This window comes from Pholcus phalangioides, unplaced genomic scaffold (assembly GCF_987345545.1).
Source record: "Pholcus phalangioides strain wild (caught in Gottingen) unplaced genomic scaffold, Ppha-v1.0 ptg000011l_1, whole genome shotgun sequence".
Lineage (NCBI taxonomy): Eukaryota > Metazoa > Arthropoda > Arachnida > Araneae > Pholcidae > Pholcus > Pholcus phalangioides.
Genome location: NW_028301604.1, coordinates 58,765,611 through 58,902,233, shown reverse-complemented (window position 1 = coordinate 58,902,233; position 136,623 = coordinate 58,765,611). Strand labels below are relative to the sequence as shown.

The 136,623-nt window shown below is 33.9% G+C and overlaps 3 protein-coding genes across 6 annotated transcripts; 1 reads left to right on the top strand and 2 right to left on the bottom strand.

The window, feature by feature from the left end:
* Positions 1–17,282: 17,282 nt before the first annotated feature.
* Positions 17,283–76,207, bottom strand: SMSr (Sphingomyelin synthase related). 2 transcript variants are annotated; one of them, XM_089239784.1, is made up of 7 exons: positions 75,880–76,207; positions 62,831–62,996; positions 49,400–49,630; positions 38,236–38,477; positions 35,983–36,100; positions 34,329–34,479; positions 17,283–21,296 (listed from the first exon to the last, which is right to left on the bottom strand). In XM_089239784.1, the coding sequence occupies exons 1-7, from the start codon at positions 75,894–75,896 to the stop codon at positions 20,974–20,976; spliced, it is 1,248 nt and encodes a 415-aa protein (XP_089095910.1). In that variant the 5' UTR covers positions 75,897–76,207; the 3' UTR covers positions 17,283–20,973. The 2 variants fall into 2 exon arrangements, with proteins under 2 accessions (XP_089095910.1, XP_089095911.1); XM_089239785.1 differs by having other exon boundaries at positions 20,486–21,296; positions 62,831–62,978; positions 75,880–76,134.
* Positions 76,208–84,972: 8,765 nt separating this feature from the next.
* Positions 84,973–104,665, top strand: LOC149080631 (non-selective voltage-gated ion channel VDAC2-like). The gene is made up of 9 exons (XM_089239783.1): positions 84,973–85,058; positions 88,731–88,854; positions 88,947–89,081; positions 91,564–91,684; positions 92,407–92,517; positions 92,617–92,733; positions 95,212–95,362; positions 96,457–96,514; positions 102,768–104,665. The coding sequence occupies exons 2-9, from the start codon at positions 88,791–88,793 to the stop codon at positions 102,857–102,859; spliced, it is 849 nt and encodes a 282-aa protein (XP_089095909.1). The 5' UTR covers positions 84,973–85,058; positions 88,731–88,790; the 3' UTR covers positions 102,860–104,665.
* LOC149080630 (bone morphogenetic protein 7-like) lies at positions 90,204–122,619 on the bottom strand. 3 transcript variants are annotated; one of them, XM_089239781.1, is made up of 6 exons: positions 122,132–122,619; positions 120,726–120,865; positions 118,757–118,916; positions 118,019–118,159; positions 115,686–116,069; positions 90,204–90,393 (listed from the first exon to the last, which is right to left on the bottom strand). In XM_089239781.1, exons 1-6 carry the CDS (start codon positions 122,472–122,474, stop codon positions 90,335–90,337), a joined length of 1,227 nt encoding a protein of 408 aa, XP_089095907.1. In that variant the 5' UTR covers positions 122,475–122,619; the 3' UTR covers positions 90,204–90,334. The 3 variants fall into 3 exon arrangements, with proteins under 3 accessions (XP_089095907.1, XP_089095906.1, XP_089095908.1); XM_089239780.1 differs by lacking the exon at positions 90,204–90,393 and adding an exon at positions 90,719–91,005; XM_089239782.1 differs by lacking the exon at positions 90,204–90,393 and adding an exon at positions 91,016–91,038.
* Between the last annotated feature and the right edge of the window lie 14,004 nt (positions 122,620–136,623).

Below are 136,623 nucleotides of genomic sequence, written 5' to 3'. Positions count from 1 at the left end.
TAACTATAAATGAGAATATTTATCTCCCACATTTGCCTCTGTGAACGTTTTTTTCGTGAAATTCATTTTAATCCACTGCAATTTGCAGTAACGTTTCATTTCCCGCACTTGTGATTTTACCGTAATTTTAACAATATTTGGCAACTTTGCTCGGTTTTGGCGTCATTTTTGGCGATAATTGGCAATGTCCCGTATTTTCCCGTATTTGGAATCTCAATGTCCCGTATTTCTCTCGAGGAAATATGGTCAGCCTAGGTATGAGCACATGGAGGAAAGAATAACAGGAGATGACATCAGGCAGGAAAATTGAAGCCGTTGTGGCAACCCTATGGACTGACAAGTAAGCCTAAGCTGACCATATTTCCTCGAAAGAAATACGGGACATTCGGATTCCAAATACGGGAAAATACGGGACATCGCCAATTATCGCCAAGAACAACGCCAAAAGTGAACAATGTTGCCAAATAAAGCTGAAATTACGGAAAAATCGCAATGGCGGGAAACGAAGCATTACTGCTAACTGCTGTGGATTCCACAAAATAAAACGTTCACCAAACCAAATATGGGAGAATAATGTTGTTATTTGTAGTTGTAATTATCATAATATAATTTATGAGTTCAAAAATTTCTTCAATCTTTGACTTCAATAAAGAATAAAACTCCAAGTAGGCGTCATGTAAAAAACTGTAGAAACCGGGACACTTTTGTCAAAATGTCGGGACGGCTAGAAAAAGGAAAAAAACCGGGACTGTCCCGGGAAATACGGGACGTATGGTCACCCTAAGTAAGCCCAAACAAACCGCTCTTTTCCCTATACTTAACATGTGTTTTGCCGGATCGAATTCTCTTAAAATATTAATATCTAAATAAATTTAACCATGACTGTTTAATGCCTCTTCAGGTAATCTACATGATCCAATAATGGGGAAAGATAAAATTTTATCCTTGTATAAGGGGTTTTTATATTTTTAATTTATTTTTGAAAGGGGAAGATCATTTTTAACTCTCAACTCGTCATAGGTTTTTAGTTCAATGCCTTCAATTTATTTTAAAAATTTGATGCATCACATTAATGTCTATGGAAATATGATTAATTAAAATAATATGAAGCTCCAATAAAATGCAATTTTCATAATTTTTTCTTTTAACTGTTTATTTTGCCTTTTTGTTTCGTTCATCATTATCATAGATCCGGGACATTTCGAAAGTGTTTGAGGCCCGTGGGCGCTCGTCTTAAGCTTTACATGAGGAATTTTGATTTCTGAATCAATTCTGAGATGCTCGAGCACTTTCTGACAGGGTCGTAGCTAGGATTTTTGCCACCCGGGACAAACAGCATTTTGCCACCCCCGTGCCTCAAAGTACTGGAAGTGCTCGAGCGTCCTCCACCACTGTGTATTTATGGTTTTGCTGCCTGTAGACTGTACAAATTTCGCCACCTTTCTTCCGTTCCACTCTCATATTCTTGAATACGTATGATTGAAATATATGCCGCCCATCCGAACCTTCCGCTATGTACAGTAGATGTAGTATTGAGAAAAAAAATATTAAAAATAAAAAAAACTTTTTTTACGAGCCGCGGTAAGTCATCTTTCTGGCCTATAGTATTTAGGAAAATAATCACTTGGGCTGTTTCCCCCCCCCCTCTTCATTTTGTACCTATTACTTTGCTTTTAAAGTGGCATGTGTACGAAAACTTGAAAAAAAAAACAGTTTCGAATTGAATTTGAAATCTAAAATTGTTGTTGTTGTTCTACCTAGACTGGAAGTATTTCTACAATATTTTAATATAAACAGCTGAAAGGCATTATATATGCTAATGTTTTGCATATATAATGTTTTTCGCAAAAAAAAAGTCAGATTTTTTCAAACACCACTTGTTCAAGTGTCTTTAAACATAGTGTCACTCTCAGCACTGAGGTATTACATGCTTTGGCATAATTTTTTTAAAATTAAAATGCCGAGAAGGAATTTTAGGGCACAAGATATGGGTAAATTTTGGTTATTTTTGCAAAAGGTTCCATGTTGTTGAAGTTAATATTCGAACAACTAAAATTGTAAAAGCTCTCGTTCAATTGTATAAATATATCCACAGAATTTGAGGGAAAAAATCGAGTTCCTAAAGTGAATAGTAAATTTTTAAATGATTTTTAAAAACGGGGATGTTTCTCATAGGAAAGCATGGGAAGCCACGGTTTGTTTGGGCTTACTTGGTCCCTTTAATAGATCGATCACTGGCTTCATCTGGCAACCCAGATTTCCCATGCTTTCTCAACGGAGGCGCTGGTCGCGTCACCTCCTGTTATTCATTCCTCCATGGTATGAGCAACACCTCCTAGAGCAAGAAGGCTGTAGAAGGCTTCTGCTTTAGAAGGTATTGGTATGAGGCATCGAGCTTATATTACTGGAAGGAGCATGACGTCAGCGGTCTCCGCCTTGGCAGTGCTTAAGGCGACTGGATAGGATTCTAGTGGCTATAGCAGTGCTGAAACAACACCTTCTAGAGCAAGCTTTCCTTCTGCTTCCTTTCACCTTCTGCTTTAGAAGGTATTGACTGAGAACGGTGTCCCCCAACACCTTTCGTCGGAAGATCACGTGACGCGGTGCAAACCACTGAGCTATAAGTAAACTTTACTTATAGCTCAGTGGTGCAAACAAACACGATCCCCCCATAGAGATCAATGTTAAAATTGCCGATTTTATCATAGAAATGCGGAAATTTTGTAGGGTTTTCCACCACATCAATGAAAGTGGTAATTCTAGAATTGAAGTAAAAGATAGTTCCAAAATTAATGAAAGAAAAATTCTAGAATTAATGAACGAAAAATTCTAGAATTAATGAAAGAAAAATTCTAGAATTAATGAAAGAAAAATTCTAGAATTAATGAAAAAAACATTCTAGAATTAATAAAAGAAAAATTCTAGAATTAATGAAAGAAATAATTCCAGCATTAATGAAAAAGTGATAATTCCAGCATTAATAAAAAAGTGATAATTTCAAAATTAATGACATATAATTCCAAAATTAATGAGATATAATTCCAAAATTAATGAGATATAATTTTCAAAATTAATGAGATATAATTCCAAAATTAATGAGATATAATTCCAAAATTAATGAAAGAAATAATTTCAGAATCAATGAAAGAAATAATTTCAGAATCAATGAAAGAAATAATTTCAGAATCAATGAAAGAAATAATTTCAGAATCAATGAAAGAAATAATTTCAGAATCAATGAAAGAAATAATTTCAATATTAATGAAAGAAACAAATCCAGATTTGATTAAAGCAATTACTTCAGAAGTAATGAAAGAAATAATAATTATAATAAAGAAATAATTCCAGAATTAATTTCGAAACAGCCTAAACTATATGGATTGATGCAATTGGATAATATAAGACAATACGGGGACATTAATTTTCATTTTCGTGCTTGAGAAGATATAAATAAAAAAGCTGAAATTAATGTTATTACATGGATATCCACCTCAAAAGTGGGTCTGGCTCATTATTTTATATTTTATTTTCTAGGCTTCGTATCTCTAAGCGAGCTCAATATTTCGAAAACCAAAGATTCAATTCAATTTTTAAAATTATTGATGTGGCGGAAAACCCAACAAAATTTCCGCATTTCTATGATAAAATCGGCAATTTTAATATTGATTTCTATGGGGGATCGTGTTTGTTTGCACCGAGTCACGCGGTATCCTTGCATTAGATGTAGACGACGTCGCGGCGGCTGGATGCTCCCTCCAGTAATATTAGAGTGACCATACATCCCGTATTTCCCGGGACAGTCCCGATTTTCTTTCTTTTTCTATCCGTCCTGACTTTATGGCAAAAGTGTCCCGTTTTTTACATGACGCCTACTGGGATTTTTATTCTTTATTGAAGTCAAAGATTGAAATTATTTTTGAACTCATAAATTATATTATGGTAATTACAATTACCATTAAATCCTGTTTGAAGGCTAGATAGTGTAACGTGCAGAGAAGTGATATTGAGACCATATGGGTTGAACTTGAGAACAAAAGACGTCATAAACTTATTGTTGGGGTTTGTTACAATCCACCGAATAGAGATCCAAACTACATCGCCAAATTGCATGATGAAATTTCCCACATGTGTAAGCGTAAGAAGGTTCTCATACTAAGCGATTTCAATTACCCAGGTATTGATTGGGAGAACCTTTCATCTGGAAATCAGTATGAAAGAGACTTTCTTAAGTTGGTGCTCGAAAATGTTTTGTATCAGCATGTATCAGAATCCACTAGGGGGTACTGCTATTTTGGATTTAGTTCTTACTAGCTCTGAGGATCTAGTTGAACATGTTTCAGTGGGGGAAGAGTTTTCTTCCAGTGATCATCGTATCGTCAGATTTCACTGTAACTTTTCCTCGGGTAAGGTTGATAACAAAAGATTGGTTCCTTGTTTTCGGAGAACTAACTTTGATGTTTTGAGAGGAAGGTTAGCGGAATTTTACAAAGACCGGTTGGAATCAGTAGGGGTGGTAAGTCAATGGGAAGAATTTAGTACGAAGCTGTCCTCTGTTTTGCACGACGTTATACCCTTTGTTCGAAAAAAGCGTGTTTCTACATCGCACCCTCTATGGTTCACGGATAGCGTGCGTTTATCGAACCTTTATCTTGAAAAGAAAAGGGCATTCATCTTTGCCGTCGTTTTTGGCGATAATTGGCGATGTCCCGTATTTTCCCGTATTTGGAATTCCGATGTCCCGTATTTTGCTCGAGAAAATATGGTCAGCCTGGGTATGAGGGTTTTTTTGTATCACGTGATATTTCCATCGAGGAGAAATAAAGTTATATTTACTTTATTTCTCTAAGTAGAGTGACCATACGTCCCGTATTTCCCGGGACAGTCCCGGTATTTTCTGTTTTTTTGGCCGTCCCGAGTTTTTGGCAAAAGTGTCCCGGTTTTTCCCGTATTTTACACGAAGCCTACTTGAATTTTTATTCTTTATTGAAGTCAAAGATTGAAATTATTTTTCAACTCATAAATTATTTTATGATAATTACAACTATATATGGGAATATAAATCTCCCACATTTGCCTTGGTAAACGTTTTTTTTTTCGTGGAATACATTTTAATCCACTGCAATTTGCAGTAATGCATCATTTCCCGCGATTGTGATTTTACCGTAATTTCAACAATATTTGGCAACTTTGTTTGGTTTTATCGTCGTTTTTGGCGATAATTGGCGATGCCCCGTATTTTCCCGTATTTTGAATCCCAATGTCCCGTATTTCTCTAGAAGAAATATGGTCAGCCTACCTCTAAGGATATTTCTTTTTCTTTTTTTTTAGGGACATACAAGGTAACCAATATGGCGACTTCCTGTGCGATTCATGAAAAAAATAAATCTAAATTAAAGAAACATAGAAATGAATCGTTTTTTCTTTTTGATGGGAGCTAGAAATTTGGAATTTTTTTTAACTTCAAATTCTGGCTGTTTTTCCTTCAAAAAATGCTTGATTAAAACTGCGGTTCTTGGATACGGGCCCATAATTAATTTAAAAACATCCTAAACTATATGGATTGATGCAATTGGATAATATAAGACAATACGGGGACATTAATTTTCATTTTCGTGCTTGAGAAGATATAAATAAAAAAGCTGAAATTAATGTTATTGCATGAATATCCACCTCAACAGTGGGTCTGGCTCATTATTTTATGTTTACTTTTCTGGGCTTCGTATTTCTAAGCGAACTCAACATTTTGAAAATCAAAAAATCAATTCAATTTTTAAAATTATTGATGTGGCGGAAAACCCCACTAAATTTCCGCATTTATATGCAAAATCGGCAATTTTAACATTGATCTTAATGGGGATCGTGTTTGTATTCACCGAGTCACGTGATCTTCCGACAGAGATGTTGGGGGACACCGTTCTCAACCGGGGCCATATGGCCCCAGGATGTTCCAAGGGGGGCCACGGATGAAAATCTCGCAAAAGGGGAGCCACGGCTACTGATACGGGTCGCTACTGATTACGGATTTAGTCACTGACTAAAAAATTCAATTTCAAACAAAATGCATAGAATATCTTTTTCGCAATTTTTCCCCCTATTCAAGTAACATTAACATGAGGAAGGAAATAAAAAAGTGTTACATGTAATCTCGGTGGTTTTATGGCTTGGGGGGTGACAGTAGGCCCTGACAAAAACTATAGAAGAGGTTTAAGCAAAATGGAGTAACTATAAAGACAGAAAATTGTGTGTGTTCGAAGACTTTTCATTCAAAGAGGGCTGCTATAAAGAAAGTAGACAGATTTGTTGACATTGACATTCTTTTGAGTACTCGTAGTAAATGTAATCCAAGAAGTAGATCGCTGAAAAATGAAAGCTCTTAAAAAAAACCATAGTTTTCATGCAATTACAAACGGATAGCCATCTAGTTTAGCACAAAGCTATCTTCAGCCGGCACTGAGTGGTCTGATGGAGATCAGAAAATCGAATAAAGAATGATTGTCCTGGGGTATTTTTTATGACTTTTGAGGGGGGGTGCCAGTTTAATTGCCTCTGCTCAAAAGAAATAAAGTCGAATCCGTTATAACGAACTCCAAAACGAGACCAAATCATACATGAGGAAAAATACCCACGAAATTTAATTTTTTAAAACTACATTGCTGTACAACTTAAGAAACTCTGTAATTGCATAAAATTACTGTTGTTTCAATCGCAAGTGTTCATATGCCATTCCTTTCAATTTAACAGGAAAAACGTAATTTTAAACATATTTAAGACTGTCTTAACGTCATTTGGTTTGCTGATTTGTTTCTACATGTAATCCTGCCCTACTACTTAAGCCTGCTGCTAGGCTACTACTGGCCTGCAACATCCCAAATAATTTCAATGCAATTTTCCTATCCTGCAAGAATAATGTTCTGGAGATTAGAAAAAAAATTCTAAAAGGGCGTGTGACCACATTTAAAGCAATTTAAATCCGTTTATTTGAGACTCACTGGGTCTGCTGATTTCTCAGAAAAGTGCAATAAATTCTCACGTAAGTCTTCACTTTGAAATGTCCATAACCCGCTCAATGCGTCTCTTTGTGTCTGTTATCCTAAAATTTATGGTTTTTGGTGTTGATAATATTCATGCAAAACCAATTCAGCGACGCGTTTTCACAATCGCAAAAACTGCGTGGATTTGATAGTTGGAAATGATGTCTAAATGCCAAAGATTTGGAGTTCGAGTCAAAATGAAAATGTGTCAAATAATAAAACTTGTGTTTCGTATAAATGAAATATTTTAATATTGAAAGCTATATATATAGAGATTAATCATAACCGTAGTCAAACGTCTCATAAACGTGAAATTTTGTCAAAACTGAAAATGAGGCGCGAATCCCTTTGCACACAAGTGGAATTTCGAGGCATTTATGCACAACCGAGCCCCTCTTGGCCATTTTTCTTTTTTTTCTCCCCACCCTTTCGTCCTTTTGTTTCCTTCCTAAATTTATAAAAGTAAAAAGGACTTTTTTCAGATCGAATTGCCGAAGTTCAATTACGTTAGTGCAAAAATGTCAGATTTTTTTGGGGGGGAATACAGTCAAACCCCATTATAATGAACTCCAAGAGACCGGAGAAATCCCTTCGTAATAATAAAATTTTGTTACAAAGGAATTCCAGAATTTTTATATTGTTCCTATGTAAACTTATCCGGGAGATTAGATTATCGCGTATACACTAGTGAGCAAATCTTACAACGCACGACCCTCTGCAGCGGTTCTAATCCGCTCGTGGGTACACAAACTTCCTTTGTGTATCTTTCTCTCCTTTGTGTTCGTTGAAAAAACCGATTCCAGGTGGGTCCAGTGAAAACAGCTCAAAAATCGTTCACAACACCGTACAAATTACTGAACAACCAATTGCGAATTCTTTCATTGCATGATCCGCGCGCGGCGGCGATTATTGGGTGGTCGATAGTTACCACCCTGCATAGTTTTTCGTTTTTATAATTATATTTTTGATTGGGGGGGGCGGTGCTGTGGTAATTTAGAAATATATAACATCCATATTTGTTATGGGCATCTTTTTTCTCAGCCACCTCATTGGGCATTTTGCCTGTTGTGACCTTGTATTGGTATAGGAGCAATTCGGATAACGAGCACGTTCATGGAACGAATTAAACTCGTTAACCGAAGTTCCACTGTATTGGAGAGTATCTCCCATAGCTCCGCAATTGAGCCTGGCCGTCCGTAGAAACTACGGGTATCTTTATGGGTAATTGAAGGCTGCCCTTGACCCCGATTCTATATATTCTGTGGGAGAGTGGAATCGGGCATTCAAAAATTTATAAATTATTACAAAATATACAGGAATGTTAAAAAATATCCATACAAAGAAGTATTAAATGTAAGTTAACAAAAAAACAAAATTAATATAAATTTTGAACTGAAGAAAATTTTAAATCAATGAAAGAAATAGTTCCAAAGCTAATCAAAATTAGGTCCTAACAAATGAAATTGTCTTAAAACTAATGAAAATTGAGAATCGATGAATTAAAAATAAGAAAAATAATTGACAGAGGTAATTGTAGCACCTACATAAATTCGGAATAAATGGAAGAAATAATTCCAGAAATGATGAAAATTCAGAATAAATGAAAGAAATAATTCCAGGAATGATGAAAATTCAGAATAAATGAAAGAAATAATTCCAGGAATGATGAAAATTCAGAATAAATGAAAGAAAGAATTCCAGGAATGATGAAAATTCAGAATAAATGAAAGAAATAATTCCAGGAATGACGAAAATTCAGAATAAATGAAAGAAATAATTCCAGGAATGACGAAAATTCAGAATTTATTAAAGAAAGAATTCCAGAGAATTTCTTTCTAGATCATAATGCAGAATTAGTTTCTTCTTTATAGATTAAAATGCAGAATTCCAGAATGGATGAAATTTAAGAATTTGTGAAATAAGTACGTAAGTCCAGAAATGAAAAAATTCAAATTTCCAAAATTGTGTGTGTGTGTGATGGAAATTAAGAATTTACAAAAGAAATTATTATCGTAAGTGCTGGGTCCCCCAAAATGCAGAGCCAGTGTGATCGCACCTGTCGCTCACCCCTAAGGGCGGCTCTGCTACGGACAATCCGCAGCAGTTGGCAACTCTGTAAAGGAAACCGAAGATAGCTGCTAGTTTCTTTCACAGGCATTTGGACGAGATATTTCACCCATGATCATTAAGGGGTTAAAATATAAATCATTGAGTTTTGTTTCATCCATTTCTGAATTGAAGAACAGGAACCTGCTCCTCATTAAATCCTGGGCAAACACAACCTTTCCCTCATATATTGTATTCTTTGAGACAGCCCCCCCCCCAAAACTGTCAAAAATAAAAAAAATTAAAACATCAAATAAAGATGCCAATTTTGGAATCAAAATAGGCCTTGTGTGAAAACTTGGTAGGCCCTAGGCACATGCCATATTTGCTGATGCAAAAAACAGTCACTGCTAAGAGACATCTTAATGCATGAGTCCACCTGAGCACAACCCTGGGGTCTAGAGCACTAAGGGGGACTCCATAATCCATATTTTTTTATGGGCATCTTTTTTAGCTACCACGTTGGGCAATTTGCTTGTTGTGGCCTTTGTGTTTGTATAATAATTCGAATGATGATCTAGTGATATATATGATTTTGAAAAAAAATTGGTAGGAAGTATTTTCAGCCAGGTAGGAAGGGCCCTGGAGTACTACTTTCTCGGGAGGGGGGGGGGGGTAGTGCCGTCTTAACAACATCATAGACCCCGGGCCAAGTGTTTCTCTGATGCCCCATACATAACTACCAATACCTGCCTATCAATTTACATACTTGCTCTCAAAAATTGTAACCATATCTCATTATAATGAGGCCTCCTCCTCTGCACTGGAGACCCTTGGGCTGTGCCTGGGAGGCTCATATGTTAAGATGACATGCCAAGGGATAGGGTTACTAGATCCCAAGAATTAGAAATGAAGACGCAAGCATGAGCATCCCACTTACATGTTTACTAGAAATGGCACCACTATAACAATGAAGTTGTTTTTCACCCAGAAAAATATGTAAATTGGTAGGTTGGTATTCCCTGCCAGATAGAAATGCATACTGACTGTCCTGCATACTGTATTCATTTCATGTCACGCATTTGTATATAACTCATATTTCCTTTTGTTTTTCTGCCTCATGGCATGTTGAGGGAGTGCTTGACACTGGTGAGGGGATTTTTTCTGACACACCCACGTCATTCGGGAGATGGTGCTAAAATAACTTTGATGACAGAGCCTGGTTTTGTTTAATGCTGAAAGTTTACCCTGCCAGATAGAAGCTGCAGCAGAAAATTACTTTGCTTGGAGGCCCCCGTGATGCTATTGAGACAGTGCAATCTCTTCCAGTGCACAAAATCGGCTATTGCTAAACAAACCAATGGCGTTATCAAGATAGATGTTACGGTTTTCTTCTCCTATCGTTGTATGGAGAACGCATAACTGTGGCTAGAATGGAATCTGTCCTACTTGGAGGCAACTTAGGCTCTGTTTACTGTGTATTTAGACAGCAATCAGTCAAAATGATAAAAGATAGTAAATTTTATTTCTACAGTGGCTATAATATGTATTTTGTAAATAAATGTGCAAAAAAGAAAAAAAAAGTAAATAAACACACACACTGATGAACAAGTTTTTGTTTCACAGTGCAAATTTTTTTTCAATGAAAGAAAAAAAATGAAAAAATTCTGGAACCCTGAAAGTAAGGACAAAAGGTAGAAATTTCAGAAGTGTATGAAGACACCTGGTAATCCTATATAAGAAATATATAGCTGTTAAAAAAATTGGCAAACTTACCCATTACCAATCATATGCATACATGCCGGAGATATAACCATGTTTTGTGTCTTGCAGCAAAACCACGCCACTTTGCTTCCTTCTTTTTTTTGATAACGTGCACTTGTATCAGAGGGAATCTGTCCAAGGCCGGTATTACACTATAAAAGTTTTCTAAAAATTCTTTTGTAAAATCTGAAAGATTCAACCAGTAAGGTTATGGGTTGCATTTGCTCGAATGTAACCTATGAGCTTTATTGGCTGGATTTTTTGTTTTATAAAAGAGATTTTGTATCAAACTTTTATAGTGTAATCCCGGCCTCAGACCATTTTATTCAAAGCAAATACTTTTTAGTAGTCTGGTGCACCTTTGCATTCTAAGTCAAAAAATAGTGGATTTTTTTTTTCTTTTTTTGGTTCACAAAATTAACCAAATCATAGGAATGTTTTTTATATGTAACATTCAAGAAAAATATCAAAACAATGATAAGGGATTTGAGAGTAATTCAGTATGTATTCGTAAACGAAATAAAGTGAAGACTAAGCTGTTTAAAAGTAGAAATACTTTACTAAACCTAATATGCAGCATGTATGTGTGTGTAAAATTTGAAATTTACAGTATAAGCAAATTCCAAACATGAAATTAGAGTACAACACTTGTGACTCAAGTAGTTATTTCCTGTAAAATACTTTCTCATATATATATACTTTGCAATGCATATAATCTAATCAGTTTCTGCAACGTTTTGAGGATAAGATCACAATGCTGCAAGAAAGTGAAAAATTATTGAAATATATTTCAAATATATACACGAGCATTCACATAAAATTATATACAATTTTATCAATTAAGAACACCTGGAATGTAGACAAAATATAAAAATGCACAAATATTTCATCACAATAATTATGAGCACAAATAAGTCATAGGCTTTTTTTGTCCGATTCTGACATTGTGAATATAGTATGTACAATAAAAAATCAAGCATTCTCTTGGTCAATGTATGTGGCACACGTGAATCTTGGGCTTAACACTGAATACTATTTGAGCATTAAAACTCCATTCAAACTGCAATAGATCTCTAGCACCTTAAGAAGACTAGTGCAATCTCGGCATATGACTGGAATTTCAAAATTTATGTTGAGTGTGAAGCTAAAAAAAATTGACCAACCCATTCTTTGTTGTTAAGTAAGTATATTAATTGTTATTTGTATACATAGATTTATGAAGGTACCTATTTAACCTATACGAGTACAATACATACTGCTAAAAATTTATTTTAAGATGCCAAATATGTTATATGCAAAGTCCCCATTATGATGTAGGTGGTGCACATCTTAGCACTTTGACCTCAGGTCAGATACTTTGACATACTGGCTGACTGAATAAAAATGCCAATGTAAAATTAAGATGCTGCGTGATATTCAATATATTTGTGTCTACACTTAACCACACACTGATTTGTATTTGTACCCTAATCCGATGGTATGCAAAAAACATTTTTTTTATGTATCCTTCATACAAAAAACAAGTTCTTACTTCTTGAAATCAAAGTGTTGATATAATGCACATGGTAAAAACATCCTGCAACAGCATTACTCTTGTAGACTATTTCCAGAGTTCATTAAATCACAATCACTCAGTGACAGATATAGTATGTAAAAAAACTTGGATTTTTTTTTTGATAATAATACATAAAGTCATAAAATACAAAGGAAATGACATACGCTCTTTCTGATGAATAAGTTTTTCTTTTTTTTACTATGTTTTCTATAAGTCAGAGTTTGCAGTCAACGTTTCCACAACTCAAGTGACTTGCCTCATGAGGAGTTGAATGAAAATCTTGAAATCTTTGAAACTGAATAAGATTGTTTTGAAATCTCCACCCATATTTATGCATTGGCTTAGCTTAGATGGAACTGCCTTGATGTGGATGTCTGTCTGAAATTTTTCCATTGGTCTGATTGAGTGTCATTTTGCTCTAGAGCACTGAATGAAGAGAATGACCCCCCCCCCCCCCACAAACTAGACGCACTAGGAGTTTTAGTGGTCTTTTATGTTTTTTTGCAACAGTCATTTTCAACAAACAAAGACTAATAAGACCGGGATTCACAGTTTATTGCAGATTTCAAATAACAACACTTTTTCCCACTTCAAATCTATATTACAGAAGTTCGTGAGCTAACTATTCTGTGTGGGGACTTCCTGCAGTAGCAGTGTGACATGTGGTGATCTTGTTCACCGAGGATTCTAACAAAGACTGAGCAAGTATCAAACTTGCAACACCTCTGAACATCTTTTGGTACTGTTGGAGAATGTCTTCGTAACCTGGGCTAAAAATGCTACATTGATTAAGGTGTGAATTAAAATGACACAAAATTTATGTTTGAATTGATGCAGTTTTCTAGTGAATAATTAATTATTCCTCTTGATAATATTTTCATAAACTGTGACACTTCGTTATCAATAGGAGAAGAGACCAAGGACCTAAAGCTTCTAGAGACCAAAAAGTATAAACTTTCTTTTAAAGCCAGTTCGAATCAGTCCAGAGAGCCTTATTTAAAACAGATTTACCCAATAACAAATGTAAAGTGTTAATACACCTAGGACATTTAAATAAAATAATATATATATTGATTCAAAAGTATGCCTGGTAATAATGCATTCACTAGTGCTGATGGCAGTCACTAACTCATTATTTGTGGTTGAAAGCGCAAAAAAGTTTTACACTGTCAAACAGGGTGAGTATTGTCCAAGGGGGTGAAAATGGTCAGTTGTGGAAAAAAACTTAATTTTAGCTCTAAAATATTCCCAGAAAATGTATTCGTCATTTTTTTGGCCATTTATGTTTGCTTAAATGTATACCAACTCATTTATATGATACTTGTAATATTATCTGGTAAATTTTGTGCAGGAAAAAATTAGCAAATTAAGACGTTCTCTTCAGTTTTTGTTATGCTGGTATTACTTCTAGCTGCTTTCTCCATTGCCAGGTGATGTTGACAACATGTGTGGTGTTTGAGCTGCTGTTGCTGTAAGTAAAGATTAGATTAGCATTTTTCTTAGATTTCATTGCTCAAATCAAGATCGTTAATTTTCAAAAATTAGAAGAAATCTGCTTGATTTTGGAATAAGTGTTGTGACAGGAGTAGCAGCACTGGAAGAGAGGATTACAAAAGCCTAACTGTGTAAGGAACTTCTTTTGTGTTTAAATACAGGGATGAAAAGTGCTGCAAAGATTTTATCGCTCAAATTATTTAGAATGAAAACAAATTTTATGAAGACGAGATTCCTGACAATATAGAAATTGGTGCTATAGAAAAGAAAAATATTGTTAGATGAGTAACTTTCTATCAAAAAACATAGAAGAGGATGGATGGCATTTAACCTGGATAAATTTAGAAAAAAAGATAGAGTTGAACAAAAAAAAATTCTTCCATTAATGTTTTCAATTCTGTTCATTTTGATATTTTCTACACTAGCCTGAATCATTATTCTAAGTTTCAAAAATATTTGTTAACACTGGAAATTTCATTTCAATTTGTAAATGCTAATTACTTGTGTTTTTTAGGACAATTTAAGTTTATTTTTATTGTGTTGAAAAAAATTAATTACAAAAAGAAAGTACATGATACTTGAAGTTTGAAATCTTCTCTTTCTCACAACTCCCACTGCTTACCGAAAATGTGTGATTTGCTATGACTTCAGGACAAAATAATTCTCACCCCAAACACAGGGTGAGTGTTGTCACCCATTATTTCTGATCTCATGTACACACAGATATTCTTTGAAATTATAAATAATTATAGCCTTGGACCTGTGCAACAAGGTTACAAAATCACGGTTTCTCTTTCAAAGAAGAAAATTCAATGATTTTTCTGGCAAAGAAAAAAATGCAATGATTATTCAAGCACTTTTCAAGATAAAATTACAAAATTCAAGGACTCTTTCTGCAAATGCACATTTTTCCTATGAATATCATGTGCATATTTAAATTTGACAAATTTTTTCAGGGATTACAGCTTACACATTTCATTTAACATTATCTGTAATGTGCATCATACAGAGAATTCATTGCATACTTAAACATATTATGAGAGGAGACAATTGCTGCCTGGCAGTCAAGTGGTTAGGGAGCTAGCTTCTCACTGTGCAGGTCTGGGTTTGAATCCCGGTTCAGGCACGGATGTCTACTAACCTAATACTAACAAATTCCCTGAATGGATCATACTGATCCCTTGAAAATATGTGGAGATCATGTTATTATAAATAAATAAAATATTTCAGCACCAATTCCCCTCAGTGAAGCGATATTAATGATTTTGCAACACAGCTTGCACTTGGCTACATTTTTGTCTTCCACACTTAGTAATTAATCTTGACCACAGGGATTTCTCAGCCACAAGTTATTAAAAATATACTTGCCATTTCATTTTTTCCCCCTTTCAAGATCCTAGTATAAGCGCTTTAGATCATTAAAAAAGCCCCATATCTTTGTTTAAAAAAATCAGAGGTAGCTTTGCTCATTAATGGGCCAAAATTATTCCAGCAAAAATATGTCACTTTTTCTTCCTTCAAGATATTGATTTTCAAGTCCTTGAGAATGAACTTTTTACAAGGAATTTTTATGATTTTCTAGGACCCTAAATACATCCATATATATACATATGTTAGGGACCATAAAAACAGGATTCTGGAATTATTTCTCATTAATTCCAAGTATTTGTTAGTTCTGTGATTGTTTCTAAATTTTGAATTTTCATCAATTTTTAATATATTTTCATTAGTTTTAATTTTTATCCATCCCAAATTTTCATCAGAAATTTTCATTAATTCTAGGATTATTTTCATTAATTCTGGGAATATTTTCATTAATTCTGGATTTATTTTTCCACCATTATTTTTTAATTACAGAATAATTTTCCTTTAATTCTGAATTTTCATTAATTTTGATGTTTCATTAATCAAGAAATTATTTTTTATTAAATCTGAATTGTCATCAATTCTTATTTTCCATTATTTTTTGTTTCATGAGTTTATATTTTTCTATAGATATTTTCCAGCATTCCTGTAAATTCAATTTTATTGTTATGCCTTTTTTTAATGCAGACTTTCCCCTTCAACATATAAAATTGAAGCTCGAAGGGGGAGCATTCAAAATGCCTACATTGAGCGCCCCCCTGAAATAGTTCCCATCGAAAAACACTCTTTGTCCACCAGAGGCTGCATCTAGAGTTCAATAAATAAACTGCATTGCAATTTATGCATCCTAGAGCTACTAGAATATACTTTTAAAGACACCTTAGCACATTCCGTTGCTAGGGATGTACTGATGTCATTGCACTCATGCAGGTGATCTCACACACATTGAACGAAGCTCTACTTGTGCCTACCCCAAATGTTCTCAAACTTTTTTTCTCTGCAGCCATCCTGGCAAAGGTTGGAAGAGCACAGTTTGAGAACCCCTGGCCAAGTCTAATAAGGTATAAAGCTGCAGAGCATGCATAACTTTCAAGCGGCTTCGATAAGAACCATGGAAAAAAAAAACTTGCTTTTAACCTTCAATCTTTATTATCCAGGGTAATTGGCTGCAGAGGCCCTTTCTTGGTGCTGATCATATCCCCCCCTTTTTTAATAAGGTCACTTATGGGTAAAAAAAAGATGATGAAAACTATTTCAGAAAACGTGTTTTTTTTTCTCCAAGGACTATTGCGGATCTTTAAGGACATTCAAGGCCTTGAAAATTAACTTTCCTTCCAATGTTTTTAAGGACCATACGAACCATGAAAATTATGTAGCGCTAAGTTGAAGGCCATAGGTACCATAGCACAATACATGAAATTTTGACAATTCTCACCCCATTTGATGGTATATGACATATGATTCATGTCATATGTATGAAAGAATACAATAAGGTAAATATTTCCACTATAAAATTAGAAGTGACAAAACTAGAAAATTTCTCACAAACTTAACATACAATCAAAATGCCTGAATTAATATTTATAGTTATGAGAGTGGGAGCAGTTTTTTTTATTAAAACCAATTTTGATGTTGAGACTGGAATAAAACATATTGAATACTGTCACAGAATAATTTCCGCTATATTCATTTTCTAACATTACATGGGACATCAAATACATACATGGACTAATTTGGTTGTCACACAATCATGAGAAATGAAAATACAATAAAAGGGAAAAAACAATATAGCTATAACTAAATGAAAACTTCATGATTAAACCCTCTGCTCCAGCATTGAAGACTACTGGTCAGATGACATCTTGAATAACACAGCACAAGAAAACAGCTGATGTTTGAATTTTCACTATATGATGTCTTTCTTTAAAACAGTCAAATTTTGATGTGAGAGTATTTATAAACATTTCAAATTATATATGATTTATATACATAATTTATATATTAACATACAATGTATATTTGAGTTATAGAGCTTATTTATAGAAAATACATTACACAGAAGATTAAAACTGAGAAACAAAATTTCAGTCATAGAAATTTGACTGCATTTATTAAACTCAGTAACTTTTGTGTTTCAGATGAAATCTGAATATTTGCCTGGACTTTGTTGTATAATGCTCTCATTAAACAAAAAAAGAATTCATATTTACTTAACTAACAAAAAATAAAAAAAACCATGTCTATCTTCTAAGCTCACTATAAATGCACTATAACATACTTTCTTTACTAAAACTGTACTGTTTGTTGATCTAAATTGCTCTCTCAAGAGCTCAAATGAAAGCAATAGCTTTTTCAAAATACTTGAAATGTCATGAAGAAACCATCACATCTCCACTGCCTTCAAAATGTTAATTAAAATTACAGGTATTTTTAAAGCATATACAAAATTGATCATAAATTTATATTAAAAAATGATCAGTTGGCAAATGTGAAGTTGAATGAAGGTTATTGAAGAAAAACAAGGTTATATGCTATATAACTGTGAATAAAACAAGGAGAAACAAATATATATTACCAAGAAGATTAAGTTAGATTGTCTGAAATCTTGACATAAAAGGGGTGCACAACCTTCTGCCCACAGGCCAAAAGTAGCCTTCAAAAGGGGGTTTTTTCTATCAATTCTGTGATAGGTGTTCCTAAAAAAACAATTAATCGAAACTATGCAATAAATGCAACAGTTTGAGGCCTGGGAGCGGTAGTCATCTTGCATATGTGGGTGGCCCATAGAATGAAAAGTTGTGCACCCATGGTATGAGATATACAGATTCAAATAAAATATTCAACTAACACAATAGTTCATGATGCTAGTATAATGACCCACAAAAGTGTTTTATGTATTATTTATAGTATGGAAATTTGTTGTATCCAATTTGAATGTACATATAGATGGCTTAGAATAAAAACCTTGTACATTAATTTTTTATGAAAATGACTTGACAGTTTTAGATTCTAAATGTTGAATCTCACCTATTACAGCTGTTGAAGAATAATAATTAGCACCAATCTGCTTTTCATGGAGAAAAAGTGGAACCATATATGTCACTTCTTGACCAACTTTGGTGGGAACACCTCATATTTTCAATGAATTTTGTTGTTTTATTGCTAGGTTTCTACATATTTACATCCTATTTAAAGTTTTTACTGCTAATAGACTTTTCCATTTTAGCATGCCATTTATCAATTATTAAGGTGTTATAACAACTGTAAAGTTGAGAATTTTTCAGACACAAGGTTTTCATTCTGAGCCATTCATACGCAATTATCAATATAAGTATATTTTTAATTGAAAATACAGTACAGTCAGACCTTTTTTCTACCAATTCGCTTACAAAAAGTGTTTTATGTGAACACAAATCTGTGGTGTGGTGCCATTTACCTTCAAAAACTATATATAGAAAGAAAATTTCCCATTTCTTTGCATCCCATAATTTTTTTTATTTTTACTTCATATTTTATATCTCATATGATCTTACATTACATCTTTCATTAATTAATTGAATATACTTAAAAATGACTTTTCCTCTTCGAAAAAAAGAAAAATTTGAATTTACATCAGAGAAGTTACGTTTCGTTTGAAATGTGTCGTTTGAAAATTGAGTGACTGACAGTAGTACTGTGACATGATCATAGTATAACTGTTTTCCTAAACATAAAAATCGAGAAGAAAGAAAAGTTAAAGCATTAATTCAAATGTTATGTGTATCTTGTGTTTAAATATTTTAAATCTTAAGCAAATAGTACAACTGATTATCAGAAATATAATATTTTAATACTTTAAAAAAATTACATTAATTAGTGTTTCATTCAATCAATAAATTAATTTCAACTAACTTATACCAAACAGCATGCAGAATGATTCTGTGCAGTACAATTTAATTACCATGATATTTTTTGAAGATAAGCTGTGGCTTTTAAAGCAGTTCTAAAGTAAACTTTTGGCTCGACAGCTTTTATGATTTCAATTCTACAAACCAAATGAAACATTATGTGCAATTATAATTATTTACAAATTGTATATAATTTAGAAACACCTCTAATTTTTTTTTCAGTTCCGAATGTGAAATAAATCCCAAAAAACATTTGAGTTGGCCAACAATGTACTCTAGTAGTTAGAAACCAAATAAATGAAGCATGTATGGGTTTGTGATACTATCTGCACAAAGAAGTGCTTGAATCAAGCACATATGTATAATTTTAAAAAGAAAGTAGATACGTAGTTGAGTATAATAGTAAATATACAAATTTCATGAAAAATGAATTAAATTTATACCTTTATTTCACTAAAATACAGTTTAAATTGTGAATGATTGTTTTGATAAATTTTTATGGAGTTTGAATGAATAAAACTGGTTTAATTTTTAAATTGCTTTCACTGATTTTAGATGGTGGCTTTAGTGGCCTGCTCAATCATTCTCTAATGTTTTGATTTGCTTTCTTAACCCTTTAAGTTGCACAGCAGATATCACTAAACCCCCTTCAAAATACTATATCTTTTTGTAACTGAGTAGAATTTCTTCTTCAATTTTCAGCAGGTGCAAAGTAAGGGGTATAGGGAAAAGTGTTTCAATGCACAACCAACTTTATAAAATATCTGGGCTTGTCAATGCTAAAATAAGAGGCCTTGAATGAGGTGAGATATCTCGTCAATGCCACTTTTAAAGGGTTATGATGAAATTCTTAAAATGGCATACAGATGATGTATGCACATATGTTATATTTTTTCTTTTTCTCATTATTTAAATATTTTCTGGCAGCTTTGCTTGTACTCTATTCACTTTTTTTTCAATTTGATCTATATAACATCTGAGTTTGAGCGCCATTTATCTATCACAAAACAAAAATATATAAATTTTAAAATGTTACTAAAAAAGAAATTGGGAAATTTTCCACTTGCACAAAGAGAAAGAAGCATATCTCCAACTATTTGCACAGTTAAAGGGTTAATGATGAAGTAAAAAATATGTTGTGCATATTATTTAAAAAATAGATGACAGTTATAAAAATATAAAAACCAGATCAATGCAGTATTTGATGCACTTTTTTTTTAATTTTGAAGTTTTTGAAAGTTGAGAAATGAAAAAATTATCATAATAAATATCAGTGAAGTGATTTATTATCTTTAAATCATATCATCATATATATATCCTTAAATCTTATCAGCCAAGAGAGATTTATTATTTATTAATTTAATTTCATTGAATCATTTGTATCTTTAGGTAATTTTGACCATAAAATAGTTTATTCTGGGTCATAAATATATATATATATTTTGCATATTGAGAAAATATATATTCCAGATTAACTCTGCCAAAACTGTAAAACTCCTTTTGATACTTCATTCAGTTTTCTACAGAAAAGGTATGGCAAAAAAATATATTCTGAAAATCTCTCGAACATCTTTCATACACCAATAACGACACAAACATCTTAAATTTGTTAGCATCTTGAATAGGGAAGGGTTCATTTAAAAACTAAAATTTTATACATTTTTCAAAATTAAAGACGGAAAAGAACATAAATATCACAATGAAAAACATCTGCTAGCTCAAAAGGAATTCAACATTGAAAAAAATCTGTATTTCAAATAAAAAAAAAGTACAAATTAAGGAACAATCAAAATGTGGTTGCAATTTTGAGCCTTAGATGAAAAGTTTTATTTCAAGCAAAAAGGCTCTTAATAACACCTCTTAATCTTTTAGATATTTGCACAGGACATTCATATTCATTTGGCACAATTCCATCTACTCCAGATTCAAAGAAGGAGAAAAGTGGGAACCATATCCTCGTTCTCTTACGGTCACCTTGCGTGAGTGCACAGTTATTTGCAAGAGTGTGGTAGTACAAAAACAATCTAGTAGAAATGTAAAATGCAATGAAAACATCAATTGAATAATGTTCATGACCAGCTAAAATGAAGAAAATGCCAAACAGATTCAAAACCCATGTAAAGGTATGAAGATAATATATCTTGCGAGGTGTATCTGTGGGGAGAAAAACAGAAGCTTAGTGTTTTAATAAAGAACAAATTAATATTGAACTTTCGTCCAGAATAATTGAATAGAAAAGATGTCAAGTTTAGCACAATAATTACAGATTGCCCAATATAGTTCAACTTACTTATGAAATTAAAAATATTTTTGAACTACGTATTTTTTATATTTGTTTATTTACACATTTAAAGTGAACCAAAAAAATGAGATTAATTATGGATGAATCAATGAATAGCTAAAGAAAATCAACTTTTCTAAAGGGAAAAAAACTTAACCACATTGTGTTCACCTTATGTTAGTACACTTCAATGATCAATCATTTACAATGGATACCTTGTTTGGTTTGATTGTGAGCTTCTCTATCAAATGTGGTAGGTATATATATCTATAAACCAGCAGTTCTCAACCAGTGCTCAGTGGATCCCTAAGGGCTTCGTGTGAATTTCCAGGGGCCCTGCAGCCGTTCGAGGACAAAACACAAAACCAATACATTTGGAAAAAATCATTATTAATATTTTTTAATAATGAAAATAAGTCAGTAACTTTGATGAATAAATAAAAAATAGGTTTACACTGGGCTCCGCCATAGAAATTATATACCGGAAAGGGCTCTGTGGGTCAAAAAAGGTTGAGAACCGCTGCTATAGACTATCTAAGATTCTTGTATGCAAATGCCTATTATTTGTCTATACCTCTATGACACAATTAACAGATGAGTATGTGTAGCTTAAAATGATTTGTTTTAGAGGTTCGCATATTAAACCTTTTTGTTTAAAAGTGAGAAATGTGCAAGAGTTCATCATGATAACCAATAGTGAATAACCCAAATGGATAAGAGATGGCAGTTACAGTCCTTAAATCTTAGGCATAAGTTAACATTAATATAATTTATTTATTTATTTAATACCATGCTACAGAAAACAATCCAATTACAGCAAGGTATGATCTAAACATTGTAAATATAATAAAATCAAACAGAATAGAATGCAATACACAGATATAAAATACATAAAATAGAAACAAACACAAGTCAATACCAAATAAGTAAAATAAAGGCCTGCATAAAATCACTAGATCAATTAAAAATGAAAATAAATAAAAACACACGAGACGATTAAAAATAAAATGAAAAATGAATGAACACAAAGAAAAACGAAATATTTAACAGTCAAATACAAGAAATCACTATTTAAATAATTTAAAAAAAAATCGCTGATCAATTGGAGAGAAGAAGCTCTTTGAATTTACCAATAGGTGTCGCAAATATATCAAATTCATCAGGTAAGCTATTATACAAAATCTGTTTATAGCACAAGACAGACCAATCAATGTCCTAAAGTGAGCTACATAAAATAATTTATTTGACCTTGTGTTGTACTGTGTGACCAAGAATCCTATTTTTGATAACAGAAAAGACCAATCGATATTACCATTAACCAAATTCCTGAAAAATTTCAAAAGAATGAAATATTTTTTTCTTTTGGAGACTGGTAATTAAAAAAATTTGTCGGAGAAAAGTTGTGGAAATTGTAATGTCATGTGCTCTAAATTTCTTAAAATACAAATATCGCATAAATGAGTTTTGTATAATTTCAATATCATCAATAGCATTATTGTAATGAGGATTCCAAACAACAGATGCATATTCAAGTTTTGATCGTATTATAGAATTGAAAAGAACAATCATTGTATCCAAATTGGTGAAATCTTTAGTTATTCTTTTAAGCCATCCAAGTTTGCGATATGAATTCCTACAAATGCCGTTAATATGATCACGAAAGGTAAAATCAGAGGTGTAAATTACACCGAAGTCCATAGCAGAATATCTTCTCTGTAAAATATCAGTTCCAATATAGTAAGATTATGTGATAGGATTTTTCTTACGGGTGTAAGACATAACAAAGCATTTGTTAATATTCAAGTGTAGATGATTCTCGATACACCAGTGGTAAATGTGGGTTAATTTATCTTGAACAATAGAACAAGACTCTAAATTTACAATAAAGTCAAATATTTCAAAATAAATAATAAGCAAATAATAAGCAATTATGAACAGCAGCGGCAAGGTCATTAATAAAAATGAGAAACAATAGCGGTCCAAGGACAGACCCCTGAGGGACTGGAAATTCAGATGTTCTTCCAACATCTGGAAATTCCAGATGTTGCACAAGATCCATCACTAAGAGACGAGCCAAAAGATACAAAAATCAATCTGTTTTTTAGATACGAAGCAAATAACTTACAAGTATCATCGCAGAAACCAATTTTTTTTAATTTGTACATTAAAATAGAGTGGCTAACACAATCAAATGCTTTAGCGAAATCTGTGTAAATTACCTCGAGCTGGATTTTATTTGCTATGGCTTCAACAATATGGGTATTGAGGGAAAGAAGATTGGTAACTGTAGATCTATTTCTAACAAAACCATGCTGATTTGGGGAGATACAGGTCTTAATTTGAGCATAGATTTTATCATATAAAATAGACTCAAACATTTTAGCGAAAGGTGATAGAATGGCCACACCTCTATAATTTTCAATTTTATATCTATCACCTTTTTTAAGAATTGGAACGATTCTTGCTTTCTTCCATTCATCCGTAAAGATCCTATTTTTAACAGACATATTGAAAATTAATAAAAGTGGATACAGCAAATGCTCAGCACATGCCTTGACAAAATATGGAGGTATACCATCAATACTTCTGGAGCTTCAATCTTTTTATACTACATTTGATGTCATTTACGGAGATATAAGGAATACTGACAACATCAGAAGAAAAAGGAAAGTCATTGTTTGAAGCAGAATAATGATTGTGATCATTCTCAGAAGTTGTGAAATTCTATACAAAAAACTTGGCGAAACCATCAGCAATCAAGGCGTCTGTTAATAAAACATTGTTTTCGAAATACATATACTTAGGTGTATTCTTATTTTTATTGTTACAGTAAGACCAAAATTGTTTAGGGTTGAATCTGAGAGCTGCTTCAATATTATCAATATATTTTTTGTGAGCTTGTGTTATATAGAGTTTAACCTTAGCTCTATAACATTTGTATTGTACTAGGTCAGAGATAGTATTAGTCATGAAATACCTTTTACGAAATTTTTACAAAATTTTTCCTTACATTTGATATTGTAAATAATATTCTTATCAAACCAGGGAGGATATTTTCGAGTAAAATTCTTTCTTGATGGTACACACATATCAAAAATTGTAAAAATGTATAAGTAAAACATATGAACAGCCTCATTGACATTAGTGCACAAATGTAAAAAATTCCAATCAAAGTGACAAAAAAAAATTGTACAAGGAATGAAAGTCGGCTTTTTTAAAATCATAATTAAAATCCTTAACTCCTTTGGTGGGATGACGCTCAACAGAAAGTTTATCTAAAGATATCAATAATGCTGGATGGTGGGTATCTTCTTTTATAAGAGGAAATTCCTCCCGGTTGACAGACACAGAAAAATAAGGAACAGATACCAGAACCAGATCCAATATTCTTCCAAATGAGTTAGTGATAAAATTACATTGAATTAAGGAATATTGTTGCATGAAGTTGAAAAGACTAGAAACATATCTTGATTGACCATTATGCAAATTATCGAAACTAATACTCGAATTAATACCAGGAATATTAAAATCCCCAATTATAATTAAATTGTACTTATCATCATTGTAAAATTTATCGAAGATATTATACAATTCACAATAATACTGAAAGCCACAAGTTGGTGAACAATAAACACAACACAAATATAAGATTCTGCCACCACTGCAAAATATCTTAACATAAGTTATCTCCAAGTTACAATCAAGAGTAACAGAACCAACTTTAAATTTATCTTTGGCTGCGATAAGAACACCACTCCTCTCGAGGAATTTAGATTACTGCAAGATCGGTCACAGCAAAATACACAATATCTATCATCAAACATTTCACTATCACATACTTTACTTCTATAGTTTTGACACTTTTAGCCAGTTTACCACTTTTATCTGGTGGCCTAGTCAAAATTTGTTTCAAAAAAAGATGAAATTATATATATAACCCTGCCTTACATACACCAGTTTCTGGTCCATGAACAGTAGCAATATTGTATATCGAGTCTGCAGATTGAAAAGGTAATAAATCTATGTTTTAACAAGTGTGAAACATAGAAATAAAAGAAATAAATAGAATTGACAAAGGAAAAGAGCTACCTCTTCTTGGATACTTGGAGGTAAAGCTGCCAAAAATTCAGGATTGACTACTGTCAAAGAATTTTCCCCATCCTCCCATTGGCCACCACTATTTGCTTGAGCTCTCTGTCGCAAACACATGATTAAATTGTGATTGGAAAACATAAGTAGACATTAGACAAATAAAATCATGGTTGCTGGAAAGAATTGCATTTTTAAAAGATGATAATTTAGTTCTAAGGCCTCATACATTTTGATAATAAATAGATATCTTCTCTAGTCAATTATTATCATTTGATCTCTGTTCAAAGTCTGAATTAGTGTCCACGCTGTCCAACTTTTCAATTTGAGATGTATGTAGTTTCCCATAAAAGGGAGAAATAATGGAACCTTCAGGCCAGAGCTCACCATTTAATAAAATGTTAATGTCACCTTCATTAGCTTCAATATGGAAGGAGGCGTATGATTTATATTTTGTTTCCATCTTGGTGCACGTGAAATTATTAAGGTTATTAGAATTCAAGAATCTAACAATATCCTCGGTTGTACTATCGGGACTTAATCTGGATAAAAACACAGCTGATTTCTTGGAACGATTAACCACTCCTTTAAGAATCTAACTTTTACTTTTACAATTTAAAATTGGCTTGCGAGCTTGAGGTGTATTATTAACATCAGAAACTACCTTAGGCTGAGTTGAGTTATTCCGATTAAATGTTGAGGCATCAGTTTGTTGTCTATTCCGTAGAGCGTGACCGGAAGTAGCATAGCCAGGTACAGAGGTCATATCTTATAATGATTGCGGCGGCATTTTCTTTGATAAAGTCTTAGAGAGTGTCAGACCAGAGGAAGATCCACCAGTTACTTCAATTTGATCATTTTTGATAATTTTTGTCGCACCACGGTCATTTTCTGCACACGAGGGCTTAGTTATTTACTTACTAACTTAGCACAGTTACTTCAGTATTGGATGACAATTTAGCAACTTCCATTTGAACCGTTGGAATAATTTCAGTAAGTTGTTCAACTTTGCTTAGTCGGTTCTCAATTTTAAGAAAACAACTTTCGATTAAGTTCGATAAAGCAAGAAAATTAGAGCTGGCATCGGGAGGAAAATTATCACCACTATTAGCAGAAAAAAAGATTGATTTTTCCCTTTCAATTAGATGCACATCTTCATACATCTTGGTTAACCCAGAAGATAAGAAATTGAAACGTTCCTTTTTATAAGATTCAGAAGAATTCTTATCACACATAGCAGAAAGAAAAACTGCACATTTCCTCCAAGTACTAATAGAATTTACCGTTGAAAGAGTTTCTACTCAGTGACGGCAGAGGGCGATCATCAGACATCCTTCAATTACCTCTGACAACCCAACTCACGAGTTATATCCGCAACCGAACTCATGAGTTCGCTCATGGTTCACCAGTGAACGTAAACAAGCTCACAATATGTAAACAAATAGTTCCAGTGACTTAAGACTTACACTTTTACGGTCCTCTGGTCCACCTACAGGGATGCCTTTTGACCATTTTTCTCCTCTCGGTGTAATACTGAGATCGTAAGTTATACCCCGTGTAGTGGTTAGGTATCCACTGCACTTGTTAAACACACATAATCACATCTTTCACACCACTAATGTGGACGCAGCGCCGTTCAACTCCATCCTTCAAAGTTATATTAATGTTTCAAATTAGAAAGCACCGAACATTAATTTAGCACAATATAAATTTAAGACGTTGTCCTATAAATCTTCAAAACTGATTACACATTTAAAATACACAATACAAGGACATAAGAGATCGAAGCGCAACAGCGAAATTTTGTGCGACCGTCCCCATCGGCCATACAATTACAAAAAAAAAAAAAAAATGGGAAACATGGGCGCAATGAAAAAATACATGTATATCAATATACAATAATACCTCGGCTAATGAAGATAATTTGTTCCAGAATCACATTCATTAACTAAAAAATAATTTCCTATAGACTTGTATGGGAAACTGTATAATTCATTCCAGAAACAGTCCAAAATTTGAAGACAAGTTTTATAACACACTAAGGAGCACTGTAAAAACAACACATAGTAGTCTTGAAACTTAGAGATGCTTGGATTATTTGAAATTCCCTTTTCAAATCCTCTGTTTTCTGCCAATTTTTTTTTAATTATAAATATGTATCCTAATTTACTTGGCATTAGTTTTGCCCCTGAAAGAAGCACTAACAGAAGTAAAAAACCTGCTACTTTTGGCTGGTATACTGGCTCACAAAAAAAAGACAAGAGTTTCTCAATACAGATCTTGCTCACTATTTCTATTCAAAAACAACCAGTGTCTACTTATCTTCCTCTTTATCCCCAGCGGGTTTTTCTGAGCAGGGATGACACCCATATCTGCACTGTAGTTATGCCTCTTCTTTCTATTTTCTGGAAATCCCCCCTCCTTCCCCCCCCCCCAGCGTGTCTGCGATGCGTTGCCCAAATTCTTTTCAAAGCAGAGCGCTTTTATTAGGTGAAATTAGAGCCAGACAAAACTTGTTGTTGCCTTCCAGTCATGGCAATTGCAATTAAGCGGCAGCCCCACTGCTTTGTAATGGCCCCTGTCCAGCAAGTCCAACCTGCAGTGATTCTAAACACAGATTGGGCTGTACACAAAAGAACCAAATTGTAGGGAAGAGAAGTGTCAACTCTCTTGCAAAAAATATATAATTAGGAAAAAAACGAAATTGTTGTACTTTGAACACACACACACCCTCTCTTTTATTACCCATACATCATTGAGAACTACAGAAGTGTCACCGCAAAACACTGTTCTCCAAAACTAAACAATTAAAAAGCTTTAGTTTTTTAAATACTTTGCCTTTGCTCCAGGCCACAGTCTTCCAAAAACCTTTTTATTCCACTAGCCTTCGAATTCAGTGGTGACCATATAGCGAAAAAAAAGGGAAAAAAACTACAGTTCAGAAATTGCTTGTTGTAAAAGCCATGTTCCCACATATTCGATAAATTTTAGGCTTCCTGGTAATCTCCCCCCCCCCCCACCCCCAAATTTTTTCTGTCCAATGACTAGCAGTGTTGAAGTTAGAGAAGGCAATCATATTCTTTACTTGCCTTCTGGTTCTTTCTACACGCGCTTTCATAACCATGGGATATATACATATTTGCCATCAGTGTGCATTATTGGTAATTGTGTGGTTATTATGGGAAGCTCTCACGAAGAGCAGAAAAAAGAAAGAATTATACGTTTCTTCTCAAAGAAATTTCACATTGTCATTGATGAAAGAGCAAATTTTATACCTCATGTGAGTTGACTTTTTTTTTAGTTTTTTTATCCAAACAACTTTCTCTATTGTATTATTTACTTTGTAACAGTGTGTATCTCTCACATCCAGGGATATCATCTCATACCAACATTTTTTTGTCAACCCTCACTCTAATGATACTCGGTACAATGATAATTCTCTCTTCAATGATATTTTTTAAAATCTTGTTTAGACACATCCTCAGTCTAATAAGTCTCAGTATAACGGTAATCTGTCTACAGCATAGGTTCTTAACTGGGGTGAGGGAGAGCATTTTTTGGGGTGCGAGACAGAAAAAAAATTTTCAACATGTTAACTTATTATTCGGGAAAATTGAATTTTTTGATTCTTAAAAACATGAATAGAACAGTGATTTTGACACCTTATTTTTCAACTTTCGCTTGTAGAAATGTATCACATAAAGTTCACTATGCAGAAGTTCCTTTTTTGATTAGCGTTTGCATTTGTTTTCTATTTTGATTGAGAAAAAACTCCATTGATACCAAAAATATTTTGTGGTTTATTTGTATTGTTGTACTTCGTGTTATTAGCATGCTACGCTTAGATTTGATACTGTCGTGAGCATAACTCAAGAAATCGTGATTCCCACCAGGGTGGGGTTGACAGTGCTCAAGCCCTGGGGCCTAACATCTTTGTTTTTTCATGCTATGAATTTGCTATAGAAGGGTTCGTGAAAGCCTGGTTCGGGGGGCCCGATAAATAAAAATCCCACCCTTGGGGCCCTGATGCAGGCCATGCAGGAAATACATCAGGAAATTCCATGAAGTGCCAAACAAACATATATATAGGGTGTCCTGTAAGTCCTAACTTAGCCTTTATCACATCAACCATTCATCGTAGAGGAATGGTTTCAATTTAAACAATTCCCAAAATACATTCAAAAAACCCCCCTCCACCAGTTTTAGGAGTGAAAATAGTATGTCACAATATAAAAAAATAAAAATTTTATAAGGACACCCTGTCTTGAAAAACCCAGTTAGAAAATTGTTGCCCTACTCTTCTGAGGCCAAAAAAAAAATTGAAACATTTCTGCAATATTCGCAGACATTTGAATCCAAGAAATGGAGAAAAGTTGGAAAAGCATAAGTATGGGAAGGAGTTATGTTATAGTTAGTTGCGATGTTCTTTTCCAAATATTCTGTATTTTAATTCAAATATCCCTGCAAAGGTTGCGCTTGAAAACGTGGATTTTCTTTTTTTGTTGGCCTCAGGACAACTTTTTAATTGGGATTTTTGGGACAGGGTCTCCATATAAAAATTTATATTTTTCATTTTATGACACATTGTATTTTCACTCTCAAAACTGGTACAGAGTAATTTTTTAACACGCTTTGAAAATTTTTTAAATTGGAACTATTTATCCACGACGAACGCTTGATGAGATAAGGGCCGAGTTACAAGTTACAGTACACCCTGTATATTGTTGTACCAGCTGGAATCAATAAGTAAAGACCTATTCATTGAAAAATTTGAAAAAAAAAATAACGTTTTTAGATGATTAGTTTTGAATTAAAAAAAAAAAAGCCAAATTTAAAAATATTAACAATAGCCAAAAAAAGGCATCAAATAATAAGTAAAAGAGTTCATAAGAATTAATTAATACAGATGATTAATGTAATTGATTAAGGAAAAAATAATGAATAGAAAAGGACGTCACAATAATAAATTAGCAATTCAAAATGTATTTATCAATTGTACTCAATTTTACAGTATACCCAAATGACCTGTAATGTTATTAATGGCGGTGATGGTTTTCAGTTTAAATTTCGGAGGACACTGCAAATCCAATGAACATACAGAATTGATGAGGAAAAAGTTCTAAAATGCATACTGAAATTATTTGATTTCAGATTATCTATTTCAGCATGATTGTTTAAAACAGCGGTTATACTGTTGTTAAACCGTCCTTAGCAATTTTAGTTATAGTAAACTTATAAACAACCATCCTTAGACTCTTCTCTCAGTGCGAATTTCCCAGGAGCTCCGCGCAGCTCAAAGAAATAAAAGAAATTAGTAAATAATATTTTACAAAAGAAGGGCCCATGGGGCTGCGCCATAGAAATTACAACAAAACAGGTTTCCATGAGTCAAAAAAGGTTGAGTATCACTGGTTTAAAAGAACTAATGATTAAATAACCTGTACCTCCTCCTTCTAACCAGATCACGGCTCCCCACTCTGTCCTAACGAAGAGATATAAGCAGATGATCGAATAAGATCTGGGCCAAACTGGAAAAATGGCCCATACCAGAACCTCCCATAAAGGTGTGTGATGTGGGGAGATCCATTTCTTGCCACTTTCTTGGTTTATAACCAAATTTCACAATTTTTATGTGCACACTTTACAGATTATTCAAATATTATATTCGAGGAATTTAAAAAAAAAAAGGTGCATTAATTTATGTGCGTGAAATTCTAATAAGTAATAAACATACATTTCAAAAGTTATAAATTGTTTTTAAGAAAGCGTAAAACACATTTTTTGTATGGCACCACATAAAATTACCTAATATGAATTTTGAGCTAAGGCTTGAGCAGAAAGTTACAGACAAAATGAAATATGTAATCAAATTAATACTTCTAACGTGGGCTATTTTCAGCTATAAAAGTAAAACTGTTTTATTCTTTCTTCTAGGTGCAATACTGATGCGATATCCAAACCCTGTCATTATTGTCATCTCCTGTTTGTTTTTCCCCCATATTATATTTTTTATCAACTTGAATTGGAGAGAGCAGGGTCATATTGTTCCTTTTTGGGGCCACGGGGCAGACTTCCTTCTTGAAAGGGTTGCTATTGAGCAAAATAAGTATAAATTTTTTGGGTCTCCCCTATTCGGCTCAGGGCCAGTCTAGTTATGGCCCTGGGAGAGAAAAGAAGGGAAAAAAGATTGAAGAACACCAGTCTCCACCACCCCCCCCATTTTCAGAATTTAACAACGAATTCCACTGTGGGTAACCTCCTGCAGCTGAAGAACGAGTTATAAATTATAGTTAGACCATAGGTGGAGATGGACCTGAAAGTCTGAGGGGGAGGACTCAATGATGATGATGTCAATTCATATATACATTAGATCAGTCGGCTCTGCCTTTGACACTGAATTGTCCCCCCCCCCATAAATCAGAGGAGGTTGAAGCGGGATCTCAGTCCTCCGTTCTTTCGATGAGTCAATATAAATGAAATAATTTAAATGAAAATTATCATGAATTTTAATCCTGTTTTACGATGTAGTGTGCTTGCGACTCGCAACTAGGAAACGCTTGGGGACAGTGTTTATTTTGGTACCTCAGTCCCCATAATTTTTAATGAAAAGAGTAAACTCAGCATCCTTTCAGGTCCAACGCCCAAAGCACCAGACTCCCTGACCTGTCTTAGTTGTGACCCTGGGCGTGACCGTACCTTTTCAAGTTCACCATGTGTGCACATGTTACCAATAGAAATACAACCTATCTCCTCTCCACCAAACATTACATACACAGAATCTGATCCGAACCCACAATACACACATGCACAAAATAAATACGCAACAGATCTGCAATTAGACAGCTGGTCAACAAGAATATATTATATTCTGACAGACTCTTGCAATGTTGATTCAGTGGTCAAAGGGTGAATTCAGATCCCATCCTGGCCACTACACTAGCTTGGGACAATAAGGGACATTTACTTGAAAATAGGACGTTGGTCTCCACGGAATATAGGATATTATTACTACTACTACTATTTTTTTAAAGCAAACACACTTCAAGCAACACCAATCATTTTTGACTTCCGGCGTCCCTGGGTAATAGTAGATCCCCCCCCCCTCCATAAAGTTGTTTTGTATTACTTTTCAGATAATATGATAATATGAGTTTCCATCAATCCAAGACGGTTGCCGTCCCGTTCACCACTGATTATCAAGACTCTACTACATAATGACTGAAAGCTGAGGTAAACAACTTTGCAATTGGATGAGGGAGAGTTTAAAGGAAGATAAAAACTTGAATATCTTTATATACCATTTAGTATTAAGAGTCTTACCGTATCCATTGAAATTCAAGTCAGAGACTTTTTTTAAATGTATTTTCTATTAGCTTAATTATTCATTTCACATGAAATGGCTCAAAATCTTTCTGAAAGACACAAATGGGTATATCTGGAAAGTGATTCTGAGGTGGAAATGAATTTTAATATGCTCAAGTACCAATAACTCATTGAATTTATTTTTATTAGCACAAAAATTTAAAGCTTTTGACACAGCTATTTTGTGTTAGTGTATGTGTCCATATCAACTAAAATGTTTGTTAGCCAAATATGTATTCATTAGCCAAGGCAGTAAAATGTCGAAAAAAAATATTGGTTATCCCTAAACTTCTATATAGGGTAGCTCAAATTATGTGCCCACCGGACTATCTTTGCATCCATTCACTTTAGAAGTATACATCCAATTACAGAAAGTTTTCAAATGATATGTGGTTTCTTAAAATGACAAGTTTTTTAAAGGGTATATATATATATATATATATATTTATTTATTTATTTAAAAAAACTATAAAATTAACTTCTTACAGTCCTAAAACTTTTGATCAGTAAAATTTAGAACCTCCTCCTCCAAAAAGTCATTTGCAAAAAAGTCTATATTTTTAAATGAAATATTTATAAATCACCATATTTTGCTGACTTCCCATGTTGGAAAATTCTATTGGCTTGAATATCTTAATTTTTAGGGACTGTACACAAAAATAATGATCTCAACTATTGTTCATTTTATTTCGATAATTTTATTGTGTACAAAGAAGATAAAGCTATTCATCATTCACTGTCAGATATACTTCTCACTTCTGGACAAAATTATAAAAAGTAATTATTCAACCTTTTCAGGACCAAGAAATTAAACTTGAAAAGAGAATATAGCGTGCTGTAAATCCCTCTTCTGAAGATAGCAAATGCCGGAAATGGTTGTGATTTCAACTTCAAACCACTGGTTACATGAGAAATGCAAATGTACAGATGGTTTTGTTGTGAAACAGCTCTACTGGAAAAGCATTATTAAAATTATTAAAGTGTGAAATTACTTTTTTAGTCACAATGTCAGAATTTTCAGACTTTTAATTTAATTTAATCAATTTGTGAACTACACCCTCGATCATTGATAAAAACTGCAAAGTCAAAATATCTCTGTAAATATTGCATTTATAAATATGGAATTTCTTGAAAATGACTTTTTGGAGCAAGTTCTACATTTCACTAATTGAAAGTTTTAGCTCCCAGGACCATATAAAAAGTTAATTAATTAATTTTTTTATTTACACAACCCATAAAAAAATATGACATTTTAAGAAACTGTGTGTCATTTCAAAACTTTTTGTAATTGGAAATATACTTCTAAAGTCAATGGTTACAAAGATAGCCTTGTAGAAAGACAATTTGAATCAACCTGTATTATACTATTTTATATACAATCAATCTTAGTTAATTCAAAGTTCAAGGAGACTGCAGGAAAAAAAAAAGACAAAGTAGAAACTGAATATACTTACACTCGGTTATGAAAAAATTTAGAAGAGTAAGCGCAACAGTATGTCCACTAAACATATAGTCACCACAAGTACGAACACCCTGTAGAGTCATACCACCACCGATCCAAATCAAGATAGCAGCATAGATTTTTTCCCACCACGTACCGTATGACTGCCAAGAAACAGAAATAAAGAGGCTTACCAATGGGGTCTAGAAAATCTAAAATTAAGGTGGAATCATATGTCTGTCTCCTTAAAAGATTTTGATACATACATTAAGTTCATATTGTGAAGTCCCAGAATTTTTGAGATGAAAATATATTTGTAAAGTACATCAACAATATAAATTTTGAAATGTACATGAATTTGAGCTGTACTTGGTCATTTTGTGGCTCTTTACAATATTTTCTTATTTTATAATATACATAGGCCTACTTTGTTTATGCATGCTACCCTCTCAAAGGATGTGACAAGGGTCTACCCTCAGAGATGAACTTATTTTTGTTTTTGTTCTATATAGAAATCATTTAGACCTGCTAAAAATCTTAGCTTGGGGGTCCATCAAAAATGTCCAATTATCCCAGAGAATCATGATCTTCATGGTAAAGAGATCATGTACAAAACATAATAATGTCTAATACACCAGACAGGATTCTAAATTGTGAGACTGACACTTAAAATCTGGTAGGGATGGTTCTTCGGAGGAGAGATTTTTGCACAAGAGCTCATGATGCTGTTAAGACCATAGCCCTGCACAGAAGATGATGACAGTGCTCTAGCCTGGGGGGGCCCAATGATTGATCTTACATATTTTTAATTTTTTGAACTACTGTATTACCTTTCTTGAAAGGCTATAAAAGAGTCTCAGCTTAAAGTTTTAGTCTGAAATCTTGTCAAAAATCAAAGCCCAATTCGAGTCAAGGATGTGGAGGCTATGGATTAGTGCCTATATGTGTGTCTATTAATAAGGCATAAAGCACAAATGTTTAATTAAAACCTATGTTAATCTATGGATCAATGGAATTTCAAGGTATGGCTTTGTTAAGCAGTTAAAGCGAAATTGTAACATGTAATCAATGCATTAAATTTCAGTTTCACTGCCCCATATTTTGTGGTCTAGTGTGATTGCATTCTTTACAGCTGCCCAAGTCCAGTCTTGGAAACAATTTTTTAAGGGGAGATATAGCAGTTCCCCCGGTTTGAAACAGCTCAGCTGGAAAATGAAAACTTTTTCTGATTAGATAATGGTTAAAAAATAAATGCCATGTAAATTACACTTATTTTCCCAGTACTCCTGGAAAAATATAAGGTATAAAGCACAAGAAGTGCCCATAATCCATCAGTTCTCCAAATACCTAAAAGCAAATGGTCATACACCCAGACAAAAGATTCATGAACAAATGTTACACTGTTAGGAATAACTGCAGCCTAAGCAGAGTTGGCCCTGTTATGGAAAGAGATTAATAGATTAATTTTACACCACCCAGAAATTCACAAAAAAATGGTCTGTTCAAGTAGCTCTGAGTAACCCTAGATAACTAAACTTAAATCAGTGTTACTCAGTAACTAATCTATTAGGTAGTATATTAGATGAATGTTTAATTATCTAGGGTTAAGAAACAACATAAAATTTTATAAGTTAAAAACTGTGCAGAAGAATAAAAAGTTTACCAACCCTAGCTTTACAATCCAAGTGTCTCCCAGGAACAGAAAGAGACGTAATAATCATGGTAAAACAGCGAAGTAGAAATACTGAACCAAATAGAGCACACATTCTGCGAATCAATATAAACCTGAAAATAAGCAAACAGAAAATAATAAAAATTTCAACTTAATTCAAATTTAGTTTTATTTAAGATCATATAACAAAATAAACACAATAAAGAAAACACAGAGCTCAGTCCATAACATGTACTAACATGCTAACATAGGTGGATACATGGGGGAAATAGGATGAAGGATACACAGGATACATTGCTAAAAAAAATTATTGTTATTATTGGCCTAGGCAGGAGGGCAGATATGGACAATCACCCTCCTTCACTATTCATAGTCTGTGATTCCCCGCCCAGTTTAAAAATCCTATATTTGTTTATGTGTGCTAATTTACCAAAGTATCTGTACTAGAACCATATTTGCCCACATTGACTTATTTACATCTTTCCCATGAGTTGGCTACCTGTCTTGTATCAGAACACATCAATAAAGAAATAAGGTCTATTTGCTCGTGGTGATAAGGAAAACTCACAATTTCACATTATTCTGCTTCTGAATGAAATTGGGCAAACCTTCTAACCGCAATCAATTCAAAAATTGGCTAAGATTATTAAACATGACTGGATGGTACTAATTTGCTTTGCAACGTAAAAATTCTATAATTTATCAGTTTTCTTCCATTATTATTTTTTTTTTAATTCAAAACATAAGATTTTGCATGAACAGATAAACTGTGACCATCCAGTAATAAGAGAAGTTGACCAAGGTCAAGAAACTAATACAGTCAAACTTTGTTAAGACAAACTAGCTCAACACGAATTAAATATTTTTCACATTGAATTAATATTGAGAAATAATAGTAAAATCTTCATTCGATACAAACATTTAAATGCCAACACTCGTTTAAATTGAAATGAAAATTGCACCTCATATGAAAGGAATCAGATTCTTCTTTCAGAATTTCCTCCCTAGAAACAAATCCAGGAAGGTCTGAAGCTTTTAAAAAAATGATGACGATATCTTTACAATTAGTGTGGATTCCCAATAATTCCATGTTATTCAACTTCATAGTTGACATTTATTTTTCACCTGGCATTTGTTTTTGGTACATAAAGTATGTACACTTTACTGCAGATAGAACAAACATTTATAGAAGAGAACCTCTCAGTTTTAGCCATAAAAAGGTGGATACAGGGTTTTCTATGGATCCTATGAATATGTCACATAAAATTAATTTTCTTTCATTGTTTTATGAATTTTCTACGAATTAAAAAGTTTATTTACATATGTTTCTGGAGTTGACTAATTAAACCCTTTGCTTACAAGCGATTGGCAACAAATCAGATGATCGTTATTTGACGAATCAGCAATAAATATGGTAACATTGTCCTAACCTAACCGAATGTTAGAAAAAGGAAAAAGGGTAGAAGGGAAAAAAATGAAAGAGTAAAAGAGTATAACAGATAAGTTGATAAGAGTGTGGGTACTAAGTAGATTTCTCTTTCACCCTCACCCCACCTATTCTCTTTCACTCTTATATGTGCATAGTACAAAGATACATTATATGTGGAAAAAATCACTATCAGGGTATAGAGAAAACGAAGAGGAAAAACAATTATAGGGTTCCGACAAAGCTTTGCAATGATAAGGAGAGAGGAAAGAAAACACAGAGAACTTGTTTGAATTTATTCCACTGGAGTTTGGATACAATATTACATCCTTGATCATAAAATGGTTAATGCAATACACATTTGTTTCATTATGTTTTTACTTTTATTGACTTATAAGAGAGTTTATAAACTTTAACGCAACTAAATGCAGTATTAATGCACTATGTGAACATCATTTAACTATATACTATGTTTCAAATCTCTTTTCATAACAAATTGTTGTTATTTTGTCAGTTAATACAAAATTTTATGGGAAAAAAATATTTCTGGTATTTCTTTGACTTCATCTTAACAAGGATTTGACTATAACTGTAGTGCTAGACAATATATACATTCTAGAAATTGATTTATTAAGAACGTTTTTTATAACTTGCCATTTTGATAGTTGCTCTACCTGCACTTCTACAATGGCACATAAAACATATTCATATCTATATTTCACTTGGAAGAATTAGAAATAACTTATATTCTGTGAAATGTGAAAATTTCAATACTGTTTAATCAAAGCAAAAAATGCTTTTGTAAACAATAACTTGAGTTACCTATGCTTATGGAAGAACAGAATGACAACCCATATGAAAAATAAAACAATTCCTGTTAGCTCACACATTGTGAAAGCCCAAGGAATGAGTGGCACATTATCGAGAAATATATCAGGAAGGGGAGGATATGTTTGTCGATCAGGAACACGATCATGAACTTCCACCATAACAATAGCTGTCACCCAGGTGACAGTAAAAAAATATATCAGCCCTATCACTGTTTTCCAAAGCTCTGGCTTTAACTGTATAAAGAAATGAAAAATAAATTATTATAAAAATAATAAATAAAACATGAACGTAAAAATCACAATCAATTATGATAATCTAAAAAATATAGTCTTGCAACCATGAAATCTTTCATTAAATCAACCATCAACCTTCATTTAAATTTTCTATAGCAACTGACATTTCATAAAAATTGAGAATAAATGTAAGATTTGGAATTTAAAAGAGAGGAGATTAAAATTTTCATGAGTTTATATGTTTGCTATAAGATGTTTGAACTATTTGCATTCCAATGAATTTTCATCAAATAAAATGCTGATGCTCATGAATTTCCATAGCCGCTATAGCCGTGGATAATTCATTCCCAGGCACACTCCCTGATTTTGTTCAAAACATTTATCTTTGGTTTTAAAAAAGTTGATGACTACTTTTGCTACACTTTTAAAATTTTTCTGAAAAAAGCAAAAACTGATTTTTGACTGAAGGTATAGTATATAGTTGTTAGAGTTTGGATATAACTTTTTTTTTCCAATGAGTGAATTTCCCTTTAGGATAGTCTGTTTTACTTTCTGAAATTGCTTAGAAAAATTGAATAATTTTTAAAATACTGCACTACACTGATAAAAATTTTGAAAGAGTTGATGTGTCAAAAGCATACTAGCCAAGAGGATGACATCATGCGTAAATTAAAGAAATAACAATAAACAATTTTTTACACAGCAAGATAAAAAGAAAAACGTAAGAAAAAGATATCAAAGAAAAAGACAAAATATCTTACCTCTGAATGCATCTGATGTTGTTGAAAAGAAAGAAAATCATGACACATTTCATAAAGTTTAAAAGAGTAAAAAAAATTTATTGAATGCACTAGCTTCAATAAATTTGCAGCAATATCAGTAGAAGTATGTTACTTTTATTATACTAATTTATTATTATAATACTAGATATCACATGATAAATTTTCATCCATATCTTTAGAACAAAAAAATTAACATGAAAATATGAGTATATATAGCAGAACTTAGTAACATTCTATTCTTAGACAATTATTTTTTATGTGAAAGTTCTTGAAAACTACAAATAACCAAAATTTCCATTGTTTTTTATTAAGAGAATTTTCCTTCATGAGAAAAAGAAATGGCACATGCTAGTACAATGAAAACAAAAAGGGGGATGCTAAAGCCGAAGAAGCTATTGGAAAAGATGAAATAGATTACAGACATGCCAACTTTTGGAATCCAAAAATCTGGAGATTCTCCAGAAGGGAGTTACTCCCCCGACACTCATAGACTCAATCAAAAAAATTCACAAAAAAAATATTTTTTTCGAAATTTTTTTTTTTAAATCAAAATTAAGAAAAAGTTCCATTCCTCCTCCCCAAGACAAGTTCTGCATTGCCCCCCCCCAAGCAGAATATAATTCCATGTCAGTCTTTCCATGCAGAATAGAGAAATCACATCTACATATACTGTTCATAAAACAAGTTTCCTTTTGTGGATGCTATCAGTGATTGATAGCATTGGGTATATGAACTCTAAAAAGCTTTATATAGCTTAAAGTTTTATATTTTCTTTCTGAAGACATATTTAATTGGAGGAAACAATTTAAAAACTTCAAAATACAAAGCTACTGATGAAAAAACTTGTGTTTACCGCACAGCTGTTAATGGAGTACAATAACGATTATACCGGAATTTCGGCTACCAAGGTCATGCCCCTGATAAATGATTGCCGATAAACGCTACGTAAACAAAGTCACGTCTTTGCCAGTTGCTTAAATGTGGTCACCAAAACTTTTTTTACGGCTGTCCTCTATGGGTGTTTTCCCTAACGACGACGGCAGTCATTGACATCATGACTACATGAAAGCTCGCATAAAATCTAATTTTCTGCAAAAATCCAGAGAAATTTTAACAAATCCGGAGAGCGGGAGGAAGGATGAAAAATCGGGAGTCTCCCGCCTAAATCCGGAGAGTTGGCAGGTCTGAGATTACATAACAAAACTCAGCAATAGAAAAATTAAAAATTTCCAAAAAAAAAGGGAGGAATGGCAGGAAAGTTAGAGCATGTCTAATAAGGGAAAACGCCCATTCCATATTACCTTATAAGTGAAGGAACAAATTTTATTTTATGTTTTTATGTGAAATAAGTGATGACTGTGTGTGGTTGTAGCATTGGCAGTTATCAAAAAATAATTCCAGAACAAGTCAAAGTGATATGCAATGAAATATAAAGAAATACCTAGTATCTTTTAATGTATGATTGTTTGCTCTGAGTGCAAAACCAAAAAAAGGATGTTTATTTCATTGATAAGATCATCATGATGACAGCATTGAACTTTATTGATTTAAATAATACATATAAACGTTTAAACCCTTTAATGGCACAATCAGTCAGAAAATGTTTTAGCTTTCTATAAATGTGAAAAAAAATTATTTCTTCGTATTAATTTTCTTAGAGAGGAAATCATGGAAACACTAGCCAATATATACCCCAGACACCAAATGTTTACTAATTTTTATCACTTGAGACTATTTGAAAAGTATTTCTTGAATGGGCGAAAGTTTCATGCATCAATGACTTTGAGAGTTTCCACTTAATTATTTGTACACCAATGCCTTTAAAAGTGTCACTTTTAGTATTTGAATGAGACAAGATGTATTTGCTTGCAACACAGAAACAAACCCTTTTGAAAAGAAAACTTGTTTTGGATAAACTGTCTCCAATAATGAAGAAAGAAAAATTTAAACTTGCTCCTACACAACTATAGTACAGCGTGTATAAAGCACTGTTTCCCAAAAGGGGGGATGAAAGTGTCTAAGGGGGCAGTAGTAGCTTTGGGTTCAGTATACTATCCTATGGGTTGACTTGAGATGGGAGGGGGGGGGCAATGAGAAGGAAAAAAATTATGGAAGGGGGCGATGGAAAAGTTTGGGAAACTATGGTATAAAGCATGATATAACTATAAACCAAACCTTCATTTGATCTCATTTGTTCAGCACATTTGCATTTATATTTTAATAGTTATTTATTTGAAATTATTATTTGTTTCATGCATCTATAATAGTAATAGGATAAAAATAAATATATGTATAAAAAATAAGTGAAAAGAATGAGAAAAAAAGCTGAAAAAATTAATATTCCAACTATATACAGAGATGCTTTACTTGGAGTACAACTATGATATATAACTATATGATTGTCATGTTTTCTTTAATTTAAATTGTGATTGTTAGGCTGAAATTATATAAGGATATTTATTTTCAACAGAGCAAAGGAAAAAATACATATTTTTTCAACCTACACAAAAATTACTGTAAATTCGCAAATTTTAGAATTCTCATAGACTTAACCTTGGTTTTTTTTATGCTCCACATCCCCCTTGCCCTAGATAAATGAAGTTCTACTGTATACTTCATCCTAATGCTCAATATTTCACGTGCAACATCAACATATTATTTCTGCTTTTGGTTTAATTTGAACCATGTAATACTTTTCTTGGGGGGGGGGGGGAGATGAAAAGCAAAAATATTCATTTTCACCATGTATACAGAAGGCTAGTATGTAATGGTGTCAGTTCACGAGTATGACCAATATAGACAAGTCTGAATTAGTTTAGCTTGTGCCCAGGAAAATATACTTCAGGTAAATTAGTAACTACTCTACATTTCATCACAGTGAAATGCCTATATAACGATACTCAAGGGAACCAGAGAAACGTATGTTATAAAGGAGTTATTCTTATAGATGGAATGTATTAACACTATAAAAAATACATTGAGACCAGAGATTAACATTGTCGTATAGGCAATTATCATTATAAAAGACATCGTTACACAGGATTTTCTCTGTATAAGGTGGTGGAAAAAAGTTTAAGGACAACCAGAAAATCAGCATACCTCATAAACCCATGGATGTAAATATATGAAAATTTTAGAGCGATGATTACAAGTGAAACTAAGCTTTTCCCAGTGAAAATAATTTTGACAAGTACTGATCTGCTCCAGAAAGAAAATTGTTTAAATTATAATACAGGTCAAAACCTGGAAAAAAACTTAAGGACAATTGAAAATTATATGAAAAAATTTAGTTTTTCTCAAAAAGACACCTTTTTTCTTTATAATCTTTATCATTCGGAATGCCGTTGATAGAGATAAGTCATAAATAACTAGTTGTGCAATCATCTTCCAAGCTTGTTTGATGACTGCAATAAGATTGTCTTTCCATGTTTTTGAGTTGCATTTTGACTCAAAATGTAACACAAGTGCTCTAAAGGATTAAGAAAAGGACTTCTCAATGACCACTTAAGAGGTTCCACCTGCATTGACTTCAAACCAACACCTTTTACACTTTGGAACATGTGCAGAAGCATTGTCCTGTTGGAACAAAAACTGTCTAAAAGTTACAAAAGGTGCCTCAGAAAATAGAAATTCTGCTGAAACTGTCTAAAAAAGATATGCCTACATATATATAAATATATTTACAGGGTGATTCAGAAAAGATGGGAAAAACTTTAAGAGACGATAGTACACACCAATACAAGCAACTGTCATCAAAGAATGCATGGTCTAACATGAAACGCAAACGCACTAGCGTGTTTCGAAATGGCATTCCTGTTGAAATTTATCAGGAGAAAAAGAACACCATGCATGTAAACGTAACCTGGGGAAGAAGAAGAAACAGTATGTAAATCTGTGTCATAGTGAATAAAAGGTGTGGACACCAGCCCTGTGGAGTTATTCCAGAGTGCAACCGTTCTAACAGTTGTAACGTACGGGATAATGGCGTACTTTAGTAATAATGAGTCCACACTCTCTTCAAACATGATACAACCCCTTCAAATATGAATGACATATTTGAGTACTACATGTTATTTGAATACTTTTTCCAATTGGAAGTATACCTCTAGGATCAACAGTTCACCAGTAAGATGCCATGCGCCCCCCTGTTATCTATGCACCCTGTATATTACATGAGGGGTTCACAATCATAGTAGACCAATTCCATTTATCTTCATTATGGATAATAACGCCTTAAAGTTTTTGATAGATAATTAATTCAGTTCCAGTGTTGTAAAAGAATTAAATGTATCAAAGTTCTGTTTAAAATATCATTTTTTTAGTGCCTTGCTTTTACAAATAATAAATCAGTATTTTTGTTGTAAATTGGATGAGGATGAGGACTTGGTCCACTATGGTTGTGAATTGAAGCTTCGACGTGAAAACATATGATGCTACAATGGATAAGTGAAGTACATTTTATTATGATTTATTTTATATTATGAAAAATTCTTGATTTTGAAATATTTTCATTAGGTATATTTAAACTACAAATCAATTACAATGAATAAAAAATTTTACAATTTGTCATAAATCAATCACTGTAAAAAATATCTTCATTAATTCTAGAGGAAGTAGCTTGGAGCCTAGTATTTGCCTCCACTAGAAGATTCTGAAATATTCATGATGTATAGGAGAGGATCCATCATATCTTTCTTTTTGGCCAAAGTGATTTTTCTATGGTTGCATAAATTTTTTTGTAAAAAATGGACTTGGTCTGTGAACCCCTCATATTATGTCTAAAAAATGGCTCTGTCATTGCATAGGTCAGTAATATTTAACCATTGAGTTCATCTAAATTGCTTTTAATCAAATAAAAGATTGTCATTCCACTTGGAACCAAAAGATACATGCTGTTATACAATTTGTATTGCTTTTCTCTGTGCTGTTCTGTAAGGGAAAGTTGTACTTTGGTTTTGCACACCAGACATTTGAATTTTTTTACCACATTAGACACAGTTTGATGTGTGGAAGGAAAGTTGTATTTTTATTTTTTTGAATCACACAGAGATTTTCTCAATATAAAAACTATGTCTTTTTTTGACAAATGGTAATAGAAAGAAGCCTTCTTGTGCAAGCATTCAGTCCATAATTTCCGGGCCCATGTATGAAACTTTTAACCAACAGTCAACATTCAATCTTTTAATTGAATTTTCATGACTAAGCATTGGTTTATCTGAGAGCAAGTATTTTATGCTTTCAACGTTCAATAAATATGTTGGCTTTAGCTAAATTTACATTTTCAGAAAAAAATTTGATTCCACAGTGCATGACTTATCAAAGCAGTCTCTGCTGTTACGCCAACATGAGAAAAATGAAAATTTCTTTAACTGACATCAGAAAACAGTGTCCCTGAGTGTTCCTTTACTTTTTTTTCCAGTGCAGCACTCATCAGAATAAATTTCACAGAAAAATGTTAAGTTCCACTTATATAATTATAATCTTAAAATATTAATATATTTACATCCACAAGTTTTCAAGATAGGACGATTTTTCGGTTGTCCATAAACTTTTTTCCACCACCTTATTATAATTTTAAAGCCATCCAAGTCAGAATTGGGTCTGAAAAAATTTATCAGTTACCAGTGCCTGAGTCATATCAAGTGATATCGGAGATGAATTCTGGCTGTGTCAACATAAATTGCTGATTCATTATTATTCAGTTCATTTTATATCACCATGGTCATTCTGAATGCATTCAAAAACAATCTTACCTTTAATGGGATTTGAAACTAGGCCTGTTGAATTGGAAATTGGCATGTTAATCAATTGGCTATTGGTATATGAGATGGTGGAGGGGGAAGGGCAAGTTATTGATTAATAGAGTTTTTATTATGGTCATTTTTTTGCACACAAGGACTAATTAGATCAGGCCATATAACTTGAAATTGATTCCAAAAGGCTGCTCAAATGTTTCCATGCCCTAGCAGGGATTTGTACCCTCACCTGTCAAACCAGAGGTTGGTGCGCTAACAAAAAAATGCCAGGCAGCTGTACATTGACAGTTAATGGATAATTCTGTAAGTAAAAAAATTATGTAAACCTAGTAGGTAAAAACAATAGAGATCCTTAATTTAAGAAAATATATATTTGGATGCATCAAAATATGATTTCAGATATAGATACATTAATCAATGAAATGTAATATCATGAGATAAAAACAAATAATAAAATATGATATTAAATATTTCATTCTTCCAATTTACATTGTGATTGATATGTTGATGATACATGATACATTTTAACTAAAACCCAATGTGGAATGAGCTTTCTCTAACCAATTAAACACATAAAATGATTTGGAATGGATTATAAACAAACATATTTCCGATGTTAGAAAGTCAATTTAAACTTTCTACAAGATTCTTTAATTATACTTCACATTACAAAAAAAAATAATTCACATATAAATGTGATAAAAAGTTATCTGCTATCATAGAATATCATAATAAAGGATATCCATACACACACAGGGTGTGGCAAAATTCCCTTCATAATTTAAAGACTCAATAAAAAAACAAATACAATGGAAACCCCTTATAGTGCTTTTTAAAAAAGTGGCACAAAAAAAGGTAAACAGGAAAATGATTTAAACAGGAAATCTTGGTAAGTATCAGTAGATATGACATAATTTCTAAACCTACCGTGGTTTCTTTGTGCAGTTTTTGATTTATTTACTAACATTATCAACTACAGATTTAGTCAGAAGCAATTATTTCTATTCCTCAACATTTACATGTTTTCTTGTTTTTCTATTGAAAAACAACACACAAACAGGTCATTCTTACAAAATTGAACAAAAAAAAAATTATAAAAATAAATGCCATCCAAAAAAAAAAATTCTTAGGGGCACTTCTTTACCTGCTGATGAATAAAATATAGTCAGCAGTGTTGTTTGTTCAAAATTAATAATGAAAAAAGTTCATTAAAGTTTAACCATCTTCAGAGACAGCATGTCGGATTTTGCCTATTCCAGCACATAATTTATGCTTGACACTCGCAACATGTTCCACATATTTTGGTAGTTTATTTTCAACTTGAACAAGCACTGATATTCTGAATAATTTTTTGGTCAACTACACTTTTATTTGTGTTTATCGATCCTTTTTTGGTCAACTTTATAAGGACAACAGATTTTTAATATGTCTCTGTTTTACTAGAGCACGAGAGTTGCATTCTCAAAGCAAAGTCTTTAGATGAAACATTATTGCAGCTTGATATTGCAACTAAGAAATTCATATTTATTATTCATTATTATTATTTTTTTTGCTTTTTTCCCTCATAACTTGATTAAATCTTCTTTCTGGTTACCTAATGCCAGGAGAAAGATATTTTGACACATGTTTTGCAACACTGATCAAAAACTAAACATGTTGAAAACACGTGCCTTTCAGAAACAATAATAGTCTCTTTGTAGTCTAGTGTGTTCACCCGGCAAGAGTGAGAGGATGCGGGTTCGATTCCCCACAAGGAGAGTTGACTTTTCTTTCTTGGATTTACCTTCACATCAACCAGCTGTTGAAACCTTTGTAGTAATAACGGAGAGTGATATTATGTTTGGATAAGCTAAAGACCTCATTTTTCAGCACTTATCAAGATTGCAAGATGCAATAGATAATACTTTCCATATCCTTCCACTGAGAATCTCAATTAGCTTGTCTCACCATATGATCTCGCAGACGGTGCAGAGAAAATAGATTTCACAGCTAGCAAACGCGATGAATTGATTGATCTTAGTGCTGGTTCTACACTCAAAGGTAAGTTCACCTAGAGTGAGAGTCGGTGGCTGCTTTTTGGCTTGGATTGAGAGAGAGAGGAGTATCCTAATCTAATGAAGAAAGCAATTAACACACTTTTGCCCTTTTCATGACATCTATAGAGCAAACCTTCTCTGCTATGGTGACAGTAAACTGCAAAGCAAGAAACAGCCTGCAAGATCTTGAGGACAATATGCGTGTTTCGTTGCCAATTATAAGGCCTGATATCAAGTATCTGTGCTCTATCAACAATCAATTATGCATCAATCACAAGTTTCCCATAAATGATTAATCAAACAAAACTCTTTTGATGTATTTTTACTCAGTCATTTTTGTTAAAATAAAATGTATTCTTTATCTAAGGAAGGGTGCCCCAAGTTTCTAATGTTATTCTTAAGGGTGTCGCGAACTGCAAAAAGTTGGGAAACACTGAAATAGAGTTTAAAGAACTTTGGTGGGAAAGTTGAACTTTTTGCTGCTACAACTCTCAAAACCAAACAAAAAAATAATATTATCAAGCTAGGAAAAAAGTTGTTGGGACCACAACAATTCTGAAAGGGAATATTATAACCGGGATCCACTGTAGTAAAATCTGTAGAAAATTAATTCTTATGATATAAATCTAGATAATTAGCAGTTACATTTCTACCAAGTTAACAATTAAAGGTAGAATTCAGGAAAATGTTTTTTAAAAAAATTACACTAATTTGATTCAGCTATCTATCACAAAATAGACTCGGGAAATGGATTTCAGTTGAATCGTATGATTGTTCAGCATTTCAGTTCTATAAAAAGTAATTTTTTATGCAAACACCAATTTTTTATTGATAACTATACAACCTTTTGCAACAAGAATGACTTATTTGAGTTCTACCCATTATTTGGATACTTTTCCTAATTGGAAGTATGCCCTAGAATCAACATTTCCCACATAAAATGCAGCAAGAGGAATTAAGTAATCACCCTGTATGTGTGCAGATCCATTTGGAAAAAGAAAAAAGGAGCTGTCTGTATATAGAGCAGGACCATCGACTGCTTAAAATGATGATTGTAGAAAAATTTCTTGAAAGCTATTATTGAGCTATTATAAGCTCAAAAAATATCATCTAAAGGAAAAGGATCAAAGAGAGCAACACCAAACTAGCTCAGTAAAATTCTGGAAACCAAACATTAATACAAGCTGGAGAACAATACTATAAATGATAAAATATGAACACCAATGCAATAATAAGAGCACAAATAAATCACTAAGAATATTCATACAGTCGATGTTCATTACAACAACTATGCCTTATTGCAACCCCTCCATCATAATGAACAGTACAATAAGTTTTAAATATTTTTCTTGTAATGACAAGAGACATAGTGGGATGTTTGATAAATATCTGAGTCACTGTGGCACAACTGACGACATCAATTCTTCTAGGTTGAGGTTTCTTTGAATCCGGGATTGAGAAGAAAGGTTATGAAAAGTTCTGATCAGAACATAAAAATATGTCATCCAATAGGGAGTCATACTGAATCACTTTTTTTTCAGATAAGGACACAGTATACAGATAAGCAGACTCCTGTCCATGCTGAAAATCAGCAAATTTTTGTTTACATTCATTCAACAAGACTGTGTGAAATAAGTAAGATGCTTAGACCTCAAATTGTGTGTACATAAATACATGTATTAAATAATTAAAATTTCATTGTTATTTTCTAATCTGATACATTTTCTTATACAAATACAATGCCACAACAGGCAAAATGCCCAACGAAGTGGCTGAAAAACAGATCTCCATAACAAATATGGATGCCATATATTTCTAAAATACAGCAACTCATTTAAAAAAAAAGTGCAATTATAAAAACTAAAAACTCTATATACATGATAAAATACAAGCTGCCCATAAAAAATATTCATGGTTGTCTTATCTAAAAATAAATAGCTTCTCGATTTACCCCAATATGTTTATCATATCTCTTTTTAAACGTGTCAATTGTTTTAGAACTTACTACCCCTAGGGGTAAGCTATTCCATTTATTCACAATCTTATTAGAGAAAAATTCCCTGCGACACCACAACCTTGAGTTGTCCCTTAATAATCTATACTGGTGTTCCCTTGTTGACACAGTTGATTGATGGCATATTAATAATTCACGGTTCTTGTAGCTGTTTGCGTTATAACAAAATGAATAATATAATTTTTTATTCAAACTGAATATGAAATTCTTATGAAAATTGAATTTTTTTTAACTTTTAATGTAACAACCTCTGAATAGAATATCTGTTTGCAGTGGAATGACAAGGGTCATTATAATGAACATCGACTGCACATAGATATGTTTCTACACCAACCTGTTTTGAACTTGACTCTGAATGAGTAAGTTCATCCCCACTAACATCAGTTTCAGCAGAAGAATCACTACTACTAAAGAATCGCTGCTTCTTATGCAGTCTTGCAGTATTAGAATGGGGTAAGTGTGTTGTGATATCTCCAGTAGAATACCTCATTGTAGCCAAACTTTTATGATTTTTTCGTTTCAAATCATTAATAGCAATCATTATATGTTTCAAATCCCCTAATACCTATGAAAAAATAAGAGCATTTAAAAAAGTTATTTGGCTGTATCAAATAAATTGCATGTATTTAATACTTTAATTTCAATGAAAAATCATAAATGAAACTAGAAAAATACTATAATCTAACTACGGCAAAAAGCAAAAAATCAAAAACCTGCCTTGAAAGCCAGTGGCTTGAAAACTTGTTTTACTTTATTGCAATTTAAACTAAATTTTGAAGGAATGTGGAACCTCACAAACATATATGTTTAGAACCCCCTAAGCATAAAATGAGAGAAACACGTCCTACTTTCTAACGGTCAAAAAGGGATCATGTGACTTCTAGGAATTTTTTCAAAAGTGTGTGAACCAGACGGAAAAGCATAAAGTTTATAATTTGTTTGTAGTTGCAAATAAAAAACAACACTTTGGTATATGAAACTTCAAATACCAAAGTGTTGAAATTCAACATATCGCCAAAGATAAGAAACAAGACAGGCAGTAGATAGGCAAAAAAGAGCAAAGAAAAAGAAAGCATTTGATTTTACAGTGGTCTCAATAATCCAGGGTGGACGGGATCAAGACCACCTCAGATTACTGAAAATTCTGATTATCAGAATAGTAATGGAAAATGGCTTTCTAAGAGGAATGGGGGGGGGGGGGGGGGTTCATACTCATATTTCTACCTATTTTTACCCTTAATACAATGGCCTAATTCATTACATAACTGCCAATACCCATAGACCATGGTTAAGTGAGGCTAACATAGGCTCCAGGCCCTGGGGAACCTGATATTATTTTTCGCACTATAAATTTACTGTAAAGAGGCCTGAAGATCCACCGGAGAATAGTCTTGGGATCAAGACCTCCTTCCAACTGAAATTACTCACATTTATAAGATAAAAGGGACAAAATGTAACAAAACTTGTTCTTGGCAAAAAAATAGAAATGTTTTGAAAGGAATTTTAAAAAATTCTAGCACCTCAAATTATCCAGAACCTCAGAGGTTTCAAACTTAGATTACTAAGACTCTACAGTATCGATTTATTAAAAGAAATCAAAATTCTTTCTGGAAGAAAGCGCTCACAATATTTTTGTTCAGTTTTTGGGAAAAGTTATTCATTTCTTTATACTGTCATACATTTTATATACTCAAGTAAGTTAGACCATAAGCCACACTTTAAAGTTGATTCTGAATAGCTCGGTAAAAATAACCATGTTCAATCTGGAATTGGAACACAGATGTAATAAAGCAAAAGTTGCACAACTGCTGGGTATCAAAGAATGCTGTGATCTTCAGATGATCAAGACTTGATACTCTCACAAACAGGCGTACTCAAGATGGTGGCGTACAATTATAATGATTAATGACTATATCCAAAAACTGTTCCTCAAAGGGGTGACCGTCCTTTGGGGGCACATAATGTATGTGCTTGATGTTCTTTTCTTCGTTTTTTTGTTCTTTCATTGTTCGTTTAATTGTCATGTTCTGTGAGAATGTTCATGTTGAATAAAAGAAATCAAGATTCAAGTAAGATGACCATACAGCCCTTTTTCTATAAAAAAAAATGAGACAGATCTCTTTGTTTTTTTCTCTTTTAACAGAAAACTGGTGGTGATGTATTAAACATTACAAAACACATGAATATTTTTCTTTCAAGCTAAGATTATGTATTTTATTCAGTCATTGTGAGCAGTTAGAATAGAACTGTTCCACTTGGATTATGATCATCGTCAAAGGTAGACTGATCTAATGTATATATATGAATTGACATCATCATCGTGCCCCCCAGCAATAATGACCGTGCCCCCCCCCAGACTTCCAAGTCTATATCTCCACCTATGATTATGATACTTTTGTAATACTAGTACCTACCATAGATACCTTGAAAAATCTTTCAACCACCAAACTATGCATTTAATTAGCTAAATGAAACAGGCCAAGTATTGCAAATAGGACGTCAAGAACTGGTCTAGTACTATAATAACAGATTAGGGGCCGTTCAAGTATTACGTCATCATCGATGGCGGGGAGGGGTTTCCAATTTGCTGACTTTTGATGACAAGGGGGAGGGGGGGGGGTTTGGATAATGCTTACGTCATCAACCACCCTTTATGAAAATATGAGTTAGGATTCAGAGGAGCAGAGATGATGATGAAATATTGCTGACGGGGGGGGGGAGTCAAAAAATGGCTAAAAATTTGCTTACGTAATACTTGAACAGCCCCTTATTTAATATTCTTATAGTGGGAGATACATAATACTGGATCGGTCACAAAAAACTGCTTGCTTGCTGAATACCAAAGTATGTTGTAAACAAAGAGAGCCGTTGCCACAACATAATAACAAAATTACACATATCGATTGTAGCCTTTACAATGGCTAAGAATATTACAATACTCCACCAAAAAAATATGAAATACATAAATAATTATATAAATGCAAAACTAAAAGTTAATGTTCATAAATCAAAGGTGAAGGCTTTCTTCACTCGTGCAATGGATATCAATGAGTCACTGGTACAGTACTTTTATCAGCAATATCATGATTCACCAGATCACTTTTTGTCGCCCAGTTCTTATCAAGAGCAGAAGGATTCAATTCACTGTCTTTGACATCTGACACAGAAATACAATTGTCACAGCTAGATGGAGATTCGCTGTCATGACTGGGATTTGGAGAAGTGACGAATGAGTAATATTTTCATCAACAGAAAAATATGTAATAGATCTTTCTTTCACAATTGATTTCCTAGGAATATCACATTTCTTACTATCAGCAATCACTGGATTATAAGCATGATCAGGCCATAACTGATCAATGTGGGCAAGATATTCCTCACCACCGATGTTAACAATCCATGTCTTCTTTCCTTTGGGCTCTACCAAAGTTCCCTGATTCATTGATGATTCTTACTGGATCAAACAAAAACTTCCTGATCAGGGTGAAAATACCTTTTTGCATTATGATAACAGTCATAATACATTCTCTGTGAATCTTGTAGTTTTTTTACTCTTATTTGAACACTAATATGTACAAGAGATAATTTTGTTCTCAGTTGTCTGGACAAACATAATTCAGCAGGAGATAAACCAGTTGTACAATGAGGTGTAGAATGATACGTCATCAGGAATTGAAAAATTTTCTTACTCTCTCAATGATCTATGGTCATTTGGATCATTTTGCATTTTTAACAATGCATGGCTTTTTGAAACTCTGTACTGACCTCTCTGCCAGTCCATTAGATTGAGGATGATATGTTGGGATCAGAGTATGAATAACTGCATTAGATCTTAAAAAAAGATCTGAATTCCTCTAAAACCAATTGAGAGCATTGTCAGTAACCAACTCTGATGGTAAACCATATCTAGAAAAAAACAGTTGCAAAGCATCAACGGTACTAACAGAAGTAATAGAAGGCATTTGTATCACTTCCAATCATTTAGAGTGGCTATCAACAACCAGAAGATAATTCTTTTGATCTTTTTGTGCAAAGTCAATATGCACCCTATCCCATGGAAATTTGGACCACACCCACGGTTGAAGTGGGGTTCCTGGTAAAGCTTTGCTTACTTTCTGACATGCTGAACAAGATTTTCAATTTGTTTGTCCAACTTTTGCCACCAAATATGACTTCTAGCAATAGCTTTCATCTTAGAAATTCCAGAATGTGTATCATGCAGTAAATCTAATAAACGTATTCTAAATTTTTCTGGAATGATCACACGCATTCCCCATAGAAGACAATCACTGTCCATGGGCAATTGATCCCTCCGTATGGAAAATGGTTTCAAAGCCTCATTATCGAGTCTTTCATACTAACCATTCTGAACATACTTCAAGGCCATTCCCCAAAATTGGGCCATTGCAAGTTCCTTTGCAATATCTGAACTAGTTATCGGCAAATCCTCACAATATGAAATCTTGAATACATCATACTGTGCATCCATCTCAGATTCAACTGAAGCACAAGATATTCCATTAGCATTGGCATGATCAGAACCCTTTTTGTACTCAATATAATATTTAAATGAAGATAACAACAAAGCCCACCTCTGCAGCCTAGCTGCTGCAATTACAGGGATATCTTTGTTTGGTGCAAAAATGCTTACTAAAGGGTGATGTTCAGTTACCAATACAAAATATTTACCAAACAAATACTGCTGAATTTTTTTTATAGCAAAAACATAGCTCCTGCCTTTTTTTCAATTTGAGAATAATTTTTTTGAGCTTTAGTTAATGTCCTAGAAGCATATGCTATGGGACATTCCTTATGGCCTATGAAATGTGATACAACAGCACCCAAGGTGTTGGTAAAAATTTAACAAAATGGGAGGAGGTGAGTTCATGTACGGACGTGTTGTTTTTGCAATTCATTCAGTTTTGTGAATTTGTATTTTGGTTCTAACAACTATCAAGTTAAGGAATATAGATTGAAAGACAGGCCTATTGTGTCTAACATTAGTGGCACCTGCATTAGGTGAGTTCTCATCGAGCAACGTCGGAAGGCGTTTCCATTTCTAACATCATACCCGTATTGAATATTTAATTTCAAGTCGTCTTCAGTTACCTATATGACGGCGTAAATTGAAACCACCATATCTCTAGCGATAATGGAAGCAAGTTTAATGGAGACTCAAGAAGGGAATAGTAATGCAAACCAAGGTCAAGGTATTAATTTCCCTGTATGGTCGTCTAATTATTCTAATCATGAAATAATAGATTTTTCAACTGACATCACTAGTTTCACTGTGAAATATCACGGAATTACTAGAATTCCAACGTACAGATCTAATGATCTCAGAAGAAATTTTACTAATGTGATTAGTAATTCAGACCAAATTACTGAAATAAGGGTGGCCAAGCGTGATGATCTTTTTGTTACTACTAATTCTGCATTGGTGGCCAAGGAGCTCCTTAACATGAAACTATCCTTGACATTCCAGTTACTAACTCACTTCTAACTGATACACTATCCTCAAAATATATTGTGAGGAATATTCCTGTTGAAATTCCATTAGATGAAATTGCTAATGAGTTAATTCTAAATGGTTTTTACCCTTTGAATATCTGCCATATTCTACGAAACAAAATCTAGACACCAACAAAAATTGACACGTTTTTAAGACAAATAAATTCATGAATTTATTTGTCTTGAAAACGTGTCAATTTTTGTACAAATAACACAATCATTGAAAGAAAGTGCACCAGAAATCATCTCCTCTATAACTAACCAGCTTCAGCCCATGTTACAAGATCTTACTAATTCCTCAAGAAAAAGATCGGCTTCTTCTGATGATCAATTGAGAGATACAATAGTTTCAATAGGAGCATTTCTTAAAGAGTTGAAGAAAGTCATGGTTCAAAGAAAAAGACAACCTGTTCTTACATTTGATTTTATGCTACATTTACTCATCATCAAACTAATTTATAAATACTGCTTACTTAAAAATTTACTTAAAGATTTGGTTTGAATCATGACTAACATCCATTGAATTCTTCAATGGAATTGCAGAAGTATTAAAAATAAGAAATATCACATTCTTCGTATCATTAATGAATTTGATATCTTATGTTTCCAAGAAACATTTTTATCTGATGATGAATTATATTATCTACCCAATTTCCAAATATACAGATGTGATAGACTTGATAGTGGTAGAGGAGGTGTGTTAATGGCTATCAGAAATAAGTTTCCATCAAACATTCTTTTCAAATATAACTCATCTGGTGTTGAAGCTCTTATTATCAAAATTCATTTACAGAATTTTCATTTCACTATTGTTAACTTACATATAGCAGATACTTCAAATATTATTAACATCATGAATGTGCTGTTTGATAAAATATCTCCACCTTTTGCTATTTTGGGTGATTTTAATAGCTCACATCCTGCATGGGGTTCATCCAGAACTGATAATGCTGGTCGTCAGCTGTATAATTGGTATCTTCAGAATTCTATTGGGCTAATTCAACCGCTTGCTTCTACTTATTACTCTTCACAATCTTCTAACTCAATTGATTTAAGTTTTTGTAGTAGTGATTTAATTGGAAATATTACTTGGTCATGTGGCAACTCTCTGTACGATAGTGACCATATTCCAATAACATTAGAATTGAAAATTCAAGCAAGATCTACATCCAGTATTCATAAATATACTAGTTGGAGAACATTTAATGACAGTTTGAATAACTATGATGAAAATATTCCTTACTTTCATTTTGTTAAAAATAAACACATGGAGGCTCAAAGATTTTCAAATCATCATCATTTCAAATACAATGACTATTTTGATGCTAATCTACGTATGCTGCTAATAGCAAAGAAAAGATCATTTCGTAAATACCGGATATGTCCATGTCAGGTATGCTGGATTATTTATAAGAAAAACTCAGCTATTTTTAAAAGAACTCTGAAAAATCAAAGAAATAAATCATTCGAAGATCAACTCTATAAACATGCTGCCTATCCACAAAATTTTACTATTTTAAGAAGACTGAAAGTTATTCACTTCAAAGTATATGAAGATGATAATTTGTTATTTCATCATAACAATACAGTCATCAGTGATCCTTACAAACAAATTGAACTCTTACAGCAAACCCTTATCAAACCTTATATCCATAAAGACTTTGATTTCTTTTGTGGTCCTTGTCAAAACTTTGCTACAGATATATGAATTCTCCAATACAAATTTCTGAATTGAAGACAGCAATTATTAAATCACCACATACAACTCCAGGTCATGATTCAATTAACAGCAAGACCTATTCATTAATTTCAGATGATCATCTGAAATTCCTGAATTCTGAACTTGATGAGATTCGGTCATCAGGCACCATTCCTTTGGATTAGAAGAAGGGAAAGATTATCTTTCTTCTCAAACCCAACAAGACACCTACTTGCCCTTCATCATATCGACCACTTACTCTCACAAACACAATTATGAAGATTTTTGAACGCATTGTCTTATCTCGATTGAACTGGACATCATTGAAATATAAACTGTTCCCTTCAAACACATATGCTTTTAAATCTAAATCTGGGACACAAAATTGATTAAATGATTTAAAGTGCAATATCGTCCATACTTTCAAATCTAGAGATTGAAATTTTAGTTTCTCTAGACATAAAGGGTGCATACGATTCTATAATACATTCTGCTCTTATATATAAACTTCAATCCACAGGTTTTTATGGTGAATTTATTGTTTGGTTGAAAAGTTTCTTATCTGAAAGAAAATGTTATATTAGTTGGAGAAATCACAAGTCAAATCTAATCAATTTTGACAGAGGCCTTCCTCAAGGATCAGTTTTATCGCCATGGCTTTTCAATTTATATATGAATGATATGTTTGTTCAATTACCCAGTTCTATCCATCAGTTTGTTTATGCAGATGATATACTATTATGATGTAGTAATAAAGACATTAAAGTCTTAGAAAATAATATCAACAATGCATTGTTGAAGATTACTGATTGGTTAGGAGAATGGGGCTTTACTCTGTCAGTTGAAAAGCGTTCATATAGTATATTTACAAAGAAAAATGTCATTGGTACTTGTAATCTAGCCATTAATAGGAACCCTCTGTCATTAGTACAAAACATCAAGATTTTAGGTGTCATCTTTGACCAAAAACTTACTTGGAACCCTCAGGTTGATCACATTCTAAAAAAAGGCATAAAAACATTAATCATAATTCGAATCATTGCTGGTCGTCTTAGAGGAGCCCCTGGTAGTAAACTCCTTGCTATTGCATCAAATATCATATGCAGTTTTTTCAATTATAGTTCTTTACTCTGGCACAACTGTTCACAACAAAATTTAAACAGATGTGCAGTATTATATCGCCAAATTCTCAGAATTGCATACGGATTACCCATTTCAACTCCAATACCATTATTATTAAGTATTTGTGGCAAACCTCCTTTTGAACTAATGATTATGAAATCTGTATCAAGACAAATTATTAAAGCCAGAGCATCAATATACAACACCAGCTTCAAATTCATTAGTGCCAACTTAAATAATACAGCTGTGACTTCTTCTCTACCCATGTTTAGTTCTTCTGTCATAAATTTCATCCAGGACAATCATCTGCTCATACCAGTTCAACCTATAGTTTTTGCTAATCCACCCTGGATTATCTCCAAAATATCATATACAACTGATGAACTACCCTTCCAGGTTACGATAGATCCAAACTTGGTCAACCCTTTATTTCAACAATATGAACAATTACATTGGTCTAATTCAATTATAATTGCTACTGATGCATCCAAATCAATTCATACAACAATAGGTGTCTTTTGCAATAAAAATATGAGAACTTTCCAGGCTACAGTTCATGACTCTTCTTCTGTTTTTACAGCAGAGTGTCTTGCCATTGCTGTGTTGCTGCTTCAAAATTTATATCTGAAAAACGTCATTATGTTATATTATCAGACAGCAAATCAGCAATTTCTGCATTAGCCTCCGTAAATCCAAAGTCACATTCAGCCATCTTTACTATATATCTCTCTTTAATAGATGCTTCTAGCCAGGCAGAATTCATTTCAATTGTCTGGTCACCTGGTCACAAGAATATCTCCTACAATGAAATTGTAGATAAACTGGCTCGTACCGCTATTAATAATTGAAACCCTACTTTTCCAGATTTTCCATATGTTGAAGATGTGCTGAATTTACTTGATAAGTCTTGGACCATCCACATTGATCGATATTTCAGATATCAGTTTCTTTATCCACTTGCATCACGTTTTTTCAATACTATGAATAAATATTTTCCTTACTTTATGAAGAGAAAATATGAAACATTAGTTTACAGATTATTGTCAAACAGAGCCCCGACTAATAGTTATCTGTGCAGAATTAATCAGAAAGACTCTGCGAAATGTGACTATTGTGATGATCAAGAATCTAACGATCACTTCTTTTTTATATGCAAACATTGGAATAAATTTCGCATTACTTTTATCCAAAGTATTTGTATAAGAAATAATCAGAATTGTAATTGGAAAGCTACGTTTATTGCTCCTCCAAAATTATTTGTCAAAGGATTAGAAGTGTATTTATCTAAATGTAATAGGCTCTGATTTTTTTTTAAATTTTGATACATACATCCTTTTTTGAATGGTCAAGTGTGTGTTTTTTTTTGTTTTTTTTCAAGTCCCTGATTTTATGTAAATATCACTGATTTGTTTTTCCATCTACTCATATCTTGTAAACATCTTTGTAATTCTTGTATATATTTGTGTAATACATTTGTTTTTTGGAATTATTTTTTGCTAAATGTATTGTGATTTTTGTTATGTGAATAATTCAGTTGGATCATGCAAGTATGATTGTTTTTCTTGTATGTAGCTATTTGGTTTGATTTGAGAAAATTTCTTGTGCTGTATATACTGTGAATTTGACTTAATATTTGTACAATTTGTGAAAAGACTGTGCACCTGTGTGTGTTTAGTGTGTGTGGTACCACATGAATGTGTATAGCTATTTAAAAGTATATATGTTTAAGATATTTACTATATTCTAATTGTATGGTATTTTTCATATATGTTGATGCATCAAATTCTTTCTAAAAAACTAACAATCTAAGCACCCAAGATAGAATGTTTTCACATTTCTGAAAAGTTTCTTCACACTGAGACAACCATTTCCATGGTGTCCTTATGAAGCAAATCATATAGAGGACCCAACAGCATGGAACAATTTTTAATGAACTTTGTGTAATAGTTCAAGAGACCTAAGAATGACTTGAGTTCAGTAACATTAGTAGGAACTTTCATTTGCTTGATGCACTTAATGTTTTCATCAGTAGGATGTCAATTATATGGCCAAGAAATTCTACACTTTCTTGCAAAAAACTACATTTTGACAAACTAAGTTTGACATTATAATCAGAAAATCGTTGAAATACCTTTTCCAATGTTTTCAAATATGCATCGATTGTTTGATCATTTTTGTCGCACCACAGTTATTTTCTGCACACAAGGGCTAATTAGACCAGGACCTACAATTTATTGCCGATTCCGAACGGCAGGTTTGTTTTTATACTCATTGAGAGGTTGAAGTGCTAACCCTTTGATGGGGGACTCTCTGTGGTAGCAATTTTTTCTGTGGTCATGTCGCTGTTTTCGTTGTACCCGTGTCAGGAAAGTTTTCTGACAAAGACAAACTGGGTATCGAACTCACGACACCTCTAAACATCCCTTGGTACTTTAGGCAAGTATCTTATCGACCTCGGGTACCGCGGCCGTGCATCGATTGTATCACCCAGTGTAGGGTCATTTCATTTCAAATTACCCGGCAAAATGCCAAAATGAAACCCATAGTCTCAGATTTTCATACACTTTTTTTTTCATTTTTGTTGCTTTTACTATCCTTATTAACCGTGTGAAATATTATTTGCATATCTCTAAAACTTTTTGAGAAAAAAATTAGATGTTTAAAAATTAAGCCTCGGAAAAGTCACCTGCATCATTTTCTGATAAATTTCAACATTTTTTTTCTCAAAAAGTTTTAGAGATATGCAAATAATATTTCACACGGTTAATAAGGATGGTAAAAGCAACAAATGAAAAAAAAATTATCACAATCTGTGACCATGGGTTTCATGGCTGGGTGATTTGACATGGAACGACCCAGTAATCAAAATATCATCTTGAAAACAGATCACTGATTGCAATCCCTGAAGGATCTTTTTAATTGATCATTGAAAAATAGCCAATGCACTATTTATGCCATAGAACAATCTTGATGTATGTACTAAATGAGATGAGTGTTGAGAGTAAGACATTCTTGAGAGCGCTGATCAAATTCGATTTGTTGATAAGCATGGCTCAGGTCCAACTTTGAAAAGTACTTACTGCCATTAAGAGTCGAACACAAATCCTGCTGTGTAGGTAATGGATATTGATTTTGATCAAGATACTTTTTCACTGTGACTTTAAAATCACCACAGTCAAACATCCCCATTCTTTTTTAGCATGATCACAAGAGGTGTTGCCCAACTAGAATGCTCCACAAATTGCCAAACTCAACGTTGTACAGATTTGTGAATTTCTTTGGCAACTTTGACCTTCATTGAATAAGGCACAGAACATGACTGCAAAAAATTTGTTGAACATCCTCCTTCATTTTCAATGTTGCCTTGATGTGTCTAATTGGTTCAAAACTTTCCTCGAAAAGCTTGTAATATTTATCATTTAACCTCTTAGCAGGATCACCAGAGCCATTCACTTTGAGTATAGAAAATGTTTTAGGCCAATTTTTAACTTGAAACATCTTATCCAGTCTCTTCCAAACAATGCTGGTCAATTGCCTTTGACAATTATAGCACGAGACTTAGAAATCTGGTTCTCATAAGAGTGACATCTACAATCACCTCCCTGGATAGATCGATAGGATTTTGATTGCAATCATTAAGAAATACATTTTTGAATCTGGGAACAACATGAGGTAAATTTTTCTTCAGAAAACACTCTGAGATAATGGCTACATCTGCCGCAATATCTAACTTCATTTCTAATTCTTTACCACAGTTCTGTACATTAACCAAGAAACGAGATTCCTCATTTGATTTATTAATTGAATTCACTGAAAATAAATTATATTCTTCAGCATCCAATTTATCTGCAGTATATATTATTTTAGCAGAGAAATTTTTCTGTTTTGACTTGCATACTGGAGAAACATGTCCAATTTTATTGTAGGCATGGCACCTAACATTTTTGTACTTACACTTTCGACACTGTATGATGCACCAAATCGATAGCATTTCTGAGAACTAGCCTTATTACCTTGAACACCTCTACTTGATCTTGTCTTGTTTTGATGAAAAGTCAATTTTCCCCACTTTGTTCACATTCGATGAGAGGCCGGTTGCTGTAACCTTAATGTTACTGGAATCTTCTTCAGCGAGTTCCATTGCTGCAGCTACGTCAATGGCATCTGCAAGTTTAAAATTTTTTATTGCCAATAGACGTTTTTGAGTTGCCTTACAGCAAATTACCCAAAGGAAAATACCCGTTTCAATTCAACCAAATACACGGCAATGTTTTCACCCTCATTCTGATTTCGTCTGTGAAATTTTAATCTTTCAGTGATAGTAATCGGTGAAGGATGAAAATGTTCTTGAAGCAATTTGACAAGCTCTTCATACTCACAGTCCTTGGGTAGACACTGTGTTAGCAAGTTTGGAAGCAGTTTATAACTTTTTGCAGTTTATATCTTTTACTCAGCACAGAGATCAACACTGGAACATTTTTTTCATCTTCCATTTCATCAGCTAGCAAATACTACTTGAGCCTTCTGATGTAAAAGTCAAAATCTTCATTAGCATCATCGTAAATTTACAACTGACCAACTAGGCCTACTTTCGACATCGTAACTATAGCATAATGTTTCTTTTTCAGCATGTACAAGGTTAGATTCATTTACCTTTACCAGAGAACACCGCCTCGTCACCATTATTGTAAATAGAACCTCAAAAAATGGTCTCTAATACTATTAATAACAGATTATTTAATACTGTTAATAAGTGGGAGATACATAATACTGGATCGGTCACACAAAACTGCTTGCTTGCTGAATACAAAAGTACGTTGTAAACAAAGAGACCTGTTACCACAACGATAAAATTATGCATATTGATTCTAGACTTTACAATGTCCAAGTATGTTACACCAAATATCAGAGGAACTTTTTCTTTTAAACTTTTTATTTGCTTCTGCTATAGGAGGTCCATTGTGAATGCAATGACACATATAAATGGATCATAGTGGCTACTATAGCTTGATGAGAAATGTGTGAATAAAGTACAGAAATTTTTGTCAACAAAAAAAGGGAGGGGGACTCTCTCTCACCTTCGATATTGTCCACAGTCTAATAAATTTTTGAAGGGGAAAAGGTCTGGTACGATTTCAGCTTCAAAATGTGTGAAAAAAATTTTTGGATAAAGAAAAATTAACATAAAACCGAAATCCTGATAACTACAAAAACAAAGTGTCTAGTCTGCACTTTACAAAAGTGATACTAATACCCCAGTGATAACAATACTCCAATAACACCATTATCTATAATTCCAATAAGTGGCACCCGCTGTACTATTTTGGTAGTTTAAGTTAAACCAGGAGAGTTATCCAATTTTACTACCTCATGCAGCAAATTCAGAAGTTAAATGTTATTGCAATTTAAAAAATATTAAAAATAATCACTCACTTGAATATTCAATAGAGGACCTCTCAAATCATTTTCAGTCAGGAGAAGTAATGCTTTTCCATCAATCTTATGTTCAAAGCAAAAAATATCCACATAATCACAAAAGCCATTATCAGTGAGCCAGTTTCCAACATCTGTTATAGTCCAGCTGAAAACATCGTCAGGCCTATAAATTATTCGATGAACGATTAAATTTTTTAATATTAAAAAAGAAATTGTTCAAAAAATGCACAGGCCTAAATCATGAAATAAAAATCAGATTTTTTTAGACTATAAATAAAAATTGATGACAAAACAAAATAAACATATTTATTAAGAAGACACCAACGAATAAGGCAAGGCAAATACATGAAGAACACAAAAAATCCTAATGCATTTCAATACCAATGGAGGAAAAATATTTAACCACTAATATTTAATGTCTTCAGAGGAAAAATATTTAACCACTAATCATGCTGACTGAGAATCCCACTTGGGTTGAATACCAAATCTTAACACTTGGTTGCTCAGCGGGAAAAGTATGTCTGTTCACTTCAAATATCGTGGTCAGAATGAAGCTGTGAGCCTGCGTGTGATACTAATGCAGCATCCTGATTGGACTTTTGCAGAATGGTACTACCCAATTGATTTATTCGAATTTTCTCAGAATTCCTGTACGAGTTTTAATTTAAGCCATGGCATTGCGATCGGTGGTGTAGATTTATTACCATTTATTAGTATATTTTTGAAGGCCTGAATATAGGTGCATTCGTAGAAATCTAAATCAACTGTGGACTTGACTTTGTGAAAAACTCTTGCTTCCTGAAATCTATGACCCTCTTGCCAACAGTAAGAGGCGATGGTCGATTTCTCAGCTAGCGTGTTCATTTAATCTGGCTTTTATGGGCCTCCTTGTCTGTCCTATATAACCAAGAGAGCAATCACTACATGGAATGTAATAGATGCCCCATTGTTTATTCTGTGGTATAGCATCTTTAGGGAGCATGAAACCAAAGTTTTTAAGAGGCACATCTATGGTTGTTAGATTAAACTTTTTAAGAATCAGTTTGATCTTCAGTGAGAGTATTGGATCGTAGGGTATGACTACACTTTCTTTCAGTGACCTCTCCGTAATGTTTTCTAAAGACGTTCTTTGTGCCAGGGTTTCAAGAATTTTCTACTTATTTTGTCAACGATCTTAGTGTTGAACCCCCTGTCTTTCACAATTGCTCTGATGGTTTCAAGTTCATGGTCTAATGTCTTCCGATCTGAACAGTTGTTAAATGCTCTAGCTACATAAGTACAAAACGCCAAAAGTTTGTTTCATGGGATGACAAGATCTGAAATAAGGTGATAGTGAGACAGAGAAAGGCTGACAATAGACTAAGGTTTGGAAATGTGATTTCTATGTAATTACTAATCCGTCCAAGAAAGAGAGATCATTGTTAGTTTCAAATTCGGCTGTAAACTGAACGTGGGAGTCTATGTCATTCATAAAGGTTAAATATTTTTCCTCTGAAGACAACACCCATTGGTGTCGAAATACATTAGGATTTTTTGTGTTTTTCATGTATTTGCCTTATTTGTTGGTGTCTTAATATTCTTGGGCAAAGTTAATCGACTCTTCCATAAACATATTTATACCAATCACACTCAGTCTGTGCTACATCACATGATTAAAATACGGAACACGGTCCCCCCCCCCTTAGCATTGCCAACAAAAAACACAATTGCCCACGAAAAATTACAAAAAATCTGAAATAAATGCAAGTGTGTTGTTGCCACTTTTAGATATAACAAATGCACATAAAAAATACTTAAAAAGGGTTATCCTGGGTACCCTGGGGTTTGTTTCCTGTAATTTTGGAAGTCATTGTATTATATTCAATATTTAAATGTACATGGCAAATAGGCCTACATGGTAAAAAAAAAATCATTGTACCAATTTCTTTTCTCAACTTTTTTGGAAAGTACATCTTTTAGTCTCATTTCAGTATGAAATATGACAATATATAAGTACCATATTTTTTTATCTGGAAAGAGTTGATTCCTTGTATGCGTCATTTTTTGAGAACTGCTTAAATTTTATATGTTCAAAGATTTATAAAATCACATCAAATTGAGGGAATGGGAAATGAAATTCAAGTTAAAAGCATCTCAACTTTGCTAAGCAAGATTTTATCTGTTTATAGACAACAGCAAAATAAAGGCAAAATGCATATTTTACTCTTAATTAACTATTTTGGCTAATTAAAATATCGACTCTTAATTAGTTAAATTGCTGTGTTGATATATTGTTTAAATTAAAAATAGGCTAACAGCACAAATTTACATCTGTTTTTGTAAAAAAAAATATTTAATACACTTTCATGGGGGTGAACCATGGAGAGTTAAGGAAATTGTTTTATTAATTATTGTGTAAAGAGAGATACAAACACAAAGGTCACAACAGACAAATCGCCCAACAAGATCACCAAAACAAGATGCCCATAAAAATATGGATGTCAAATACATAACTAAAATACAGCAACACCCAATATATATATAAGAGCATCTATCTATCTATCTATATATATATATATATATATCTCACACACACACACCGAAAAAAACTAATAATTAACAATATAACACACTGCCCATAAAAGGATTATGACTGTCTTATCTAACAAGAAAAAGGTCCAAAGGTGCTGTTCTCAAAAAATTCAAGTACATTCCTCTCGCCCAGAAACACATGGAAACAAAAAATAAGTGGCGAAAAGCAATTATTGAAGCCGCTAAAATTTATTTAAAATGACAACAGTTGGCTATTCATCGTCTCTCTCATGCTTCCTGGCAATATCCATAAAAAATTTCTTTTCACCCTCAAACACACATACTGGCTCTCTTTTTTGTTTCGGTTGAATACTAAGCCAGAACCTCTTCATCATGTGTTCGAATGACATCACTAGACTCTAGAAGACTATATAGGGTTGCAGGTGAAAAAAATATCGTGAAGATGGCAAAAAATGTCCCAAAACTAAAAAAAATGCTTAACAGTGAAAAAAAAGCATGAAAATACCAATGTCATCACATCCGGGTCCTGGTTATCACCACACTCCTTCTCAAACATACAAATTGCTCATAAAACTTGACACATGGGCAATTAGTTTTCATATTTTTTCTGCCACCTCGTTTGGCAAATTGCCTATTTTGTCAAAATAATAATTGAAAAAAAAATTGGAACAAACGTTTCATTTGTGAGAGAAATTCAAACTATGAATAAATGTGATGAAATAATTTGCAGAAGAAACCTAATTTTTTATGCATTACATGTGGCTGGGAAAGCAACCAAATAAACAATGAATATGTTTTTGAAGACGAAAAGGGAATGCAATGCCCACAGTGTAAAAGTTTACCAACTAAATTGCCCGTGTTTTGCCATATTATAAGTACTTACGGCGTGTACAAATGTGTCAGTTTTCTGGGTCTTCCATTCCACTGGTATGGCTATAATACATGATGCTGCAGCAACTCTCAGCATTTTTTCACCGCTTTTTTCCCTCCCACTGGTTTGACGAGTAAAAAAGCATATACAGTGTAAAGTACAGCAGCTGAAAACTGGTATGTGGGTCATTACATTTCAAATCACCCGGCAAAATGCCAAACTGACACCCATTGAAATCTGAGACTAGTCTCAGATTTCAATGATTTATTTTTATTTATTTATTTATTTTTTATTTTTTTGCTTTTACCATCCTTATTAACCTTGTGAAATATTATTTGCCTATCTGTAAAACGTTTTGAGAAAAAAAATGTTGAAATTCATCAAAAAATGATGCAGATGACTTTTCCGAGGCTCAATTTTTAAGCGGCATTGTTTGAGAAAATAAATCGTAACTTTTTCAATTTTCAATATATTTAAGTGAAATTTTCACTAAAGTGTTCACAAAAACATACAAAATATGAATAAAAATAATTCATACACTTACATTTGAAATTTACATGCAAAAAAATTATGTAAACTTTGTTTTTGTGGAATTTTTCGTTAAAAAAATACAATTTTTATAACTTATTTTTAGACCAGAGGCACAGCAGTTACTAAAACAACTTTTATTTTAAATTTCTCCTAAATATATGAAATAAAATACTGGAGAAAAAAAAATAATGGTTTTTTGACCGTTAATATATTTATTCTGGCTCTCAACACAAATTCATCGAAATTAGACTGGATCGCTCCGATTTCAAATCATTCAACTAGATACTGAAATGCAACCTATCATCCCAGATTCCAATTATTATTTTTTGTTTATTACTTCTACTATTCTTGTTGACCATGCAAAATTTCATGTACATATCTCAAAAACTTTTTGAGAAAAAAAAATGTTTTCTAATCTCACGAATGATGTCTCTAAGGCTAACCATTCAAGCAATATTTATCAAAATATATCATAACTTTGCAGATTTTCAATACATTCAAATGAAATTTCCACTAAAATACTCACAAAAAAATGTAAATTATGACTAGGAAAGAAAATCTAAACCTTTGCATTAAAAAATTAGATTGCAGAAAAATCATTGAAATTTAATTTTTGACTCCTTTTATAATAAAGACACAATAGCTCACCTTTGCTTTTCATTTACAAAAGCTCTCCTGCTTTTTGCACAGAATATTCAGTGACATTGAACTCTTCACAGATTTATTTCCTTTTTCCATGAAGCAGGGCCAGAGTTAAAATTTGCAGTTTTTCCCTTGTCATGATGGTTAAATTGAGTCTTATTTCTAATTAACTTTATAAAAATAATCATATCATTTGTTTTCTGTTTAATATCTTCATGAAGTGAACTTTGATATTCATTTTCTGGTAATTCTTCTTCAAAAACTTTACAAACCTTTGATTTTAAAGTGTTACAGGCAGATTCAACTTTTCTTTTGGAATCGTTAGACTTGCACTGTCGAGCTACCCTATGAAGTTTAATTGGTGACGCTTCTATGTTCTGTAGAGATGAATTTATTTCTTCAAGTGCTTCTTGTGTTTAGTAATTGACATTTCCAAGTTACTTATCTCTACATTACTATCACTGTTAATATTTTCACAGTATTCAGTTTCTTAACCTAATTTATTGATGTTTATATTCACTTTGTCCCTACTGGCATGACATATTTTTTGCCCTGGAATTGATTTTGTACAACCATCTATTCAATTTATATGAGAAAAATACAAGTTTACTATCCTTAAACCTTTTATTTTTTTCTTGAAATTTAAAAGGATTAAAGCATGCTTTCGGGTATATTTCATACTTCTTTGAGAAAAAAGCTCTATGATGCTTACACACAGTAGATAAATATTCAGAACTTGCTCCACTCCTCAAGATCCACTCCTCCAAAGAATGATGTACGATGGGTCCATTGATGTAATTGGTAACAGATTTTTCACTTTTGCATAACACTTTTTATGACAGTCAGATCCAGTTTCTTTTTCCAACACTATAAATTTCAAATGTCTTTTCTGACATTTTACTTTGAATTCCAAAATGGTGATATAAAATATTTAGCTCAAATTGAAATTGTGTTATCATAAGAAAAATTTGCTAACCCTGGAGTAGGCTACTTTATGGAGCACATTCTCTGACTTCAGCAAGATCATAATTGAGACTTGCATCATTTGATGGGGGGGGGGGGGGAGAGAGAGCCAGTTTAGTTCTAACATTTTTGTTTTAGTTTTCTCAATGAAGCAGCAGCAGTGACTTTATCATCACCTGCTTTGATGATAAAGTCTTATAATCAAATAAGATACCAGCTGTCCTCTGAAGGACAAAGACCAGTGTGCCATAGTTTATATCTTCACAGAAGCTATTATTTTTTACAATCATCACAACAAGAAACATCACATCTAATATATCACCACTAGGCATTATATACATTATGTTTTAATTCTACTCTCTTCCATCTGCTTCAGCTACAACAATCAGGTTGTATCTGATAATTATTTCATTCTTTGTGATTTGATGCCTCATATTCTGGCTTTTTATCAGCAATTTTAAATTATTTCTTGGGAAAAATCTATAGGACTGTATTAAATATTATAATGTAGAATTTTTTTTCACACAAGTACAACCATTTCATATTTATCATATTTATTAAAATATATGCTGTAAAAATGAAAGTAATTAAAAAAAATATTAACATCTGTTTTGGTAAAATAACTTTATAATTAAGCATGTTAAAAAAAACTTCAAAATACATCTATATATATGATTAATAATATTATCTGGATTTATCAAACACAAAATAATTCTTTATGCAAAAATATATCAAATTGCAAAAGTTTGCCTTTGTTGCATCATAAGAAATATTTATAGATCAATTAAAAAAGTGAAATAAATTATTCTTTTAATTATTTGGAATTTAAACACTTTTCTAAGAATCTGAACGTGAAGGTTTAATTTAAAAAATTATTTTATTCAACAATAAATGAATTTATTGTAATTATGAATTTAAACCAAAAAAACCTTTTTTTTCACCAACTATGATTTGACACATTACATTAACATTTCTAATTATTTCATGAATTCATTTAATCCTAGAATTTTAAAATTTATTAATTGTGTTGAATTATTTGCATTAACTACTCATGAAACTTAATTTAGTGAATACTGTAATAAATGTATAAGCGTACATGAAAAATTAAATATAAATTTCTTATTCCTAAGCATGAATCATTATATTAAGTCAAAATGTACGAGTATAATTAATGTAGTCGACAAAGTACAATTGTGTTTTGTTACTCAAATGTATTAACTGTCAAAATAATGTTTACTCTTCTACAGTCTTCTTTCTTAATATATTAATAGGATTAAATTTAAAAAAATTGAAAATTCATGATGTGCATCCAAAAAACGTGTTTAAAAAATTGTGTTAAAAATAAAAAAACTAACAATTAATAAAAAAAATTAGATTTAAATGACTTTTTTCCTCTAAGGTTTATATTTTTTTGTGAGCATTTTAGTGAAAATTTCTTTTGAATGTATTGGAAATCTGGAAAGTTATGATATATTTTCATAAATATTGCTTGAATAGTTAGCCTAAGAGACGTCATTCGTGAGATTATAAAACATTTTTTTTCTCAAAAAGTTTTTGAGATATGTACTTGAAATTTTGCATGGTCAACAAGGATGGTAGAAGTAATAAACAAAAAATAATAATTGGAATCCTGGATGATGGGTTGCATTTTAGTATCTAGTTGAAGACAAGGAGACACCAGTATCGATTGGTGAGGGACAATGCAAGGTTATGGTGTCGAAGGAAATTTTTCTCTAATAGGGTTGTTAATAAAGGGAATAGCTTACCCCCGGGAGGTAGTAAATTGTAACACAATTGACACGTTTAAAAAGAAATACGATAAACATGTTGGGGTAAATCGAGAAGCTATCCATACTTAGAATAAAGGACAACCATAAGTATTCTTCATGGGCAGTGTATAATATTTTATCACGTGTATATATTGTTTATAATTTTTATTAATTACATTTTTAATTGGGTTGCTGTATTTTTGAAATATATGACATCCATATTTTTATGGGCATCTTCTTCTCAGCCACCTCGTTGGGCATTTTGCCTGTTGTGGCGTTGTATTTGTATTTGAAATCGGAGCGATCCAGTCTAATTTTGATGAATTTTGTGTTGCGAGCCAGAATAAATATATTAATGGTCAAAAAACCATTATTTTTTTTCTCCAGTATTTTACTTCATATATTCAGAAGAAATTTAAAATAAAAGTTGTTTTGGTAACTGCTGTGCCTCTGGTCTAAAAATAAGTTATAAAAATTGTATTTTTTTAACGAAAAATTCCACAAAAACAAAGTTTACATAATTTTTTTGCATGTAAATTTCAAATGTAAGTGTATGAATTATTTTTATTCATATTTTGTATGTTTTTGTGAACACTTTAGTGAAAATTTCACTTGAATATATTGAAAATTGAAAAAGTTATGATTTATTTACTCAAACAATGCCGCTTAAAAATTGAGCCCCGGAAAAGTCATCTGCATCATTTTTTGATAAATTTCAACATTTTTTTTCTCAAAAAGTTCTACAGATATGCAAATAATATTTCACACAGTTAATAAGGATGGTAAAAGTAACAAATAAAAAAAAAATCATTGAAATCTGAGACTATGGGTGTCATGGCTGGGTTATTTGACATGGAATGACCCATGCACTATGTGCACCCTCCTGTCGTGAGTAAGCCACGCCTACTACCTGGATCAGAAACATGCATGCCCTATGTGCATACCTTTATATTTGTTCAAATTGAACGAATAGGTATATGAAATGAATAAAAAATATTTTTATAGAATTAGCTAATATTATATAATTTTTCGAATTATAGTTTTATTTTAAAATTTTTGATTAACCAGTTAAAAAATTTTAATCAATTCCCAGCCCTAACAAATACATATATTTTGGTCATAGTAACTTGACTGTTCCTTTATTTATTTATTTTTCTTTTCAATCGAATATTTGGTGCAAATAAAATACATTCACTCCATCAGAAGTTAAAACCTTTTCTCAAGGGGTTTTCAAATCGCTCTGACACACACCCACACAAAGGGAGAAAGATTCTCCCATTCTCTACATGGTTGCCATGGCAGCTTCCTGTTGAGATTAGCATGGTGGTGTGTCTTTGTCAACTTTCTGTGGTGATTAACCACTGGGGTAGAAATTTTCCACAATTTCCTTTCCACACACATCAAATCCTTTCTCATTTTCTCCAAGAATGTTACTTTTTTTTTTCAGTGATAGGATATTTTCAGTTTGAAAGAGAACTTGGTAGCTCCAGTCAGTAATAAATTAAGCCATTGAAACAGAAACAAAACTGATAGGGTAACTAAAAGTCGCATAAAATAATTTTGAACAATTATTTTATTAAATAAAAAGGAATTCATATTTTTTATCGTAAATTTAATGTAAAAAAAAGCCCATCCCTAAATTTAAAAACAAATTTCTTCAGAACAGTTATAGTTACGATCCCTTTTTTTCTTTGGCAACTTTTTTAGGCAATTTCCTTTCCAGCCTGTAGGCGCTTCCTGGTTGGAAATTTTCTTTCACTGGCATTTTGTTTCTGTCTGCTATTATTATTAAGGCTATGATTTTTATGACTTGAAAACTGCTTGAAAATGCTTCATAGAAAATGTATTTATGTTAAAAAACTAAAAATATGCTCTATAAAACAAGAAAAATATGACCTAAAAACTTTCCTCTTCCATTTCCGATAAAATCAATTTTAGGGAAATGATGTATGAATGAAAAATATTAATGCAATTAAAACTATTTTAAACCATCAGTTGTTGTTTGAACTGAAATTCTTCAATTAATCAACTGTCAAATGTGTGTATAGGCCTCTTATAGAATCAGTAACAGAGCTTTTCTAAAAATATTAGTTCGGTTCCTGAACAAAACAAAGTTTAGGCTATTGCGTACAAAACATATCCTATGGAAAAAAACGTAAAAATATAAATTTATCTATGAACTTATTGCTAAAATAAGAGTATAGGCAAAAGAAGAACCTCTTCAGAGGCAAACTTGCTCAATATAATTTTCACTTAATACAAATTAAATATTTTTTCATGTTGCTCATAATCGAATTGCTCTTTTGTTGGTACAAAATTCATTCAGAAAAAAATATTTTTTGTATTTTTTCGACTTCATAACAAAGTTCAACTTGTTTTTTCTGTATTGATGTGGTAATACATACAAAGCAAAACAACCTGCTCAAGTCTTGCTTCCGAATTTGAAGACAGATGGCAGCACTTCTTGAACACATAACATGAATGACAAATCAATTTTAATCAGCAAAAATTAAAAATCAATTTACTGCCATGTGTTATTCTTGAGGGAGAAAAGGACAATGGAAGGAGAACAAGAAGGATCACCAGCAATAGGTTTACTTAGTAAAATTCTGTTTCTAGCTTGAAGAAAGGGGGAGAATGAATTGGTATTGTCACTAAGAGAAATGTAAAGATGTTCTGGACACTAAGATCCTCCTTTTCTTTTTTTATTTCGACTTAGTATAAGCTTTTCAGTAGAAAATGGGATAGCAAGGGGAAAAAATTACTTCTCATTGATAATGCAGAAATATGCAAAATAATGCCTTAAAATCATTAAAATATCTATCACATAAAAATGGTGAAATATGCAAAAAAAAAAAAAAAATGGTAATAAATATAGTATGCAAAGAAATCCTAACCCTAATCACGGCCATCTTAAGAGCATCATGTACCCCTGGGCCAAGCGATTTTTCATAGGCTCTATGAATAGGCTCTCTACCTGGCAAATTCTCCAAAAATTTAACTACTTCTCATTTTTCTGAGGCCTCTCTTCTCTTGAGTGCTCGGGTGAACCCATGCATTAAAACAGCGCTGGCTGCAATTATTATTATTTCCTTCGACTTTTAGGTTGTTATTTCTTTTTTTACTGTTGGTTTTTATTCACGAGATTATTTTGCTATTCCTTCCAAGATCGGTTTACATCTCATATAGTGTCCGTCTCCGACAAGTTTCACTGTAATTGTTAAACGAGAATTCCAGTCACTTTTGAAACAAGGGATAATTCTACCTTGAAAGAAAAAGTTTAGGCAGTGTTGAACACTGCTGCGGTCATTTTCATAAAAACGTCAATCATGCATAATAAATTCTAATGAAATTTTTTGTACTATAAAGTGCTGTGACGGGGATCATGGGAAGAAAATTTCACATAGGTGAAGGTTTGGAATCCATATCAAAATGAATATTGATATATAAAGTTGGCCTCTTGGCCACTAAGGTGGGGAGAATGGTGGAGGAGACAGAGAATAGGAATGGATGAAGATAACAAACTTTGAAACTTGTGATGTGGGGGAGGGGTTGAATGTGTTTAAAAAAAAAAAGAGTGTAAAAGCACATGAACTAGCGCTAAGTGAGTTGATATTGTCTGCGTTGCCACAGTAAACCAGTAGCTGTTGTTAGACACACTGTAACAAAGTGCATACCGAAGTTGAAATGCGAACCCATCACTTCTAAGAACTGGAACGAATGCAGATTTTTTTCACAGTCCAACAAAAGTGGTCGTCTATGCCCGCAAACTTTAATAAAGGCCTGAGAACAAAAGTGGCCATCCAGGTATGCAAATGAGAATAGGAGCATGAGAAAGCATGACTGTACAGATTAGAACGAGAGTTGCAAATTAAAAAAGGATTTTATTGGGACCCGGCTTCCTAATTTTTAAGTTGGCTGCATTTCATTGATTCTCGTGGGACTTGGTTTCTTGTGAAACGTAAGTGAACTTACCTCTTTCCATTGGTTCCCGGGGGGGGGGGGGGGCACTCAGTTTTGGAACAGATGCAGTATGGTCCGCCACGACTTTGGCGACTTTTTCTTCGCGATAAGTTGCCAATAGCGTCATAATGGGGCTCTGGGTTGCTGTATTTTTAAAATATTTTCAGTTTTCTCTGGGTGATACCAGATGGCGTTAGTTTCGCCAAACAAGATTTTTCTTTTGTTCACCGCGTTTTTTCAAAAATTCTAAACAGCCGTTGCTCTATTTCCAGCGCGTCTCTTGGATTATTATCTGCTGGTTAGGTTGTATAATACCGTTTTATTATTTCGTTATATTTATTAATTATTCATTCATTGTCATGCCTTCTGTCTTATCGGTTAATTAAAATGAATCTAGAGGATTTCTTATGCCCAGATCCGTTTATTATTAAAAAAAGGGTCCGGGTTTTAGTTTTTAATACAGAGAATATTTATTTATTCAACATGCCCGGATCTGTTTGTTATTAAAAAAAGGGTCTGGGTTTTAGTTTTTAATACAGAGAATATTTATTTATTCAACATGCCCGGATCCGTTTATTATTAAAAAAAAGGGTCCGGGTTTTAGTTTTTAATACAGAGAATATTTATTTATTCAACATGCCGGGATCCGTTTATTATTAAAAAAAGGGTCCGGGTTTTAGTTTTTAATACAGAGAATATTTATTTATTCAACTACTGTTTTTATTGACAGAACCCAGAGAAACTTTATGCCCCGATCTGTTTATTATTTAAAAAATGATCCAGGTGTAATTTTTTTAACTTATATTTTCTATTTTTATGCTTGGTTGTTTTTTTTTATGTTTTACACGCTGATGATTTTTTTCGGCGTCCATAGTGTGTCTGATGGCCTTGGCGACTTTTCGTCGGGCTATCATACATGTTTGGCGCCAAAAATTGTCGAGTGGCGGACCATATGACAGCTGTTCCTCAGTTTTTTGTGAAATTTGAGTTTTCTCAAAATTCTCTTTTTTCATTGGTTATCATGGGGATCAGTTCTCTTTTTCATTGGTCCTCTGGGGGGGCTTGGTTTCTTGTGAAATTTGAGCGACAATCTCTAAATTCTCTTTTCTTTTTATTGTTTTTTGTGGAATTTATGTGAACATTCTGCAACCTTTTTAAAGTAGTTGTCGGCCCCAGTGCAAGTCTAATTTCGGGCCCTCTCCGCTATATTGGGAATGCCAAGTGCGACCAATGGATCGGGGCAACCTCTATTGCACTGTCTATTTCATCAGCAATGAAATCCACAGTCAAGTGTGGTCAAGCTGCCACAATTTAAAAAAAAAGATACTAACACAGCTTTCATCTTTCCTCTTTAAAATGAGACCAAGATGGCGCGGTTATTGTTTTTATCTTTTTTTTTTTAACAGCTGTAATTTTATCCCTTTATGGCGACGTCTTGGTGATTTTTTTCTTTAGGAAGAAAGACATCCGAAATCATGACTCTATTTCACTCTTGACTACTTCTCGTCATGCTTTCAGACATTTTCTCGCCAATGAAAAAAATCAACATGTTGCCAAAAAAGAATTACACAATAACTGTTCCATTCTCCTGGTAAAACTAACATCGTATGTATTTTATATTGCTTTTCGAGTAATTTCGGATAATTTGGAATTTCCGTAATTGAAGGATTATTTTATTTACTGTGCATCACATGGTCATAGTAAACTTTACGTCAGTTATTCAACATAATAAACCTGGGCTAAGCCGATACAAAATTCGAAACGCTTTAACTCACTTGCTATCATCACCCATTAGGAATCGAAATAAATGCTTCGAGAATACAATGGAATATTTTTTTTTTTGCCTTATTCGTAATCTGACATGGATTTGGCGAACTTTCCTAAACTTTTGTTCATCAATTACATTCGGTCTTTCTTACGAACGCACGAAACATACAAAATACGATACAATGTCACGAAATAATAATTTCACACGGCTTTGGGTCAGTACGACCAGAAACATTCAAGATAACTTTAGAATGTATACATTAGCTTTGTGCCGGTTTTGACCACTCTCGTTTTTGACAACAATCATCCACAGGCCACAAATCATCCAGCAGGTTTCTGTTTCAGTGGGTGTTGTGAAGGCCTCAAATGGTAGGCAGATATCTGTTTGGATGACCATATGACCTTTTCTTACCGTAATTTTGCCATCCCGACATTTTCAATTTTTTAATCTTTATCACACTCATGACCCACTACAAGGGCAGGGTTGACAGGGCTCCAGCCCTGGGGTTCGAGACAATTACCATCATTTTTTGTTTTTTCATGCAAAAATTCACTGTAGAAGAGCCCGTCAAAAGTCTGTCTTGGGATCCCACCAAAGTTCGCAGCCTAAGAGGCCCTGCTTCTGGATGTGGATGCCATGAACACGCTGATCATCTTTTACTAAAAAATCCCAAAAATCGGGATAAAAAATTCGGTATATTGATAGCTGTCAATAAAAATGATGCCAAAGGTGAGCAAAGTTGCCAATTATTTTGAAATCATCGAAAAATTAGCTGCAAGGGAAGGGGGGGGGGAGATATACGGGGGGCATGATGGGGCATTGCCTCCTCCAGCGTCTAAGGTAAAGCCGATTATCTAATGTATTTGCGTATATATGAATTGACATCATCATCATGCCCCAGACTTTCAAGTCTATTTCCGTCTATGATTAGCTGTCCACATGGTTGTGCTACTAAACTACACATGCACCTTATTTAGGGTTAGCAGATGTCCTTTTTGATATCATTTCAATCGTTCTCATACGTTTTAGAAAATTCACCCTATTTTCCACTTTTTCAGGGGATTCCGGAATTTTTTTTCTTTTTTTTTCTTGAGGAAATTTTTTTTCACTCTGAAGCATACAGCGTTTGCTCTTTTTTTTTCTCCTCACCTATTATACACGTTTTGCCAATCGCCGTCGAAAATCGGCGAATACAAGAACCCTACCCCAGTAGCACACCGATATAGACCGACGCAGAGATTTCGATACCGTTCGACGTAGAAATGGCATACATTTGCCGACGTAGTTCGACATAAAGAAATTTGGATTATTTCAAAACGCACTAATTATCGTACGAGATATTCCCCTTCGAAAGGAAATACTGTAAAAATGTGAGTAAAACTATTTTACTACTAGAGAAAAAAGATATTTTGGCGTTTATTGAGTGAATGCATTTTTACTATATTGTTCGATATTGGACACGTAAAAATTCTCGACCTCTTTCTGACGTTCGATATTAATTCGATGTTCTGACGTCGGACCAGTATCGGTAGGATAACCTAACGATATCGTTGTGCTACTGGGGAAGTTTCCCCCATGTATGGCAGATGCTATTTTAAATTTTAACCATGACTCAGCTTGCTCCAGAATAATATGAGAAAGACGGTTGGAAAAACCGGAAGAAGAAAATCACAACATCCATTTTAAGAATACCATTGTTTGCTCACCAACATCTAATGCCGTTTACGGAAGTGGAGCAAGAGAATAGTGTTGCCTCTTCAGTTCCGAAAAGAAGAAAATATGACACACAAACAGCACTCAATGCTGATTCCTATGGTGAAATCATCTCTGGCAAAAAAAAAAAAAAGAAAGAAACGCTCCGAAATGAGAGAGCAAAATACCTTCTAAGGGTAGAGAAAGAAAACCCTCTCGCCTTACTCCAGGCAGGCCGAACTCAGCACAAGGCCAACGAAGCTAGAGATTGCGTGATTTTATCCGTCCGATCTAGGCAGGGTCGGACTTAAGGGGTGCGAAAGGCACAGTCGCACCAAGCCGCAAAATTTCAGGGGCCACAATTTTTCCAAAAGAAACCCTATCTTTTCTCAGCAGATGTGTTGGAAATTTTTGATTAAAATTTAATTTTTTCCCCATTAAACTATTATTTATTGCGAAAGGAGGCTTTCAGTTTAAAGCCCCTATAATATCATTTTTGATGTTATTAGGTATGCCAGTAGCTTATTTCAAAAAGGGGAAGAGAGTGTAATCAGGTGGTCGCATTCTTTTCCACTGAAAAACGGGGCTTGGTCTTTCTTTCTGTCATTAAAGAATGACAGGGATATATTAACTAAGAAAAAAAGCATGCTTAGAGCATCAAACGAAAAGGGACCCGACCGAAGAAATCTAGTGATATTTTTTCCCCTTGAAAACCTCCCTCGTTGGAGTTATCATCTGGTACCAATAGTGCGCACAAGGTGAATGTTTGTAGTTTTATCCAGCGGTGCTTCCACTATTGATGTTCCCAGGGCAGGATAAACCATTACTCAAAATAAGCACGTGCTTAGGGCATCAGAGAGAAAGGGGCACCACAAAAAGTTATCGAAAAACCGTTTTTTTCCAGTACCAAGCATCCGGCAAAAAAGTCCTAGAATTTTCGATTGATTGTTTAAGACGTTCATCGAACGGATGCAAATGCAGAAAAGCTAATAATATTGCGAAATATAGACCACGTTAATGCTGAGTTTTTGGAATGAGATTACGTGCGATTTGCATAAGGTAGGTTTGGGCCTTTTTAACAGCATCATAGGGCCCTTATTAATCAAACTGATTTTTCTGAGATTCCCCCCCCCCCCAGCTACAAATACCTGCCTACTAATTTGCATACTAACTCTCGCAAATTGTAAAGAGATCTAATAGTTATAAATTCCTCGGGCTGTTTCTGGGTGAGACCCACGCATCAACAGTTCTACAGAATAAGGACGTGAAGTTAGAAATGCACAATCTTTATGAGTCATCAGCGGATCAACTGCATGGTTTCAGGTAAAATGCAATGAATAGGGCACGAATGGGCAATGATGAATTCAGGAGCGTTATCTTATAGTTAATTATTAATATCCATGTGGACAGTTTCGGCACCATCATGGCGTATAAGCCGCACCAGTAAAATAATCTTGAAACCTCGCTGCTGTGTTGTGTTCTCAGCCGGATGAAATACATCAAAAATCACGGTTTTCTCTGCGAATCATTCAGTCCAGTTCACTCACAGTTTGAAAATTTGCATAATCTTTTTTTCTAATTTTTTTTTTTTGCAATGTTTGTAATTATTTTTCTCTTTTACCCCGATTCGGCACTCCTTACGTCTGCGTAGGTTACACAGTTAGTTTTGTGGTTTGATCTAGATCGCCTAGATTCTAGGTAATCAATGGCTGTGGTTCCCCAAAAATAAGGTACCTGTGAGTAATATCGGAAAAGTTAAGTTTCAGTGTGCTTTTGAAGCCGATTTATGAAATCCTAACAAATAGTCGATGGGAGATATCTTAAAATGTTTTGAAAATATTTTGAAAAAAAAAAAAAGTTTAAACATCTAAGGTCTATCTTTTTGAAAAATATGAAAGAAAAATTCCAAAAAAAAAAAAAATCCAGAAAATGTTATCAATGACTTCGTAAGTTGAAAGAAAAAAGAGACGGGAGAGAATTTCAATGTCCGCACTTTTAGAAATATTCATATCATAATTCTGTCTTTTAAATTAGTTACCTCGGAAGTTTTAATTTTCATCATTCTTTTTTTAGTTTATAGATTCAATCGAGTAAAATAATGCAAGATACATTGAAAGACTGGTTATTTGTGGAGATGAAGATCACAAGGAAGAAAATTCATCTCTACCCCCACGGGGACTCGAATCCCGGTAGTACGATTCCATAATGTACTTAAGTTTTAACATGGGATACGCTCATTGGCGAAGATCACAATTACGATTACGTCATTAAAGATCGAGGGAAATTCTTACTCCGAACCTATCTCGTGACGTAGTAGATGAAGAGCCGAACATTACGATTCGGAGCTACGGCTGTTACGTTTGGCAACTTATCGCCAAACACCAGGATTCATTAACGATGTCGCTTTTATTTGTCATGACTGATCGCACGCTAATATATTACAAGGATCTAAAATTTTATAGTAATATAGTATAACATAATTATCATAATAATAATGATATACAATATAATATCAAAACGTAAAAAAAAATGTTTCCGACTACTTTATTAGTAAATATCCCCGCGCGCCTGCGACCCGCAAACGGCTTCGCCCCCTTCGGCCGTCAAAGGGGGTTCCTGCCCCCGGACTGAAAATATCAACTCCGTTCTCACCCCGCATGTAACTCCTCAAGTGAAAAGAAGGAGAGGAGACCAGACAGAGTTCGAAGGTGCAGGAAATAACAAGGAGAACAAGATTGCATGTCGACAAATCAAATAACTTCATACGTAGTAAAGAATAACGCGCCGATTGAGGCCCTTGTCGCGAGGCGTTCCCTGTTTTTCTTGATGAGGAGCGATGTTCTCGTCTTGTAACATATTGTTGTCTCATATCCACAATAGAGGTTCTTGGGGGTGGGGATGGTCGGGGGTCTCCCTTCGCGGGGCGTGGGGGGGGGGAGTGTTGGCACGCTGTGAACCGCGCCAGCGGAGCCTTGTTGCGGGTGTCGGGACGGAGGAGGAGTTGCACTCGCGGTGCTGCCCTGACTGTCGAGCGGTGATGTGCCTGGGGATTGGGGGTTTGGGTGTGTGGTTGTGCTGCTTGGGGTTGGCGGGATGTTGATCGGAACCGAGTGTGCTTTCCTGGCCGGTTTGAGTTTTCTCCAGCACGCTCACAATCAATGAGCTTACATCGCAAAAGCGACAGAGCCTGTGCGTGCTCGTTTCTAAAGTAAACTAAAACTCTGTTCTCACCACAACCGGAAATATGGCAAAACTGATAAGTTGAAACAAGATGTTCCCAAAACAGACCGCGAGTAACACTATTACAAAACAAATTCAAGCGGGTCTTTGATGGATTCGAACCCACAACCTGCATTACACCAATCCTATGCTCTAACTATTATACCGACTGGCACATGCCGCTCGTAGCTAAAATTAGGTATATCTATCATTAAACGTTGCCAGGAAATATATTGGCGCCAACCACCAGTCGCCGGAAAAACGTGCGCCAATAACTATGTCGCGCATGCGCAATACATCGAGGCCCGAAGTTCCGAAGTCACGATCGGGTGTGACGATTTAGTGACTTAATAGTGATCTTAGCCAATGAGGCACATCCCATGTTAAAAATCCTATGTACGATATGGAACTACGTACCCCGGTCTCTCACTTGCCGGCCGGGTGTTCTACCATCTAAACCAGTATTTCTTAACCTTTTTCAACTCATGGCCCCCTATGGATCACATTTTTTTCTCGTGGCCCCCCTGTCCTATACAGGGCCCCCTCTCCCCTCATCAAAAATTGAGATACTTTCTATTTTTTTATTATGAATGAAATTTTAATAAATCAGATCAATCTCTGGAATCCTGGCTAGGCACGAACTCAAAAATGGCGGATTATCATCTCTCTCAGGAGTCCTCAAATTATATGTTAAAAAACAGTCTGTGTAAAATACGGTACGATCCAACGAACATGCACGATAAATCGACCCTCCCAACACATCAACCGTTGCTCTGGCGGCCCTCCATACTTAGCTGGAAATAACAGATGAAAATCATAGTATCAGATTCCCATCAGTCCCCCTCCCTCCATTATAGACATGAAGACCCGGGTCATGCCCACATAGACCCAAGGGTTAAGATGACCCTGGTTCTATGAACGGATCTGATGAATTCTGAAAGTAGTAATATTTTTTTCAACCATGTTTCACTTTTAAAGCTTTTTTCTCTTCACAGCTCTCTATGGCTCCCTTCACCACCTGTCGTGAATCACTTTTCTTCTGATTTTCTCCCGTGGCCCCCCTAGAATATCCCAGGACCGCAAGGGGGCCATATGGCCCTAGGTTGAGAACCACTGATCTAAACTATGGAAACAAGTTGCACAGCGACAAGGTTGAAATATTCTATCTGTTTCAATAGCTTAGATAGTCGAGCACTCGTCCGACGAGCGGGAAATCGAGGTTCGAGTCCCCTTGGGGGCAGCGATGAATTTTCTTCCTTGTGTAATCTTCATCTCCACAAATAACCAGTCTTTCAATGAATCTTGTAATTAACAAGTGAAGAGAGGATATATCACTAGGGCAATGGTATGAATGCATAAAAATTTAAAGAAAATAACGTTATTTTTCATCTAAAAAGAGAGAAATATGAATAAATTCATTTCAACACCACGATTTAAACGATTATTAAATGTGATTGAATGCATTCCACGCTTTTTTTTCAGAACCATACGTCCCGCGCTTTTTCACCGGGTTCACTCGTCGTGACCAAATTCACGCGATATGCGAACCACTTTTATTAAACTAGTGTTTGAAAACATTTTTTTTAATCTCTCGCATTGATTTAAAATTTATTTTACTTCGTCTTAGATGTGAGGACGTTACGCACCCGATATGGAATGGCTCGACATTCCTGTTGAAGAGGAAGAAGAAAATAACCAACCGGGAAAATTAATAATCTGGATTTCTTAGCAGAAGCTTTGTTGAGCCGGACGCTGGATTCACTACCACGTCTATTATATACGAAATCCAAATTTACAACGTACGTATTTTCTTTTACAAGAACATCAGATGACGGCTAAAAAATGGTGTTCAGTGTAGAGATTTATTTATACAATCTCATTTTCGACAGCCATTTTTTAGTAGTTGCATTTGGGAAAGAACGGGACGCAAGCAAAGGCATTCGAAGGATACGGGACATTCGATAGTGCGCGATTTTCTTCGAAGAAGAGCTCAACAAGAGAAATCCGGATTTCTTAGCAGAACACCTTCGCGCGATGACGTCACTTTGTTGAGCCGGGCGCTGAATTCACTGCCACTTCTACGTAAGGTGACCATACGTCCCGTATTTCCCAGGACAGTCCCGGTTTTTCCAGTTTTTTCCGCCGTACGTACTTTTTTGGAAAAATGTCCCGGTTTTCACGTATTTTCAACGAAGCCAACTTGACTGTTATTCTTCGAATCAACGATTAAAATTATCTTCCCAACTCAGAAATAACATTTGGATAATTACGACTTTCAATAAAAATATTCATCCAACATATTTGTCATGTTTTTTTTTTTTTAATTCACTGCAATTTGAAGTAGCACTTCACTTCCCGCGATTGGTGACTTTCCCTTGATCTTAAAAATAGTTGGCGACCTTGCTTACCTTTGGCATCATTTCTGGCGACAATTGGCCATGTCCCGTATTCGGAAACGAGCGTTTGTAAACTAAGATTAGTTCGTAATCCGAGGGTTGACTGTATCGCCCATCGAGGAGAAATATAAGTTTTCTCCGCCAAGTATCGTCTATGTCTCTATTTCTCCTCTAAGGCCAAAGCCGCTTGTGAGTTAACTCTTAATGCAGCTTTGTCTAATAAGGTATCGCCGAAAATGATACAAAAGGTAAGGTCCGAGAAATGCCAGTCATATGGTCATTTCAGCAAAATGAAATGCTGTATGAGGCTTTTTGGATCACGAGATATTTCAATTTTTCTTGAGGGACGTATAAAAGGTAACCAATATGGCGACTTCCTATGCGACTCATGAAAGAAACATGTAAATTAAAGAAACATAGAAATGAATCGGTTTTTTTTGAATGGGAGCTAGATATTTCGAAATTTTTTTTAAGTTCAAGTTATTGATCTGCCTGTTTTTGCTTCAAAACTGCTTGATTTATTAAAGCTGCGGAATTTCTTGAATGTAATTTATATGGGCCCATAATTAATTTCAAAACATCCTAAACTATATGGATTGATGCAATTGGATATTATAAGACAATACGGGGACATTAATTTTCATTTTCGTGCTTGAGAAGATATAAATAAAAAGCTGAAATTAATGTTATTGCATGGATATCCACCTCAAAAGTGGGTCTGGCTCATTATTTTATATTTTATTTTCTAGGCTTCGTATCTCTAAGCGAGCTCAATATTTCGAAAACCAAAGATTCAATTAAATTTTTAAAATTATTGATGTGGCGGAAAACCCAACAAAATTTCCGCATTTCTATGATAAAATCGGCAATTTTAATATTGATTTCTATGGGGGATCGTGTTTGTTTGCACCGAGTCACGCGGTATCCTTGCATTAGATGTAGACACTGAGCTATAAGTAAAGTTTACTTATAGCTCAGTGGATGTAGACGACGTCGCGGCGGCTGGATGCTCCCTCCAGTAATATTGGAGTGACCATACGTCCCGTATTTCCCGGGACAGTCCCGGTTTTCTTTCTTTTTCTATCCCTCCTGACTTTATGGCAAAAGTGTCCCGTTTTTTACATGACGCCTACTGGGATTTTTATTCTTTATTGAAGTCAAAGATTGAAATTATTTTTGAACTCATAAATTATAATATGGTAATTACAATTACCATCAAATCCTGTTTGAAGGCTAGAGAGTGTAACGTGCAGAGAAGTGATATTGAAACCATATGGGTTGAACTTGAGAACAAAAGATGTCATAAACTTATTGTTGGGGTTTGTTACAATCCACCGAATAGGGATCCAAACCACATCGCCAAATTGCATGATGAAATTCCTACATGTGTAAGCGTAAGAGGGTTCTCATACTAGGCGATTTAAATTAACCAGGTATTGATTGGAAGTACCTTTCATCTGGAAATCAGTATGAAAGAGACTTTCTTAAGTTGGTGCTCGAAATTTTTTGTATCAGCATGTATTAGAATCCACTAGGGGTACTGCTATTTTGGTTCCTTTGTAAGCGAACTTAATATTTCGAAAATCAAAAATTCGATTCAATTTTTAAAGTTATTGATATGATGGAAAACCCCACTAAATTTCAGCATTTCTACGCTAAAATCGGCAAATTTAACATTGATCTCTATATGGGATCATCCAGTGTTTGCCACTCAGAGTGATGATGGTTATGACGTCTATTCGAAAAGCCTCATTGATTTTCGATATTTTCAAAATGCTTCTGTAAGAAGAGTGGCAACACATCTAGTGTTTAAGGTGCGGACGACGCGACCTTTTGGAGTGTAAAAACGAGGGGTTTCACTTCTTAAGATCATTAAAAGGTAATTTAGGTGTTTTGAAACTTGTCTTGATTTGTGTACATTTTTTAATATAAATTTTAAATAAACACTAATGACTCATTGATATGAGACTGATTTTGGAAGTGCTGGTAAATGCATTTATGAATATATAGTAGGACGTCACTGATTAGATTATTTCATAGGGGAATGCTAACAACAACTCTCATTGCTCACGAGAAAGGAATTAGAAGTATTTTTCTGTTTGATTCATCAGTATTAAACTGTTTCTTGTTAGGTAAAATCAACTCCTTGATTATGAGTCATTGGGACATTGCCATATACAAAATTGATGTGGATGTTAAACTTCGAGCATCTGTGACAGTTGAAACTGCTGCAGTATAAATACATTTTAGCACCTTTACTACCCTTGAATAAAAAAGTTTTTTCTAGCTTTCGTGGGAGTAATGTAATTTTAGGAGAAAGGAAAGCTTTGATGGTTAAGATGTCTACACCATGAAAGCCTATTTCATCAACTGAATGTACTTAGGTTTGCTCATGTACTTTCTTTCAAACTGAGTACAACTCGTCTATCGCTATGGACAATTTACTACCAAGTGAATTGTGCCAGAAGTGTGTGTGTACCTAACAGTCTGCATGTGTACATAGTTTTCTGATTTTTCAGTGCTGTCATATCCATATTTCTGAAGTGAAATGAGTATTTCACTGAAATGATATTCTGAAGTGATTGAATATTTATACAATTGTAGGTCTGTTGCTTCTGTGGCGAGACTTTTTAATGGGGATGTTGGCTCGTATTTGCGCCTTGAAATTGGGAACCACAGAAAACCAGCTTTAGCCAATCACCACTGTGGGGTTCGAACCCGGGTCTTCTTCATGCGAGTTCATAACTGACCACTCAACCATCACAGTTGCAGGTTCCACATGTGCTGGAATACGTTTTGAAAATTACTTCTATTTACTTATAGTTTTTGTGTATAGTGTGATCTCAGTGTAACTATTATACAGACCAAGAAAAGGTATACTTGCAGACAGATTACACTGCTCAAAATATATATTTTCAAGTCACCAAGAAATATTTAATGTTAGGGGCTGCTGATTTTAAAACTGCTGTCGGTTTTGTCAAATTGGTTCTAGTTTGTGAGATAACACATACTTTTAACATTTCATTTGAGAGTCTGCAACCATTAATTTTTACTTTTAATTTTTTATTTTAGTCTTTTATTCACTATACTATTACATTGGGAACAGCTAGAGTTTTATACATTTTTTCTTTAGCACTTTTCTTTCTAGTCTGTTGCCGCTTTCGTTCCTGGTCAGCAATGGTTAGTCATTTCCATTGCCATTTTTTTCTATTGGCTATTATTTCCTCCAGCTTCTAGGGTGTCATTTCCTTTTTCACTATTGGTTATTGTGTAGTTGTCCCTAGAGGTCGCTAGTAGTAATAGGCTTTTGTATCTATAGAGCAGCCAGTTGAGTTGGTTAGGATTTTGGAGCTTATTTATTTTGTTTGTTTAGGCTATACAGAGATGCTGCTCTATTCTAATTTACCTGGGTCCCGAGACAATGGCGAAATCTGAGTTCATGATTACTGGTATCCCAGTGAATCAAATAATTCATTTCTAAAAACGCATTCAATCCAAAGGTGTATTAAGGAAAAGGTTAATTTTTTTTACCAGCTTTATAACTAGGTCTTTACATTTTAATTGTATAGGCTTACTGGTAGAGAAAGCTTGCAAAGACAAGCCACATCAACACTGAGAATTTAAAATATGGAATTTGACATACATAATAACTCTAACACAAATATAATCAAGATGGGTGCACACAGAAATGTATATTTACTAATAAATCAATCTAAATTCTCGTCTGATTGATTTTCCATTTCTGAAAAAAACCTTAGCTTTCCTTCCTTAATCATTCCACCAAAAAATTTCTTTTTCCGGTGGAATGATTTTCTTGTCTCTCCCTGATGCATAGTTACCAGGTTTTTAAAACGTTTCCAGCCAAAATCGTCTTCCAAAATCATGCTTACTTCCACATTATTGTAGTAGGATTCCTACTGCAATAATGTTTTACTTATCCTAAAAATTCACCCTGACATAACCTCTTTTAAAGAGATACACACAACAATAAAATATAATCAGTAAATTTTTAATTTATGCATAAAATTCCAATCAATATATTTTTAAAAAATTTTTGTGCTTAGATTTACACAGATATTTGGTCGAATATCTAAGCATTATTTAGCTGAACCGAATACTGGGCAAAAGGGCCGAATATTCATCCCATCTCTTATTTTTAATCCTGTATCTGGTCTAGGGTGTTATATTTTTTATCTTGATCTCTTTTTCTGGAATGTTTTATTTTTTATCTCGATCCCTTATTTAGTTCAAGAATGTTGCTTTGTTTTTGCAGTCATTTTTTTGTTTTAACAGCCATAGTATTATCATTTTTTAGTGTGATGTGTTTTTTTCTTTGGCAAGAAAGACGTCTGAAAGCATGACTTCATTTTACTCTTGGTGACTACTCGTCATACTTTTGGATGTTTTTCTCGCTAAAAAAAATCTCCAGCACATCACCAAAAAAGGATTGTGCTATAGCTGTTTTATTATATTTTATATCATCATCAGACATCAGTGTTCTATATGTATTGATCTTAAGTTTATTATTGATGTAGATTTCACGCAGTTTCAATGTCATTTTTTATGCTGCTTATATGTATAGATGCCCTCTCTACTTGTTAATACAAGATCCCTCGAAAGACTGGTTATATTTTTGGAGATGATGATTTTAGGAAGAAAATTCATCTTTACCTCCATGGAGACTCTGACCCTGGTGTTCTCATTTGAAGAAAGGACATCTGTACATATATCTTGCCATCTGGTGGCCTATGCCATTCATGAGCTAAGAGTTGATTGCTGCCACCGTTATGTACGGAGTCATTCAATATGTATATATATATGCTCCAAGCAAGAAATATTCTGTTTCCATAGCTTAGGGGGTAGAGTACTCATCAGGCAAATGAGAGACCGGGTTTAAAATCCCCATGGAGGCAGCGATGAATTTTCTTCTTAAAAATCAACATCTCCAAAAACATAACCAGTCTTTCAAGGAATCGTGCTACTTATATATTACTATTGGATCTTAATTTTCTCTTTATCTCAAAAACTAGAGTCTGACGAAACTAATGCCAGATTTGAATTCAGTGCCCAAATGTAACCTTTAAATCACCAAAATATCTTCTGAAATAAAATTAGTGTTGAGCAGTGTTATCATTATATCAAGGAGAAGCAACCTCATCGATGTGGGCCTATTGAAGGTGTTTTTGAGTAAAATAAAAATTGGTGCAGCAATTTCAAAATATCTTCAAAAACATAGTTGAGGAATTTTTTGCAGTGAAGGATATTGTTGAGAGAAGATGACATTAGTGACAATTCCAAGATTTGCAACAATGTTGCTGTAGAGAGATTTATCATTACATTGAGTATCATTGTAACAAGGCTGTATAAAAAAAATCTATCAAAATTTAAATGAACCTTTTAAGTGAAACATCTTGTAAAAATAGTATTTGAAAGCTGGACAAAAGCATCACTAGTACAAATATATATTTAATTTTTCCAGTAACCATGTAACTGATAGTTTATAATTTTTAATCATGAAATCATTTTTTTTTAAATCAATATCTTTTGTTAGCTTGTTGGCTGTCTTTCATCTTTTGGTGCGTTTTCTTTTGACAAAAGAGAAGAGAAAAAAATGGTTCCACCCTCATATGCAGACTTGGGAAAGCAAGCCCGTGATGTATTCACAAAGGGATATTGTATGTAATTTACAAATTGTGCTTATAGAATGTACATTCATGATTAATATGTTGATTCCCATTGTAATGTGAAAATTGGTGTTTTTTTGTAGTTTTCAACCTGGTGAAACTCAGTTGTAAAACTAGGACAAGCTCTGGTGTAGAATTTGATGTAGGTGGATCATCCAATTCTGATGATGGAAAAGTTTCAGCTTCTTTGGAAACCAGTTATAAAGTGAATGATTATGGTAAACATACTTTCACAATAATTAATATATATTACATGATGGAGAAAAGATGAAAAAATTTTCAGCATATTTTTGTGAACTTTTAGTCGACAGGTTGCGTGATTTTGTAGAAAATGAAGGACTCAGGATGATTAATTTTTTTTAAATAATTTACAACACGAAACATGAGACAAAACAAAAATCTATGGGAGCGACATGTTGCTCGCTTGATGGTGTGGTTGCTAATCTAGCGATTGCACGCGTGACAATAGGATGACGTTGGCTTTACATGTGCTACCACCTGTGAGACACAATACTAATCAAATCTCACCACAAACTTATTGTTTTTTGCATTCACATTTGATTAATTCATTTGCATCATGTTTCTAAATTTGGTACTTGTTTCGCAGGACTAGGATAGCAGGATATTCACCTACTGTACCAAAGGATGTTGAGAGTTGTCGTGAGTTTGGTACCCAGTTCATCTTTGTCAAAATCTTTAATGACTCTAAGGTATAAAAGAAACACAAATAAAATTATCACGGAACACATTGCTACTGCAGGAAGTCCCCCACTAAGGGGATTGGTGCAGAGGTACCCCTCTGCGACATACATGAAAAAAAATGTTGAATGCTGCTGTTATGCTTTTTCAATAAACTGTAGGGCCTAGTCTATTTTGCCCTTGTTTGTAGGAAATGTCTGTGGTATAATTAAAAAATAAATTATCTGTCTCTCATCGCTGTACATAGATAAGGCAGAGCTTGACAAATCCCAGGAGCCATGTCACCATTGTGACTAGAAAATCATATTGGCACCTGAAATTTTTTGTCTGTGCTTGCAGGCAAAATTTTTTGCTTTCATATGATCTCTCTTCCAACATCGAAAGGGGCCATTAAACCCCAGAAAAGTGAAAAAACCCCATTATTTAGCCTCTTTTCTGCAGAGGTATACATTTGTGTAATGTGTGCAACATTTTTGATGGTTTTTAATTTTTTTTTTAAGTTAAGACCATACACGTGTCTGTATCTGACTCAAATGGTCCTAGTAAAGATATTGACTCAAATTAATTAAATAAAAATAATTTATTTTTAAAGGGCATTTTGTACACAATGAACACAAATAAAAAATAGTCATTTTCAGCTCAGTTGTAAAGAGGTTAGGGCTGTTTTTCTTTAAAAAGCCATGCTTAGCTCCAAAGAAATTTAGATTGTGCTTAAATTTTTTTTATGATTTGTCAAGCAGTAGCAATGTAAAGTTTTGCAGAGAAGCGTCTGTTATTCATCAGAAGGTTGTTTTCTCGGGATAGTAACAGTCTTTGCAGTGAAGTGGTTTTCTGAAAAAGAAAAACATGTTAGTTATGCAAATATCCAAGTGAGAAAAGAGACTAGAGGTTATTGAACTGCATAAGCTAGATTTTATTTGTTCAAGAGAGAGAATCATAGTATATTTGTAGTCAGGTACAAGCCATTTTGAGTAGAAAACAATATTTAAAGAAACATAATAGTTGACAATACTGTAAACAGTTTTTTTCGAGTCATTGTCAGTTATTTTGAAGAGAGGTGATATCATCAGGTAAGAAAAACCACTGGGAATAAGCCATGTATGTGGCTTTAACATTTTTAGCAGGGTTCGATTCAATCATTTCAGCTTGTCCATTAGGTATAGGCAAGTGTTCTGTTGTGCCTATGATATCATCAATTTTTTTGCTGCCAGTCTTGAGATCTTTAAGAGAGTCATTAATCCAATGAGATTTGAGTACTTTATGGTGATACTTAAATGGTTTTTTGGAGTTGAGTTGCCACTTGTTGAACAGTCCTTCTTCGTATGATGCCGTCCTTGTCCCAAAGTACATGCATGACAGGATTGGAGTGCCTGAAGATGGTCTGTAGTGATGTGCTTCCAACAAGTTTATTGTTGTCATCCATCACATATATATCAGTAAGCCCTTCGATAAGGAAATGTTTTCTTTTTTAATGCACTGAAAAGTGGATTATTCTTTGTTTATGAAAAGTAAGACTCATCATTTACTGGTTATTTTCTTACAGATTATGGATTATGCAACTGGTTAATTTGAAATATTATCTAGTTTATACTTGATATCTTTTGATGATATTGATAAATTCAATGCTGAATACTCTAAAGATATGTGGGTTTTTTCCTTCAAAAACTGATAAATAAGACCGATCGAAAAATAAATTTGGTTGCCGGCCAAATTCTCAGGCACCAAACATTTTTTTTGTTTTTGTTTCTTTTAGTAGACAGGCCGAAATAATTTTTTATACATTTTTCTGTGATTTGGTGACCTTTTCCCATGTTGGTGTAAACAGTTACACAAATTCAAAAAATTCTGCATTGTCCTTGTATTCCAATTTAATCAGAAAATTTCAGGTGCCAATGCTGATTTTTTTAGCTGTCATGGCGAACTGGCACCCCAGATTTGTCAAGCCTTGGTGAAATATATTAATGAGGTGAAAGAATTAAAGCATATGTTTTTCATTTTTAGGAGTAGTGTTGAAAGAAAAGTGGTCGACAGAAAATATCTTGACTACAGAAATCTCTGTTGAAGATCAGCCATTCAAAGGTTTAACATTCGCATTGGATTCAACTTTTGCTCCTCAGTCGGGGTGAGTCATATTATTGAAAAAAAAAATTATATGAATGTGCACAATACTCACACAAGTGCTGTTTGATGGAACTGATTATGATAAATCAAAACTAGTCTAATTTTACAAAGCTTATTTTTTTTAATAGAACTCCAGTAAAAGACAGGCTTGCATAATACTTGTATGATAAATCTAACCATCTAATGGTGTATTAACATATGGGGCTCAGGTGCAGAGGAGGCCTTGTGATAATGAGATCTCGTTATAAGATTTTTGAGATTAAGCCTGCAAATTTGTTAGCAATCACTTCCAGTCGGATAAGTTCCCTCAAAAATTCGAATAGCGGGGACTCATAATGCTCTTAAGACGGCAAGGGCATAGTGGGGGGGGGGGACTTGAGGGGTCTGGTCCTCTTGAAAATGTCAGAAAATGACCAGGAAAAAGATGGCAAAATCCATTGTTCTATCACTTTGGTCCCCTCCCCTCTGAATGAAATTTCTAACTACGCCCCTGTAAGACAGCACTGGTATCTGGTACTATATTTTGTAGCTATTAATAAGCTATGAGCACCAAAAAATTTATGAATCCGTGCTCTAGAATTTTTATTTAAAAATTTAACAGTGCTGCATCATGCATTCCAAGAAGTTTGTCATTTGAAGTACAAAACTTACGTATTAATTTTTTTTCCCTGTATGCTGCATGTAAGCAAGCAATTAGTTTTAAAATGGATGTCTCTTTTAAAGCAAGAAGACTGGAACAGTTAAAGCTGCATATATGATGGAAAATATTCATGTTAACAGTGAAGTTGACTTAGATTACAGTGGTCCAAAAGTTCATGGTGCAGCTGTTTTGGGGTAAATCAACATTATTTTTTGACTGCTTTTTATTCTAAGAATTAATGTCAAATTTTATCTTATGTATAAATTCAATTCAATAGTGGCAGTATTTTTTAGAATTCGAGGTTGGCTTGCTGGTTTCCAAGCATCGTATGATACTGGTAGTAATAAGTTGACTAAATCAGACTTTGCTTTTGGATACTCCAATGAAGATTTCACTCTACATACTAATGTGTAAGTTGAATATCATAATATTTCAGTAAAATTACATATGCTTAAAAGTTGAAAACACTTAAATTATTTCATCTTAATCATTTTAATTAGAATTTAATTTTCAAGTCTGCCTGTAGACACAAACCATCTACACTAGGGGTCTTCAACCCATGGCCTGCCAAAGCATTTTGATCGATTGACACAATATCATTAAAAAATAGGGTAAAATAAAGATTTCGGCAAAAATAAGTCACCCAGCTTCATATAGACTTATAACAAGGACAGACTGATCAGTGTGCAGTATTTAGCTTCTTAATAAGGCTTTTAGCGCAAAAGAAACCACACCCCTGAAAGCAGAATGTTTTGCATTGCTCTGCAACAAGCCCTGGGCTGACTGGAGATGTTCTGCGGTAAAAATTCCCATAATAGTGTTTTTTTGCACTTTTTCTTAAAATACTTCCATATTAATAGTTCTGCAGTAGCTGTAATTGTTCTGCGACGTACGTCGCAGATTTTGGCATGTTCTGCTTTGAGGACCACACCATACACTTCTTCACCATAAATAACTTCGAGTACATTCTATCCTCCTTGAGTGGGAGAAAGCAGAAATGAACGGAATTTCCATGGTATCGTATTTCTTGGGTGCATGATTGGGAAAGGAGCTGGTGGATGTATGTATCTTGATTGGTTGGAAGAAGGATTTGTACATATTGGTACAGCTAGTTTACTTGTATTTTTGGTCTTTGAGGCCTTTGATCAGAAGCTTTTTAGTCTTTAAATGCATGATGGTGAACCGTGATAGCAAAAAAAGGAAAGTTGAAGAAAAAGTGATTTTTTTCAAAAAAAGTGGTCATTCCTTTATTTTTTCGTTGAACACAAGGCTAAAGCAGTTCATTTGCAATGAGAGCGTAGCCATGATGAAAGAACACAATATTAAGAGACATTACGATACCAAGCATAGTGTGAAGTATCTGGATTGGAGGGACATTTTCGTAAGGAAAAAGTCAATGAACTGAAATCGAAGCTGAATTGTCAAGTCATTATTCTTTGGAGAAAGCAACAGTCTGAAAATTGTGTTCGCGTTGGCTACATAATAGCAGAAAAAATTGTGAAACGTGGGAAGCCCTTCGTTGATGGAGAATTCGTTAAAAAATGCCTTCAGTCTGCAGTTGATGTGCTTTGCCCATCACATGCTCATGCTGTTTCGAACATTAGTTTGTCTGGTGTGACAGTAGCAGGACCCGTGGATCTGTCAGCAGATGTATTCAAGACCTTCACAAATCCAAATGTGTGAGGAATTTTTGTTTTAATTAGTAGCTATGGATGAATCGACGAATTCAACAGATACCGCACAAGCAGCCATTTTCATTTATGGTATTGACAAAAACTCCAAAATTGTTGAGCAGTTAGCGTTAGCTAGTGTCGTTGCACTTAAGGATACCACACGAAGTTTCGACTTACATTCAAGTTCAGCAGAAACATTGGCCAAATGTGAGCTGGACTTAGGCAACATATCTGCCATAACTACAGATGGTGCTCTCTCTCTATATGACCGGTTCGAAGACAGGAGTAATCACATCGATAAAGTCAGATGCCAAAAAGTGTGGAAATACAAAGATGATGGCTTTCCACTGCATCATACACCAGAAACATTGCCCACTGCATCATACACCAGAAACATTGTCCACTGCATCATACACCAGAAACATAGTCCACTGCAGTAGTGCATGAAACGTGTGCTGATAAAAAGCCTTGAACATGACACCCTGAAAACTATGGATACTTTTATAAACTCTGGCCATGAAAGCCTACATTTTCTGTTCAATGAGTTAATTTCTTTCTCATCCAAGCTCACAGACCACTGAAGTCACTCCAAGGACCCCTGGTTAAGAACTGCTGTTTTTTTAACTAAGTAAATGACCTTTTGGTGGCTCCCTCAACGTGAATAGGAGTTTACTTTTGAATTTTAAAAATTACTAGTAACAGGGAAAGAGAAAGAACTGAGGCAGCGGTGGGATGTGGGAGTTCACAGGTTACAAAATTAAAAAGGATGCAAAGCAAAAAGAATTTTTGTTATGTAAAAAACCAAACTTTGTTATAGAACTGAAGTTTCTCGGGGGGGGGGGGGGGTTATTCCCTTGACAAACTTTCTAGTTGGTTGGGCAAGGTCTGCAAAAAGTTGGGAAACGTTGCACTGCACGTAGATATAGGACACTATTTCAATAAATAACAGGGATATTCACTTTTTAAAACAATCAAGGATGAGGACCTAATAGTTTTCTTCATTTTTCCTCCACATTTTTTTAAACCCCATGGTGCACCAGTTGATCTTTTTACCAAGTGATTAATGCAGATATCTTTTATTTTATTTGTGGTCTTCAACTTGTTTCTATTGTTTGCAAAGTGTATAGATAGAAATTTTTTGGGGACTTAACAGAAAGGATGGTAAATTAAATAATCCAATTCCATATGTAACAATTAAAAGAATCTTTATTTTAGGAATGATGGACAAGAGTTTGGTGGCTCCGTTTATCAAAAAGTTAATGCTAATCTTGAAACTGGTGTTCAAGTAGCATGGACATCAAGCAGCAATGTCACAAAATTTGGTTTAGGATGCATATATACTCTGGATACTGATACTGCTTTGAAAGTAAGCATTCATGATTTATTTCAATTTTTTTTACATGTCAAAAACTAGCTACTGAGCTTCCATTCAAGAGCAGTTTTTAGTACTTAATATAGATTATAAAAATTATGTTACTGAAATGTTGAACTCTTAACTTGTTAAGCACCGAATTGGTCAAGAAGATTTTTTTTTTTTTTTTTTTCTGAGGCACATCAGTCTCTGCCACTTAACTGACTTGTGTTTCATATAGTTCAGATAAAAAATATACTTGGAAGCTTGGGTTATTGCTTCAAAACTAGAAAATGTCTCTAGCCATTTTCCCTTCCCTTTTTCCTGTGTGAACAGCTAAATATGAGACTGCTATGTATGATTTAATATTTATTCACAGTTGCATTGAACTTTTTAGAAATTTTTATTTTTATCATGCAATACCACCAGTCAGTTAAAATGTTAAAATACCCTGAGTAAAATTGAAAATTTTTATTTTTATGGAAGACAACTTCTGTAGTACTTGGTTGAATATGTTTACATATATATAGTCAGACCTCAGTATGTTGCTCTCTGGGACAAAATAATAACTTTTGCAAGAGTTTCTTACTAAATAATAAGCCAAATTTGCTAATTTCATTGGTGTAGACCTTTAAAAACTGACATTATAGGAAAGATGTCATTAAAAGCGATATACATTATAGGTCTTTTTAAGTTTTTAAACATATAAATTTACAAATATACATATAGCAATAATGCAACTCCCATATTCTTCAAAATATTTTTAATAATGCTATTTTTGCATTCTATTCTAGAACAATGCTTTTTGAACTTTTAGATATTAGTTTAGTTTCCTAATAATTCGCTGAATGATATTGTAAATTTAAGTAAACATGTTGCATGAAACCAAGTGTAGGCTGTGTTTATTTTACAGAAACTATATTTTTGGTTTCTATTAGCTTGGAGTGTTATTACTGATGACTATGGAATTATGCATTGTATGTTTTGTGTCTAACATATCAATTTTGACATTGTTGCCAAAAAGAATATAATTCTATTTTTCACTGTTTGAAAGTTGCTGCAACATGCATAATGTATCATATATTCTGTGTTCTATTTTTTTTATTCAGGCAAAAATCAATAACTCTAGTCAAATAGGTTTTGGATTGTCCCATAGACTAAGAGAAGGTAAATGTCAGGTTCTTTATGGCAATCTTTAATTATTGATAAGCATGCTAATGCATAGAATAAATTTCAAATACTTTTGTATTTCATTGTTAATTAAAATTCAAAACAACATAAGTAATGGTCAATCAACATAAGTAATGTTCAACCATTACATAAGTAATGTTCAACCATTACATAAGTAATGTTCAACCATTACATAAGTAATGGTCAATCAACATAAGTAATGTTCTATCAAAACATAGACTGCATGTTTGTAGCAAAACAATACACTATTGCTATCACAACACACTGATGATGGTTCAAGAGATTCTGAAAATAGTTACCCCTATACAGTTTAGATCAGTTTTTCTCAAAGTGTGCATCACGGCTCCTAGATGCTTTGCCAACCTTTGTCAGGGGGAGTCATGATGAGCTGGGGGGGGGGGGAAAGAATATTGATTTATACACCTATTTACACTTCGAAGTGGTTCTTTTATAAACGAAAATATCTATTAAACTATTCTGGGGAGCCGCAGATGAGCCATGAGTTGGGCAAGGGAACCGTGGGTGACAACAATTTGAGAGCCACTGGTTTAGACTACAGCTTCCCAAACTTTTTGTTCCATCACCTCCTTCAGAGAAATGTTTTCTCTCCTCCTCGCCCCCCAACTGAAGCCAACCCATAGGACCCCATGTTATACTTGGAGCTTCTACTCATAGCACCCTTAGCCATTCCATTGCCCCCCCCCCCAGGGAGTGATATTGCCCACTTTGGGAAATACTGGTTTAGACCATCGTTTCTCAACCTATGGTTCGCAACGATCGTACAGGTGGGTCACAGGCAAACTTGATTGCTTTAATTCTAACTAAATGAAAAATGTTTTTTATTGATGTTAGTAATATTCTTATGGGTACAACTAAAAATTAGGCCTTCATACTTAGAATAACCATATTTAATCAAAGAAAGTACTGGAAAAAATACAATATTGAATAATGAAGTAAATCGTAATCATAAAATGCAGTTTTTGACAAATTCGTTAAAATTGCTGAAGATTCAGGAAATAAAGGACTGCAGCAAATCTCAGTAAACTAAAATGTATTTCATGAAAAATCATCATTACGTGGATCTAGGGAGGGGATGAATGGTGATTTAGCTTAATACTGAATATTCTGCTGAAATTTTGTCCAAATATCAATTTTCTCAAAATTCATCATGATTATAAATTTGTCATTTTAATTGAAAATAAAGTTATTGGTAATTTTAAATGAGATAGCATAAATAAAATTCAATATATATATATATAAGTTGTTATTTAAACAAATATTAAAACTGGTAATTGAATGACTTTTATTGTCATGATACTGGCAATCAAATTTCAATAATATATTTTATTTTAATACATATTACTTAAAGAATCAATTTTTTTTCCATCATTTGTTACAATTTTACAACTAATCAAGAAAATATCAATCATTATTTACTCTCAACTACCAATGCATCATAAAATTTACGAGTTATTTTTTTATTTTTCTTCTTTAGATGTTCTCTGCTCCTTTTGCCTCTTTCAGTAACTCAATAGGAATCTTGTTTAGGTACATCCTTCAGTAGTAAACTTGATTTCTGTAGTTTATGCTCACTTCCACCTCATTGTAGTAGGATTCTATTTTCAGTTTCATATTATCCCTATTCTAGAAATTCATCCTGACATAACCTCTTTCACAGAAAGGGCACACACGATAAAATGTCAGTAAATTTTCAATTTATAGGAAAAATTCCAATCAATATAATTTTATAAAATTAGTTTGATGTATTTAGATTAACACAGATATTTGGCTGAATGACAGCATGGGACTAGGTCAGTCAGTGACCTAGAGAGTATGTGAGTAAAAGTGACTTAGTCCGATACTACACTATAAAAGTTTGATAAAATCCCTTTTATAAAAATTGAAGAATCCAACCAATATATAAAGCTCATAGGTTAAATTGCAGTAAATGAAATATAATTTTACTGGTTTAATTTTTAAAATTTTATAAAAGAACTTTTAGAAAACTTTTATATTGTAATCCCAGCCTTTTAGCATGAGCAAGCATGCAAATGACCAAACAGGTGACCTACAAAGCGAGGGACCTGGTCAGTGAGTGACCTAGGGAGTGTGCAAGTATGTGAGTAACCAAAACAGCACAAGCATGTGAATGACTAAAAGAAAGACTTTAGAAACACACCTGTACTTGCTAGAGGAGGGGGGGGGGAGCAAGTGGATTATAGCACAGGGTGATTAATTCAAGGAAAGAGTAGTCAAGATCGGATTAGAATGGGAGAAAGGCTGCAAAATTTGTGTGGCCCACAGGCGGCAAAACCATAAATACGCTTCTGTTTATATGTTCTTTGCCAGTTTTGCCTCTTTCAGTAGCTTAATATGTATCTAGTCTAAGTACATCTTTCAGTAGTGAACTTAATATGTATCTTGTCTGGGTACATCTTTCCATAGTGAACTTGACTTGAGTAATTTATATGCACTTCTACCTTATTGTAATAGGATTCTATTTTCAGTTTCATGTTTTCCTTATTCTAGAAATTACATAACTTTATTACTAGAAATGACATAACCTCTTTTGGAAGGGGGGAATATCGACAGTAATATACACCATACAATAAAATATAATCAGTAAATTTTTAATTTATGAGAAATTCCGGTTAATATAATTTTTTAGAATTAGTTTGATGTACTCCGATTTACACACAGATATTTGGCAGAATACCTGAGCAATATTCTGCAAAAGGGCATAATACTCATCCCATCTGTACTGGGGACCACTTTCATTATAGGAAACTATAATCTGAAATATGGAAAAATATGAGACAATGTTAATTATCACCAAAAATGCTGCCATAAGTTGCCAAAATCACAACTGTTGCTGAAATCGCTTATTATTTTTGATTTTTTTACAATATAAATTCATTACAGAGGGGCTCCACGAAAGATATTTGCCAAGGGGTCCTTGGTCCAGAATGTGGGCGACTCATGACCCTGTCTTAAGAAAAACGCTTAAATAAATCTATGCATTCATTGCTATTTAAATTATATTTCTTCCCATTATATTTTAAATGTCTTTTTTTTTTAAAGTAAAGAAAATAAACATTTCATAATTGTTTTCTAACTCACAATTACCAATCCTTTTCAATAACACCTTTTGATTTGAGTGATCTATACACTTTCACTAATTTCTTTGCTTTTTCACATCTTAGTTTGTTTCTCAGTTTTGATCATACTAGTCCAAAAGTAGAAAAAATATGCTCAATTGATGCAGATGTGGATCTGATTGAATGCAGGTCTTCCAAAAATTTGCGAAAGTCTGCATTAAAAATCTTATTTTTTTCTGCCTTGCAATGCATGGTTTTCCACAACTTTTTTGCTTCAACTGACTCTATCACTTTTTGTGAAAACATTGTTCCTGGATAGAAATCTGCGTCTTCTATTTGAAACATCTGTTGTGCTCTAACAAATTCTGTATTCAGTTTTTCAATCCATTGTTCAGCGGAAGCTTCTTGTTCCTTAGTTAATCTTTTTCCTCTCAAAGCAGAATCAGTCGTATTTGCAAGGAAAGGAAATGCAGTTAGTGCTTGTTAAAAGCAATGTGCAACACACTCCTTATACAAAGATAATTCTTTACTTTCCAATACATCTAGCCATATTTCTACTGTCTGTTCAAGAGTACAGCTATCTCTTCGCAAATTATCTCTAGGGCTTTACAATACTCGATAACTGCACTTGCAAGTTGGCACATTCTCTATATAATCCTTTATTATCTAAAAAAATCACAGTACTTTTTTCAATTTCTTTATGTTCAATGGATATTTCTATGTATTTTTGGTAATTATGAATAAAGATTCATAAAATGGGCTGAACAGCCAAAAGCCAGGACATGTGGATGGTTTTGGACAATTCTGTCACGAAAATTTTTCATTTTGTTCCACGTTATCGCAAAAATCAGCAAAAACACTTTTATTATACTCTTGCTTGATAGTATCCATAGCCCTTTCAGCTATTTCCACGCAGAGTTCTGCTGTTGTGTGATCCACATTCTACAGTATCTATTAAGTGGGTGCTCTTGCTAGTGTGGATACTCACTGTGATGATGGAGTCAGCATTTGCATTTGGCAAACCATCCAACATCAGAGCGATAGTTGAATTTTTTCAATTTCTCTGCCATTAGCATATTAACAGTTTTATCTGCCTCATTTAATGATCCGGCTGATTTCTTCCTATTAGGAGGGATATAACCTAAAGCATTAACCATTTCTCTAAATGCATCACTATCTGCTATGTTAAAAGATATATTATTAGCATAAAAAATTTGGATACTTTTCGATCAAGAACAAACTTCTGCAGTCACTTGTTTTAAAAATAAATTGTCCTATTGGCCTTTGGCTTTTGGGTTTTGATTTTCCTGCATCCACTATAATATTTGAACTTCTGCATGTAGAAACATCATTTTTAAGAGGTTGCTTTCTTTTCAATGAAGTAGATGTCTCTTCAATGCATGAAGGTTCATTATCATCAGTGTTTGATGAACACAAAAACAAGGAATGAGCTTCCGATTTCTTGCATTTATTCACATGATTCTTTTCACTTTTGTACTAACTGTGGTATTGCAAAACTTACATAAGTCATTTTCCATTTGTTATCAGTTTTATTCACCATAGTCCATTTAATGGATTGTTTTCTTCCAGAACCTTCAGTCCTTGGCATTGCTGACTAAATTTTATCCCCGAAATTTACACTTCTCTCAAAGTAAAATTTTTTAACTTGGACAGTTTATACACATAACTTGTCTAGCTAAGCAGCAGAAAGAAATGGTGAAATGCTGTATCCAGGAGGGACAACATCCAGTCCAGTCGGATTGATCTGTTTCAGAATTTAGTTGCTTACAAATAATTTGTGAGGGTTTTTGTTTTTTCAATCACAGTTCTAATAAACTATACTCCTTCTTATCATTTGGGAACAGTGTTTCTCCACTAGAGGTGTTTGAACTTTCGTTATGCTTTAATGTTGAAATTTAATGTTCAGAACGTTAATGATTTAATGTTCTGTGCTAATTATTATTAATATTCTTATATAAATAATAATTGTCATAAATTACCCAATCTATTATATTTATTTACAGTATATATAACTTTCTTTCCTTATGCTTCAATATCAGAAACCATGAAGAAACCCCAAAAAGCCCAGTAGGTAGGTTTTTTTTTTTTTTGAAAAAACCCGGGTTTTTGCCAACCCTGATGACAAGGCAATTTCTTGTTTCCGAGAAATCCTAAAAAAAAAGGCAAAAGCAAGTGTCATCAGATAGGTACTTTTTTATTCCAAAAGAATAAGTTTGCGAACACCAGAGAGTCTTTAAATCGTCCGAAATGATAGTCCCTCCTCTTGACTCGTTTAGTGTAAGTTAATTTGTATACATTATCATACTGTATGTTTATTTATGGTGTTATATTATATATATTTTATTGTGTTTATTATGTTATTATTGTGCTGCATTATTGATTTAATGTCTTTTTCTTATTAGTCATTTTTATATGAAAGAATAATTGTGGAATAAATTATCAGAGTTTCCATTATTTCCTATGGGGAAGTTTGATTCGTTAAAATACAAGCAATTTGGATAATGAGCATGTTCGTGGAACGAATTAAGCTCGTTGACTGAAGTTCCACTGTATTTAATATGCACCCGCCATGCATTGATTACCGCAATAGTATAACTAGTATTTTTTTCCCTTCATCTATGTATTACTTAATATTTAACTGATTATCAACACCCCCCATTTATATTTTTGTGTTTATATATAGGTGTATATATCGATATTTTTCCCCCTTCACACATTCTACTTTCTTATGAAAAACTCATCATCCCCAGTATGTAACAATCATGTTCACCTCGATGACCAATTTTCTTTCTTTGTGTATGTTTGTAAATTTCTTTTGTTAAATAAATAATAAAATAATAAATATTTAAAAATATATATTCTTGGATTTGAACTTTTATCGTGTTACCGGTAAGTAAGAATGTATATGAAATCATTAGACATCAAAAATGAAATATATATATTTTAGTATATTTGAATCTTACCAAACTTGATCGATAATTGATCTGATTCGTTTTAGCCACACATTTCATCTATGAATTTGAAATTATTTTAGATTATATTAAATTGAAAAAATACACTGATAACTGTTGTAGACAATCCCATTTAATTTGTTATTATTTTGTTCTCAGGCATTCAGCTCTCTCTTTCTGCTATGATTGATGGAAAAAATTTTAATCAAGGCGGTCATAAGCTGGGAATTGGTTTGGAACTAGAAGCATAATTTTCTATGTAGCTAACAGAAATTACATATGCTTTTCAATGATGGTTCCATTTGCAGTGATAGATATGTGTTTTAGACATGTGTAGTGAGATTTCTTTGTTTTCGAGTTCTTTATAGCTATTTATGGTTTTCGTACAAATTTTGAAGAGTATGAGTGAAGAGTGTTTGAAATAAGTATTACTAGTACATATATTTATTAACCTTTTAATGGCCGAATTACGATTTGAATTGATTTTTTTTTTATTTCACCTTTCTGATCCTTTAGTTTATAGATATCAACTACAAAATTCATGAAAAAAATTTCCTATATGTTTTCTGGACTTACCATAGAAACATTAAAATTAAAAACAAATTTTTTTTTTAATTTATGGAATAAGTGCTGAAATGAATGAAATTTTTGTTTTGTAAATTAAGTTTGGAATCTCTCACATTCAGAAAAAAAAATCAATTGCCTTCATGTAAGAAAAATATTTTTTTCTGATTATGAAAACTGATGAACATCGGCCATTAAAAGGTTAATTTTAAACCAATTGGTACAATTCACTTATGAATTTTATTTCCAAGTTTTTTATCCAGTTTTTTATTGATATATGTTGTCAACCCATTTTGAAGTAAAGCTAAATTATTTGTTTCTATTTTCAAATTTGAAAAATTTATCTTATTGAAGCTAATTCTAGTTCTTTTGTACAGATTTCGAGTTTTTTAAGGCTTTTCCTTGATGTAGTTTTCATGTTACAAAATTAACATATAATCTTGTCATGTGAACACATCAAATGACTAATGCTGCTAACTGATTTTAGCATGTTCTAGGCCGAAGAAACAAGGTTTTTTTTTTTTATCAGTTTCACGTCAATTAGTTACATTATTATTTTTTCAAGTTTAGTCTTTCCATATAGGTGATAAATGGTAAATTAAAGAGTGGGTAGCTAACATTTTGTAAGCTACTTATTTACTTAAGTCTTTCATACATTGAAATTATTTTCATTTTTGTCTTGGAAAAAGTACATCCTTGTACAAACAAATTTAATTTTTGAGTAATAATGTAATATTCTGACAGTTTCATAAATAGTAGTAGGTAGTATTTTTGAGGGGAAAAAATTAAATTTCTAATTACAACTTTTTTTCATAACTCATGAAATTATTTCAATATTTTTACTTTTTTTTTCTTTTCATTTATGGAATAGAATCTCATTATTTCAGTTTTGAAAAAGTATAATTAGATAAGCGTATAAGCATTTAACACCTTCAGTATTTCATATGCGTATCTTTTTACATTTCAAAACTTTTCCATTTTTTAGATTTTATGATTTGTGTTGACACATCCATCGACGTTTGCATAAGTTTTATACCCTTTTCTGACATTATACATCAAAATATCCTTTTAATTCACATATGCAGTTGAAAATTTTAATGCAGTTGACTTCCTGTTTATATGACGTTCAACGGGCTGAATCAAAATGTGTGTGTGTTTGTATAAATGCAGAAGATGCACACCTGAAACTTCTTTAAAAATGACCCCACCCGCATAGACCTAAAAAATAATAATTATAATAATTCAGTGGTTGATTTCAAACTTCAATTGGAATTAAAATTTTGTTATATAAAAATCATACTTGACAAAAAAAAATACCCACAAAATTGAATTTTTTAAAATTATATTGTAAATTACATATATTTAAACTATAATTGGCATGACATTACTGTTGCTTAAATCTTGAGTTGCCTACTCTTATGTTATTTTTTTCCAGTTAAGAAAAAAAGTCAAACTTTTTTAAAAAGGTCATATTTTTGTTTGTTTCACTGATTGGTTTCTATATCTAAGCAAAGCAGATAATACATATAGTCCAGTTTTCTAAAAGAAAGTACAATAAACTCTCAGTAATTCGGCCATCGCTAGTCCAGCCTGTCCAGTGTTTTTAGGTGGGTTTTTTTTTCAAGCATAAAAGAGGAAAATACACGAGTGGAGATGTGGGGGGCACTGAGCAATGCCCCCCCCCCCTACAGCATTAATGACAGCCGGTATGTACATGTATATGAATTGGCATCATCATGGCCCCCCTCCAGCTTTTCATGTCTATCTCCGCCTATGAGAAATTATGTCGCTGCACAGAAGTTTAATAAAATTTAAATGGGCAATTTCAATTTACTTCCAGTAATCTGGCACACCCTGGTCTGTTATGTGTCAGATTAGTGAGAGTTCACTGTACTGATATTATACAGGTTTCGTATCAGCAGACCTGTACCCTCCAAAACGCTTTCAATGTGCAATGTTAATTGCATTTTTTCTGTATTTTTATTTTATTTTTTGTATGTATCCTATATCAACAGACAACCAAGTGAGATAGAACGATTTCTTCACCACAAGTAGTTTAATTACCTTTAACAAATTATTTTTTACATTTTACAATCATTAAGCTCGTTTGCGCATTGGTTAACAAAATTCATGAAAAACATTTCTGAACAAGAAAACAAATAGATTTCTCTCACAAGGTCCTGACATTTTCATTTCGTCTTTCACAATGATATTTTGTCCATCGACAACGCTTATCATGCAACAGATGAACCAACATAGGAGCAATCTTTTACTTGAGTTGATTCAACATCCAAGCAGGCAATAGGATATATGAAAAATCTGGTTAGAAATTATGATAGCAGTAAACGTGAAGTTACCACAACATCAATAATTCCCAGATCGAAGTACGCAGCACAATCATTCAAACAACAAACTCATTTTAGATAAGGGACAATATTTCAATTGAGGAAAAACATTGATTGAACACACTGCTTATACAAGAAATAACCTGTTTTGTTTCTGGCTTAGGCAAACTATTCATAAACTCTGGATGAGGTACATAGGTCATGCAAATTAGCATACAATCACAATTGAAATTAAATCAACAATATCTCAAGGTGGCAACATTTCACCTGATTAGCAGCAGTCGCAGACATGTGATCATCTGGACTGATCGTAAGAGGAACTGAAGGTATTATTTCACAAAAAATATTGACTACAAATGAGCAACTGGGAATTCTTTGTGGGGGCATGGGGTCACGTTGAAAATTCACTTTCCCACTCTCCAGGAATAATGCTGAAAAAATTCTAAAATGCTATATGGTCGCATTTCAAACAATTAAAATTGTTTCTTTGGGGCTTTCAGCATCTGCTGAATTCACAGAAATAACAAGCACAGGCATTACATTGTCCAAAGTAAGTGTCCACTCTGAAATGGTTGTAGCTGCTCAAAGATAGAAAGATATTAAAATATTGTCATTGAAAATATCACATCTTTTCTTTCTTTTTTTTAAAGTTTGTGGTTTTTGCATTGACAATATGCATTTAAAACTATTTTGGCAACACATTTATACAATCTACAAAAATTGTATATGGATTTGATGTGGATAAATGATATTGTTTTTCATATTTGGGGTCAGAGTCAAAATCAAATTGTCTAATAATTGGAGTTGTGCATCACATGGATGTAATATTTTAACATTAAAATGTATAGGGATTAATCGTGACCAAAAGCCAAATGTCGTATAAAAGTGAAATTTGTATAAATGAGAGATGTATAAACAATTTTCAACTGTAACACACACACAAAGAGATAAAATAAATTTTCAAATACAAGTTCTATGGGAACTTGTGAAAAATTGTTTGCTTCAACTTTATAAAATTTATCAACTTTAATTAGGCACTTTGAAAGTGATTTAAAACGGGTATTGAAATTTAATTTTTTCTGAGTCAAAATCGGAAAGCTTGCAGGTATATAGTAAACCATTAATTAGAGAAAGGCATTCTTTTGGGCTGCAGAGTTTAAAACAAGTCTTGCATTATAAATATATAGAGGCTTGATTGAACAATGATTCATTACTTAATTGAATTTTTATTTTTATTAATTTATTTTATTTAATTATTTATTGACTTGTTCTAAAACATCATTGTATTCAAAAAAGAATAATTTGATTGTTATCTTTTCACTAATTGAAGAACATTTTCTCTTCAGATGACCTGCCATTATTAATTTGTGAAAACAGCAAAAATTCTAAGTAACTTTATTTTTTTACTGAAAACTAAACATGTGGACAGTATAATCATTTTTGGTATTGGTATAACATCAATTTGCTTAAACCTTCCCGTGTACATTCTGAATGGCTTTTTATTTTTGTTTGTCTCTGAAGAAGGGCTGAAGGTCTATTCCCGGGAAGTCAGATCTTTGGATTGTGGTTTTGGTTGAAGAGAAATAAGAAAAATTTTTGGATAGTTCAAAATATATTTGTTGTATTGGAGTTTTTTATTTATTAAATAGTGGCTTGACCTCTATGTTCACCAGAGTTTCAGAAAACAAATTGTTAAATTGCAGAGCTGGTTAAATCTTAGTCCATTAAATTGGGGTGTGACTGCATTCATAACTTTTTAGTTTCCATTTATTTTGTCATTTTATTTTGTTTGTTTTGTACTATCAGTAAAATTTTTTTTACGATTGCTTGTATATGAACATTACATGAGAAAGTTTCATTTTATAAATACCAAAGTGTGTGTTGATCTACATAAATTAGTCATTTTCGTTAGCCAATAAGGTATTCCATAAATGCATAATTGCTATTTTACTCTTCATGACTTTCAAACTTAGCTTTTAATACTGTACTTTGTGTATGAGTTCTCTCAGAATTATTTTATTTGTTCTTGTAAATATGCATATCTTATGTTTTCATAGACAACAGCCTTGTGATTTTTTCAAACTTGCATTCAGAGTCGTCTGAAGTGTTTAAGACCTGTGGGTACTTGGCGTGAGCTTTATACAGAAAATTTTGTTTTCTGAATTAATTCTGCAGGGACTTGACACTTTGCTGCAAATTACAGAGTGCTAAAGCACCCTTGGCTTAGATACTACTAGTTTTATTGAAGCAGTACTACAAAAGCAGTGTCAAAATCAAAACTTTTATAACATTTTTTTCCCCCTAAAATTTTCCAGTCTCTGAAATTTGCCACCCGGGGCAGTTGCTTTCCCCTTCCTCTAGTTCTGGCCCTGCTTGTAGATAAGTTAAATTTCTAAACTTATGAGTTCTTATAATTAAATTTAGCTTATAGATTCTCAGAATATGCTTGTGATGAATGTTTGTCAGTTTATATTTTTTGGGATGAACTTATATCTGTCACTATTTTGTGTTTTGTTCGTGTGTGTTCTTTTATGTATATTTTCCATTTGTCTCTTAGTCACAAAAAATAAATAAACAAATTAAAGACTTCCCAGTTGTTTTCTTAATTTTTTTCTTGCAGATTTACTTGTAAAAACAAAGATCTGAATTATTATAGATTTTAAAAAGAAATGTTATTTTTCGCATCATTCTAAGTAATTTTAGATTTCAAAAATTGCACTTCAGATTAATTACTGTTTGCATTATCTGTAGATGGAAAAGAATTACATTTGTAAATGTAGTTGAGTCATGTATAGAAATTGATTTTTCTATCAAAAAATTCATTGGTGCCTCGCAATTCAACGCGTATAAGTTGGCCAACTAAGAAAAAATAAGCAAATTGTTGGGCTGTAGATTCATTAATTGCGATGTTCGGTCCCAATGAATTCAAGCTTCAAATTTTGAAGTACCAATATGTATAAAATTCGTTATGGAAAAATGATTTTCAATGTAAATTAAAGATGATGTATATGTTCTGGTAAAAATTTTGCTGCACAGAAAAATTCATTGTAGAGACTTTGCTGTGTTTATAATGGTCAGTTTTTAAACTTTAAGTCTGTTTTCTCATTATTTTAACCTCTATAAATCTATCCAATAATTTCATTTACAGTTTTAAACAAAATTTTGCATTAGATATCTTGAAGCCCAGAATGGTGGATGTAGAAGTATGTTGGAGTTTCTAAATTGAAATAGTGCTTGGTTGTAGTTTTGTTTTTTTATTCTAAACTCACACTGTGAAGTCTAATTTTATGTGTTGTTCCTTGCAAAATACAGATGTATTAAATTGAATCATTTTCTTAAAAGAATATTTCATGCTGTGTTGCTCTTTTGAACATTCCTTTAATACAGCGGTTTGCCACACGAGTTTTTAACCCTCAGCAGATATCTTGCCTCTTTAAAACACTCTTAAGTCCTGAGGAAGTGGAGGCACAAACACTTCGTTTTTAACAAAACCCCATAAGAAAAAATCGCAAGTGGTTAGATGTGGGGATCTCGGCGGCCAAAGAAATAAGTGACATCATTTGACCCAGCACGGCCAATCCAGCGATGGGGTAGACCACCGGTGCTCCTCGAAGCCTTCGCTCCTCGGCCACTCGAGGAAAATACAAAAAAACTAAATTTGAAAAAAAAAATTTTGGACAATAAAAGTATATATATATATTCTGACTGTGATGAATAAATAAAAAATATGCCTATGGGGCTCCGCGAGTCAAAAGTTGAGAACCGCTGGGGTAGACGATCGTTGAGGTATTGACGTACGTTGTTATGCCAATGTGGTGGAGCACCATCTTGCTGTAGCAGGGCCGCAACTAGATACTTTGTCATCCGGCATTTTGGCGCCCTTTGTAATGTAGAAGCAATTAAAGGGGGAATTCGGCCCCTCCTGGTTCAACGCCTGGGGCACCAGACACCCTGCTCTTCCCTAGTTGCGGCCCTGTGCTGCAGAATGAAGCCGGGAATCGCTTCCTCTAACTGAGGGAATAATCACTCCGAGAGCATGTCTTGGTAAAAATGTACCCGTTAATCGATTTTTCCACGAAGAAAAAAGGACCAAAAACAACTGTTGCAGGAATTTGAAAATCCACAAACTGCTAAAATTTCAGACGTCTGCTACAATTTTGACAATTTTCTCTCGTTTGCTACATTCTGCTACAAAAATGCTGAAATTCTTCAATATTTGGCAACATCTTTCACCAAAACCAAAATTTTCCCTTTTGAAATTGTCACAATAAAAGCTGACTTTTCCATGAAATCATTTTTCCTCCCTGCAATTCTATTTCTTTGGGCTACAAATGGAATTAGTTTGAGGCCCCTCCCCACGATTGGGTGTCTAGGCTTCCGACAACGTTTAAAATGGGGTCAAACTACGCAAATTGCTGCTCATCCACAGAAGAAAACCCTTCAATCGCTGTTTCCAGCTATTCTCTTCCAAAAAAAAAGAAAGTCGACTCCTTCAATTTATTTTCACAAAAAATTCAATCCGAGTAATATCTGTTTTCACTCCCTATTTTTCGCTGATTTGTGATTACTCCATGTATTTTATTTTCCAGCATCTTTAACAGATTTTCAGTCTCGTTTTTCTTCCAAATTTTCTATTATTCATTTTCTACTATTCCTTGATATGCCATTTCCTTTTACGCTATTCACTGGCATGTTTAGTGTTCAATGGAAAATGGTTCCCAGTTGCTCATTAATTAAAATTACTTTGTCTAGACCATGCTAGTGGTTGGTTTGCTTGAAAGGTATTTGATTTAAATAATAAAAAAATGCACAAAACGTTTCTTTGGGTATGTGGTAGACACTCTGATAATGAAAATAATAAGGTAACAAGCTAGCATCCCTCACAGCTACAGTGACCATTTTCGTCACATCATGTTCTGCATACCCGGGGTAATTGTATTGGGATCTACAGTTTAAAGCCGATTCCAAAACAGACACAGTTCCAGAGGATGGCAATTGCCCCTTCCAAGATCTGAATACTATGAGAAACCTATGTCTATGTCAGGAAATACGAGATGATCTAACAAACCTATGAAATAAAACATCCTGGACCTGTCCTTTTTTTAATGGTCATCCCACTCAGGCTACATTGCTTTGAGATAAAGCAGTTATACCGACAGGTATAGGGGCTTCCACATCTAGGAATGTGGTTTGCCTAAGTCATTGTCATTATTTTTTATGCACACACACAAGGGTCACAATTTTTCATGGGTCCCTTTATTAAAAAAAATTTCTTCTATATATATATATATATGGAGGAAATCTCTATGGATTTTGTGCCTGTGGGGGGGATACCCCTTTCTTCTGAGCTATAAGTATGTATATATATATATATAAGTAAATATACTTTTTTTTTTTGAAGTAAAAAAAAAAAGTAATCCTGCGTACGCGCTACCGCATATGTATATAACAACTGAGCATTTTATTTACTGCCTAAATTTTAAAGTGCTGCAAAACTCGTAAATGCTGCTACGAAAATAAAATTTCCATTTTCCACCCTGCTGTTGGTTACGGCGCAGAAAACGTTCACCTTTGGAGAATCACGCTGATGTTCCATGTGGATTTTCAATGCCCTAAATTCGTAAATTATGGCGGTGCCACATAAGTGAAAGGTGGCTTCATCTGTAAACATAAGTCTGTTCGCGAAACCATCCACCTCCAGCTTATCTTGCAAATTCACACAAAGCTTTACGAAACGGTTTGTCGGATGGTTTTAAAGCCTGTGCTATCTGAAATGCGAATAGCTTTTAATTGTAGACGCTTCCGTAACACACGCCACACCGTTGTTTGAGGCGCATTCAGTTCTGCACTTACACGACGCGTTGATTTTGTGAGACTTCGAAAAACTTTCATGAATTTTTTTAACCACTTTGGTTTTGGCCAATCTTCGTCCTGGGCTGGTTTTCTTGCATGAGCAGCCCGTATCCTGAAACTGCTTCACCCACCTTACGATGTTGTGACGATGCGGTGGTTCTTTAACGATTTTGTGCGAAAATGTCCTTCAACAACAATAAACGATGATGTTTTGGAGTATTCGAAAACACAGTATGCTTTCTCCTGCATGGATGGCGCCATTTTGATTAACAGCTCCTCTAGCGTCGATTTTGTAACTGGAAGAATTTTCGCTGTTGCCAGATAAAACTTGTATGAATGCAGTTTCAGAATAAATTTGTTTCGGCTAAATAAATCAATTACGTAAATCGTACTATGCTATCCTTTTTGGCCCATTCGATATGAATCACCCTGTACTATAAAAAAAAGAAGAGTATTTTCTTTCCTCGGTTTTTATTGTTCTCATAGGTGGGAGGAAAGCACTATCACACACACACACCTGCACAAAAATTACGTGCTCTTTTTTGAGTGACAAAATCCTTTTCCATTCTTTACTTCGACAATAAAAGACCGGCCCTTATGAAATAAGACTAATTACCAGTGATACTCGGTTCGTGTGTCAAAGTGTAAACTCTGTTGCTAAATATTTTGGTTTTTAAGAAGTCTTCGTTATACATTTATAGCCACTTTATTTTCTTATTATATATTAATATATTACTTTATTTTCTTATCATATATTAATATATTACTTTATTTTCTAGAAAATTGTTGAAAACATTGAAAGACTGAGTATTAATGAAAGAAATAGTTTCAGAATTAACGGAAAAGAAATAGTTTTTGGAATTAATAAAACGAATAAAATTTCAGAATTAGTGGAAAAATAACAAATCAATGAGAAAAATAATTTCGTAATTTGTGGCAAATTATTTCCCAATTAATAAATGGATAATTGTATGATTATCGAAATGATTTCAATATATATTGACGAGGAAATATTTTTGAAATTATTGAAGTATTCATTTTAAGTGATTTCAGATTAAAATTATAATCATAATTAATCAAACTTTTTCAGAATTGGTGAAAAAGGTTGTATCAAAACTATCAAAATTGATAATTTTAAAAATAATCTAAGAATAAATAAAAGTCTTCAATTATTTTTGCTCCAATGGAATCTATTGGCTCCTATTAATGTGTCACTGTAAATTACAGGAATAAGCCTTTGTGGATCTGGATTCTTATATAGAATTATAAATATCTTAGTATGAGTTGATGACCTGCGGTGTCTGAAAGGTTGAGAATTCCTGAAGTAAAGAAAGAAAGATTTTGTCGCTCAGAGCACGCCTAGATTTATCTTGGGCGCACAGAGCACGCCTAGATTTCTGTTGGGCGCACAGAGCACGACACCTGCACAAAATTAGAAGTCATCTTGCTCTTGCTCGGAAAAAAAAGTAGTACTTTACAGAGGGTTTGGCTATTCCCACTGTACCAGTTATAATGCGAATCAATGAAATTTATAAACCCGCGGAAAAGGTTAAAATGCGCCACAGAAAAATACAGAATGATATCATTATGAAGACAACCGCGCAAGTGTTCGATGTGAATGGTTTGCCAATATACTTGAATATATCAATGGATGTATTAACATATCATTAACTGTACTTGTTAATAGAGATGCATAATATTAGACACATAACAAGATATATGTAATGTATTTTCAAGTGTAAAACAGATTTCGGCAAAGGTTAAGCCGGGTTTTCCTAGGAGCAGGTTTCTTCAGCACGCGCAGCGTAAAAATGCTGATTGGTCAAAAAAACCTGAATTTCAGGTTTTTAACCAAGCGTTTTCGCGCTGCATACAGCGCGAAAGTTTCACTCCTAGGAAAACCCGGCTTAAATGTGCTATGAAACAAAAGAGGCTACTACTGCTAGTTAACCGTATATGCACTTCGTGAACATTGCTCGTGAGAATTTCTTACGAATCGGTACAAGCATGGGCGGAGATACGGGGGGGGGGATGCCCCCCAGAGTCAAAGGTGGAGTCGACTGATCTAATGTATATATGTATATATGAATTGACATCATCATCATCATCGTGCCCCCCCCCCAGACGTCCAAGTCAATCTTCGCTTATGGGTACAAGCCAGAATATTTTTGTGTGACTCTTTCCAGAGTGTACACGTGTTTCGTGTACTTAGTAGTGATGCCTTTCGTATTTTGAAATGAAAACTGCAAGTGCCTGAATTTTAGTGTCAGGGTGTAAAAACATAGTGGCGGATGGTTTCCGATTCTGCAAGTCGGCGTCGTTATGGATTAGTTCAGGTTTTTTAACCTGCAGCCCGGCGCGTGTAATTTAAAGTAAAGTATCGTGTTGAAGGTCTCTGACTGCTCTCTGTGGAGAGACTTTTTCAAATGGGAGATCCCCTCGCGCGCGTGACAAAAGAGCCCTGAACTTGAAAAACCAGAAAAAAGGGGCTGAATTTCGCTTTACTATTTCAATTTTGATTTATTAGAGTATGGTAATTCATCTGTGGTACGCGTATGCCTGAATGTACTTGAAAAATAATCAGCAACGGCGTAAAGAACGAGTGAAGTAATGAAAAGTATCAAAACATTATAATTATGGAAAAATACATTAATCTCTTTTCCTATGTATTTAAAGGGATACGCACATTTCGTGCGCAGGGCCGTCTGAAGAGTGTCATGGACCCCTGGGTCAAGTGATTTTTCTGAGGCTCTATCTGGCAAATTTACTTGTGTAGTTTCAACCAGATCTCATTTTTGTGAACCCCCCATGAGGCGTCCGGGTGAGCACATGCGTCAAGACGGCACTGCTCGTGCGCATGTATCCCGAGCATTTAGAAGAGTACTTATATTTAGGTGCACGCACAAGCCTTTGACTTATTTCTAGCGATATGTAAACCACCTATTCATTTCAAGAGGTACGCATATGTAGGAGTCAGCACACATCCCTCTTGCGCATATCTAGCCGCTTATGCCGGATATGCCCAAGAGGGCCCGGTTGCCCCAGCCCAGTTACGCCCTGGACCAAACAATGTTTCAATATAAACTGTGGACTTTCTTCGATGTAACTTATGAGAAATTGTAAATTTAAAAAAAATTATTTGTATGAATTGATGCGATTAAATATCAAAAGGCAATATACAGACGTTCATTTTCATAGGGGCAGAGATGAAATTTTTCCAAAAATTAGTATCTCTACAAAATTAGCCAGTTTTTCTGTATATCTTGAATTAACAAGTGTAGAGTACATCTTTCTCTTAAGTTCATTTTCATACCTGACAAAATATAAATGAAAAGTTGAAATCACTGTGTGTATGTGTTATTGAATGTATATCCAACTCAAAAGTAGACCCGGTTTATAATTTTGTATATCTCTTTTTATTGTCTCCGCTTTCTGTTCTTAAGCTAACTCAAGATTTCGAGAAATTAAGAATTCAATTTAATTTGTAAACCTGTTGAAGTGGCGGAAAACCCACCACATTTCCATATATCAACAGCAAAATCAACACTTTTAACGTTAATTTCTATGGCGATCATCCTGTGCTTGTTCTTAAACGTACTGATGATTTTATGCTGTCTATTCAAAAGTCTCATTTACTCTATTCTTTCTTCCAAATCCCTTTCGGAAGACAGGGGTTATATAATCGCGTCTATGTGTAGTCAGGGGTCAAGGCTCTTCCGCATTTCCGCGGGGTATTTAAGAGGTTGGGAACCACAATAAAAGAAACATTTTTTTTTTAATTTAAGAATTTTTTTTTAAGAATAACCACGTATTTCCAAGAGATCTTTACGATCCGTCCAGGGAATTTGCTAGTGTATTAGTAGACATCCATGTCCGAACCGGGATTCGAACCCAGATATCACAAGCTTTACAGCTTTGATCACGTAGTTACAAAAATGTGACCGTGCCAGCTCAGGTATAGAGATTTTGAAACTAAAGTATGAAAATTTTTTTTGAATAATTTCTGATGGTATTAAAAATTAAATGACAGGAAGCAGATAATACACTTTGTATTTACTTCTAAGGACTACACTTGAAATTGAAGGCAGACAATTGGAAACTGCAAAATCACGACAATTTTATTTGAACTTCACTGTGTCAAACACATACAATTACTTCGAGAGGTTGATTGAAATTTGTGTGTGTGATGCAATTCTTTTTTTTTTTATTTCATTTTAATGACATCCACAACTGGCAGCAACCATATCGTCATATTGTTTAAGTATAACGTTTTCGTATTCGTCGAAATACAATAAATTTATCGAATATAACTTACTTGGTACACAGCATGGAGTTTCAAGTCCAGGATATAGTTTCAGTTCGTGTACAATGCTTTGGACTGTAGCGTGATTTGTTGGTAGCTGGTTCTGGCCAAGTGGAAATTGGCATTTCCCTTTACAAAAATAGGCATTATAGTATTTTGGGGATATGATCCAAGATGACCAACCGATTTTTTCAAAGTCAACATGAAGTTCGTGTCTCGTACATCCTGAATTATTGATAATTTTTCTAGAGTCTGAAAGCGCTCTTTCGTATCTTGAACGTGTATTATATTTGTCGTTTCGGTTAGAATTTTCTGCAAGTGGATTATTTAATAAAAGCTGTCCAAATGCACTATTTGCCATCTCAGCTGCATCATTTGTTGAATCAACTGTTAAACCTAGGAGAGGGGGAAAAGAGATAGATAAATTTTCAAAGTCCTGTTTTTATGACTAATTTATGTGGAATTATAGAATAAATGTACAAACCACGAAAACAGTATTCGATCAAATTGTGCTCGTAAGGATATACACGTGTCCAAAAGGTGAGGATGGTGTATTTTTTTACACATGTTGAGAAAATTATACAAGAACAGATGCGCGCGCGTGACTTGAATGAATAGCAACCATGCTTACTTTTTTGATCACAGTAGATTAGTTTATTTAGTGATTATAATACTTAAAACAAGACTGAACTAAATGCCTGATGACGTGGTTGTTGATACTGTATTTGTAAAAAAAATATGCTTCAATAACAGTGCACACAAAGTTTCGAATATCTTAGCCATTGTAAGAACCCTGGCACGAAATTTTATGAAATGTTCTGGTGAAGCGTACCAAATTCCTGACTTCTATATAATAACTATTTCCAGATTTTTTTCGAACACTTCTAAAATACTGTAGAACATTACGAGTGCTCGCCCTGGTCTCTAAATATTATTAAGAAAATGTTTAATTTGTATTTTAAAATAATTAATCAGTCCCTTTAAATACGCAAAGCTAATTTCTGCAAATATTTAGTATGGTGTGAACTGGCACAATTTAATAGCTATAATTTCTACTTTAGAAGTAATAATTAGCACACTCTGTCGCAAAAAACTACGCACCTTGGAAAATCATCCGACAAATCTTGAAACTTAGCATGCAAATACAGTACCCGAGAGACACATACGATTAATGAAACAATTGACGACTTATGAAAGCAAGCAAGACACTTATGTATAAAGATCACGAAAACCATAACCCCCCTCAGTTGCACATATCTGGACCCACATTGTTCGACCACTGTTTTAATTTTGGGTGCTTCTGTGTGAATGTTATTTGCTGTGTCCTGTGTCAAATGAAAAATGGCGGCGCTAGTCAGTCAAGAAAAATGGCTAGTCATTCCAGGATCGACTAATCGCTTGGGACAAAGGTCCGACAACAGTTCCAACAGAATGTCCATAATGACAGAATGTCCCTTGTGAGGAACAGCGGCCAGCCTTGATTGAATTTTCACAAGGCTTGAGCGATGGTGGCACATAATAAGTACAACATCGCTTCACTATCTGTCATTCAGAAGTGTATATCCATACAGGTATCCCTCGCTTTATGCCAGGCACCTTCAACCTGTTGCTTGCGAGCACCACGGTGCTCCCTGAAGCATCCAGATTGTTCAAAGCTCGTGTCTGATTTTGTGCTCGTGAGCTTGTGATCAACGTCCCAATTAAACACCCTGTACAAATCGCATTCAAGAATTAGGCTGCGCTCATAGTGAAACAAAGAGGTACAGTTACAAGAGTTGTGACTAGGAAGAAAAAAAATGCATAGGGGTGGATGAAGAGGTGGATGTCCGCACATAGTAAAAGAGGAGGAGGATAAAGAAAATGACCGGAGCGGTTCTGAAATATAAGGGTGTGATGATGATCCCTTCGCAGACGACGAAAAGAAAAAAGGGGAGAAACGGACCAATCAGCAGATAGCGAAAATCAACTGATCTAGGTGAAAACAAGTATGTGTTTGTTCTAGTCCCGCACCTCGTTGAGTGGCTTCTTTGTTTCGCTTTTCGAGTATATGCGGTGTAGAACAAAACAATACAGTTGTTTTCGTCGCTAGTATCTATTATGCACTCCCGCACCTCTTGGTCACCGCACTATGTGCACGGCCTAAGACTTCTCGTGAAACCCTAATATTAATTTTCTTGTAAATTCATATATAATTATTCATACCAGACCAAATAGATTCCTTTTTTTTTCTTTTAGAAAAAGCGAAACTTTTCAGATTGATAAGAAGATTCTTTGGGAATTAATTTTCAGAAGAAGAAGAAAAAAAAGGATATTTTTAAGAGATTAGGTCGAATTGATATACTTACCAGATGAATTACGTGTACTAATTCTACCATCGTCCGTGAATACAACGAGGATCGGCTTCTTATTGGTACGTCTTCTAGAGAAATTTGCTAAACGGAAGCTAGTTGGTTCGCCCAATAAATTGCGAACAGATATCAACAAACCTTGAAGAAAAAAAAACCTAATTGAAAAAAGTGCAGTTGTAGAAGTTTGAAGGTACACTGAGATTTTAAATTTAAAAACATTATTTTCTGTCAGTTTGAAGAAAAATGCAGTTGCTATTAAAATAGTCACACATACAAATACAACGCCACAATAGGTAAAATGCCCAACGAGGTGGCTGAGAAAAATATGCCCATAACAAATATAGATGTCGTATATTTCAAAAATAGAAAAGACGTGTATGAACTGTTTTGACTTAAAGTTTCCCTGAAACAATTAAATTGAACTGAGGATAACAGCAAATTAGTTTTATAAGAAATTATACCATAATATATGAGAGCTTGCGTATTTTTTAGAATTTTGACCATATATGTATAAATATATAGCAGTGTTTTATACGAACAGTATTATGAATATATTTTAATAGAACGACGAGCAAGACATTTTTAATATTTATGAATGGGATCTATATGATTATATTATTGGTTTTTCAATTAATGAAGGGAAGATGTAATAAAGTACTAATTAATAACGGAAAATTCGTGCTTGTATTCGTACATGCAGGGAAAGTAAATATTTTTTTTTTCTCTTTATCTTACCAAAATTTTTGTCAGGAAATTTCAACCAGTCCATCACAGCTTGCTTTACGTAGAACACTTCCCAACCACTAGAGTGTATACTGATTTTTCTAACATCAAGCAGTCTGTTGTTTTTCTCCATGCAATTCATATTTTCACACATCACCTGGTAGATTCTAACCTAATGAAAGTGCAGCCTATGTTATTTCATAATTATAGTCATTTCGATTACAATTTCAGATAGATTTTTCATGAAGCTTTTCCATACTTGCTCAGAAAATTTTTCTTTATGTTTCATGATAATTCTAGACTCTAGAGCAGTGTTTCCCAACCAGTGTGCCCCGGCACCCTAGGGTGCCGCGATATTATCTAAGGAGTGCCGCGAGATATTATGGAGATAAGTCAAAAATATTACAGTCCACTTAAGGTCTTAAAATTAATTAAGTCGAATTAATTACTCTCATGCGTGACAGATTTATCGGATAAGTTGCCATCTGGTGGCAGTGTCAGCAATGTGAGCTTTGGCCTGAGTTTGGTCTGGTTGTCCATGTACGGCCCCGTTCAGCACACACGATCTCTAAGGAAAGAGAATTTTTTGGCTTTCTAGTTAAATGGGGTCTAGGGTGCTCACCTGGCAAGCGAGAGGACGTGGGTTCGATTCCCCGCAAGGCCAATTTTCTTTCTAGGATTTATCTTCGCATCAGCCAGCTGCCGAAACCTTCGAAGTAATAACGGAAAGTGACACCAACACACACACCTCCGGATAAGCTGATAAAACCTCATTTGTCAACACTTATGAAGATTGCGAGATGCAATAGATATGTACTTTCCATCTCTTTTCATGAGAATTTCGACTGGGTTGTCTCACCATTTGATTTCGCAGACAGTGCGGAGGAAATTGATTTTACTGCTCACGAATGAGGTGAATTTATCAGAGGCGAATTCAACGGCGGACGCACCGAGCGCGCGCCCAGGGCCCCGACTTTTAAGGGGCCCCAAAAAATCTAAACTTCACACTTTTTTCTAATTTAAGGGCCCATTATTTTCTTTTGCGCCCGGGGCCTCGACCGACGTTAATCCGCCACTGGAATTTATTGATCTTTGCGCCGATCCCACGCCCAAAGGTAAGTTCACCAAGAGTGAGGCGTTGGTGTAGCTGCTTTTTGGCTTGCACTGAGAGAGGAGTATCCTAATATGATGAAGAAAGCAATTAATGCACTTTTTCCCTTTTCCAACATCATATCTATGCGAGCAAGCTTTCTGATATAGCGACAATAAAATAAAAAGCAAGAAATAGACTACTACTACTATTACTCAACGGTACATGCACCTCGTTCACACATTCCTCTATGGAATTTCTAACAAATCGGTACATGCCGGACTGTGCGTGTATGTATTGTGAACCTAACGTGACGTTCGTTTGTTTGTTTGTTTCGGTGTAATGCTTGTTATGTGTAGGGCTGCCATCTGTCAAGAAATAGACTGCAAGACCTAGAGAACAATTTACGTGTTTCGTTGCCAACTATAAAGACTGATTTCAAGTATCTGTTCTCTAAGCATCAATTACAAGTTTCACTTTAATGGTTAATCGAACAAAACATCTACTGATGTATTTTTACTTAGTGATTTCCGTTGTAGTAAACTGCATTGTGTTTTCAAGGAAGGGTGTCCCAAATTTTTAATGTCATTCCCAAGGGTGCCACGAACTTTAAAAGGTTGGGAAACGCTGCTCTATAGAGGGTTCAGAGAAATCTTTTTTTCAAAATAATCATGTGAAATCTGTCCTATGTAAAAAAAACTCAATATTTTTTTTAACCCGGCAGAGTTAGTCTTAAATAATTTATACCGTATTGGAAGAAGTAAATGCATTGATTGATGCAAATAATATTATTGATAAATAATTTATCATTGGTAGTAGAAACTGACATTGCGTGATCAAGAAAGTGAAAAAAAGATACGCTGAAAAATTATATGTCTCTGTATGGATTACCTCGAGAAGAGGAGAAATCTCTTGTAATCTTCCTGGGTGTTCTTTGGCTCTGTATATATGGAATTCGGCTTCCAAGATCTTTTCATGTAACGGAACACGAGCAGTAATGTCGAATACAAATTGTTGCTGGTATCTTGTATCTGTAGAATGAAATGTGCAAAATAATCACTTTTCTTACATTTTGAAATTAATATACAGTATTCTTAGTGGCACATATTGCTTTATTATGTTTACATATGTGCAGGATGTGCATTAAACAACGACATACTGTGCCTTCAAATCGTGGGAAAATGGACGGTGTTTTTTAATGCATATAAAGAAATTCTGAAAAAAGGAAAATGGGCAGTAAATAAATGTGTTATGGTCATTAGAAAATCGTGATTACGAAATAAACACTATAAATTTAAAAAAATTCGATTTATTCGGTTATGCGAAAGCAATGAAGTACTGCAAAAACATAAGCTATTAGAATTAACTGAACATCAAAATGAAATTGAAATTATGGTTTTATTTCACAACGTTGCAATAAAAATAACTTTATTATTCTGCTTCTTCATTTCAAGTTCTAGTTTCACGAGCTCATTTTTGAAAATGTTTCTTGTCATCCAAAGGTACTAGAATGGATGTAGTTTTTGAATTTTCAAACACGTAGGCATGTCTCTTTTGCTAATAAGAAGAGGCAAAGCTTTTGTTCACCCACTTTTTTTCATGCATAAAAGCAACGTTACACTATCTTTGTTTTTCCTTGAATTCATGAATCCTTTCTCTCACCCTCCCTCCCCAGATAGAGGTCTATTCTAAACAGGGCTTGAAAATGTTCTCTGTATTTGTATGACATTAACTGAGAATTGAATACAAATTTTCCAAACCCATTTATCATGAATTTTATCATCAACTGAGCCTGACTCTGCGCAATGTCTCAAACATCAAATTGTTTGTTTTTGCTATCATCTGTACGCTTATTTTTTTGAAGCGGAAAAATTTTTACTGTTTGCAAGAAACTGCGATTTTTTCTACTTGTTCAATTATGGAAATAGACATAATCGAAATTAAATTTTCTTTTCTACTTTGTGTCTAAGCTTTCATTCTTTTTTTAATTTTATCCGCATTTTTCTTAACTTTTTACACCACAGTTATAGAAATTCCGTAATCTCTTGTAATTTCAGTAGGCGCTTCTTTACTTTTTCAATGCATACCAAATTTTTGAAATTATTCACACAAACTTAAATCGGTTCTTTTCGCAGATTTCTACTATTCAGGGCCTACAACAAAGAAGTGACCAATGCCTTTATTACATTATCCGGGGAAAAGTAACTTAAATTATTTTAATACACGAACTGCTTCACTTCTCAACTTTTAGATTAAAAAAATTGAAATGTTTATTTAAAATTTGTAATAAATATTACCTTTTTCGGGAAAGCTCCGTACGACGTTCGCCTTGTAAGGTTGAAACGTACGTGCGGTTCCTGTATCGTCGGCAATAGTATTGTATAATTCCAGCATGTATTGCGGAGGTTGATGATGGCGATGTCTTTTTCCGGGATGATCCATACCGAACACTCTGAGTAGTCGATGAAGTGCTTCTGTTTTTGGAATATCTGTGTTATTGACAGTAAATGATGTAACAATATCGGTGCAGCAGAAGCTCACTAAAAGTATAAAGTCAAGCACCGTAAGTTGGAAGTATCTCTTCTTATTTACACGCCTGCAGGTACACAGAGTTTCCATTTCACGACGTAACACAAGCATTTTTCAGTTTTTAGCTCAAAATTAAAGCCATTTATTCCATGCCGTTAGGAATTTGTTGTCCAACACAAAATAACAAAACATCTCAGAAACTCATGCTTGTAGGTGTATCGCCGTTTAGTAAATTGGTAAACATTCTCCACTGTTTTTTGATTTCGTTACTAAGAAGAGTCACAAATACGAATCTAAAATTCATAACTTTTCTAAACTGAAAACTAATGACAGCAAACGGAGATAGATAGATAAATAAATAAATAAGTATTCCAGGGAGTAACTGCGAAGTATATTTCAAATATTTGAAGATAAAATCGGAGCATATAAAGGTATTCCTAGCAACTGATTCAGTTTTTTGTACCGGAGTCACCAGCAATTCTAATCCAATGTTCCAACATTTTTTTTCATCTCGTAACAAATTTTCTGCAATGTTAGACACTGCATTTTTTTACGATTCCTGAAACGAGTGGGGAAGAAGGACAGTTTTCTCTCTCATTTTTATGCTTAACCAAAGGTCGAGGACGACATTAAGACGCCGCTGAAGGCACAAATTTTTTTAAATCGGCAAAAAGAAGTCATTCCAAATTCCCCAAGTTGGCGCCACCGGATGGTGATGAACATCAAAATGATAGTCAGGGCGGAACGCGTCAGATATCAAGAAAAAAGATGCTGGGACAAGGAAGATTTAGTGGGAGACTGAGCATAATGTTTTCTCACACTAAGGAGAATAAACCTTTTTTTTCCTCCCATGTCGTAATCTAGGAATCTGCAATTTGAGAGGCTCCAGCTCTTCTTGCCTGGAATACACAAACCACTGAAATCGGAGTTATCTACGGACAAGTTAGAAAATTTTTACTTCGATAATTTTTCTTCGTCTGTTTACTCTTCTTTAGTTACTCTTCCTTCAGGAACTGACGAAGAAAGAAATATCGAGAAAAGAGAGAGAGAGAGAGACACTTATTTTTTTTTAATTATTTGGTGAGTTATCTTACTGTTAACAAAGCGATGAGATAAATATATACATGTTTCATATGTATATGTGTATGTATAATTTAGTTGGAGGGGTGATTCATCAGTCATTCAACTTTAACAGACTGATTGATCAATTTTGATAACTTTGATCACTGTCAAAGTTATCAACTTCGAGACGTCTCGCCACTGAAGGCTCACATCTCTTCTTAGTTTATATGTCTTGTAATATACGAGGAACAAATTGATGAACAAACTCATTATTTTTGTGTCGTGGTAATATACTCATATGAATAGAGTTTTTTATGTTACTATCGTGGCTCTAAGATTTCATTAGCAACCATATATCATTTCAGTATAACTTCCCAAATAAATATTCATGGCGCCATCTTCGAAGATGAGTCGGCTCAGTGGCGGATTAAAGTCGGTTGAGGTTCCGGGCGCAAAAGAAAATATTGGGCCCCCTTGAATTAGAAAAAAGTGTAAAGTTTGGGTTTTTCGGGATCCCGGGCGAGCGACCGGTGCGCCCGTCGTTCAATCCGTCTCTGAGTCGGCTATAAATGCTATCTTATTTGTTTCCAGTAATATCTATACACGTGAGTGTTCAATAGCTTCACTCATCGAAAATTAAAAACTCGAATTCATGTTTCCAAGATAATTTCACCAGTTTTTTTTGTGAATAATTTGTGACGTATGATAATTTTTTGTACTCACGTTATGGTTTAAAATATTAAAATATTTTCATTTCATTTTTCTTTCATTGCACTATATATTTGTCTCATTATCCATCATGGTCAGTGACCAATCATCAAATGAACATTGCACAACAAAACTGATCACAAAAATTAGAAACTTTGCCTGGTTTTAATTTACACAAAAATAATTTTTTGTATAAATAAAACAAAAAAAGATCAATTCCAAGTTTTTCGTTTTTGAAATTCATTGTATCATTGAAAAAAAAAATCGCTTACGAATCTTTAGCCGACGGATGAAAAATCGTGTTTCTAATGATTGTTACGCTTTAACATAATATCAAAACACACACACACACATAGGAAAAAAGAAATTCAGAATTACTTGAATCCTATTTTTTAAAATAACTTTTCAGGTGATCAAATGAAAACTGAAAAAAATCATAAAATACCATCAAATATGATCTCTACCACACACACATTGTTTAATATTTCATGATTAATAACAACAATTTTCAATAGGCATTTTCAATTATCACCCATTTAATTGAGCTTTTTGCCTCTTTTGACCTTTGATTTTATAGTAGTTGGATTTGCATATTCCATGTACTGTTCAATCGAAATCCAACATGATAATTTGGTGAGAAAAAAATTACGTGTGTGATTTAGAAACTGACATGTTGGTGAAATATACGTAGAATACACAAATGAAAATGATTTATCAAGATTAAAATTTTCAAGAATCAAAACGTCGAAACATGGTTTGAAAATATTACAAAACATTAGCTGATCGAGGAACTTTCATGTGTGTTTCAAGATGAAAAGCCAACTCCATTTTACAACTATTGAAAAATTCAAAAAAGAAAGAAAGCACTATTGGAAAAAAGAGAGACTAACAACTATCTTAATTACAAGTTTCAAGGTAAAGACCGTGTTGTGCCCATGGAAAAGGTTCTCTTCTTTTAGAAGAACCTTTTCTGAAAGAAAAATTCAAGATAGCAGCCTATTTCTCCTGTTTTTTTTGGTTTTTATAAGCGTGAGGCTCTTATCTTATCCAACCCTGAAAATTTCAGTGTTAAGATCTTGGCCTGTCTTGAGAGATTCCAAGAAAACCCTGACCTGAACTTGTCCTTCATCTCGACAACATAAAATTATTAGGCTCCAACATCCATTACACCATTACAGAAAAAAGAAAAAGATACAGACGGTGCCATATCCCCATTGATATCTGTTAATAACACAATTGTGTTCCTTTTGACAGAATCAGTTATTTATTTGGCATCCGGCTATAAAAGAAACTACTATACTCACACACCACGGAATACATATGTTTATTTGCGCCTTTTTGGAGTCTGTGATGACACCCATCATGAGAATAATTTTTTCCTCCACCAGGAATACGTTTTAAATCCACATTGAAAAAGTACTCAAAAATATAAACATTATTTTCAGCAGTTTCAAGTTTTGTTAATTTTATAGTTTTACTTAATTATTTTGGCAAAAAAATTTTTTTGTTCACTAAAAAATCCAATATTAATGACAACGCTGGCAAATTAAAAAAATCACCAGAACCGTCTAAAATGTTGGTAAAAAGTTTGAATAGGAGGAGCGAATTCAAAATTCGAATTTAAATTAATTAAAATTTCGAATCAGAATATTAAATGCCTCCAAGGCTGGTATTACACTAACCAATTAGTGTGTCTGTTACATTTTAGTGAACGTAACAATAGGCTCATTGGTTTGATTTTTTTTCAAGTTTTGTAAAAGATCTTTTATCAAACTTATATAGTGTAAGGGCGGTATTACACTATAAAAGTTTGATAAATGTCCTTTTATAAAACTTGAAAAATGCAGCCAATAAAGTCACCGGTTGCATTTTCTAGAATGTAACCAATAATCTTATTGGTTAGATTTTTCAAGTTTTATAAAAGGGATTTTATCAAACTTTTATAGTGTAATACCGGCCTAACAATCATTAAAAAGTAACATCACTAATATTCACACCCTTTAACTAATATTCACAGTCTATCGCAGTTAGTCATTTTGTTAATATACAGCGGTGTGAGCGTCTCGATTTGCGTGTAATATACGTTATGAGAAAGATATACATTTGCTAAAATGCTTCAACTTCTGTGAGCAAATATTTGACTTACGAGTTTGAAAATGTATGCGTTAAAGCTCATTCACACTCATTCTCAAACGAAGTTCGGGTGCTTCTAACAAGTCGAAGCCGACAATGATTGTGGCGATGCACTGGGCACTACATTCGCGTTGCTCTTAACCCTTTAATTGGAACATTGAAATATCCACAGTAAACATTTTTGAGGGGTTGTATATTAAAAAACAAATGAGGTACCCTGAATACTATTAAATGACAAAAAATATAAACATTAGACAGAGTATTTCAAGAGTTCGAAATTTCGGGATTTTTTCCTTTTATTTGCCTCATTCGTTGATTATTTTAGTGATTTTAGAACAAATCAGAGAATGGAAAACTATAGCGACCGATGGAATAGACAATGCCTTCGTTTCCCTCATTGTTTGACCAAAGGGTCCTCGAGTAAGTACTAATTGGAAATCACTGAGGATAAGGTTATAAGAGTAAGAGTAAACTAAACATTGAGGGTACAGTATTTTATTTCTCTGACAAAACATACAGTGGAACCTCCCATAACGGACACTCCCCGTAAGCGGACACCTCCAGTTAATAGACAACTTTTTGAATTACGTCAACAGGATTTAGTGTATTTTCCTATGTATTAACGGACACTTCCTGTTACGGAACAAAATTTTTGGTTCCAAGGTCCGTTATCGAGAAGTTTATTTTTGGTACGTTATACTGAGAAGTTCCCTGTATTTCTTCAGCTACATTTCACACAATCTCTATTGTTTTTGAAAGATCTGACAGAGCTCGGAATTCGATTTCAAAAGATCCATGACTGTCAATTAAGTGTTTTGTAACCTTGATGTACTTAGGATGACCATTCGTTGACGTTCTGTTTTTTCAATTCTTTAGTCGTTTAAAAACGTTTGCCGGAGAGGAACCTTCTCAAAAGCAAAAAGACAGAGTAATCTCACAGGCCCTCGGTTCTGCGTCTCCGCTGCATTAGGGAAAGTGTTTGATCAAATTCTTAGCGAACAAAACATGTCATTAGTCAGCAGTGTGGGGCTGACAGGGCCTCGGAAGCCCGAGGCAATTTTAATTGGAAAAACTGGTCAGTGGCCCAACAAAGATCCAACCTAGGACACCTGCTACAGGATGGGGAAGCCATGGTATGGCGGCTTCACATTGGGCATGAAAGAGCAGAACTTTAGCAGAAGGTACTCCATGGCGTTTATTTTGAACTGAAAGTCTGCTTCAGGAGAGCGATGAGTAGTGCATTTATATTATTTTGAAATTTTTCAACTAATTAACGGGAAAGGAATGTAGGTGCTACAAGATAACAAAGGTCATAACTAGGGTTCCGATTTCTGTCTTCACATGTTTTTTTATTTTTATTTTTCTGCATATTTTGCTCTTTTTACGTGATAGAGCATATTTTCAAAATTATAAGGCATATTTTGTATATTTCATAATTTTCGATAAAAAGTAAAATTTTCCCTCGCTCTCCCAATTTCGCTTCAGACTGGTTTTTCGGTTCACGCCTCTGATGAGAGCTCTTTCTTTTTCTTCTCCGTTATTCACAAAAGCTTCCAAAACAAACTCCCCCCCCCCCCCATCAACCTGGGCCATCTGCGACCACTTATTAAAAGGCCAAACACCAGAAATATACGTGCCAACTGCATGGCCCCCGCATCCTGAAGCAGGGCCCCTAGGCTGGGGTCTTTTATGCCCCCCCCCCGACCAGACCTTTATGATGAATTTATAGCGTGAAAAAACAAAAAATGATTAAAATCACACCGGGCCCCAGGGCTGGAGCACCACCTTGTCAGCCCACCCCTTGTGGGGGCCATGGCCAACTGATAACCTTAGCAATCTTTTTGAAAATCATGAGCAAGGCCAGTGAATGCTTTGACTGTATCATTTAGGGCTAGGATTTTTATGCAATAAAAATGAAACGTGAATTATGCAATAACAATGAATTTTCAGAGCTCAAAAATACTAGCCACGACAATGATGCGTGCTGTGAATAGATTAATCTGCATCAGTGAATGGTAACTCGTGGGAAAAATTATCCAAAAATGGTGCATGGGGAAATTTTTCAGCGTTTGTGGAAACTCGAGACCTTTTATCAAAAAAATAAAAATAATTATTTAATTTTTTTTAATTTTGTGCCATGTTTTTCTAAAGCTAAAAGTACTTGGCTAGATATTTTTACTTATAGATGGCAGCACATTCATTCTGAATTTGTGGGGGGTGGGGGGGGAACGTACTCAAAAGGGAAATTTTGGCTCGATGAGATTACCATCACTGATCAAATTCGAGCAGGTCCAGATAAAAACCATAGAGCCTCAATATTTTCAAATTCTTTCGAAGTTACCCTTATAGTAGCTGTAAGTAATTTTTGTATCGATTGTGAACGATTCGTGTATTATTGGAAAATCGAATTTTCAACATGCCTAAAGTGAAGAAAAGGCTTACATAGAAACTGAAGAAATTCATTTCTAAATATGGTGAGAAAAATTTCTGTACAGATGAGACAATATTGTTTTGCAAATAGTGTGGTACTAAAGTTGCTGCTGAAAGGAAATCCACTGTGCTGCATAAACGAGGTTTTCAATCACTAAAGGAAGACAAAAAATCGGGTTTTTTTTCTGTTTTTACATTAAAAAAACAGAGTTTTTTTTTTTGTTCATTCAATAAATACTAGTTCAAAACTGATGTTATCTGAGACAGAAACGAAAAAAATTTTTAGGAAATATTTCTCTTTATTGCTTTATTTGCATATTTACAGTTTTTTAAAGACATAAATGCATTTTTTATAGAGAAGCTTTTAGAAATTTTAGGCCATAAAAATCCTAGCCATAGTCATAACTTATTCCATGGTTATTTCTCCGACTTACTACTTTACTGCATGAGATAAACAGTTGATTGAGATGAAACACAACATGCTCTGACTATACTTTCAGATGAAAAGCTTGAAACCAATTTCAAAAAATGATAGTAAGGAAAATTACCAACACTTTTCTTTCTCTCTTCTCTGAAATGAATAGCAGCCCAGCAAATCAAGGTCGAGGAAAGCTGGATGGTGTAAGTTTTTGTGAAAATTCTGGAATGATATTTTTTGTCCTATGTTGGTGGACTTTCTTGAGAAACCCATGAACTAAAGAGAAAATATTTAGTATAAGTCTGTATGTTATAAGTCTATGTTCTATGGCGGTTTTTCCCAAAGTGGGGTGGGCAATATCACCTCTTGAGGGCATAGAGTTATAATAGTATAATATATATAGTTATATCTATAATAGTTATATCTTTTTATATACAGTACCTAATATATAATCTTTATATATCTAATATAATAGTTATATCTAATATAATAGTTATATCTAATATAATAGTTATATCTTTAGTCTATGCTTGGGGGTGATGCAACGCAGGGTCGCAACTAGATACTTGGTCAGCCAGGGCTTTCCCACCCCTATATAACGCCCAGTCACAGTGAAACTGCAAGAGAAAGTATGCAAATGCAGTTTCGTATCTTTCTCACTTAGGTTTATATTCATCCTCTCAGTCAATGGAGGTAGAAAATAATGTTAAATAAATTAAATTAACATTTTTTTAGTAAAATCCCTTTTACTAAAAGTTTGATCATAAAAATTGTCTACCGTACAGGCACCGGCCTCTTGTCGACTAATAATATATTATACATACATACATTGTAATTTATTACATATCTTGAACAGGAATAAATTTGAATTCGAAACAAAAAAAAACAAATTAATTATTTAAAATATTTAAATGAATCAAGTTAAATATAATAAATAAAAAATAATTTAATTTTTTTCTAATTTTTCTTTTGTGGGGATCAAAAGAAAGTGATTTAGGGCAGTGGTGCGCAGAGGGTGGGTCGCGTCAATTAATTCAGGGGGGGGGCGCGAGAGATTCTTCAAAATAAAAACTTCTAAATAAGAAATTCATTTTTATTTAAAAATATGTCAAAACTAAATAGTGCCTTTAATCAGCTGAGCTAATTACCATGTACCATGCAATGCAATTTTATCGAATTCTACTTGCACAAAATCAATATATCGGCTCCGTCATGCCAGAATCCCGAATGTACAATGTCCTTGCAAAAAAAGAACGTGGGAAATGACGTTTGAATTTTTACTCTATGGAAGTTATTTTCCTAAAATGTTTTGTAAGGGATCATTCAAGTATTACGTCAGCATCGATGGTGGGGGTTTCCGATTTGCTGACTTTTGATGACAAGGGGGGGGGGGAGGGGGTTTGGATGATGCTTACGTCATCAACCACCCTTTATGAAGATATGAAATATTCTTAATGACATCTTATTCGGTGCGCCAAAAAACGGAAAAACCTTTCGATAATTATTGGGCACCTGAACTAACATTCTCCCTATTGATAAGTCCCCTACAGAGCCACTTTAGCGATCTCTAAATGTGTCCGGGTCGCTTAAGTGCTCTGGAACTGTGCTGCGTATCACTCAAGTGATCCGTAATTATGCCACGGATCACTTAAGCAATCGGGAAATGTTCCGCGGGTAACTTCAGTGATGTAGAACCTCACTGAGGGCTGCTTAAGTGCTCTAAAACTGTGCCACGTGTCACTCAAGGGATCTCTAAATGTGCCACGAATCGTTTAAGTGTTCTGGAACTGTGTCGCGGGTTACTTAAGTGATCTGAAAATGTACCACGGGCCGCTTAAATGGTCTGGAATTGTACCACGGGACACTTAAGCGATCTGTAAATATGCCGCTTAGTTCATTTTTACAAAATTAGGTTTGAAGGGGCAAGCCACATCAGATAACTTTCAGGGCCACAGTTGGTCTGCGGGTCAAGGTAAACCCTTGTATGGCTTAAAGGGTGGGTTGCAATGAATTTCTTAAAGAGAAATTTTGAGTTCTTACTTTTCAAATAGCATTGAAATTAACAAAAATAGATTATATTAACATATAAAGGTATTTTCTTTCGAAATTTTAATTAAAAAAAATTTATTAAAAAAATGATTTTTTTTCGTCTGGGGGAGGCGCACGAGCACTCTATGCCCCTCTACCCGCGTACGTTATTGATCCCACTAATATGCGTTAGGAGGTAGGGGCAGTGCTGACGAAATTTTGCTGACACGGGGGATCAGAGTTTTGCTGACTTTTGCTGACAAGGGGGAGGGGGTCAAAAATGGCTAAAAATTTGCTGACGTAATACTTGAACGGCCCCTAACGTGTTTCAATAGGGGTACACATTTGCGTTTCAAGCACAAGTCAGATAGTAAAACAAGATATATCCAAACAGCTGATAAAAAATAAATAAATTTCTACATTAATGCTTCTGGCGTATGCGGCGGACGATATCAAGTTAGTACTTTTACAGGGTGACATGGAATCACTCGATTTCAAAATTGTATATTTCTTAAAAATTAAAGATACAGAATATATAGAATGATAAATAATATGTGAATATACGGGGTGGGGGGGGGGGGGGTATGTGTCTGCGTTTTATGAATAATTTTTTTTAACGGTCGATTGCGTGTGTAGAATCATTTTGGAATCGGATGATTCTTAATCACCTGGTATACAAAAATCACCACCTCACTACACTTCCGTCTTGCATAAAGGGCACTAGGTACATCAAAAAACAAAGTAAATGCACTAGGTACATCAAAAAACAAAAAAAATTGAATATCTTTGGTAATCAATATCATCTAATTCTAGTCGAAACAAGCGTTCTGAAAAGGACTTTCGGGACAGCACGTTTATTATCAAGAAATTGGAATGGAAATAACCCGGAAAATCGGGACATATGGTCAGCCTATGTAGGAGTCTCCGATAAAATTTTTTAGTCTCCGATAAAACTTTTTTTTTGGTCAAAAGGGGATCGCGCTTCAAAAAGTTTGTGCACCACTGATTTAGGGGGAATAGGCGCCGATGTAGGCAAAACTTCGATTAGAGAGCAATCGCTACCCCGGCTACGCCACTGATGACCAAGTACTTTTCTGATCTTCAAATTCCCCCAATTTGAATCCAATCGAGTACATTTGGACCAACTCAATCATCGTGTGTGCTCTGGATCTTCCGTCATTTTACTCTTTTTTTTTCATAATTTATTTTAAAAAAGTATATATTTCAAAATTTTAAAAGTCCTGATATTTCTATAATTGATTTAGGAGAGTATATTTTCTTGGCTAGATGGCAGCACTATACGATAACAAGAAATTTTTTTCCCCGTATTATATACACAGTATTATCATTCTGAAATGAAAAACGATTTTTTCTACACTCATGTCATCAATAAATCAAAAAAAATATCTATAAAATGAAGCATAACATATATATACTTTATTTTATACCGTGTTTATTTAATAACAGTTAGTTTGTAGCTCTGATAATGTCCAATAAAAAACTTACTCGCTGATTCAAAAAGGTATTGAATGACTATTGACAGATGGCAGCACATGATCGAAACAACAACTGAGAATTTCAGTTCTCCCACTAGGATTTTTTGAGATGTTTTCTTTTCATAAAAACAGTTTTTACAAACTAACTCTATTTGGTCTTGTTCATTAACCCCACAAGGGTGGGGCTGATAGGGTTCCACCCTGGGGCCCGGGACAATTTCCATCATTCTTTTATTTTTCATGCCATAAATTCACTATAGGGGGGCCCGTGAAAAGTCTGGCTAGGAGGCCCGCCAAAGATCTCAGCCTAGGGGCCCCTGCTCAAGGATGTGGGGATCATGGTCTTGTCGGTCAACTTCTCATAATTTTTTTTCATGTCGCCTTGCTTAGCTATCCCATAAGGTCCCGTGTTTTTTCTGCAGCTCTTCCCGTCACCCTGGTTCGTTGCATCCGGGTCGCGACAAGGTGGGGAGCAGGCGGATCTGGTGCCCCAGGCGCCGGACCAGGGGGGGTGCAAATTTAAGCTTCAACCTCTCCTTCAACATAAAAAGGGGAGAAACCAAAATACGTGCTTGTCCTGGCTGACTACGTATCTAGTTGTGGCCCTGCTTTTCATCGCCCCCAAGAGGTGATATTACCCATGGCCCCCACATAGGGAGGGGGCGGCTGACAGGGCTCTAGCCCTGGGGCCCGGGACGATTATCATCATTTTTTTGCCTTTTCATGCTATAAATTAACTACAGAAGTGGCCCGTTAAAAGTCTGACCGAGGGGCCCGCAAAAGATTCTAGCCTAGGGGCCCCGCTACTGGATGTGGGGGTCATGATGTTACCCACCCCACTTTGGGAAACACCGCCATAGAACATAGACTTATAACGGTAAATATTTAATTTTTAGTTCATGTGTTTCTCAAGAAAGTCCACCAACATAGTACAAAAAAATATCATTCCAGAATTTTCACAAAAACTTACACCATCCAAAATTCCTCAACCTTTTAACACTAGCGGAAAACTTGAATTAATATCCAAGTTCGGTGGTCCTTTCCAAGTTCATCAAACCTTTTCGCCCATCGTTCGGACCCAAAGCTGGTTGAAAGCTGGTACTCTTATGCTAAAATACTCTTAATGCAGGTTTTATTCGAACCATATTTTCTTCTTATGCCCCTCCCGTCCAACTATCTAACTATAGCCCTTTACATCCGGGAGAAACACCTTCAACCTCTCTCTTGTGGGGGCTTTACTGTAGTCAAAAGTAGTGGAATTTTTACCCACTATATGTCATTTAAATGCTTTGTTTCTTAATATCTGCAATTTTTTCACAGCTTCATGTGGTTCCCTTAATCACGTGTCACCCCCTCCCCAGCGTCAAAGGTAAAGCCGACTGATCTAATGTATGTGCGTATACAGGGATTGACACAGGGACGTAGCCAGAAATTTTGTTCGGGAGGACCAGTTTCATTTCGGGGGGGGGGGGGGACCAAAGTGATAGAACAATAGATTTGGCCATCTTTTTCGGTCATTTTCTCACATTTCGGGGGGACCACGCCCCCAAGTCCCCCTCCCCACTACGCCATTGGATTGACATCATCATCATCATCATGCCACTGAGCAATCACCGTGGCCCCCCTCAGACTTTCAAGTCTATCTCCGACTATGCATGGATCCCCTTCCACTTTTTTTCCCGTGGTCCCTCAAGAATATCCGTGTACCACAAGGGACCTCACTAGCTACTGAGAAGAATTAGAACAAAATTCCTTTGAATACCATAAACTCTAATTTTTTTGTTCTCAAAATAAACGATTCCTCTAACATATTGGTTCCAAAAGTGTGGGTCGCGACCCTCCAGGGGGGTGGGTGGCATTAATGAAGTAGTGGGAGATTCTCCAAAATTAAAACGTTCGAACAAAAATTATTTTTATTTTTCGCAACGTAAGTAAAAATATGTCAAAACTAGAAAATGCCTCAACTCAACTAAACAGCTGCTAACCATACTTGTATCATTCATCAAATTCTACATGTAAAATAATCAATAGATCATGCCAATATTTATACGGGGGTTTCAGAAAGAATCATTCAATATTTCAAATTTAAAAAAAAATATATTAAATTAAAAACACAGAATATGATGTGTGTATGTATATATATATATACTACATATTGATGTACTACATATGTGATTGTATAGAAGAAATGTCTACATTTTAGATTATGAACAATTAGTAACGCTAGTGTATCGTTTATGAAGCTCTTTTGATGAAGAAGTAGAAGTGAACTTATATTGAAAACATTTAGAGGGCTCAAAGATATTAGAAAGGAGGAGGAAGGGGTTAAAGATATTGTGGCGAGTATGTACTCGCCATAATAGAAAATACTATTGTGATTGAAAAATAATTTTGTGTAATAAAGCAAGGATTTTCTGGGCCACAGCCACAAAAATGTTATGAATATTCGAAATAATGTAATGAATAAACTAAAATTATTCTTCCTTGGAAAGAACCCGTTAGTTTGGTAACGATGACGCTGAGTTTGGTTATCTAGTAATCCACTCTGCACTATTACGATGCGCAATATAAGAATTTCGCTTCAACTCGCAGATGAGTTGATGATACCGTAAGGAGGATTCAAGTCTAAAAAATATAGCCTTAAAGAAATTAATTTCAGAATTAATTATTTTAATTATTTATTTAAACAAAATAATAAAAACAAGACCGAATCCTAAAACATCAAGTGTCATTGATTGTATCGTCACAAAAAAAAAACCTCAAGAGATTGAATTTGCTGTATTTAGTTTTGCTGGTTTAGTTTCAGATGTGGAAATTTCTATTCAGGCTATTCGTCATACTTAGTACGTACTTTGCACTTGCTAAAGCAACAAAATCATAAATACTAATGATAATAACTATACAAGCCTGATTAGCCTGATACAAGCTTGACAAATCATTTAAATAAAATGAATCATCACCCATAAATTCACTTATCTAAAAAAATGAAGCTTTCTTTGAAAAACTAGCCAAAGATTAGATTAAGTATCAAATACATCTTTGTCAAAATGCATTGCTGTATCAAAATACATATCATACTTTTCCTAAGTTTTTTTTAAAACAAAACTGACCAATTAAAGCCCAAGGAAGAGAGGAAAAAAATGCTAGGATAGGTAAAAAGAGGAGTGTGCTTAATTCATGTGCTATAATTAGTGAGTGAAGGTTTTCATGGATGTATATCAAAAATGTTTTTTTTAGCCTGTCTCTTTCTTTTCCCCTATTGTTTACCATTATCTCCTAATTGTAGTGTAATTTGCTAACTGGGTGGTCTTTTTTTTCGATCACTGGCTATGCAATTAAGCCCAGTTTCAGAGAGAGAGAGAGAGAGAGAGAGAACAATGGCAGCATACCACGTTTCGTTGTAAAAAGTTTTCGGTCAAAAGCAACCACGTCCATTAGTTCATGATTCTCCTAAACAACACGACTACTTTTGGTTAAAAAAAAAATCCCTATGAGCATTCTGTATACTTGGGTGTTGATGTGACTGACTTCCACGTACATAATGAAAAGATTTTTTGTTTGAATCTGTTTTCATTGCAGCATATATTCATAAAGCTTTCTCGACGATGTATTACTATTGTAATTTAATTACTTTGACGGCTCTACTGTATAAACATCGTAATTCGGACTGATCTATTGTCTGGATACTTTTGTTGGACATTTTTTCCCTCAACTTTGGCCTTTGATGTCTTTTCCTACCCAAAAAAGTACTTTTTGTCTGTTTTACATTATGATCACTCAATTCCTTTTTTCTTATTGAAAACAACAGAGTATGCCAATTGTTTTGAATTATCTACCAAGCTACACATCTATTCGCAAACAATAAGTATAGGCGTTCTGCGACACGTGAAATGTCGAAACAAGAGATACAGCAACTGTGACGCTGAGTCGATGTTTGCCCCCCCCCCCCAAACGTAAGACATATGCAGTACCATCTTAACGCATG

Bases quoted from the DNA above. Each gene is read 5' to 3' on its own strand.
- SMSr (XM_089239784.1), bottom strand. The intron at 36,101-38,235 runs GTAACTCAAGTT...GCTTATTTTCAG, and splicing joins CTGTTCTTCCATAAGCATAG to GTTTATATTGATTCGCAGAA. The intron at 34,480-35,982 runs GTTGGTAAACTT...GTTTCTTGGCAG, and splicing joins ACTTGGATTGTAAAGCTAGG to TCATACGGTACGTGGTGGGA.
- LOC149080630 (XM_089239780.1), bottom strand. From the start codon at position 122,474: ATGCTTGTGTTACGTCGTGAAATGGAAACTCTGTGTACCTGCAGGCGT. The intron at 118,917-120,725 runs GTAATCCATACA...CACTTTCATTAG, and splicing joins AGATTTCTCCTCTTCTCGAG to GTTAGAATCTACCAGGTGAT. The intron at 118,160-118,756 runs GTAAGATAAAGA...TTTTTCTTCAAG, and splicing joins ATTTCCTGACAAAAATTTTG to GTTTGTTGATATCTGTTCGC.
- LOC149080631 (XM_089239783.1), top strand. From the start codon at position 88,791: ATGGTTCCACCCTCATATGCAGACTTGGGAAAGCAAGCCCGTGATGTA. The intron at 88,855-88,946 runs GTATGTAATTTA...GTTTTTTTGTAG, and splicing joins TGTATTCACAAAGGGATATT to TTTTCAACCTGGTGAAACTC. The intron at 89,082-91,563 runs GTAAACATACTT...TTTCATTTTTAG, and splicing joins TTATAAAGTGAATGATTATG to GAGTAGTGTTGAAAGAAAAG.